This window comes from Amblyomma mixtum, chromosome 8 (assembly GCF_055824585.1).
Source record: "Amblyomma mixtum isolate Tamu chromosome 8, ASM5582458v1, whole genome shotgun sequence".
NCBI lineage: Eukaryota > Metazoa > Arthropoda > Arachnida > Ixodida > Ixodidae > Amblyomma > Amblyomma mixtum.
Genome location: NC_143019.1, coordinates 66,023,937 through 66,166,306, shown reverse-complemented (window position 1 = coordinate 66,166,306; position 142,370 = coordinate 66,023,937). Strand labels below are relative to the sequence as shown.

At 48.4% G+C, this 142,370-nt stretch overlaps 6 protein-coding genes across 7 annotated transcripts in view; 3 read left to right on the top strand and 3 right to left on the bottom strand.

Annotated features, from left to right (window-relative positions):
* Positions 1-7,593, bottom strand: part of LOC149332788 (xaa-Arg dipeptidase-like) — an 8,729-nt gene extending 1,136 nt beyond the window's left edge. The window contains exons 1-5 of the mRNA XM_089557557.1: positions 7,363-7,593; positions 5,739-5,924; positions 3,603-3,752; positions 2,632-2,839; positions 358-600 (exon numbers count right to left, since the gene is read on the bottom strand). Coding sequence (XP_089413683.1) covers positions 358-600; positions 2,632-2,839; positions 3,603-3,752; positions 5,739-5,924; positions 7,363-7,593 — 1,018 coding nt within the window. The remainder of the gene's footprint in view (positions 1-357; positions 601-2,631; positions 2,840-3,602; positions 3,753-5,738; positions 5,925-7,362) is intronic.
* A 7,834-nt stretch (positions 7,594-15,427) lies between these two features.
* On the top strand, positions 15,428-26,922 carry LOC149332787 (xaa-Arg dipeptidase-like). The gene is made up of 6 exons (XM_089558377.1): positions 15,428-15,659; positions 17,429-17,574; positions 20,581-20,730; positions 21,461-21,602; positions 22,832-23,074; positions 26,597-26,922. Exons 1-6 carry the CDS (start codon positions 15,428-15,430, stop codon positions 26,896-26,898), a joined length of 1,215 nt encoding a protein of 404 aa, XP_089414503.1. The 3' UTR covers positions 26,899-26,922.
* Positions 26,923-38,467: 11,545 nt separating this feature from the next.
* LOC149332786 (xaa-Arg dipeptidase-like) lies at positions 38,468-54,073 on the bottom strand. Its single transcript, XM_089558373.1, has 6 exons — positions 53,187-54,073; positions 47,491-47,636; positions 43,435-43,584; positions 42,029-42,170; positions 40,146-40,388; positions 38,468-38,892 (listed from the first exon to the last, which is right to left on the bottom strand). Exons 1-6 carry the CDS (start codon positions 53,425-53,427, stop codon positions 38,564-38,566), a joined length of 1,251 nt encoding a protein of 416 aa, XP_089414499.1. The 5' UTR covers positions 53,428-54,073; the 3' UTR covers positions 38,468-38,563.
* Positions 54,074-62,106: 8,033 nt separating this feature from the next.
* LOC149332785 (xaa-Arg dipeptidase-like) lies at positions 62,107-88,626 on the bottom strand. The gene is made up of 6 exons (XM_089558376.1): positions 88,273-88,626; positions 81,057-81,202; positions 75,362-75,511; positions 74,848-74,989; positions 71,805-72,047; positions 62,107-62,482 (listed from the first exon to the last, which is right to left on the bottom strand). Exons 1-6 carry the CDS (start codon positions 88,502-88,504, stop codon positions 62,193-62,195), a joined length of 1,203 nt encoding a protein of 400 aa, XP_089414502.1. The 5' UTR covers positions 88,505-88,626; the 3' UTR covers positions 62,107-62,192.
* A 12,666-nt stretch (positions 88,627-101,292) lies between these two features.
* LOC149332784 (PI-PLC X domain-containing protein 1-like) lies at positions 101,293-113,302 on the top strand. Its single transcript, XM_089558370.1, has 3 exons — positions 101,293-101,451; positions 107,272-107,352; positions 111,493-113,302. Exons 2-3 carry the CDS (start codon positions 107,283-107,285, stop codon positions 112,728-112,730), a joined length of 1,308 nt encoding a protein of 435 aa, XP_089414496.1. The 5' UTR covers positions 101,293-101,451; positions 107,272-107,282; the 3' UTR covers positions 112,731-113,302.
* A 577-nt stretch (positions 113,303-113,879) lies between these two features.
* Positions 113,880-123,953, top strand: LOC149332783 (PI-PLC X domain-containing protein 1-like). Of its 2 annotated transcripts, none has more exons than XM_089558371.1 (3): positions 113,880-114,028; positions 115,565-115,646; positions 117,198-123,953. In XM_089558371.1, exons 2-3 carry the CDS (start codon positions 115,577-115,579, stop codon positions 118,415-118,417), a joined length of 1,290 nt encoding a protein of 429 aa, XP_089414497.1. In that variant the 5' UTR covers positions 113,880-114,028; positions 115,565-115,576; the 3' UTR covers positions 118,418-123,953. The 2 variants fall into 2 exon arrangements, with proteins under 2 accessions (XP_089414497.1, XP_089414498.1); XM_089558372.1 differs by lacking the exon at positions 113,880-114,028 and adding an exon at positions 114,150-114,684.
* The last annotated feature ends 18,417 nt before the right edge of the window (positions 123,954-142,370 follow it).

Here is a 142,370-nt window from a genome sequence, read left to right as displayed (position 1 = left end):
TGCAAGCACGCAGGGCCCTTTTCTATAGCCATTCTGTTCCCACCTGCGCTTCTACTCTTGGTGGTTGCGACTTATGACGTCAACACTGACAGCTCAACAAGAAGTGTAAGCCGTCGGTTCTGGTACCGTATACTGAACCGACCAATTGCAAGAAAACAAAAGAATGGACCGCAAAAGTAATCGCCACACACTACGGACCCAAGTGTTCAGCATAGCCTTCAACTTGTTCAAGGCCACCGTGAGTTCGTGATTATCAAGTTGCACGAAACCTTCTTGCCCAAAGCATTGGGCGAACTCTCCGTTCAAAACCACGGGAAAGCTTTGTGAGACATTTAGAAACCCAAACAGCATGCTTACCCATGGCTTCGGCGTGTTTCCTATACGTCTGAAGAAGCGCGTCGTTGTGGATGAGCTCCTTGTATTCCATTCCGCGTTCTATGGTGACTCGACAGCCAGTGGCCAGGGCGGCCGCCTGGAAAGCGCTCTCCGCCCGTTTGACGAGCGAGGAACGTTCCTCCTGGCTGGGGGCTCGCAACTGGTAGGTGAGCTTGCTGGACTCGGGAACCACGCTGGAGTGGGAACCTAGCTGCTTCGCCACTCCTGCGCCAATTTGAGACCGACAGGGTCCAGAAGGGTTGTTTGTCCAATATTGGGGTGGAAGAAAATTTGCTTTATGAGAGAATTACTTATTAGCTGCCACCCAAGCGCAGTCATATGGCGACGAAGGAATGCTATAAAGCTTTCACAGAAACTTCGCAGTTTTCGTCCTGGACCGAGGCCACCGTCTGACCGCGGCAGTCGCTCTCAGAATTGAGCTAAGGTCATGGTGGTGTCCGCCATTATAATCCGCCGTTGTTGTCGTTAGTAGGCGCTGTAAAAGCTTATACTTGGATAAGAACATAAGGTCGCAATATTCTAAAAGCTCCACACGCTTGGGTCTTGGGCACACCTCTCCGTGAGTCTGTTAAACCTTTCTCAGTGGTGTTGTCATCTTTGCCGCGCTATCGATTTGGCTGTCTGGTCAGGTCGACACAACTGCTCAAAGCCACATAAAGCGATGTTCCCGGTACTCGCAAAAGAAATATTCGAATATTTTCCTGCGCAATTCCTCCTTTCTTGTTCTTGTTGTTAAATTCATGCATTGAAATCACCTTCAGATCCCTACACAGCGTTAATTTCGCCCAAATCCTGCGGGTGGAAACGCGGGCATAACGCGTTCCTCGTTTCAGGACGTCGGCATTCAGCCGGCGCGATTAGGAAAGGCTCCGTAGTGCTGTGCGATGTCAGTGCCCGTTGCAGCACTCAAAATGGTCGAAATTAATCCGGAATCTTTTACTATGGCGTCTCGCACAGCACAAGTGCAAGTTCGCGGCATTAAACGCAGCTCGTCATACAATACCGCTCCTCGCAACACTCAAAGCAGCAATCAGAAATATTTAGCACAAGTTATAAACGCACTCTCGGCGTCATACAGGGTGTGTTCTGAAAGTAGTAGGACTGGTTTTTTCCTGGGCGAACGGGCGGACGAGAGGTGGTCTGCGCGTGCAGGATCGTTGAAGGGGGATATTGGGAATGCTGGGGAAAATCGGCAGTCGGCTCTCGGCCGTTGAAGAGAGGAGGTAGCTTGTACTGTGAACCCCTGTCGGAACGTCTCGTCACGCAGAATCATCGAGCGTTTACTGGATCAGCGATACGCGATCAAATTTTGAGTAAATCTTGGTAAAACGCGCAAAGAGACTCACAAAATGATTAAGAAGGTCTACGGTGACGCTTCCATGGGTAGATCAGATGTATTTTGAGTGGCACAAGCTTTTCCGAGAAGGTAAGAAAAGAGTGGAGGAAGACGACCGCTCCAGAAGCCCTTCGACCAGCAAGACCAACGAAAATGTGTAGCGAGTGAAATATTTACTTAACAGTGATCGTAGAATGAGTACCAGAATGATTGCTGATGACTAGAGCATTCCTCAAACCCAAGTTTTTGAGATCGTGACAGAAAACTTATTCATGAGGAAAGCGTGCGCGAAGTTGGTGCCGGGAGTGTTGTCAGAGGAGGAAAAGGCCAACCGGTGGATCTTCTTCATCATGTGAATGAGGACCCCGATTTTTTGGCCAGCACAATGCGGCAACGCTGCCTCAGCCCCCCTACAGTCTCGACTTGGCCCCGGAAGACTTTTTTCTATTCCCGAGAATAAAATCGACGCTCAAGGGGAAACATTACGGATCGGTAGAGGTGGTTCAACAGGCCGTGACGAGGGAGCTAAACAGCACTCCGGTCCAGGCGTTCCTGGAGGCGTACGAAAACTGTGAAACTCATTGGCAGCAGCGTGTAGGTGCGGAAGGGTGCTACCTTGATAAATTGTAATCGTTTGTACTATTCTCTTGAATAAATTTTGTTTAAAAAAATGAGTCCTACTACTTTCAGAACAGACCATGTATGCAGGATAGCCGGATGCCTGCGTCACACTATCACAGCTGCACAGCTAGCTCTCACTGTACGACTATGCGAAGGCTGCACGACTATGTCCACAGCGTGTGCGCAGCGAGTACTCGCTATGCGAAAGCTCTTTAATATTTTGATTTATCGCCAGCGTTTATGTTAATTCACGTGATCAATTCACTTCTTATGCTCACCCAATATCCTGCTGGCAGGCGTTATGTGCTGGCGAAGCAAGGAGAGGTTGACGTAGGCGGCGACTGCAGCGTCTTGGGCGTTGGGGCCCACCCACGGTGACTCACAAGCATGCGGCTCTTTTGCGTCGTACTGGACGTCCAACTTTGGTGCACAGGTGGTAGAGCATGCGTGAGGAATGGAGCAGTTAGGTGCAATGAGCAAGGGAAGCTGCAGTCAGACCCGCGTTTCTGCCTCGTTACCAAAAATGATTGCTGCATTTCTTCACGATCCTCTATCAGTCACTTCCAACTTCTCCTTCCCTCTCGACTATCTTTCCCTGCTGGGCGCTACTAAGTTCCCACCTAAAATGACTGAGTCTGTAGGGCCGGCACCTCTTTTTCCTTCACATATTATACCAAATAACGCCCTTAATAATCGTCATCGACAAAAAAAGAAGGACATTCACCTGAAAGAGGTTGCTGTAGGACGTGCGACTCGTTCCCTCGAGACTAAAACTGGCTCTTATTTACTTACAGTTGCATCAGCAAAGACCTGATGAGGGCATTGGTTGTGTTTCATTGCGAAAGCAATACTACGCCAGATGTCGCCTCTTCGCGGTACCGCAGCCTAAACTTCACGGTTGGTGGTCGATCATGTGACTACTGACGTCATACCAGAGCGAGAGATGGGGCACCAAGTCGTCTACTCAGCGCGCCGCAGCTACAACTTCGCGGCCAGTCGACCAACTGCGACCGAACAAAGGCGCGTCTAGCTAATACGGCGTCTTCGTTCACTCAAATCTTTCTCCCTTCCCTTAGGCGAGGTTCGGGTGTCCACAGAGATATGCGAGTGAGATACATTTCCTTCCCTCAAAAACCAAAAGGCGTAGAGCCGAATGGCGATGGCGTTCTGTGGACTCCCTGCAGCGTTGCAAGACGCTGCGTTCGCAATTGCCAAGGCTCAACCAAAGCTAAGCCCCTGCAGTTTTTACCTGGCGCCTTGAGTTGCAGTAGGCCTTCAGGACATCTCTGGAACTGGGATGAGCCATGAGGGCGGCGTCGACGTCCTCGAAGGCTCCTTTCTCGAGTAGCAGCACTTTTCCGCCGGCACCTTCTTCTCCGGGTGTTCCCATCACGACCAACTGGAGAATGATGAGGCAGAGGCGTTGTAGGAACTCCGTTTTTTCTAAACTTTTACTGAGAGCCCGCAGGTGCAGCTACCGTTCCAGAGTCTCGAACAGGTCTTTGCAAATCACTTGGACGCAACACTACACCTGCTTCTCAAACTGCGGCGGCTATGCGGTCGATTGGCGCACCACTTCGTCGGGACAGCTCTACTACTACTGGAGTACTGCAGTATTGGTGCCTGCGGAACGGTAAACAGGTACAATAAATAAAAAAAGAAAAAAAAATGCTCCGATTATCAAACGAAGTGGCGTGACAGATCAGCGTTAGCATTATATGTTTTACATTTTCTTTTTATTTCAGAGCACTACGGCCCTCACTTCAGGGCCATTACAGATGAAGAAATATTAAAAAAGTTCGAACACTGATAACTAACCATCAAAAAGTATGGTCATAGCACGAATGCAAGATCAGCAACGAATACCAAAGAAAGGTATGCAGAAGAACGAACGAAGGTGCTAGAAGTAACAACAAAAACCATTATAAGTACTTAATTATTTCGTTTCCTGCATTAGAATTCTAAGAAAAAAAACTTTCACACTCTTTTATTTGGTGCTGCTGCAGCGTGTTCCTAAAAGCCATTCAAGAAATTAGAACACTAAAGAAAGGAAGAGTTTCCGAAATAATGTATAGGCAATTTTTATAACGCTGCATCGCGGCATTGTGTTCAGACGTATGGTGTGTTTTAGAGGATGATGAGTGTATGTAGGATTAGGGCTATGAGTATATAGGTTTGGTTTATGTTTGGTTTATGGGGTTTTTAACGCCCTAAAGCGACTAAGGCTATGAGAGACGCCGTAGTGGAGAGCACCGGAAATTTCGTCCACCTGGGGTTCTTTAATGTGCACTGGCATCGCACAATACATGGACCTCTAGAATGTCAACTCCATCGAAATTCAGCTCCCGCGGCCGGGATCGAACTCGCGCTTTCGGGTCAGCAGCCGAGCACCGTAACAACTGAGCCACCGCGGCGGCGAGTATATAGGAAGATGAATATATGGTTGTACATTTCGCTTTTTCAGTGATCGCCTTCTAATTGAGTTGTTTCTAAATATGATTTTAATGCCGCTTTTTCGTTCCGTTGCAACCTGGGCTTCTGCTTGGTGAAGGCTCCTGGAAGCTGGAGATGGGTGGCGGGCAAAACTTCTGTAGCGTTGGGTGCGCGGCCTTTAGGTAAAGGCTTTTGGGTGGGAGATGCACATCCGGGCACTTACCGGAGGAGGGCCTTTCAGGGTCTGGAGGGTGCCCAGAAGGTGTCTCGATTCGCTAGGGGCGCTGGAGCGGAGGCTTCACACACACGCGCTCATGAGCACACACGCACACATACATAGAAATGCGCGCACGCACACCACGTATTTTCCGCCGAAAGAGGACTACATATATATGCGCACCTCAGGCAGTAAAAAGAGCGGTCATACCTTCCAACGCTCCCACAAATTATTGACGCAACCGATGACCCATCCGCTGCGCCCCGCTGCGGTGGCTTAGTGGTTACGGCGTTCGGCTGCTGGCCCGAAAGACGCGGGATCGATCCCGGCCGCGGCGGCTGAACTTCGATGGAGGCGAAATTCTTGAGTCCCGTGTACTGTGTGATGTCAGTGCACGTTAAAGAACCCCAGGTGGTCGAAATTTCCGGAGCCCTCCACTACGGCGTCCCTCATAGCCTGAGTTGCTTTGGGACGTTAAACCCAATAAACCAAACCAAACCATCTGCGGCATCCTCGTTTACAATTCCTCTGCCTGTTGTCCTCCTTTGCAGCAATGCCGGAAAACCACGTAACTTCTTAGCGTTCACCTTTCGACAGTTGTCACTTGTTCGTGGTTTTGTTTTGCACTTGATACATTGTTCATGCGTTATATATAGCACCCGAATAATAGCCTAAAGAAAGAAATAAAAGTCCAGGTTTAAAGGCGGGCTTTCCTATCTCGCATGAAGGTTGTACCTTGCCGCGGACGTTGGTGAACTTCTTCATGGCGTCCATGACGGCAATGGCAGCGCCCATGGCCGCTTCAGCGATCAGGTTGTGGCCGCATCCGTGGCCAATATCCGGAAGTGCATCGTACTCGGCCATCAGGGCCACTGTGGGTCCTGGGTGGCGGCGGAACAAAGGAGCCAGGTGGCACGGCCTCTGTTAGTATTTTATTTCGCTGCCTCCAGTCTCAAAAAGAGGACTGGCGCATCTTGCACTAGCTCAAGGATAGTTTACGTATTAGGCCTGTTTCGCGCATCCCAATATCCTATTAAAAGATTTAAACAGAAAACTTCGTCTGGTTAGGTATCACAACATCACAACGCGAACAAAGAATTCCAGTCGTGCCAATTCAAACAAGACCGAAATGACGTTTCACGGGCCATAGGAGGGCTTTTTTCTCTGTGACAGGACACAGTCTAGAGAGGCTATCCACTCTTCGTTTTGTTGGGCCCGGGGAACCTGTATGAACTCCAAAACGCCACTTCGATTCGGACTGAGTTGCTCATTTACTCAATGCTTCGTTTCCAGCCGGAGGTACTGGTATCTATGTCCATCACTAGGTCACCAAAGCGGCCAAGGAAGGGAGTCAAACAATTCTTTATGGTACCCGGCGTAGAATTGCGTTTAGATTACATGGACAACACTACTCGTTAGTAAGGGAAGAGACGAAGCAAACTAGCACAGCACGCTTAGTTCTATATGTCGCAGCACTGTACGAGTCAAATGTTCCAGTACACTACTATTTTGCATTAAAGCTTTCCATTGGGTTAGTTCGTATATCTTGAATGGTGCATTGGAGCGAAAGGAATACGGACGCGCACATTGCGTCCGTGTCACTGCCCTCGCGTCGCGGTTTCTTTGCGCTGTAATCCATTAAGGTGGCGGTTTGACTTGCTGGTAACACACGTCAAACAAAAATAGCGCAGGGGCAGAACAGGAACAAGCAAGGACACATACGAATGCTACATGCTGTAATATACATTCAAGCACTGCTTTACTGGAAGTTTCCGTACATAGGTAAGCCACATCTTTGTGTATAGACGAATTCCCCCCCCCCCCCCCCCCCCTCCTTCCCCTTCCGAACTTTGCATTCAGATAGCTGGAGCAACTGCAGCGCTGAAACATCTGCAAGCGTTCACATTGCCGTTGGCAAATAATTGCGAGCGGACGCGACGAGTAAGCCGCTTGGCCAGGCCAACTATGCTAAAATAATTACAGCTATGGTTTCTTCTCCTTTACGATAAGCGGTCAGCTGTTAAAATGCGATGGCCTAAGGGGAGTGCAAAATGGGGGAAGTTTGGAATAATTCCGGAAGAGGGCGCTACTTTAACTGCGTGGCCACCTTGAGTAGTGAGCTCTGACACTTAAAACATTGCTAATATAAAAGTATACCCTAGAAGCAGTAGTTGAAGGATATTGGTACAGAGGCCAGTGAGGATATAATATGATCTATAATATTAATATAGCTCACACCAGATAAAACATGACAAAAAGAAAGCGCGAGTTGTTAACTGGAGAATACGGTAAATGTAATAGGGCAGCTCAGCTTTTTTTTTCTACCGGGCAGTATGCGCGTCATTAGAGCGGCACGCACCCTCGGCGCCCCGGGTGCGATAGCCTCCGCCCTGAACGCCGTCTCGAGGTGGTGGCGCCTCTGAACCTTGAAGCCCCACTTTTCCAGGAAGCCGGTGAGCAGGTGGTGCGCCTTCCTCTCCTTCAGCGCCAGTTCGGGGTGGCTCCAGAGGCACATGCTCAGCTGCCACAGCTCAGCGGCATTGGCCTCGACGGTGTCCTCGACGACCGAAGAATACTCCGAGGTGGCCATGAGTGAGATCTGGATGAAAACATGTGCCACCAGGTACAAAAAAAAAATAATAAAACCCTAATGACTATTTGTCCGGGTCTCAAAATAAAGGTAGCGTTACCTTTGATGCGTTCGGGGACGTATCAGTCTAACAGTCCTTCTGTTTGCACGTCCAAGATTACTGGGTTCTTCTTGAATACGGCAGCGTAGACTATTGTTAACCTTCAAGATAGCGGTTAAGATAGAGACTTTGAGCTTACCATGTTTTGGAAGTTAGGACGCCGTAAATACCCTCTTCCCCACAAGACTCTCACAAGACACTAGGCAACTACATGGAGAGGGCTAGAAACAAACTCATACCCAAGTCGCTACATATACTTGGCCCACGCAATATCCCAGGTAGCACACGGCAGCGGGCCAATATTGGAAATCCACTGGCAAAGCATGGCCCTAACTAGGCCCAGAGTTGCCAGTGAGCATCCGATATTGGTTGTGCCAATCCTTAGCACATCCAACAATGGCCCTGGTTGTCCATCACTTTACCAGTATTGGCTGAGCCGTAATTAGATCCTGGCTATCATGGGCCAGGTTAGCCAGGATTGCCCCACTGTTTGCCATTGCTGGCTGTGCCATCATCGAATCCTGGCTATCATGGGCCATGTTAGCCAGTGTTGTTCCACTCTTTGCCAGAATTGGCTATGCCATTTCCGGGAGCTGGCTATATTGGCCTAGGATTGCCACCGCTTATCCAGTGTTCAAAGTATACTGGCAAACGTTGGTAAACATTGTGTCATCCATTAAAATGGGTTCAAAATTATTTTTATTGTCGAGTACCATATCGGCAGTTCATAATTTTCGAACACGCTAAAACATGCGAGTTCAAAGATTTGGTTTTATTTATTATTATATTTTAACCGAACACTTTTGCAGTTTGTGAGCAAAGCTACCCATGATTCCGTTAGAAAAGCTGCACTCTGGTTGCGCAGTGAGCAGCAATAATACGTTTAGGAGAATTGCGATCGAAGTCCTGTTGATCAGAATTAACGTTCTGATTACACCCGACACGCCTTCAACAAAAATTGTCAACAGGTGCCTTCAACAAAAATGAAATAAGTTTCATTTGATTAAATTTTTGGAATAAAAAAAATCACTTTTTTTTATTCGCTCTAGGAATTCACTGCCGCAGTGCGCAGCTGGTGTCTGCTTCAGGGAGATCGCGATACAAACGTAATAGATTAGCGCAAGTGCATTCGCTAAACCGAAATTGTGCTCAGTTTTGGCAACGTCCAGAAACGAAGCAGTCGCCTCGTAATTTCGAATTATGCGTTGCGCTCGTGAAATATTAGGCGGGTGCTTCATAAACGCACGCGGACACGTGCTAAGCGATTCCTACGCTTCCCTACGTCTTGCCCTGTGACTGCGCCTTTCCCGTGTTTTCTGATTTGCTATTTCCTTTCTTTTCTGCAAATCGTTGTGTTGGAAATTGTTGTTTTTGACCATTTTATTCTACTGTTGCGTAATTTGCATTGGGGGCTATATAGCTCTTGCTCACGTCTTTGCATATTTACTCACAGGTTTTTTTTTTTCTTTCGAACATCACCTTTATTGATGAAAACCATCGAAAGTAGTTGCGAACCACAATTCAACATGCCTTTGCTTTTGCTTTTTTTGCGCGAAACTTCCACCCCAACAAACAATTTGAGGATTCTTCGACGACCACTGAATAAATGGAGTGACAACTGGCGTTAGACGCATGTTAACCTAGCTTGTTTGGCGCATGTACGGTACATGAAACTATGAAAGAGCGCGCATTCTGCTTGGATATTTTTTTTGCTTTATATTTTTGTTATGTGGTAACATTTTAAGCTATCTTGAACTAACAGAAGCCACATCATACGGCCCCACAAAATACGCGAGTGTCTCAAGTCGTTTTGGCGAAATGCATCTTGAAGCTCCAAGTTTTTCACTTCAAAATTTTCAAGCTTTTGCTGCAGCTTTGTAGCAATACTTTGACGCTTCCGTGTTTCCCATCCACTTCTCTCTTCTGTACTACCTGTGGCCATGTGACTCCTTCTCCAAAAATTCCAAACCCTTTTCACGTGTTTTGGCCTCTTTCCCTCTCTCTTTCAAGTCTTCAAGTCCAATATCTCCCCACCTGTTCTCCCGGCCGTGCCCTTTTCCAGGTAGCGGGCTAACCCCCCACCCCGCGAAGCGCTATTTTTTCTTTTTGGTTGTCACTTTCTCAAACCTGTTTTCCCTCGCACGTAGCTACGCGCTTCGCTGTTCCTCCACCTCCCTGTCTCCGCCTTTCAGCTCGAGGACTTTTCTCGGAACCACAAAACCTGTGTAAAGAAAATTACTCTCTCCCCTCCAGCCAACCCCCCCCCCCCCCCCACACACACACACACACCATCGTCTCCACTGCTCGTCTTGGAACCGCGCGCATTCTTGACTGCACGGCGGAGCTCAACCACGTGCACAACCAACGCGACGAAAATGCATGCACACTCGACCTAGCACCGTTCATAGTCTGTGCACGCGAAAAGCCACACTCATATATTAGGAGAGCTCCGACGCTGTTCGTACCGCCTGCAAGATCTTTTGTAAGTACTAAAACTCTTTTACCTTGATATACGTCTGGAAGTTAAAGTGGTTTTTGTAGTAAATGTTGCTTTGACTACATGCGCCTTTATTTTTTAGGCAGGAGAAAAGAGCGAGCCAAAAAGCACGAGGACGACTTCTGTGTACCCACTCTCATTGCGAAATGGCTTGCTTGACGTCGTGCGCAGTGGAATTGTGGCCGAATGGTGAGAATTTAATTTTTCGTCTTTGGTGAGATGAACTCACTAAAGATTCACTACTTTGGCTAACAGCGGGTTTGAATTCATATGACTTGAGATAGGATGCATTCGGGAATATGTCCTTTACCGCTTATGCACGACGGAAATCAGAACCGCTTAATTAATTTTCCACTGCAGAATAGTTGGTAAGGATATGTGTAATACTTCCGTAGTGTTTCTTTTTGCCTTCTACTCTTGCAGACTCAATAGAAAATCCGCAATTACTGGTTAAAGCTTTTGCCCAAGTTGTCTCGCAATGAAAAAGGGCATTACTCTTGACTATCAGACTAGTATTTTTGTGTGGTTTTGAAGTTGCAGTTTCGAATCCAACTATAGCATGCATGCGAAGCAACTAAGGTAAAACAAAGGTGCCCCGAGTTCCTTGCGTTCAGCGTATTTCGTCAAAAATCGCAAGCCGCATTTTTAACCCCATTAAATAAAACTAATCAAAAATGTTGTTTTGACGTCCATGTGGTGAGACGCTAAAACCTGTGCATATTTACTGGAATAAAAAATCACCTCGCAATTTAGAGATACGAGTTATATTAAAACAAAATAATACATTAATCTGTTTTCAATATCATATTAATTTGCTTATCTCGCATTGAATATATTTACTGGGAGTGCGACACGACGCATTAAACTAAATTAAACCGTTTGGTATAAGGGAAGTTTAGTAAATTAAATTCCACTTTGTGCAACTAATGTGGTGCTGGTTCTTAAGAAAAAATTAAAAATTATCCTGTAAAATATGTTGCTAGTGTCTTCACGATGACTGTGTTTCACAAAATTCGGTGTTATTTAATCATTTTTTGTTTTTGTTCTGTGATGGCCATAATTCAACTTACCATGACATCATGCATCTCTTTGCAGGCTTGGCGCTTCGTGAGGCCATCGTGCAAGAACTGGACGAGGAATTTGTTTGAATGCAGTCCAGCAGTCCCCTTGCAAGTGGAGTGCAACGATTACTTTGGATATGACTGATCAGTTCACTGGAGGACAGCTCCGTTGAGCGCTTTATGGATGCCTTAGCCGTGCCGCAGCAGCTTGCCGAGATGCTTTGTCCAACCTGATCGGCACTCACCAAACTTGAAAATAAATTGTTTTCCCACAGCCTCTGCCACCATGCTCTTGGGCCCCTTTTCTTTACTCCCCACGGTGGCTGGTGGTAGCGCGAACCATCCTGTGTGCGCTAGAAGCGTGATTCTTGTAACTCAAAGCAATAAACGGGTCTTTTTTCTGGAATTCTTTCGCAACCTCATTTATGAATATTTGCTAGGTAGAATGGTATGTATGTCCATCCATCCACAGTGCCGGTCATTGGCGAGTGGGTTCATTGCATGTGCCAGCGTTCGAAAGCTGGATGCCATTATTCGAAAGCTGGAAACCATTATTCGAAAGCTGGAAACCATTATTCGAAAGCTGGATTCCAATATTCGAAAGCTGGAAACCATTATTCGAAAGCTGGCTACCAATGTTTGAAAGTTGGCTACCAATGTTTGAAAGTTGGATGCCAGTATGAGACCTTTGCTGGTCCATGCTGCAGAACGAACATCGGGACTGCGTTGGCCGCTTGATCGGCCGAGCGTTGGCCCAAAACTGGCATGAAAGTAAGGCCAATGTGTGAAGTGGTAGCGCTCGGCTCAAATGCCAGTGTAGGACCGATGTTCGTGCCAAGTTTTGCCAACACTTGCGCGACGTTCGGCCAATGTTGTTGTGCTGCCTGGGATACTCCAGAATGCGTGTGGTGCGGAGAGATAGCCACCCTCTACCACTCCACATGGGGCTGTCGGGCGAGCCCGATAGAGCCCAAAATTACAAACCCGACAGCCGAGTAGTGGGAGGAGCTTCTGTCCAGCTTCGACACGCAAGATCAGCTTGCGCTGGTTGAGCGGGCCGAGGAGGCAGCAAGAACCAATGGGATCCTGTACCTACGAACACCACCTGCTACTCAAGACCCAACCCCGAAACTCCGTCCGATTTTGCGGAATAAACTTTTATACTACAACTACTACTGTCTTGCTTCGTATACGGCTGCAAGATATTAACAATGAATGTCGCAGTGTTATATTTTTTTAGTCCACATAAATCTTTGATTACGTTTCTGTCGGCATCCTCGTTTCGGGGCCAGAATCTGGCACGACACCACTGGGAATCTGAGACGCACCGGCATAATCTGCCAATTTTACCGCCTGATTCTCCAAATTGGGAATGATGAGGTTCAGTACCTTGCTGTGGTCCTTTCGCCGATCGCGGTCCTCTTGAGTCCGTCACGCATGAACTCAGAACACCGGTATGTAGAGAGCGCACTACGCGGCAGCTCAGGCAGCAGTCGGAGACGGTGACAAAGCCAGGGCCGCTACTGGTGATGATGGTGAGAAAGACTAAGTCTACGGACCACGGACCTGGACAATTTTTTTTTTATTGACATAAGCATCCCCCATTTATCCTACGAAGCATAAACAACGTTAGAAAAAGAATGGTAGGCTTTTAACGTAGTTAATGCAAAAGCGCTTGAAGCCTTTCAAAAGGTGGCACATACCCACACTGGAGGAAGGGGGAAAAGAATCGGGGGGCAGAGGTCTATGCGTTTCTTCTCCGCTTCTTTGTTTTTCTTTTCCTTGCTACTCGTGCATCTCGTTTGCGCGCGGTGCATGATGAGCCAGCTTGTGCTTGAAGAGCTGGCATATACAAGCACACAAATGACTTTGCAGTTGTGGCTGTGGACGAGGACGGGGACCACATCGTCTCTGCCACCATCAAACGGCAGAAGAGGGAGCTATAGCCCTCACCCTAGCGCATACCTAAGAGAGCACCATTCTTAGCGGCTTTAAAATGGCTATAGATAATTTCGCGAAAGGGTGAATTACAAGCATTTCGCTTGAAATTCTTAACACCACCAAGCTCCAAGCACATTATTCCGAACTAATATGGGCCGCAGCCCATTCGAGGAATTCGGGGTACGACGCAGCCCACAATAAAGCCCGAGGTTTCGTCGACCGGCCAGTGGATTAATCTGGCTTTCTGAATATCACGGACTCCATGATCACGTATCATGATCTAACTAGTCATTTTAAACTAGACCCTCGCCCCCTTCGCACAAAAGCCTGAATAAAGAACAAGAGGTTATGTGGTGCCGTCTATATACTGACGAGATCGATACGCACACAAGCACTAACCGCGCACTTTTATACTGATTACTACAATCCGAATTGTATAGCCCCGCCGCGGTGACTCAGTGGTTACGGCGCTCGGCTGCTGACCCGAAAGACGCGGGTTCGATCCCGGCTGTGGTGGACGAATTTCTGTGGAGGCGAAATTCTAGAGGCCCGTGTGCTGTGCGTTGTCAGAGCACATTAAAGAACCCCAGGTGGTCGAAATTTCCGGAGCCCTCGACTACGGCGTCTCTCATAGCCTGAGTCGCTTTGGGACGTTAAACCCCATAAACCAAACCAAAACCAAAGGCATTTGTGCGTTTATATATGCCAGCTCTTCAAGCACAAGCTGGCTCGTCATGCACCGCGCTCAAACGAGATGCACGTGTAGCAAGGAAAAGAAAAACAAGGAAGCCGAGAAGAAACGCGCAGACCTCTGCCTCCGGATTCTTAACTGATTCCCCCAGTGTGGGTGTGTGTCATCTTTTGAAAGGCTAACAACATCAGCTAATCTACCGCTTTTGCATTAACTACGTTAAAAGCCTAACACTCTTTTTCTAACGTTGTTTATGCTTCGTAGGATAAAAGGGGGTGCTTATGTTAATAAAAAAACAAAGTTGTCCAGGGTCATGGTCCGTAGACTTCGTTTTTCTCACCATCATCACCAGTAGCGGCCCTGGCTTTGTCACCGTCTCCGGCTGCTGCCTGAGCTGCCGCGTAGTGCGCTCTCTACATGCCAGTGTCCTGAGTTCATGCGTGCCGCACTCAAGAGGACCGCGATCGGCGCAAGAACCACAGCAAGGTACCGAACCTCATCATTCCAAATTTGGAGAATCAGGCGGAAAAATTCGCAGATTATGCCGGTGCATCTCAGATCCCCAGTGGTGCCGCGCCAGATTCTGGCCCCAAAACGAGAGTGCCGACAGAAGCGTAATCAAAGATTTATGTGGACTAAAAAAAACGTTAACACTGCGATAACCAGTGTTTCTATCTTGGCAGCCGTATACGAAGCAAGACAGTAGTAGTAGTAGTATAAAACTTTATTCCGCAAAATCGGACGGGGTTTCGGGGTTGGGGTCTTGAGCAGCAGGTGGTGTTCCCGGGTGCAGCATCCCATTGGCTCTTGCTGCCTCCTCGGCCCGCTCAACCAGCGCAAGCTGATCTTGCGGGTCGGAGCTGGACAGCAGCTCCTCCCACTGCTCGACCGACGGGTTTGTAATAATGGGCTCTATCGGGCTCGCCCGACAGCCCCATGTGGAATGGTAGAGGGTGGCTATCTCTCCGCACCACACGCATTCTGGAGTGTATTGCGTGGGCCAAGTATATGTAGCGACTTGGGTATGAGTTTGTTTGTAGCCGTCTCCATGTAGTTGCCTAGTGTCTTGTGAGAGTCTTGTGGGGAAGCGGGTATTTACGGCGTCCTAACTTCCAAAACATGGTGAGCTCAAAGTCTCTATCTTAACCGCTATCTTGACGGTAAACAATAGTCTACGCTGCCGTATTCAAGAAGAACCCAGTAATCTTGGACGTGCGAACAGAAGGACTGTTAGAGTGATACGACCCCAAAAGCATCAGAGGTGACCTTACCTATATCTTGAGATCTCGAGCAAACATTTGTGACGGAACAGCTCAAAACACCGGGACAAGAGACAAACGCTGCTCTTGTCCCTTGTCCCTCTTGTCCCTTGCTCTTGTCCGCAGCGCTTGTCTCTTGTCCCGGTGTTTTGCGCTGTTCCGTCACAAATGAGTAGTCAACATGCCCAAGCTGCGGTCCTGTTCGAGCAAACAGTCGTCATAGTTTAATTTTTTATTATTTATTGGTTTTGCATGGTGGCACATGTTTTTCTCCAGATCTTACTCATGGCCACCTCGGAGTATTCTTCCGTCGTCGAGGACACCGTCGAGGGCAATGCCGCTGAGCTGTGGCAGCTGAGCATGTGCCTCTGGAGCCACCCCGAACTGGCGCTGAAGGAGAGGAAGGCGCACCACCTGCTCACCGGCTTCCTGGAAAAGTGGGGCTTCAAGGTTCAGAGGCGCCACCACCTCGAGACGGCGTTCAGGGCGGAGGCTACCGCACCCGGGGGCGCAGACGGTGCGTGCCGCTGTATATAGTGACGCGCATACTGCCCGGTAGAAAAAAATAGCTGAGTCACCGTATTACATTTACCGTATTCTCCAGTTAAAAATTCACGCTTTCTTTTTGTCATATTTTATCTGGTGTGGGCTCTAATAATGATATATATCATACTATATCCTCACTGGCGTCTCTACAATTATCCTTCAACTACTGCTTCTAGTGTATACTTTTATATTAGCAATGTTTTAAGTGTCAGAGCGCACTACTCAAGGTGGCCACGCAGTTAAAGTAGCGCGCTTTTCTGGAATTATTCCAAACTTCCCCCATTCTGCACTCACCTTCGGCCGTCGCATTTTCACAGCTGGCCGCTCAACGTAGAGCAGAAGAAACCATGGCTGCTTTTACTTAAGCATAGTTGGCCTGGGCAAGTGGCTTACACGTCGCTTCCGCTTGCAATTATTTGGCAATGGCAAAAATATTTTCTGGCGGGCTGGTTAGTGTGAATCGTTCATATTTTAAAGCTGCGCGAACATAACAAGGACAGAGCAAGAACACAGTAACACACACAAGCGCAGCTCCTTCGAGCCAGGGCCAAAACGTTCTCAACTTGTAGCAACAGTGCGACAAATTGCTCACTACGCAAGCAGCCAGGACAAGGATCGTGTCATCGGGGATGGAATGGACTGCTTGCTTCGTACAGTAAGTGAACTGCGCTTGTGTGTGTTACTGTGTTCTTGCTCGGTCCTTGTTATGTTCGCGCAGTTTAAAACATGGCAATGGCAATGTGAACGCTTGCAGATTTTTCAGCGCTGTGCCACTGCTCCAGCTATCTGAATGCAAAGTTCGGAAGGGGAAGGAGGGGGGTGGGGGTGGGGGGAGAATTCGTGTGTACACAAAGGTGTGGCTTATGTACGGAAACTTCCAGGAAAGCAGTGCTTGAATGTTAGATTGCAGCATGTAGCGCTCGTATGTGTCCTTGCTTGTCCCTATTCTGCCCATGCGCTATTTTTGTTTGACATGTGTTACCAACAAGCCCAAACTGCCACCTTGATTGTTTGCAGCGCAAAGGAACCTCGACAGGAGGGCAGTGACACGGACGACCACTAAGCGTCCGTGTTCCTTTTGCTCTAATACATCATTCAAGATATACAAACTAACCCAACGGAAAGCTTTCATGCAAAATAGTAGTCAACTGGAACATGCGACTCGTACAGTGCTGGGACTTATAGAACTAAGTGCGCTGTGTTAGTTTGCTTCGTCTGTTCCCTTATTAACAAGTAGTGCTGTCCACGTAATCTAAATGCAATTCTACGTCGGGTTTCTTAAATTATTGTTTCACTACCTCTCTTGGCCGCTTTGGTTACCTAGTGATGAACATCGTATACCAGTATCTCTGACTAGAATCGAAGCATTGAGTACATGAGCAATTAAGTCCGAATCGAAGTGACGTTCCGGAGTCCATACAGGTTCCCTGGGCACAACAAAACGAAGAGTAGGTAGCCGCTAGTCTGTGTCCTGTCACAGTGAAAAAACAACCTTTATGGCCTGCGAAACGTCATTTCTGTCTTGTTTGAATTGGCACGACTGTAATTCTTTGTTCGTGTTGTGATACCTAACCGGACGAAGTTTTCTGTCGAAATCTTTTGATAGGATCTTGAGATGCGCAAAAGAGGCTTAATACGTAAACTATCTCTGAGCTAGTGGAAGATGCGCCAGTCCTCCTTTTGGAGACTGGGGGCAGCGAAATAAAACACTAACAGAGGCCTTGTTCCACCGCCACCCAGGACCCACAGTGGCCCTGATGGCCGAGTACGATGCACTTCCGGATATTGGCCACGGATGCGGCCACAACCTGATCGCTGAAGCGGCCATGGGCGCTGCCATAGCCGTCATGGACGCCATGAAGAAGTTCCCCAACGTCCGCGGCAAGGTACAACCTTCATGCGAGATTGGAAAGCCCGCCTTTAAACCTGGACTTTTCCTTCTTTCTTTAGGCTATCATTCGTGTGCTATATATAACGCATGAACAATGTATCAAATGCAAAACAAAACCACGAACAAGCGACGACTGTCGAAAGGTGATCACTAAAAAGTTACGTGGTTTTCCGGCATTGCTGCTGCAAAGGAGGACCACAGGCAGAGGAATTGTAAACGAGGATGCCGCAGATGGTTTGATTTGGTTTATTGGGTTTAACGTTCCAAAGCAACTCAGGCTATGAGGGACGCCGTAGTGGAGGGCTCCAGAAATTTCGACCACCTGGGGTTCTTTAACGTGCACCGACATCGCACAGTACACGGGACTCAAATATTTGGCCTCTATCGAAATTCAGCCGCCACGGCCGGGATCGAACCCGCGTCTTTCGGGCCAGCAGGCGAGCGCCGTAACCACTGAGCCACCGCGGCGGGGCGCAGCAGATGGGTCATCGGTTGCGTCAATATTTTGTGGGAGCGTAGGAAGGTATGGCCGCTCTTTTTACTGCCTGAGGTGTGCATACATATGTAGTCCTCTTTCGGCGGAAAAGTCGTGGTGTGCGTGCGCGCATTTGTGCGTATGTGTGCGTCTGTGCTCATGCGCGCGTGTGTGCGAATCCTCCTCTCCAGCGCCGCTAGCGAATCGAGGCACCTTCCGGGCACCTTCCGGACCCTGAAAGCATAGAGTTTCGTACTATTACCTAGAGGGAAAGCTGGCAACCTCTCTATGGGAGTTTGCATGGAGACCCCTCGTGACCACTTCAGCCACCATGGGCGCTCAAGGCATCAAGGGGTGGTGAGCTACCGACTGCAGCACTACAACTTTTGGCCAAAAAATAATAGAAAAACAAACGCTGTTCGATAGCTACGAATGTTCTAACATTATATATCCTGTCTGTAGATTGCAACAAACGAGCAGAAAAGCATTTAAGTGCAAAGTTTGCCCAAAATAACAGACTACTCGCTCTCCCATTGGCCAAGTATTGAACACTATAAAAACTAATATTTCGTGCTTAACAGGCGCATTTTTAAAAGTAAATATGTTTAAAAAAATGTTGTTGCTTAGATACTTTAAGAGGTCTTTTATTCGCATTTCGGAAAAGTGAAACCTTTTATTGGCGTCGTGTGTCGTTGCGGTTTCACTATTATGGCTTTTACACACAGCGTTCGCGCGAAAGTCGTCTGCGCACACACGAACAGCGTTTTCGTAATGAAACATTTTAGTAGTGCCACTCGGTGTTCCCGAAAAAATTCGACTGTCTCGCAACAAGTAGCTCACCGGCACCATGATGCTTTGAGCGTCCATGGTGGCTGAAGTGCAGCGCCGCCAGCTTTCCCTCTAGGTTATGGTAATAAACTCTATGCCTGAAAAGGCCTCCTCCGGATGCGCATCTCCCACCCAAGAGCCTTCACCTAAGGCCCCACCTCTGCAGAAGTTTTGCCCGCCACCCATCTCCACCTTCCAGGAGCCTTCACCCACCAGAAGCCCAGGTTGCAACGGAACGAAACAGCGACGGTGAAATCAAATTTAAAAGAAAAACGCAATGAGAAGGCGATTACTGCAAAAGCGAGATGTGCAACCATATATTCATCTTCCTATATACTCATCGCCTTCATCCTTCATACACTCATCATCCTCTAAAACACAGCATACGTTCTGAACACAATGGCGCAATACAGCGTTGTAAAAACTCCCTATAGATTATTTCCGAAACTTTTCCGTTCTTTAGTGTTTTAATTTCTGGAATAGCCTTCAGGAACACGCTGCAGCAGCACAAAATAAAAGTGTGAATTTTTTTTTTTTAGGATTTGTATCACAGGAAACGAAATAGTTGAGTACTTATAATGCATTTAGCTGTTACTTCTACCAGCTCCGTTCGAGCTTCCGCATACCTTTCTTTGGTATTCGTTGCTGATCTTGTGTTCGTGCTATGACCATACTTCTTGATGGTTAGTTATTAGTGTCCGAACTTTTTTACTAGTTCCCCTTCTGTAGGGCCGTAGTGCTCATAAATAAGAAGAAAATGTAAAACATATTGCCACCTAGTATTGCCAGGTGGCGCATACTAAGTAGGGCGACGACGACGAAGTACGGCTCGCGCCGTGGGGAATCTGTCGCTTTTGTTGCCCCAGCTGGCCTGGCCTTCCCTTTCGTGCCTGCTAATAAAGCCCCCTTCGTCAGCAAGTACGCTACAATATATAATGCTAACGCTGATTTGTCACGCCACTTCGTATGACCACCAGTGCATTTTTTTATTCTTTTTTATTTATTGCACGCGAAGTGTATCTCTGTATGGTTCCTCTACCACCAATACTGCAGTAAAGTCCAGTAGTATATCCCGCCCCAGGTGTCCAGTTTGCAAGAACCGAAATCTTGAGGCTGACATTCACCACCAGCCGTCGGTTTGCCCGGCGTTGAAGCCGACAAGACTTCTGCGCCTGACGGCAGCAGGTCTTCCGCCCGACAATAGTGCTTCATACACCTCTTAGGCACAAGGACCTCCTTATCGTTCACTGCTCGATTTCATTAGATCAGCGAACCTTTTCTCATTTATTTAGGTATCCTCATCTATCATTGCGTACCGTTTTATGCGCTGAGGCAGTCTAGAGGCCCGTGTACTGTGCGATGTCAGTGCACGCTAAAGAACCCCAGGTGGTCGAAATTTCCGGAGCCCTCCACTACGGCGTCTCTCATAGCCTTAGTCGCTTTGGGACGTTAAACCCCATAAAACCAAACCAAACATTGCTTTAAAAAAAAGTCCAGTAGTAGTAGAGCTGTCCCGACTGAATGATGCACCAAACGACCGCATAGCCGCCGCAGTTTGAGAAGCAGGGGTACAGTTGCGTCGAAGTGATTTGCAAAGACCTGCTGGAGTCTCTGGAAGGGTAGCTGCACCTGCGGGCTCTCAGTAAAAGTTTAGAAAAAATGAAGTTCCTACAACGCCTCTGCCTCATCATTCTCCAGTTGGTCGTGATGGGAACACCCGGAGAAGAAGGTGCCGGCGGAAAAGTGCTGCTACTCGAGAAAGGAGCCTTCGAGGACGTCGACGCCGCCCTCATGGCTCATCCCGGTTCCAGAGATGTCCTGAAGGCCTACTTCAACTCAAGGCGCCAGGTAGAACACAACCAATGCCCTCATTAGGCCGTTACTGATGCAAGTGTAAGTAAATGAGAACCAGTTTTAGTCTCGAGGGAACGAGTTGCACGTCCTACAGCAACCTCTTTCAGGTGAATGTCCTTCTTTTTGGTCGATGACGATTATTAAGGGCGTTTTTTGGTATAATATGTGAAGGAAAAAGAGGTGCCGGCCCTAGAGACTGAGGCATTTTAGTTCAGAACATAGTAGCGCCCAGCAGAGAGAGATAGTCAAGAGGGAAGGAGAAGTTCTGAGTGATAGAGGATAGTGAAGAAAAAGAAATGGTAAATTAGTTTTTGAGGAAAGAAAATGGCGCAGTATCTGTCTCACATATATCGGCGGACACCTGAACCACGCCGTGAGAGAAGGGAGGAAGGTAGGAGTGAAAAAAGAAAGAGTTGCCGCAGTGGAGGTCTCCGGAATAATTTCGACCACCCGGTGATCTTTAACGTGCACTGACATCGCACAGCACACGGGCGCCTCTTGCGTTTCGCCTCCATCGAAACGCGGCCGCAGCGGTCGGGTTCGAACCCGGGTACTCCGGCTCGGTAGACGAGCGCCTTACCACTGTGCCACCGCGGCGGGTTTAAGAAATGCAGCAATCATTTTTGGTAACGAGGCAGAAACGTGGGTCTGACTGCAGCTTTCCTTGCTCATTGCACCTGATTGCTCCATTCCTCACGCATGCTCTACCACCTGTGCACCAAAGTTGGACGTCCAGTACGACGCTCAAGCGCCGCATGCTTGCGAGTCACCGTGGGTGGGCCCCAACGCCCAAGACGCTGCAGTCGCCGCCTACGTCAACCTCTCCTTGCTTCGCCAGCACATAACGCCTGCCAGCAGGATATTGGGTGAGCATAGGAATTGAATTGATCACGTGAATTAACATAAACGCTGGCGATAAATCAAAATATAGAGTTTTAGCTTACCGAACACTCTCTGCGCATACGCTGTGGACATAATCGTGCAGTGAGAGCTAGCTGTGCAGCTGTGATAGCGTGACGCAGGCATCCGCCTATCCTGTATGTGTCGGCGAGAGTGCGTCTATAGGTTGTGCTAAAACTTTCTGATTGCTGCTTTGAGTGTTGCGAGGAGCGGTTTTGTATGACGAGTTGAGTTTAATGCCGCGAAGCTGCACTTATGCTGTGCGAGACGCCATAGTAAAAGATTCCGGATTAATTTCGACCATTTGGAGTGCTGCAACGGGCGCTGATATCGCACGGCACTAGGGAGCCTTTCCTAATCGCACCGGATGAATGCAGACGTCCTGAAACGAGGAACGCGTTATGCCCGCGTTTCTACCCACAGGATTTGGGCAAAGTTAACGCTGCGTGGGGATCTGCAGGTGATTTCACTACGTGAATTTAACAACAACAACAAAAGAGGGGGATTTGCGCAAGGAAAAAATTTGGATATTTCTTTTGCTAGTGCCGTAAACGTCGCTCTATGTGGCTTTCAGTAGTTGTGTCTACCTGACCAGGCAGTCAAATCGACAGCGCGGCAGAGATGATAAAGTACACCACTGGGAAAGGTTTTAACAGAAGCAAAACTCACGGAGACGTGTGCATGACAAAGAACACCACTGAGAAAGGTTTAACAGAAGCAAAACTCACAAACAGGTGTGCATGACTACAGATTCGTAACAAGTCACTGTACTGAGGGCTTCTCTATGGACATGTTCTCTAACACTGAGAGTATGAGAAGCCACCCCAATGGCAAAAGACCACGCCAAGACCCAAGCGTGTCGAGCGTTGAGAATATTGCGACCTCATGTTTTTATCCAAGTATAAGCTTTTACGGTGCCTACTAACGGCAACAATGGCCGATTACAATGGCGGACACCACCATGACCTTAGCTCAGTTCTGAGAGCGACTGCCGCGGACAGGCTGTGGTCTCGGACCAGGACGAATTTTTCTTCAACTGTGAAGTTTCTGTGAACGCTTTATAGCATTCCTTTGTCGCCATATTACTGCGGTTGGGGGGCAGCTAATAAGTAATTCTCTCATATAGCAAATTCTCTCCCACCCCAATATTGGACAAACAACCCTTTTGGACCCTGTCGGTCTCAAATTGGCGCAGGAGTGGCGAAGCAGCTAGGTACCCACTCCAGCGTGGTTCCCGAGTCCAGCAAGCTCACCTACCAGTTGCGAGCTCCAAGCCAGGAGGAACGTTCCTCGCTCGTCAAACGGGCGCAGAGCGCTTTCCAGGCGGCCGCCCTGGCCACTGGCTGTCGAGTCACCATAGAACGCGGAATGGAATACAAGGAGCTCGTCCACAACGACGCGCTTCTGCAGACGTATAAGAAACACGCCGAAGCCATGGGTAAGGATTCTATTTGGGTTTCTAAAAAAATTCAGGGGGCACTTTGGCTCTCTAAAGTGCTGCAAGGCGAAAGCGTTTCCTGGCACAGTGTTTTCTTTTATTTACTTTTTTATTTTTCATATTTTGTTCTCTTTTAGCCTTCGTGGCGGAGTGGTAGCGTCTCCGCTTACAATGCCAATTTGATTCCGACCCCTCGGCACAGTATCTTTTTAAGCAGTGACGCCGAAAGGCGGACAAATCTGCCGACGCGTCTGTCGACACGGGTGCTGACGCGTCTGTCAGCACGGCTGACGCGTCTGTCAACACGCCTGCCGGCGCGTCTGCTAACGACAGTATGAGGCATTAAAGGCTTTCGCCTTAATACATATTTCAGAAAGCTTTCCCGTGATTTGAACGGAGAGTTTGCCCACTGCTTTGGACAAGAAGGCTTCGTGCAACTTGATAATCACGAACGCAAGGTGGCCTTGAACAAGTTGAAGGCTATGCTGAGCACTTGGGTCCGTAGTGTGCGGCGATTCTTTTTGCAGGCCATTCTTTTGTTTTCTTGCAATTGGTCGGTTCAGCCTACGAAAACGAAACCGACGGCTTGCACTTCTTGTTGAGCTGTCAGTGTTGACCTCATAAGTCGCAACAACCAGCAGTAGAAGCACAAGTGAGAAGAGAATGACTGCAGAAAAGGACCCTGCGTGCTAGCAGAGGCGAAGGTATGTCATGCATGGATGAAAGCGGAGAAGATCGTCGCCTAACACAGAAACAAGTAAACAAGGAAGCTCCTCGCTAGCAGCCTTCCACTCTGTGCAAAGTAGTCTACAAAATGTGATAATTCGAGGAAGCTTTTTCTCTGTTTGTTTTGTCTGCTTGCTTAACAAGGCCCTCCAAGCAGTACATCAAATGGAATTTGTCTGAGCATATGATACGCCGTGGTACGTGCACTTTCAAAGGCCATTGAGTCTGGAGGATTCGAAATTTTGAATCGGTATTGAACTTCGAAGACTTCGATACCGATTCAGCCCCTGTGTGTCGCTTGGGCCGACAGCCTCTGGCCGACAGCCTCTCGCCTGCCGAGGAGCTCCCGTCAGTTTTTTTTTCCAGACGCGCCAAGCCATACCTCTGCGGGGGGTCATGCTAGTCGTGCCCGCGCAGGGCACTTGCCCTCACAAATGGTAGCGACCTGGGCTAGTGTTCAACTCAGGTCACTCTTCCTTCCCTTTAGCCTCGAGCACCTTGAGGCGCAAGAGTGACCATCGCGAACTTGAGCCGAAGGTTGGACGCGGGAACGGCAACCGGGCTTTATACAACGCACCCGGGAGCTCCAAAGAGTTCGATACACGGCAAAGTCGATCGCAGTCAGAAGGCTCCTTCATCTCACACCAAGGTGTTATGGCACCACCGTCAATAATTTTGCACGCATGGAAACAATCTGCTTCAAAGTTTCAACAGGAAAGGTTTAAAAATAAAATGTTAATTCGTAACAGTAATAGCAATCACTCTTGAAATTGATTTCGCTCTTTGGAAACTATAGCATGCATGCACTACCGGGGAGGCGGGTGTTGTTTGTCTTCGGTTCTCTTCGTGTCTGCAGTGTTTACCTACGCGGCCTGTGTTTGATTCTTTAAAATAAGTCGTAAATTTTAAAGTTTCATATTTTTCAGAAATGATGCGGCTTTGATTTTATTTCCCAGCGCGTTGCTGTCATAGCTCCGCGTCCGAGACTGCACACAGCCGCCGCTCGAAGGCCCTCGAGATCTCGGTCGAGTTCCGCGCAGCTCCGTTGATGCGATATACTGATTAATCGACGGCCATTAGAGCCGTCCGTGTTGCAGCGCTTAATTGGTGTTCGGTTCATTGAAGTGGACTCTCGGTTCGAGGGCCTTAGTAAGGTCGGTGTGAGAGGGGTACAAGAGGAACCGAAAAATAAAGTGAGTGCAGAAAGACACGGACCAGGTAAAAGGGCAACCAAAATGAATCAGACTCGATCTGGCGCTTAAAAAGCAATGTTTTCCGGTATATCGAAGGAGTGGCTCAGACTGTAGGTGATAGGCACGGCTTTTTCATTTACATTTTGTACTGATAAACCTCCTGAGCTCACTGAATGGCCCAGAGAGCAGCTCAAATTTTATGCTGTGCTTCCTCTTCATTTTACATTCTGACAGCGCCTACAAGACGGGGGAAATAATCGTAGCCGCAACAGTGACGACTCCAATAGTAACGAAGGCCAGTATTAATGTAACACGAGACGCCGAGTTAAAGCGGATAGATACAAAGCTATCGCCGTGTCCTTAGCAGGGTTGGTACAGGAGATATCTCTACAGCAGACCAGTGTAGAATGTGAATTTAGTATGAGACATCAAATGCTACTTATAGGACAGCATAGTGCGCTACTCTCCTTCTGCGACGGGAAGAATTCTGTACTGCTGGAAGTCGAGATATCCAAATAGAACGGACAACATGCGTGGCTATCTTTACGGGTCTGGTACGTCACTCGCCGTTTTTGCTGAGCAGTGTGGACGCAGCACGAAGCGTGAGAAAAGTACGAGCAGAACAGCGCATTGCACTAACAGCGCGCTCCACTGACGGGCAACTGTGTGGAGGTAGTGACATTGAGGTAAAGCGGACAGGTTAGAAATCTGCTTTAGAGGGCTTAGGCAAAGTTCCGTATCGCATTAAGGGACCTGTGTGCAGAATACACGAGGCATCAAAACGGAGCGGGCAAGGTTCGAGTGAGAGGAAGGGGGTGGTCAACTGCTCCATTCTTCGTACTGAGCAGACAAGGGAATGGAAAACAGGGGTTCGTTATTACCACGACCGGCTTTATTAATAAAGCCGGTCGTGGTTATTACATACGTGATGGAAGCCAGCAATCATCGAAACTCGAAACCAAGGAGCAGCGGGGATGTTTTTCTATTGCGAAAGCAATACTACGCTCAGGAACGGCCTTTCGCGTAGCGACGACCGGTTGCCACGTTTCACCTTTATAATGACCTCTGACGTCATACCAGGATGAGAGATGGGCTATCAAGTCGAGTCGTCGCGCAGCGGCGGCCGGTAGCCACGCGTGACATTTAGAATGACCTCTGACGTCATGCCATGCATAGTGACGTCCTTGCGTTACGTCATACCATGGTGAGAGCTGGGCTACCAAGTCGAGTCGTCGCGCAGCGGCGGCCGGTAGCCATGCGTGACGTGTAGACGCGGCTATAGTGAACTATTCACTATAGACGCGGCGCACTGCGTTCCTTCTTAAGACGGGGCGCGCAGCGTTCCTTCCGTTAGAGGCGCTGCGCTCGCTTTCGCAACCTACCAGGCTTAACCAAAGCTAAGCCCCCGCCAATTTTTTTTAATTGGCGGTGTTCATCAATGGGAGATTAATAAGGTAAATATTTTTAAAGACAGTTGATTATAAAGCAGAAGAAAAAAATGTCTAGTGGTAGGTTTATGCTGGCTGCTAAAACAATCCTTAATGAAATGGGTGTGAAGATTGAAGCCGTCGCACACTCTTACTGATCCCACTTCTGTACGCAGGGGTGTCGTTCTTCGACATCACCAAGAACACCGTCGCGAGAACGAGCGCGTCTACAGATGCTGGCAACGTGTCCTACGCCCTGCCCACCCTGCACCCGTTGTTTACCGCGGGCAATGTGCGCCCCCACTCGCGGTCTTTTGCTGAGGCCGCGGGCGCTGAAGACGCCCAGAAGGCCACTCTGTGCACGGCCAAAGCCCTCGCCCTCACTGCCCTGGACCTGATGTCAGATCCGGCGCTCATGGCGCAGGTGCGGAAGGACTTCCAGGTGTGGAAGAATGCGCAGGCTCCTTCCGTTAAGTAGTCAACGGCCAAGCATTATCCTCGTCTGAGCCGTCACTGGAAGCGAATAAACCTTGTGCCTGGAATAATGGTGCTACCCTGGCTAAATTCCGAATCCTTGCGTTAGTCCCTTCTTCTCACAGTTCTTGTGCTCTGTGCTACAATACGCCAAAAGCGACACGAAATAAACAGCCAAAGTTTATTTTTTTTTTGGTCACTGTTACGCTCGACTCCTTCCGCTAAAGCGCCGAAGCATCGGGACGGCTCCTTGGTGCCGTATGTGTTAAAGACGCGTAACGCCGGTCTACAAAGAATCTCCAGACATCTGGAAACTGTCAATAGACAGGACTTCGGAGAGGCGTCGGCGTGGCGGCCCCGGCACCCCGAAAGCAAGGAGCGGCGTCAACAAGGGGACCCCCTGGTGGTTTATGGGGGGACATCCGCTGCACGGGAACGGCTCAACTCCCATTAGCGGTGCCAAACCCAAACGAAACGCAACGGCATGGTGTGTCGGCGGCTGTTCTGTGTTGTCTGTGGCCAGCGCGGGTGCTGGCGTGCTCGCGCTTCGGTAACGGCTTCCGGTCTTCCTGGAACCTTTCGGCGCAAGTGCGACGCCGGCCCTCCGTCCCCGCGGCTCGCTGTGAAGTGCAGGCGTCAGACTCGTGTTTCGGCTGACGAATGGCTCGAACTCAACGGCTTGTCATCGTTGCCGCGAGGGATCGGCCGGACAGCATCTTCGAAGAAGTGGCGAGGGTGAACTGGGGGACGTCCTTGTGGGCGGACCACTACGAATGGACACGTGACCCAGTTCACAGTGATTGGACACATTTTTGATTAACCAATTTCCCCAACTAGGGACCTGGGGACAGGACACCCTATTTAAGCCGCTGTTCGGCATGGGAAAAGGGCTTTTTCTTCAATCTTGTAACCTTGTCTCCCTACTTTACCTTCTTGTCTTACTTTCTTCATGTAATTAAACCTTTGTACTTTACCTGTTACCTTGTCTGGGAAGTTCGTTCTATGTGCCGGCAGAGAGAGGGAAATTATGGTTATGGTAGGGAACACAACTGGCGCAGTCGACAGTACCTGCTTAGGCTGAGCGGAAGAACTTCACCGGGGACAAGCGACAACGACGACGAGAGTGGCGGAGGGAGCGACCGAGCTACCAAGGAGACCCACCAGACCTCCAGGCTCATCTGACCCAGCCGGGGCACCGACAGCGACGCTTCGGTAGCTAGGCGAGTACCCGTTTGGTTTCTTGTGTTTGCGTGTAATGTCAAAGCCTTGGGTTTTGAGGAGTGACATCGCTAAAGAAACAGTAATGGAGAACCCGGGTGTAGATGGGGAAGGGGGAGAGGTGCCGGCGCTAACAAGCGAAATGGTAGAAGGCCGTAGTAACGCCTCGCCACAGACGGCGTCGGAGCAGCAAGAAAGGCTGCTGGAGTTACAATTAAAAATTGCTGAAAGGGTCCTAGAAACAGTACGTTTGCAATCGCAAAGTGGAGTCGCGTCCGTCGAGGGGAGCAGCTGCTCAGGTGCGGATACGCGGTCGGAGGAGGACCGGAAACTAAAATTTGCTAGCCTGTTGAAGGGGGTACTCGCGACAATGCCTACTCAAGAAGCACTAGTGCCGGGTTGGTTTGAAGACATCGAGGCAACCTTGGAATCCTACGATGTACCAACGGAGTGGTGGGCCGGACTTGTGTTGCCGCGACTCAGTGAGAGGGCACGGGGACTCCTTACACGTCTGTCTTCAGATGAAAGGCGAGAGTACGCCATTCTAAAAAGCAAAATTTTGCAGGGACTCAGATTATCAGCTGCGGAGTACAAACGCCTGTTCCAATCATCCAGCAGGAGACCGGAAGAGTCGTGGGAGCAATTCGCGGTCAGATTAGAGAATTATTGGGAGTACTATGTCGAAAGCAGTGAAGCAAACTCATTGGAGAAAATTAAACAGCTGGCAGTCTCAGACCGTCTGAAGGATTGTCTCAGCGCAGACGCAAGAGCACACATTGTGCTAAATCAAAGCCAAAAGCGAGGATTCCTTAAGCCCGAAGATGTTGCTACGATAGCACAGGCATTCGAGGAGAGTGTCAGGCGCAGAGTAACAGCGGGAAGGACATCAAGTGCGAGCGAAAAGCAGAAAGCTGAAGGGACACCGACATCGCGGCCTTCAGAAAACACTAGCCCCCATTCGCGGCGCCGGAAACAATGTTTTAATTGCCACAGCTACGGGCACGTAGCAAAGGAATGCCCGCAGGGTGCATTATCAGCGAGGGAGCCGACAAAGAAAAATTGTAACGAGAACAGAGAGGTCGTTGCTCGGGTAGCCGCACCACTTGAGGTGGGGGACGCGCCAGTGCGAGTAACAGAAGTCGGCGTGGCCAGCACGGTTACGATAAAGAGTGCAGGTCAAACATTCGACGCGCGAATAGACTCTGGGGCGGACGTGACCGTCATTCGCAAATCACTATGCCCAAGGTACGACAGCGCAGGGTCGACTATCAAACTGACAGGCGCGTTTGGGGAGCAAGTAGTTGCCGAGCTGGCATACGTGCCGATGTCGACTACGGAGGGCGCTCCAGGTATCTCATTTTACCCCTCGGAGAAGGGCATACTGTGCGCAATCACCGACAAGTTGGCAAAGGGCATAGACGCGCTGATAACCCCTAATGATTACGAGCAGCTCTCGGAGGACAGAGTGGCAGCACCACCTATCGGCGAGCCTGAAGGCGAGGATGAGAGCTTAGACCCAGGGCAGAAATCGTGCGAGAGCGAGAGCGAGGAAGTAGTGCGCGCATGCGAAGTGACCGTCGAGAGCACCTCACAAGAGGCAGCGCAAACGACGCGGCAGACATTCCGCGAGGCGCAACGGATGGACGAAACGCTGAGAGAAGCATGGGCACAGGCGAAGGAAGGCACGCACGGCATGCTCGTGCGCGACGAGCTGCTTTATCACCGAGAGCATGTCGCCGGGCACGAGTGCTGCCAGCTCGTTCTGCCATCTATACGCCGCCGGGAAGTCCTAGAAATGGCCCATGATTCCGCATGGGCAGGACACCTTGGCGAGCGGAAAACTCTACAGCGCATTAAGGCGTCATTCTACTGGCCAGGGGTAGCCCGCGATGTGAAGCAGCACTGCCGCACGTGCCATGATTGTCAGATGAGGGCCCCTATGCGAACACAGGACCGCGTGCCGATCTCACCTTTAGCTAGACCGGGCGTCGCATTCCAGGTGGTAAACATGGACTGTGTAGGCCCGCTCGAGCCGCCTTCCGCTAGAGGACACCGTTATGCTTTATGTGTAGTGGACGTCCATTCAAGGTGGCCAGAAGTAATATGTTTGAAGGCCTTGACTGCGAGGGCTACTTGCGACGGGTTGCTTCAGATATTTGCGCGACTAGGTGTCCCAGAGACGATCTGCTGCGATCAGGGCACAAATTTCACGGCTAAGTTGACGCAGGAGCTCCTTGCAAAGCTAGGCGCATGTCCTCGTTTCTCTACGCCGGACCACCCGCAGAGCAACGGGTTAGTCGAGAGGTGGAATGGGACATTCAAGTCCATGCTGCACCACACCATAAACGAACACGGGAGAGAGTGGGACAAATTCGTTCCGTTCCTCCTGTGGGCCTACCGCGAGGTGCCCAACGTTAGCACGGGGAGGTCGCCGTTCGAGCTGATGTACGGAAGGCTGCCGGTGGGGCCACTCACCATCCTACAAAAATCTTGGACGGGGGAATGGGCAGTTCCAGACTCATTGGGAGTCCCCGCGGCGCAGTACATGCAAAGACTACGGGAAACGATGGCTGAGGCCAGTGCAGCAGCCGACGAGAACTTGGAAGCAGCTCAGCGCACTTATACCAGCCGCTACAATCTCAGAGCAACAGACAAGGGGTTCAGGGAGGACGAACAGGTATTGTGGCTCGAGAAGCAAGGCGGGAACAAGTTAACGGAGAAGTGGGTGGGGCCGGTCAGGATCGTTAGGCAGCTGCGGCCCTACACTTACGTCATTGAGCTAGAAGATGGGTCGCACCGTTCAGTGCACGCGAATAAGCTGCGGCCGTACCACGCGCGCGTAAGTGCGGTCGGGTTAATATTCGAGGGCGATGAGGAGTTCGGCCACGTGCCGACGTTTCCTACCCCTGCGGACCCAATCAATGAGCTGCCGCCCGACGCATTAAGTCATCTGAACGCGTCACAACGCTCGGAGGTCGACGCGTTGGTGGCCCGAAGCAGTCACGTTTTCGGAGACAGGCCAGGTACTTGCAACGTAGGAGTGCACCGCATCAAGCTCAAGGCAGGCGCGGAGAGGCAACCGGTCTATCCGTACAAGGTGACGATGGCCTTTAGAAAGGAGGTGGAGAGGCAAGTTTCCGAGCTTAGGGAATGGGGCCTGGTTTACCCCGTGGAAAGCCAATACGCCCATCCGGTGGTCTGCGTGGCAAAGCGGGACGGGGGAGTGAGACTATGCTGCGACTACCGCAAACTCAATAGCATCACCGAACCGGACGCTTACCCCATGAGTGTACCTGACGAGCTCCTACTGAGAGTGGCGAAGGCGGAGTACATCACCTTGATAGATATGCTGAAAGGATACTGGCAGATACGGCTGGACGAGGAGGCACAGGCTCTCACCGCATTCGTGACGCCTCACGGCCAGTACGCGTGGCGGGTTATGCCGTTCGGTCTCAGAAACGCCGGCTCAACTTTTCAGCGCATAATTAACGAAGTGCTAGCTCCCCACCGCGAGTATGCCTGTGCATACATTGACGACCTCGCAATATTTTCCGAAACGTGGGAAGATCATCTCGAGCACTTAGAAAAGGTATTGGCTGCGATCGGAGCAGCGGGGTTCACCGTCAATGCGAGTAAGTGCCGCTTCGCAAAGAAGGAGGTGCGGTTTTTGGGGCACATTGTGGGATCGAATAGCCACCGCGTCGACCCAGACAAGGTGAAGGCAATCGATGAAATTCCCGTGCCCCAGACGAAGAGGCAATTGAGAAGTTTCTTAGGGCTTGCCAACTACTACCGCCAGTATGTGCCTCACTACGCGCAGGTGGTGCTTGCACTGACAAACCTCACTACGAGGCGGACGCCGCAACAACTCCCCTGGGGAGACGAGGCCCAACGGGCATTCGACGACGTCAAGGCTCGGCTAAAGTCTGCGACAGCGCTACGCGCACCAGATCCCACGCGAGAATATGTCCTCGCCACAGACGCGTCCGACTTCGCCGTCGGCGCGTGTCTAGCGCAACTCGACGAGGAGGGTAGGGAGTGCCCCGTAGCCTTCCTGAGCAGGAAACTGAGTCCGGCCCAGGCCCGTTGGGCCACCATTGAAAAGGAGGCTTATGCCATCATTTGGGCACTAGAGAAACTCGAGGAGTGGGTGTTCGGCACTAAGGTGCGAGTGATCACCGACCATAACCCTCTTCGCTACCTCACCCTTTGCAGTCCACATAGTGCTAAGCTCACTCGATGGTCGCTGGCTCTGCAAAAGTACAACCTCACAATCGAACACAAAAAAGGGGTCCAAAATGCCAACGCCGACGCCATGTCAAGGCTTGTGGGTGCCGGCTAATCTCCAGCGGGATCTCTGTGTGTACGGGCGAGGGGTCAAGTTGTTTTTTTCTTTCTCTCTCTCTCTCTCTTTTTTGCGGTATTGGGAGATAAGTGGGAGAAGGCTTTGACTTTGCACGCGGCGCGGGAGGCCATCGGGAACTCCCGGCCGCCGGGGCTCGGGCTTGTCGAGCTATTCTGGTGTGTTGTGTTGCACGCTAGGAAAACCATGCAACACAGTTGGTGCGGAGGTGTTACGCTCGACTCCTTCCGCTAAAGCGCCGAAGCATCGGGACGGCTCCTTGGTGCCGTATGTGTTAAAGACGCGTAACGCCGGTCTACAAAGAATCTCCAGACATCTGGAAACTGTCAATAGACAGGACTTCGGAGAGGCGTCGGCGTGGCGGCCCCGGCACCCCGAAAGCAAGGAGCGGCGTCAACAAGGGGACCCCCTGGTGGTTTATGGGGGGACATCCGCTGCACGGGAACGGCTCAACTCCCATTAGCGGTGCCAAACCCAAACGAAACGCAACGGCATGGTGTGTCGGCGGCTGTTCTGTGTTGTTTGTGGCCAGCGCGGGTGCTGGCGTGCTCGCGCTTCGGTAACGGCTTCCGGTCTTCCTGGAACCTTTCGGCGCAAGTGCGACGCCGGCCCTCCGTCCCCGCGGCTCGCTGTGAAGTGCAGGCGTCAGACTCGTGTTTCGGCTGACGAATGGCTCGAACTCAACGGCTTGTCATCGTTGCCGCGAGGGATCGGCCGGACAGCATCTTCGAAGAAGTGGCGAGGGTGAACTGGGGGACGTCCTTGTGGGCGGACCACTACGAATGGACACGTGACCCAGTTCACAGTGATTGGACACATTTTTGATTAACCAATTTCCCCAACTAGGGACCTGGGGACAGGACACCCTATTTAAGCCGCTGTTCGGCATGGGAAAAGGGCTTTTTCTTCAATCTTGTAACCTTGTCTCCCTACTTTACCTTCTTGTCTTACTTTCTTCATGTAATTAAACCTTTGTACTTTACCTGTTACCTTGTCTGGGAAGTTCGTTCTATGTGCCGGCAGAGAGAGGGAAATTATGGTTATGGTAGGGAACACAACTGTCACTATCCGGCGCGAAGAGGCGCTAGCATTCATGGCTGTTACACATGATACGCCTGTTCTTTTTTTCTTTTTCAGACCTGATTTTCCCTACAGTTTACGTTTCCTAGCCTAAATTTCATATTTCGATTGATAAGGGATAGCTCCGTTTCGCTTTCCTGGGCACTGGTGGACCGAAACGCATCCCTCTCCTCCATCGATACAGTTAAGGGCTGAAGAAGAAGAAAAAGTGTTTTGCGATCAACAACCATGGCTAACACGAGAATACCAGCTCCGAAATGGAGAACACGCTTCTCGGGAAGTGGCGGCGGCTTTGTTAAAATCTCTCTCTGATTTTACTTTCTATTATTTATTATATTCCTGAATATTTAAGTTATTTTTTTTTATGTTCTGCCCTCTTTGAATTGCCCTGCCGCTTTTTCAGTTATTCAGCTATAACACAAAATTGAAGATACAAAACTTTTTCGATCATATTTTTCATCATTATGCCTGCACCGCCCGATTCTTAGCTGACCTCCATTTGTTAGTATGAGACGCTTCATATCCGTGGCCGAAAACCGCAGCAACGATCTTCCGAGTTATAAGGGTAACGACTCGCCAATGGCTAGCGCAGGTGGCGCATCTAAAATAAAATCTGCGATCATCATCATCACCCTATCCATGGAAGACGAAGCCGCATTCTGATCTTTGGCCGCGTGCCCTCTTCACTGTGGAACGCACCCAATGTCCTGCTGTTCGCAATAAAGTTGTCCGGTTGAAAGAGTCTGAAGAGCCACCTTCAAGGCTGTTTGTGCGGTAAGGTGCCAGGCTTGTTATTGCTCGACATGACTGAACTAGACGACTCAGCAGTTTCCTAGCTTTCATCCGCGGGGGAGCATGGTGTGTCGGGCCGCCTGGGCTCCGCAAACTTACATTTAGAAGGAGATTCTCCAGTCAGCAACGTTATCTATTTCTTCTTTACTCGCCCACATTGTTTAAACGATCCACCCGGAAGCATTGTGTGCTTCTTCTGGGGTACCGCGCAATATTCATGCATGTTATAGAACCCCAGGTCATGAACGTTAATCTGAAGGTCTCCACTACGGAGTCCCCCATATATCTCACGTGCAGCTCTGGTACCTGAACTTCACATAGCAGCGGGGTGACCTAAGGCGGTTCAAGTAAAATGCCCGAGGATCATTGGTGCAGACGCAGATGGAATACCTTCATTCAGTGACTGGGCTTCTATCATAGGGAGGGATCACGTGTAATACGCAAAGTAATGAGACTATGCGGTACTAAGTGTATGTAGACATAACAAAGAGGATACCATTCAAAGCACTCTGAGAAACCATAGCCACACTTACCAATCGCTAATATGGAACTCTTGCTCTGTAGCCGAATTCCGTCCGTCCGTCCCGTCCGTCCATTCCATCCATTCCATTCCATTCCATCCGTCCATTCCATCCAATCCATCCGTCACGGACGGACGGACGGACGGAAGAGCCTGTTCACGCTTTTCCGTGTATATCTGCCCTTCGTTTAGCCATATCCCGAGGTATTTGTATTCGGCCACTTTGGGTATTTTGTGGCCTTGTATTGTAAGCACCTGATCAGTTGTATCGTTAAAAATCATCACACCTGATTTAGTTGCGCTGAAACTGAATCCTAGAGCGTCTCCTTCGTCTCCACAGCAATCTACCAAAGTTTGTAAATCTTCCTGGCTATCTACTAACAGTACAATATCGGCGATCGTTCCAGATCGCCAGCAGCGCCACTTGTTGGAGCCGATGTAAACTAAATTTGAATTTTGAAGGGATAAAATTCCCTGATTTCCTAAGCGTAAGCCCGCAAACAATACAATTCTCATTCCGTCCTTTTTTTAATTGTTTTAGAGCGCAGCTCTTTGGCGTCCGTTCCTGGGTTTCGCGTCGTCGTCTGCCTCGTAACCAGCTCCGCCCCCCTTTCATCCCCCCAGCGCTATCGGCGTCAGCGGCATCAGTCAGTCGCTGCTATCTCTTCCCTCCTCCCTTTATCGTGTTGTCCGCTTGCTGCGCGCGCTTCTGCCCCCATCGTTTGCCGCTGGGTGTACACGCCGGCCCCCTCCCCCCTCTTCCTGCGAGTCTCCGGTTGTCAAAGCGCCGGCTCGAACTTAATTCCTTTCTTCGCTCCTCCTCCAATGCAACCCCTGTGCGGTGGCAATCAAAGAGCCAGATCGGTGGCGGCGGATCTGTATATGTGCACCGCCCGAGCCGAAATTGCGAATACGTGTGAAAAATAAAAAAAAAATTCTGTGATAGCGCATACATGTGTTGCTCGATTTCTTTGCCTCAATCTATCGAAAAGGTGAAACAGCTTATTTGCTGCGCTCAAATTTCGCATTAGGAAGTAACGTAATCGTCGGTAATTTTTTCAAAATCCATCAGTCGTTTTTGGGACACCCGTTATGTAGACAGCAGCATCCAGGGCTGTGAAACAACTGCAGTTTACTGTCCCTGCAAGCCTGCACTTAATAAGACGGCCAAGATTGAATTAGCGGAGCCTCCCGCTTCCTTCTGGGATGAGCTGGTTTCTACCGAGTACCGAAGACGCGCTTCGCTTTATTGCCGCCCTTACCTTGCTTCCTGCAGCGCCCATTGCAATCCGTACCGACGCCCTTCAAGCAACGCGTCCGCTCCGACGCTTCGGTCGCAGCCTAGAAATCTGCCAGAACACACACCGTCTGGCGGCTCGCACCACGCAACCCATTCGAATTGAGTGGGTCTCACGTGACCTGCTGAGTTCAGAAACCTCTGCAGGTGCTGCAACCAGCCTGGCGACCCTACCCGCATCAGTGCATCGTTCCTCACCACGGATGACGCTGCCCTCCTCACAACAGAGGAACACCTCGGGCGCCGCACACGTGCTCTCATCCCTCCTTGTGCGGTAACCCTTTCCCACGGTTTTACCCGTGCAGAGGAGCTTGCGCTTCGGAAGATGCGGGTAAGGGTTGCACTCACACCTGCCGTCACTTGGACAAGGCCACAATTTCGACACACATATATCCCCACCCAGGGTGTCCTGTACGCAACTCCCATAATACTAAGGCAGATATGTTTGGTTTATGGGGGTTTAACGTAACAAAGCGACACAGGCTATGAGGGACGCTGTAGTGAAAAGCCCCGGAAGTTTTGACGGGCACTGACATCGCACAGTACACGGGCCTCTAGAATTTCGCCTCCAACGAAATTCAACTGCCGCGGCTGGGATCGACTGTGCCTTTGCCAAAGTTCAGATGCCCAGTGCCATAACCACTGAGCCACCGTGGCGGCCACTAAGACAGATATATATTTACCACTTGTGCTACCACCCGGCGCTGAAGCCAACGAGAAATCGGCATCTGACAGTAGCGGGTCTCCCGCTGAACCTGTGCTTATGTATTGCTTGGACGAAGGAGCCGCACCTACCCGCCACGGTGGCTCAGTGGTTACGGCGCTCGGCTGCTGACCCGAAAGACGCGGGTTCGATCCCGGCCGCGGCGGCTGAATTTCTTGAAGGCGGAATTCTAGAAACCCGTGTGCTGTGCGATGTCGGTGCACGTTAAAGAACGCCAGGTGGTCGAAATTTCCGGAGCCCTCCACTACGGCGTCACTCATAGCCTCAGTCGCTTTGGGACGTTGAACCCCAATAAACCAGTAAACCAAACCAAGGAGCCGCACCATCATTCCCTCCTCGTCTTCATGAGATCGGGAAACCTTTTTTTTCATTCATTTAACAGCCCCCCCCCCCCCCCCCCTTTTTTTTACCTTCACAACTCCTTTTATGCTCTTGTACAATAAGAAACGTTATAAAAAAATTGGCAGTGGCTTAGCTCAGCTATGCCAAGATATACGTAGCCAGAGGTACAGGTTTCACTTGGTTACACCTTGTCGTTTAGCTTTGGTTTCTCCCCCCGGTTACGTGTAATTGTTTAGCTTTGGTTTAGCGGCGGCAAGGCCGCTGCAAGGCGCGCTGTGACGTCACTCGGCTCCTCGCGGATGCGCCGAACTGCACTTGTTGGGGGTTCGAGGAGCAGCGAAACTGTCCAATGTAGCTTGCGCTAAAAAAAAAAAAGAAAGATGGATATTCACCTGAGCCGCATTGCCAACGCTCAGCGCGAGCCTCTGCTTGGCACAGCCCAGCAGGAAGAAAAGAAACATAGAATAAATTAGCCTCTGAGTGTTCCATCTACATCGCTGTCAAAGAACGATTGCTTTTCTTGAAAACAGAAACATAATTGAAGGCAAACAGCGCAACGACGCAGACAGAGGAGAAGAAAACACAGGACAAGCGCACAGAAACATAAGATAAGCTGTGTGATATGTAGTGACTTGCGATGCGATAACCTATACTGGAATCCTGTTATGTTCCTGTTCCCACATAACAAAACACATTCTGGGGCTAGTTGGTGACGCACTGTTTCTATAACAGTTATTTAGCGCTACTCTTCAAGACGAGCACACATCGAATATGTTTCTGTTCGTCTAAAATTAGGAGTGCTGATTTATTCTAGAAATAGTCACGTTCCCATGGCGCATAAAAACATGTGCTTGCAAAGAATAAAATCAGTTGAAAGCGCACGCGTAAAGTTTCGTCGACGAACCAACTTTCTCGATCAGCCACACAAACAGTAAAAGAAAAACTTCTGGATTTGTGCCCATCTGCTCTCCTTACAATAACTGCACATTCTCTTTTTCTTTCAACGTTTTATAAATTCAACGTTCAATGTATCAAAAATTCACACAGGTATCGCAACATATTACGCGCTCTTAACAAATGCAGTCGGAAACCGCCGACATGGACCGTCGCACCTACATCTTTTACTCTTCTTTGCTCCATGTTCTCTCTCGACTGGAGAGCGCTACTTCATTCGTTCGGCTTATTAAATGCAGCCATGTATACGTTGCTGCGCTTTGCGTCTGATATGAACGGTGTCTGTACTTGACAGTTTGCTTCGCTTGATTAACTATAAATGTTCACTTAGTCCACGGCCGTCTTCGAAGCTCGTAGCAGCGGAGTCCTTGGTGCGAATTCATTTGGGCAGCGGAGCCGGTCCCGGACTGCCGGCTGGCTGTGTGTTTCTACGCCACTCGGCGAACTCCGCCTTGATCTGCTGCACCAGTGCCGGGTCGGAGAGCAGGTCGATGGCGGTCAGGGCGAGCGCCTTGGCCGTCCTGCGCGTCGGTCCCTGGGCGTCGATGGAGCCCGCCAGGTCGGCGAATCCGCGCGTGTGGTTGCGCACCCCGGTGCCCACGGCGTACACGGTGTGCAGAGTGGGAAGGCAGTGGGACACGTTGCCGGCGTCCGTGGCCGCTCCCGTGGGCACCACGCTGCTCATGTCAGCGTCCAGGAACGTAGCTCCTGCGCATGCGCCAAGAGCAGGTGACGTATCCGTGACGTCACGGGAGCCACAGTGCAGGGCTATAATAGCGCACACATACCCAGCAAATTCTGGACAAAAGCATTTTTCAACAGGAATGAGTTTACGAACGCAAGGTTTTGAAATATTAAGGCGGGCTCATCGTTGTAAGCAAGAGTTGTCGACAGAAATGTCACGCTTTTCAAATCTCCTGGAAGCTTATGCTCGCAGTTGTATCTGTGAGGAAGTCTCTTATGTAGCGATAGGTTTTGTGGCCTACTCCGGCTTGGCTGAGTCCTTTCAATATTGCCTCATGTCTGACGTTATCAAATGCCTTTTTGAGATCGAGACATAGGATAACCTTTGCATCCTTGGTTCTGGAGTCAATGATATCCTGTTTTAGTCGCAGAATGACGTCTTGTGTGCTGAGATGGGGTCGGAACCCATACATCTCATCTGGCCACTTCCTATTCTTTTCCATGTAATTCGATATTATGGTCTGGACGACATGCTCCATTAGTTTTCCTACGCACGATGTGAGGGATATAGGTCGGAGGTTCCCTATCTGCGGCTGCTTCCCGGGCTTAGGTATTAGGACCACGGTGGCCGTTTTTCATTGCGGGGGAATCTCGTCCTTCTCCCAGCACTCCTGCCCACCAGCACCATTTCCCACGCATTGCGAAGCCGCCGTTTTGTTGTTAGGTCCTAAAATGCAGGTAGTTAGAATTATTATGACCTCGAACTTTAAAAGAGGAAGAAGGCTTGCTTCCATTAATCGGAAGCCATAAATTGGCTTAGCAGCCCCTTACTGTGCCATCGTACCCGGCCAAGTAGTTAACACAGGCCTGAAAACTGTCGAAATCACTTGACAACACTGTTGACAGGTCACAAACACAAAACTGTTGACAGATCACTTGATCGCATGAACTTCACGAGTAGGATGGAAAAGGACACAAGAATGTCTGTCTAGAAGCATGCCACAAAGAAACGTGAAGTGTCAGGCTATCGCCTGCTGAGCTCCTTCACAGTGCACAGAAGTTGGGGAACTTCTGAAGAAGTTTTTGCGCTCGCCATCTGGGACCGTCCCCTGTAGGACTCCGGGGTTATGAAACGTGCGGGATTGCTTAGGAAAGTTCGTCTGCGGACTTGTTTGCGCAGCAATATGAGAATACCGCGCGCCGGTGGATTACCAGAAAGGCAGGCACTTCGTGCCTCCCGTTCGAGTATAGCGGTCTTTAACAGTTTGGGTTCTCACCGAGCGCGAGACCGTGCTTCCGGTACACCCTAGTAAGCGCCACGTTGTGCACCAGGTTCTTGTAGCGGATGCCCCATTCCAGGCTCATGGAGCAGCCGGTGGCCTGGGCTGCGGCCCGAAAGCAGCCCTCGACCCGCGTCACCAGGTCGTCCAACTCGGCCAGGTCGGCGCCGCGGATGTGGTAGCTCAGCTCGCTCGACTCCGGGATCAGGTTGGGGTACATCCCTCCCCGCAGGATCACGCCTGCGAAGTCATAGCACCTCTCTGATCGTGTCAAAACGGGAACATTTCAAGACGGCTGTCACCTGCCGCCTCTGGCCACTGACCTCAGACGCCGTTAAAAGACCTCGAATTCCCCGTTTCGAGACCTGTGGCGGCTACCCCGGAGTAAAAAACGTGCTGGACTTGCCGTCGTGCCATCGTCTACCGAGCCGGAGTACCCGGGTTCGAACCCGACCGTGGCGGCCGCGTTACGATGGAGGCGAAACGCAAGAGGCGCCCGTGTGCTGTGTGATGTCAGTGCACGTTAAAGATCCCCAGGTGGTCGAAATTATTCCGGAGACCTCCACTACGGCACCTCTTTCTCTCTTTCACTCCTAGCTTCCTCCCTTCCCTTACGGTGCGCTTCAGGTGTCCGCATTTTTACGGCATCCACGTTTCACAGATTACTGAAAGCCCCGCATCAATTTTCTAGCAGCTTTAGCTTGGGTTTACTAATTGACTAACACCTACACGAGCGCTGGCCAATAACGATAGCCAGCTATCCGAGGTCCCAATCGTTTTGCAACAACGGAAGATACATGAGCGGACAAAGGTAAACGGAGCACGGTATCGGCTTCTAATAGTTTCTCATGTTGCCTAATTCAGAGTACAAGCTATGGTATGCGCATGCTGGTAGTGGGCGCTTGTGCGTTTCAACATGGATAAACAATGTTTCTTTACCTGCGGCAGGAAAGCCGTGATTGCGCTTAGAACGAATAGCGTGCCCCTTTTAGATACGGCCGCGCCTGCACGCAGTACTGAGGCGCATAAATTTAGTTGGCGAATACGATCACACGGATCTAATGTGCAAAGGACGTCAGGTGATCTGCCCAGTGTTATACTACGGCGTCTGTCGTAGCATGCAGCGCCGCCTCGGGAGAGAGGAAAGCACGCAATTTAAAAACTTGCGGGGGCTTAGCTTTGGTTAAGCCTGGTAGGTTGCGAAAGCAAAATCGTAGCGCCTCCAACAGAATGAACGCAGTGCGCCGCGTCTACAGGTCACGCGTGGCTACCGGCCGCCGCTGCGCGACCACTCGACTTGGTAGCCCATCTCTCACCCTGGTATGACATCAGAGGTCATTCTGAAGGTCAAACGTGGCTACCAGCCGCCGCTATGCGAAAGGCCGTTCATGAGCGTTGCTTTCGCAATAAAAAATTCAGGGGGCACTTTGGCTCTCTAAAGTGCTGCAAGGCGAACGCGTTTCCTGGCGCACTCTTTTTTTTTACTTTTTATTTTTCATATGTTTATTTTTGTTCCTGTTGTTATTTTCAGCTTTTCATTTTTATTTCATACCTTCTTTTTATTTTCTTTTTTACCGTCTTTTTTATACCTTCTTTTTTATTTTTCCTTTCCCTCACTTTATTCCTTTTATTTTTATTTATGAAACCCATGCATTCACTAGATGCGCCTATATTCATGCTCGAACCTTGAGCCTTCGTGGCGGAGTGGTAGCGTCTCCGCTTCAAATGCCAAAGGCCCTGGTTCGGTTCCCACCCTCGGCGCAGTTTCTTAAGCAGTGAAGCCGAAAGGCGGACAAATCTGCCGACACGGCTGCTAACGACAGTATGAGGCATTAAAGGCTTTCGCCTTAAAACTCGAAATGGAGAGAGCAGACTCGCACCGTGCACTCTGCAGGTGGGCTTAATCTGCTGGCGCAGCAGGGAGACGTTCATGTAGGAGGCCACGGCCGCGTCCAGGGCGTTGACGCCCTTGTAGGCGGACTCGGCGGCGTGGGCCGATCGGCCGCGGAAGCGCACGGTCACCTGCGCATCGAGGCAGCCACGGAACAAACGGCTGTCGCCAATGCTTCTCTCCGAGAACATACAGGTTGTGTGTGACCTGAACTGCGTCTCTAAGCTACGCTTGCTGAAAGAGCTACCCAGCAAACCAAAAACCTCTCAGAGACGTCTAGCTAGACGTGTCAGAGGTTTTTGGTTTGCTGGGTATTCTCGTTGCATGGAGGCAAGGTCAGTAAATAGCTTGCCGCAAGAACGAATCAAAACAAAAATTCTGGAACAGATTTCCAAAAACAGCAGACATGCAAAAGGTATAATTCTTAACTGCCTCAGAGATGTGTATTCTTTCTTTCTTTTTTCTTTTTTATTTGAGACAATTTACTACAAATTGGCTCAGGAGGCAATAGCAAAAGGTCCGGATGGGGCCCTGACTAGGCTATGCCCCCTGACAGCAGAGGCAGCACCAGTGTGTATATGATTATACATCATACGCAGACCGAAGTATAACACATCAATACAGAATACAGGAAGATACACACCGTACTAGGTTATACTCTAATCTCTCTGTAGAAAGAAAAGGAAAATAACTTATTTGAACTGTAATAATACAAAAACAATCTCTTACCGACTGCATTAAGTTTGTCAGTAAACAAAATGTTTCACCAAACAAAAATTGATACAGTGAAATACAATTCAGTGTACATAAGTAATGGAATATGACCTATAGTACACGATGGTAGTACAACATGATACAGATTAATAGCACCAAGAGATGGCTCAGTGTTTTAACCCATGCACCTCCTGCTCCGATAAAAGTATTGTTTTAACCTGCTTTTTAAATTGAACTGGAGAGACAACAGAACTTTTAAGAGAACAGAACAGAACAGTTTAATATGTCAGGGTACTTGTTGAAGAGTTGTGGTATTTGTTGTGGAGTAGTGGTATGCTTTTCAATCTTCGTTATTCACTCCCTCTCCCCCACATTTCCAGCCATCACTGCCCCAATACCGTGCCCAGAGGCGTAAGGTGCCCTACCACAATGTTCTGCGACCGTTCTGCTGCAGTAAAGGGTGTTTTGGGCAGAGGCTCGAGCAGCCCGAGTTCACACTCCATGGTGGAGCACCAAGTGGGGTCGTGCCGCTTGAGAAAAAGTACTTAAAAATGACAAAGCAAAAAGCAACGCTTCTCTTTTACAGGCGGTGAGCAATCATTCATTGTGTGTTAATCAATTGTGCCCTTTAGTACTCATCGGAATGGTACGTTGACGCAGCAAAACTCTGCGAGGCTATACCTGCTGCCTGGCCGTGAACCCTGTCCGGAGAGCCTCGTACGGGAACGGGTGAGACATGAGAGCGATGTCGATGTCCTTGAAGGCCCCTTTGTCGATGAGCATCTGCTTGCCGCCGCAGTTCTCCTCGCCTGGAGTTCCCAGCACTACGACCTGCGTCGGCGACAGAAATGAAGACGCCACGTGTCCCCGGACAATTAAAAAATTGGCAGTGGCTTAGCTCTGGTTAAGCCTGGATATACAAGCGAAAAGCTGCAGTTACGCTTTGTTTGACGTCATGGCTGTCGCAGTTCGCGCACAGTGCACTGGGAGCACCACGATAACAGTGTAGGCAAGCGCGTTGTATAGCCCTCCTTCCGCATGCGTAGTAACTGTGGTAAACACGCGGCTGCAAGTAGCGTCATACGAGGAAGCCGAGCGCGCGCCGATGCACACTCGGTAAACACGCGCAGAGCGCGCGAACGACGGCGAAGGCCGACCGGCGGAGCCGCGCTCGGCGGCGGCTCCGCCGACCACCCGTGCCTCTCCAGTGACGTCACGCGGCGAACTCGCGCATGCGCAGCTGTGGCTGAAATTGATCACGGCGCACGCCAGACCCGGTGTTGACTAGCCTAGTGAAGCTTTTCGCTTCAAAACCAAAGTTCTGTGATTCTTTCCGTTGGGACTCCGAATAGAAAACCGCGGGCATGACAGGCGGCCGGTTTCAGAAGGTTATCAGATGGTGTTGCCGCCTACCATACCGACAGTGAGGTAGTAGTAGTGGCGCCCAGCAGCTTTGCTTTCTCCTCGACATCCATGCAGTGGGTAGCACTTCTCACTGCATCGGCAGGTGCCGTGACAGTCAGCCAGGCACGTTGTCCGGAGGGGGCCCAAGGGAAGGGAATATCTTCTAAAGGGAAGGGGGGGGGGGGGGGGCATGCTATAAACTGGTTGAGCACTGCCAAGAGAGCAGGGGGCAGGGGGGAGTTGAATTTAATTTCTGGGTTTCTGGGGGAAGGGGAGCGGCTCCTCGTACACTTCGTGCGCTCAAGGGTGGTGGTGAAAACTTTAATCGAAGAGAGCTTGAGGGATAAAAAAAAAAACCCTGCTGCATGGTCGGTATCCTTAGTCCGGGACACCGCATGACGAGGCCCCGTCTCGCGCCCGCTTGACCAGAGCCCTTTGGGACTCCAGTGTGGAGCAGTTGAGGAGGGCAGTCTCCCATGCCTCTCGGGTGGGGGTGGGGGAGGGGGGAAGGTGAGGACTCTGAGTACATGCCCACACCATGTGAAAGATATCGCAGATCTCTCCACAGTGCGGGCAGCGCCCATCTGTGTTCGGATCGAAGTGTTTTGCTATTGCAGGACAGAGAAGGGTTCCTGTCTGCAGGCGCCGCAGAGTTCGCTCCTCCGCCTTACTCAGCCCCTTGGCAGGTGCCGGGTAGAGACGGTGGCTGTCGCAATAATAAATTAGGATTTCGCGGAACCGCAGAAGCGGTTTATGAGCTTCTGAGCCATGAGAGCTAGGATGTTGAAAAGGAGCGGTGATAACACCGCCCCCTGTGGTGTACCTCGTGTACCCATAGAGTACGGGCCGTATTCCTCGTCCTCGATCCGGAGGAGTGCCTGACGCGCAGAGAGGAAGTCTCTGACATAGGCGAAGACCTTCGCCCCGCAGTTAGTGGTGTTCAAGTTAGAGAGTATGGTGCCATGTTTAACATTGTCAAACGCCCCCTTAAGATCGAGGGCGAGAATGGCCTTATCGTTTTGTTGCATGGCTGTGGGTCGTATTATGTCCCTGTGTAGTTGGAGTAGGACATCCTGTGCAGACATGTGCGGGCGGAACCCGAACATAGTGTCTGCAAAGAGGCCCTTACCCTCCATGTATGGAGAGAGGCGATCCCGAACCATCGTCTCCATGAGCTTTCCCACACACGAGGTTAATGAGATGGGTCTCAAGTTGTTCGTAGTCACGGCTTTACCTGCTTGATCTACTACGGGAATGCCGGGAAAGCGAGGTTTAGTGTTTCGCTTGGCTAGTGTTCGGGCAAAAGCGTGGATTATACCTCGGAATTGGTAGTTGCGTCGTGATGCTGTCCTCTGTGAGCAGAGTAAGTTGTTTCAATACCGCCTTTTTCATCGGTGTTAGGCTGCTGTGGAAATTTTTACAGCATTTCTTCGAGATTCGCTGCGAAGAGAGTCGTTTATTTAAGCCTGAATGTACTGCTTATGCCCAACAATAGGTTTATGGGGAATTTAATGTCCCAAACCGACTAAGGCTATGGGGGGACGCCGTAGTGATGGGCTACGGAAATTTCGACCACCTGGGGTTCTTTAAAGTGCACTGACATCGCACAGGAGAAGGGCCTCTAGCATTTCGCCTCCACCGAAAGGCGGCCGGCGAGGCCGCGATCGAACACGCGCCTTTCGGGTACGCAGCCGAGCTCCATAGACGCTGAGCCACCGCGGCGACTTTATATCCAACAGTAGCCAAGCCAAGTAATAAACCTCGTCGTCGTGGCATTGCTGCGCATCTCTAAGGTGGATAAAATCTAGCGCCGCCCTGTCCCTCCATGGTTATGTTAGCAAAGTCTATGGCTGCATGCTTACACGTCAGCAAAGTCTGGTGGGATGTCATGTGACGTTGAATTACGACCTCACAGTTTTCCGGCGCTGACACAGGCATGAAAAGACAAGCTCGGCGAACCTCGGGGATCTTTCCAAAGGATAATAAAAGCAAGATATAAAAAAAAATCCGCTGCGTGTCTTTGCTTAAGGCCGCGCTAGCAGAGATAAGTCACTCGCTTTAGGCGAACTGTTGCAGGTGGGATAGCACTTGCGTACCGCAGTTAAACAGCTAACAGCAGCCAGGCGATAAGAGCGAGGCAGTCTTTATTCCGTGGCCTCGACCATCCCCCGGTACGAGCGGTCGCTTGGACGGCGCCGTTTTATTTGGCTGCAGGCACGCAAATTCTGCTGGTGACGGCGAGTCACCGCACGATGTCTGTGCTTTCAGCGCATGCTCTCTTTCAATGAACTGTTGCAGAGTGGTGGAATCTTGAGTTAACGACTCGCGACAGAGTACCTAGCACCGATGGCTGGTGTCCCATTACGGTGGTTCTCAGCTGCGTCGTCTGCTGACCTGGAACTGCCGAGTCCGAAAGAAAAAGCGTTCGAAATAAGCGAGTAATTACTCACTAGCACTGCAACAGCAGATATAGCGCTAAAGGAAAAGCTGCGCAGTTCCATGGCAACGCGGGCGCTCATTTCGTTTCTTGCGCAACGCACGTCTCGACTCGCGGTTGACAGGCTCGGTCAAGATCTGCGGCTATTAAAATATATCTTCTCTCCACATTGCCACCTATGACCAACCCTTTCCATCTCCTCCTTCCCCTGCACACTGTAGCAGGCCAGATAATGATTCCTCAGGCCGACGTCTCTGTCTCGATAAATCTCTCCCTATTTCTCTTCCTCTGTGCGGCTTGTGTGCATTCACGTGGTCTGACGTCACAGCCGCACCTCCGGCGCTCCTCCTGCAAAAGGTCGAACTGCAACACCCGATAACCTTGCGGAAACATGGCCTAGTGGAGCTAAGCGCATCGAAGCTTTGACACTCCAGCATAATTCCAGCAACTGAGAGTCACGTTTCACTCAGGCGGGCATGCTATTTCAGGGCAAACGAACAGATCGATTGAGCTTTAACTATCCGTGAGTTGGCAACAGGAGAAGGGTGTTTCTAACTACCACGCGCACTGAACGAGCTGTCAGTTGGTTGTATACCACGCCTTAGGCGTGAAATTTCGCAGCTCAGCGATCGAAGCATTACCTGGGTTAAGGCGAAGTTGCCGCCAACTTTACCATCGTTGCCTGCCTGCCTCCCTCTGTGCTGCAGGCTGCTGTGTTGTCGAGAATACGACGAACAGCTGCATATCGTGTTAACCCACACACACCGTGGAGCATTTTTAGTCGTCTTGTAAGCACCGGGAAAACAGCGCAAGCGATAATTGCTGCCCATCGGTAGCGGATACGCACGACACCACCTTTTTGTGAAAGCTGCAAAGATGAGGAAGGGAACACCCACCTTCCCTCGCAGATCGTTCGACTGCTTCATGGCGTCCCTGACGGCCACTGCAGACGCCACGGCTAACTCGGCGATGAGGTTGTGACCGCAGGCATGCCCGATCTCCGGCAGGGCGTCGTACTCGCACAGGAAGGCTATCGTTGGACCTGCGTGCGTGAACACCGCGTTGATGTTTGTTGGCGCAAATGCATCTGAGGTGAAAGAGCGCCAGAAACTGGCACTGGATGATTACGATGACAAATTACGGCAACATGCATGTTGTACTACCTATAACCACGAGTGGCATTCAACAAATCGCAGAAGTAGCCCCCTTATAAAAAATGGTCTAAAGACAGTCTGTGGACTTTTTATTGACACTATTGACTTCCTATAGATATTGCTTTTTGTTATTCATAGTATATAGACTGCCTATAGACAAAAGTCTACTAAAAGTGTATGGCCATAAATCTATAGATTGTCTATAGACTGTCTATGTCATTTGTATTGCCTATAGACTGTACTCTAAGATTTGTCTATAGACTTTATAGACAGAAGTCTATAGACACTCTGTAGACTGTCTAAAACTTTTTTTGTAAGGGAGGAGTAAATTGCCTGGAAAACTGAACAACTTCTAATCTGCGCACTGTGCAGATGGCATGGAAATCCGAGACCGCGTCAACTGTTCACTCAGAAGAGACGAATTTTAGAAAACCAATCATGCGTTTCTGTAATAGAAATAATGAATCAGGTGCAAGGAAGAATTTAGGGTGCAGTGGGATATACTGCTTCTGAAAACTTGCAGAAAACATGCTCTCCGGTCGCTGTCACGTCAGCTGCATTGAATGAGAGCATGCGGGACAAATTCGCTATGCTCACCTTCATCGCATACAGAACGACGGTGTGGCGTGAGCAGATATGAGTGTGGACCGGTGGGTATGGCGTACACTTCAAACCTAGTAACTCGTAAACCCACCTCTTTCAAATCTGACAACAAATGCCCGCTATGCGGTGAACACCCAACGCTTTACCACGTTACATGGGCCTGTCAGAAAATGCAGGCAGCGCCGATAAGCAACACACCAACACCGGAGCAGTGGGAGGCTGCGCTGTCCAGCTTGAAGCCTGAAGAGCAGCTGAAGCTGATCGACAGGGCTCGCAAGACTGCAAAGGCCGCTGGGGCCCTGGAATGAGGGCTCCACCTACGCTGCGAAAGAACCCTTGTACAATAAAGTTTTTCATTCATTCATTCATTCATTCATTCATTCATTCATATTCATTCATTCATATTCATTCATTCATATTCATTCATTCATTCATATTCATTCATTCATATTCATTCATTCATTCATTCATTCATTCATTCATTCATTCGCGTAGAAAAATACCTCCGGAAATTTCAACCCCAGGTGATCGAAATTTCCGGAGCCCTCCACTACGGCGTCCCTCATAGTCTGAGCTGCTTTGCGACGTTAAACCCCATAAACCCCATAAACCTCATGGCCTGAGTCGCTTTGGGGCCTTAAAGCCCTATAAACCATTACTATGGCATGATTGCGGGAAAGCCGGCCTCAAGAGCAGCTTTTCTTTATAAAATTGGTTCCAACGTACAAAAATGCGCCGTATTTATTTCATCCAACACGCTGTAGCACTCTGCAAAGTACATAGACGCGTTGCTTCGTCCTAACAGGCTTCATGATTAGTATATAACTACAAAGAGCGTCACCGTCGTCATCACCATGTTCTCGTCATCTGAAGACCTCTCCAGCTCGCAAACTAAGTCAGAGTACCTCTGTGGGCAGAAAATTCTAGAATGTAAGCAACGCTGCTGTCAGACATGCTCCAATCGGTTCTTTCTCTCAGGACACTCTCCATGCTTCCACCGGCATTCCTCGTGTGTGACGCCATTAAGAAATTATTTTTTTCAGGCTTTTAAAACTCGCTGAAGGCGCGGAACGCGTATTCGTTGCAACGAAAGTTATTGTAGCATTGTTATAAGCCTTTTAGGGGGCACAACGGCAGCCGTAACGCGTAATGTTACACGGGCTGCTTTTGCATTTTATCACGGCGCATTTCGTGTCCACCTACAGATTGAGCCGTAAGGAATGCGCCTTTCCTTTCCTCAGAACCAAGATAGTACCCGTCGTGTTGGCACAGCGATTAGGGCGGTCGACTACTGAGCCGGAGTACCCGGGTTCGAACCCGGACGCGGCGACCGTGTTTCGATGGAGGCGAAACTCGAAGGGCCGCCCATGTGCTGTGCGATGTCAGTGCACGTTAAAGACCCCGTGGTGGCCGAAATTAATGATGATGATGTCCTATGGCTTAATGGCACATGCCCACGGCGGGGGATCGGCCAGAGTGCATAGCGGATACAAACTATTCCGGAGCACTCCTCTGCGCCGCCTCTTTTTCCTATTTCACTACCGCGTCCCTCCCTTCCCTGACGGCGCGGTTGAGGTGCCCACCGAGAAGTCCGAGCAGTGAGACAGTTGCCGCGCCTTTAATTTCCTAGTAACAACGGAGTTTCTCACTATTACCTAGAGGGAAAGCTGGCGGCGCTGCATTTCAGCCACCATGGACGCTCAAAGCATCATGGGTAGGTGAGCTACTTGGTGCCGAACAGTCTTATTTTTTGGGAACACGGAGTGTCACTACTGAGAGGTATCACTCCGAAAACGCTGTTCGTGTGTGCGCAAACGACTTTCGCGCGAACGCAGTGTGCAAAAGCCATAGTAGTAGCGAAAACGGCACAACACACGACGCCAATAAAATATTTCTTTTCCGAAATGATATTAAAAAACATTTTAAAGTGCTTAAGCAACAACATTTTTTTCTGAAAACATATTTCCTTTTTAAAAGTGCGCCTGTTAAAACGAAATATTAGTTTTTGTAGTGTTCAACACTTGGCCAATAGGAGAGCTAGCCATCTCTTATTTTGGACGAACTCTGCATTTACACGCTTTTCTGCTCATTTGTTGCAATCATTACACAGGATATTGAATGTTAGGACATTTTTGATTATCGAACAGCGTTTACATTGGCATTATTTTCGGCCCATGATGCTTTGTGCGCCCATGATGGCTGAAGTGGTCTTGAAGGGGGCTCCACGCTAACTCCCATAGAAGGGGCGCCAGCTTTCCCTACATGCTACATGCTAAAAAACTCGATGCTAGTAACCAATCATTAGTCATGAAAGCGCCATGATGTGAAAACTGAAAATTGGTTTTTGAGGAAACCGTCTCGCGTATCTCGGTGGCCACCCGAACCGCCGTAAGAGAAGGATAAAGGAGGAAGAGAAAAAAAAAAAAAGAGGGGCCGCAGTGGAGGGCTCCAGAATAATTTCGACTACCTGGGTATCTTTAACATGCACACGGGTGCCTTTTTTTGCGTTTCGCCTCCATCGCAACGCGGATGCCGCGGTCGGGTTCGAACCCGGTACCACGCTCGAAGAAGCCGACGCCCATAACGAACTTTCCTAATAAGTAAATCAGTTTCGTTGGACTTCGTATTTGCGGTTGAAAATTGGGAAGTGCACTTTATATGAACCTCTCAATAAAACGAAGGCAATCTGCGCGACCGTCAGGTCCGTTATATGTGGGCTCGAGTGCATCATGATTACACCATCATCATCCATAACCACATCATTAATAACATGATAATCATACCTGATCTAAATTACCACTGGCGTTTCATCACACCGAAAAAATTCAGGGGGGGGGGGGGGGGGGCACTTTGTTGACCTGAAGTGCGGTGAGGCGAAAGCCTTTAGTGCTGTGTCCTAAAGTGCGGTGAGGCTAAAGCCTTAAGTGCGGTGTAGCTGCTTGTGTCACTGATGTGTTAAAATGTTGATTCGCCTCCGAGTGGAACGCGACAGCGTCTTGCAACGCTGCCAGGGAGTCCACAGAACGCTATCGGCCGTTTGGCTGTACGCCTTGCTCGTCGGTAAATTGGGTTTTGTGGAAAGGAGATGTATCTGTCTGGCATACCTCGCTGGACACCTGGAACTCGCCGTAAGGGAAGGGAGGAAGATGGGAGTGAACGAAGACGCCGTATTAACTAGACGCGCCTTTGTTCATTCCAAACCATCGATCTGGCATGGCGGAGTGGTTAGCGTGCTCATTTCGCACTCCGGAGACCCTGGTTCGATTCCCCAACTCGACCAAATTCCGACTCTGTTTTATTTATTTATCTGGTCTGACTTGAAAAGTTCATTAGACTAATTGGTTAATTAAGCAATTAAGTAAACTCAGTCCCACTTGGCGCATCACTACACGATCCCTTTAATTGGTTGCGTGGTTACTAGCCGAAGTACCATTGGCCCCTTTTGAAATTCGCGCACTGTGACGTCACGACCATTTCGACCAATTGAAAAGCGTGACATTTCTGTCGACAACAACTGCTTACAACGATGAGGCATTAAAGGCTTCCGCCTAATACATTCCGCAGCAGCAAGATTGCGTGGAAAGGAATCAAATTATTTTTGAAGCGAAAGCTTCAATACGGAACCTCGGGGGTTTATTTGTTTATTTTTTTTATTTGAAAAATTGATTTTTCTTCACGGCACTTGCAATTTTCACCTTCATTTCACCTTCAGATAAAGCAAAGGAAAGGAAAGTGCATAGCTGGCCCCCTGGGACAGTGGACACCTTAGCCGACTTTCATTCGCACTTTCCCTTTCCTCCCCTTTCCCTAGAGCTGACTAGCAGGCCAGGGCCATGTTACCTCCAGCCGACCTCTCCTCCTTTCCTCTCTCTTTTAGTCGCCCTTTAAGCTACGAAACCGATGAAGAGCAGGAGCTTCCAAAGGAGAGGAACTGCCCTCTTGGAACTGTGCACACCTGCCGTGCTTTAAGCTACGTTGCGGTAGTGACAGATGTGCGCTGCATGCGTTGGCGCTGACAACGTTGAGGCAGACACGCGGCACTGCTGCAGTAGGCCGCAGCGTTCATTGGGTGAGCAAACACTTGCGATCAACCCCTAACTGCCACCTGCCAGGGCGGGCGCGCTGCCTATCTAGTGTCCGGAACGCACTCAGCGTTACAGACGCCAATCCGCTTATTGTTGCCCGATACGCCATAGCTTTCTCTCTAACCAGGCTGAGCAGTAGTTAAACCGCAGCTAATTTTTTTATTGCGAAAGCAATACTACGCTAGGTTTTGAGCCTTCAGCGTGGTCCCGGCGGTAGTCCCGGCTTCCAGTTTGATGACGCGTGGAGGTGCTCGCGTCTGTGACGTCATACCGAGGTGAAATCTGAACTACCAAGTCGGTTCGTCGGCGTGGTCCCAGCGGCAGCCACGGAACGCCGCAGATCCCAAACAGTAAGAGAGGGGACTGTGTTCTTTTCGAGGAAAGGAAAGGCGTCTTACCAACTCTGTGGTTTAGTGGACACCTCAATAACACTAAGCTAATTCCGGCGTTCATTGATGCGCTCTGACATAGCGTTGTAGACTGCGTTATGTGGAGCAAAGGAAAGGCGCCTTACCAACTCTGTAGTTTAGCGGACACCTCAATAGCACTTTAAGCTAATTCCGGCGCTCCGTGCAGCACTCAGGCTTTCGCCTTTCACTACTATAGTCGCTAAAGTTGCTCGCAATTAATTGCTTTTGCAACCTTTCGTGCTTAACCAAGCTAAGCCTCTGCCAATTTTTCTGAGCAGTAATCTACAAGACCAGTGAGAGGAGCTGCGTGTTATTTCACGGCAAATAAGATTCGACTTACCGTCGGTTCCGCCAGGTGCCTCAAACTCCGCCCTGAACGCCGTGCTCAGCAGGTACTTCCTCTCCACTCTGAACTCGCGCTGCTCCAGAAACTCCGTCAACTTGGCGTGCGCCTCCACTTCCTTGAGGGCGAGTTCCGGGTGCTCCCAGATGAACCGCGACAGCGTCCAGAAGTCCACCGACTTTCCCTCGATCACGCCGTTCACCAGTTTCCCCCAGGGCCCATCCATCGTGCCCGTCATTCCCTCTACACGACACGGAAAGTTTCCTCGACCACACACAGTCGGCTAGTGAGGATACTCAGAAAGGGAGATAAAAAAAATCGTCTGGAGGTGAGCCTCTGTCTTCAAGCTTCGTTGTCCATTGCGTTACTTTGGTAAAATGACGTTAAAAAGCGTCCGTATAGTCCACTGCGGCAGCGAATACAAAACGAGTAGCGCATGCGACGCGTCGGCGAGGAGCTTTGTCAACAACAACGCGTCGCTCGCGTCCCTACCCGTCCAAGCTACAGCAGCGCGGGAAGCACACTTGATTGCCCCCAATTGAAGGCTATCTCGCAACACCATGTGGCAAGCAAGCACTCTAGGCTGGCGGCGGCCTTGGGTCTTACGCAAGGTCGAGTGAGAAGTGGGTCACACTGCTGGTGGCACTGGCGGTCGGGTTGCGGCGGGACGCGCGTACGACACGCCGAACCAGCAGGAACGACGCGTGCGGGATGCGCGACTGACGACGAGCAGAACCGACGGGGCCGCTCTGCGCGGGGCTTCACCGTGGGAGCGCAGCCGGGGACGCCACGGGAACATGCGCTCGAAGAGCGCGGCGGCGACGCTCCGTGGGAGCAGCGTCCGTCTTGGCTATTCTGAGCCGCGTGCCTCGAATGGAAAGCGGCGCCTCCTTCGGGGGCTCTCTGTTCTTTTATCGCTGAAAGCGGCAGGGGCGTATTAACGACCCGCATGTGATCCTTATCTTGCTTCGCTCTGATCACACCAGACAAAGAAGGCCTCAGCGCCCGTTTCCTGGTCAAGTTCCGGTCCTGCGATTGTATGGGAAGGGCCACAATCTCGCTTTGTCTACTGCAGTGAGATTCCATACAAAATTAGCTGTACTTGTCACGCATGCAAGGAATTTAATCAAGCCTATCGCCACATTCAAGCCGCACGGGCCATGCATACGGATCCATGTTTCCCCGATTCATTGGCCTGAGCGATTTTCGTAGGAATCAGATTGCATTGTTATCAGGCAAAACGTGGCCAAACAACACCGAACAATGAAAATTTGACAGCGATGTAGAATAGATGATGGACTGAATGAAAACGCGCTTTTCAGGAGCAGTGCAAGTGCGAAGGTTTGACGAGGAAAGGAAGTCATTTTTGCACTATCGGTGGTTTTTAAAAGATCAGTCGTTGTTGAGGAATGGAAATGGCGCAGTAGCTGTCTGATTACTTGGTGGACACTTCAACTGCGCTGTGAGGGAAGGGACGAAGGTGGGACTGACAAGAAATAAAGAAAAAGAAAGGGAGAAAGAAAGAAGGAAAGAAAGGAAGAAGGAAAGAAAGAAAGAAGGAAGGAAATAAAGAAAGAAAGAGAGAAGGAAAGAAAGGAAGGAAGGAAGGAAGGAAGGAAGGAAGGAAGGAAGGAAGGAAGGAAGGAAGGAAGGAAGGAAGGAAGGAAGGAAGGAAGGAAGGAAGGAAGGAAGGAAGGAAGGAAACAGTCCGGAACAGTTTTGTCGCTAATCCTTCGACGCGATGTGTTCTAAACTGCTGTATTCGTCTTCAATTTGCCCAGCCTTACCCTCGCATAAAGTTTCAACCGACAAATAGCTTTTGATTTCCAGCTAGAAGGGCGATCTTCCAGCTGTTAAGCCTCACGAAGTACTGCTTGTCGTCGTCATAGCAATGTTCCGACCAGCTCCGACGCAGTTCGTCTAGCTTTGGTTTGACTCGTCTTGCATCAGAATGGTTATGGCAGTGTCTATATCTGTTAGTAGATGGCGCTAGGAGCAAAGCGTGGCGTGTGTCGCTTATGATAACTATAAGGGTTACAAACGACATGCACGCAGGTTATGTAGGCTTCTCAAGTTTGCGTATACGTGAACTCAGTATGTATACGTGAAACTACAACTGCCTACTATTAACAGTTACCCAGGCAGCACAACAACATTGGCCGAACGTCGCGCAAGTGTTGGCAAAACTTGGCACGAACATCGGTCCTACACTGGCATTTGGGCCGAGCGCTACCACTTCACACATTGGCCTTACTTTCATGCCAGTTTTGGGCCAACGCTCGGCCGATCAAGCGGCCAACGCAGTCCCGATGTTCGTTCTGCAGCTTGGACCAGCAAAGGTCTCATACTGGCATCCAACTTTCAAACATTGGTAGCCAGCTTCCGAATAATGGTTTCCAGCTTTCGAATATTGGCATCCAGCTTTCGAATAATGGTTTCCAGCTTTCGAATAATGGTTTCCAGCTTTCGAATAATGGCATCCAGCTTTCGAACGCTGGCACATGCAATTAACCCACTCGCCAATGACCGGCACTGGGGATGGATGTACATACATACCATTCTACCTAGCAAATATTCTTAAATGAGGTTGCGAAAGAATTCCAGAAAAAAGACCCGTTTATTGCTTTGAGTTACAAGAGTGACGCTTCTAGCGAACACAGGATGGTTTGCGCTACCACCAGCCACCGTGGGGAGTAAAGAAAAGGGGCCCAAGAGCATGGTGGCAGAGGCTGTGGGAAAACAATTTATTTTCAAGTTTGGTGCGTGCCGATCAGGTTGGACAAAGCATCTCGGCAAGCTGCTGCGGCACGGCTAAGGCATCCATAAAGCGCTGAACGGAGCTGTCCTCCAGTGAACTGATCAGTCATATCCAAAGTAATCGTTGCACTCCACTTGCAAGGGGACTGCTGGACTGCATTCAAAGAAATTCCTCGTCCAGTTCTTGCACGATGGCCTCACGAAGTGCCAAGCCTGCAAAGAGATGCATGATGTCATGGTAAGTTGAATTATGGCCATCACAGAACAAAAACAAAAATGATTAAATAACACCGAATTCTGTGAAACACAGTCATCGTGAAGACACTAGCAACATATTTTACAGGATAATTTTTAATTTATTCTTAAGAACCAGCACCACATTAGTTGCACAAAGTGGAATTTAATTTACTAAACTTCCCTTATACCAAATGGTTTAATTTAGTTTAATGCGTCGTGTCGCACTCCCAGTAAATATATTCAATGCGAGATAAGCAAATTAATGTGATATTGAAAACAGATTAATGTATTATTTTGTTTTAATATAACTCGTATCTAAATTGCGAGGTAATTTTTTATTCCAGTAAACATGCACAGGTTGTAGCGTCTCTTCCACATGGACGTCAAAACAACATTTTTGATTAGTTTTATTTAATGGGGTTAAAAATGCGGCTTGCGATTTTTGACGAAGTACGCTGAACGCAAGGAACTCAGGGCACCTTTGTTTTACCTTAGTTGCTTCGCATGCATGCTATAGTTGGATTCGAAACTGCAACTTGAAAACCACACAAAAATACTAGTCTTATAGTCCAGAGTAATGCCCTTTTTCATTGCGAGAGAACTTGGGCAAAAGCTTTAACCAGTAATTGCGGATTTTCTATTGAGTCTGCAAGAGTAGAAGGCAAAAAGAAACACTACGGAAGTATTACACATATCCTTACCAACTAGTCTGCAGTGGAAAATTAATTAAGCGGTTCTGATTTCCGTCGTGCATAAGCGGTAAAGGACATATTCCCGAATGCATCCTATCTCAAGTCATACGAGTTCAAATCCGCTGTTAGCCAAAGTAGTGAATCTTTAGTGAGTTCATCTCACCAAAGACGAAAAATTAAATTCTCACCATTCGGCCACAATTCCACTGCGCACGACGTCAAGCAAGCCATTTCGCAATGAGAGTGGGTACACAGAAGTCTTCCTCGTGCTTTTTGGCTCGCTCTCTTCTCCTGCCTAAAAAATAAAGGCGCATGTAGTCAAAGCAACATTTACTACAAAAACCACTTTAACTTCCAGACGTATATCAAGGTAAAAGAGTTTTAGTACTTACAAAAGATCTTGCAGGCGGTACGAACAGCGTCGGAGCTCTCCTAATATATGAGTGTGGCTTTTCGCGTGCACAGACTATGAACGGTGCTAGCTCGAGTGTGCATGCATTTTCGTCGCGTTGGTTGTGCACGTGGTTGAGCTCCGCCGTGCAGTCAAGAATGTCTTATTGTGATGAGTCGCGCGGTTCCAAGACGAGCAGTGGAGACGATGGTATGTGTGTGTGTGTGGGGGGGGGGGGGGGGTTGCTGGAGGGGAGAGAGTAATTTTCCTTTACACAGGTTTTGTGGTTCCGAGAAAAGTCCTCGAGCTGAAAGGTGGAGACAGGGAGGTGGAGGAACAGCGAAGCGCGTAGCTGCTTGCGAGGGAAAACAGGTTTGAGAAAGTGAGAACCAAAAAGAAAAAATAGCGCTTCGCGGGGTGGGGGGTTAGCCCGCTCCCTGGAAAAGGGCACGGCCGGGAGAACAGGTGGGGAGATATTGGACTTGAAGACTTGAAAGAGAGAGGGAAAGAGGCCAAAACACGTGAAAAGGGTTTGGAATTTTTGGAGAATGAGTCACATGGCCACGGGCAGTACAGAAAGCAATATCTACAAGAGAGAAGTGGATGGGAAACACGGAAGCGTCAAAGTATTGCTACAAAGCTGCAGCAAAAGCCTGAAAATTTTGAAGTGAAAAACTTGGAGCTTCAAGATGCATTTCGCCAAAACGACTTGAGACACTCGCGTATTTTGTGGGGCCGTATGATGTGGCTTCTGTTAGTTCAAGATCTTAAAATGTTACCACATAACAAAAATATAAAGCAAAAAAAAATATCCAAGCAGAATGCGCGCTCTTTCATAGTTTCATGTACCGTACATGCGCCAAACAAGCTAGGTTAACATGCGTCTAACGCCAGTTGTCAGTCCATTTATTCAGTGGTCGTCGAAGAATCCTCAAATTGTTTGTTGGGGTGGAAGTTTCGCGCAAAAAAACAAAAACAAACAATGGCATGTTGAATTGTGGTTCGCAACTACTTTCGATGGTTTTCATCAATAAAGGTGATGTTCCAAAGAAAAAAAAAACCTGCGAGTAAATATGCAAAGACATGAGCAAGAGCTATTAGCCCCCAATGCAAATTACGCAACAGAAGAATAAAATGGTCAAAAACAACAATTTCCAACACAACGATTTGCAGAAAAGGAAGGAAATAGCAAATCAGAAAACACGGGAAAGGCGCGATCACAGGGCAAGACGTAGAGAAGCGTAGGAATCGCTTAGCACGTGTCCGCGTGCGTTTATGAAGCACCCGCCTAATATTTCACGAGCGCAACGCATAATTCGAAATTACGAGCCGACTGCTTCGTTTCTAGACGTTGCCAAAACTGAGCACAATTTCGGTTTAGCGAATGCACTTGCGCTAATCTATTACGTTTGTATCGCGATCTCCCTGAAGCAGACACCAGCTGCGTACGGCGGCAGTGAATTCCTAGAGCGAATAAAAAAAAGTGATTTTTTTATTCCAAAAATTTAATCAAATGAAACTTATTTGATTTTTGTTGAAGGCACCTGTTGACAATTTTTGTTGAAGGCGTGTCGGGTGTAATCAGAACGTTAATTCTGATCAACAGGACTTCGATCGCAATTCTTCTAAACGTATTATTGCTGCTCACTGCGCAACCAGAGTGCAGCTTTTCCAACGGAATCATGGGTAGCTTTGCTCACAAACTGCAAAAGTGTTCGGTTAAAATATAATAATAAATAAAACCAAAACTTTGAACTCGCATGTTTTAGCGCGTTCGAAAATTATGAACTGCCGATATGGTACTCGACAATAAAAATAATTTTGAACCCATTTTAATGGATGACACAATGTTTACCAACGTTTACCAGTATACTTTGAACACTGGATAAGCGGTGGCAATCCTAGGCCAATATAGCCAGCTCCCGGAAATGGCATAGCCAATTCTGGCAAAGAGTGGAACAACACTGGCTAACATGGCCCATGATAGCCAGGATTCGATGATGGCACAGCCAGCAATGGCAAACAGTGGGGCAATCCTGGCTAACCTGGCCCATGATAGCCAGGATCTAATTATGGCTCAGCCAATACTGGTAAAGCGTTGGACAACCAGGGCCATTGTTGGATGTGTTAAGGAGTGGCACAACCAATATCGGATGCTCACTGGCAACTCTGGGCCTAGTTAGGGCCACGCTTTGCCAGTGGATTTCCAATATTGGCCCGCTGCCGTGTGCTACCTGGGTAACTACCTTGGTCGGCCGCTAAACTTTGTCCCACTTGTTTCCGATCTGTCGGTCCGCGCAGAAAAGGCTGGAGCTTCTTCTCGAGCGGATGCCGTTGTTCTGTAGGCTGCCAGTTGAGGCCGTCGTTTGGGCTCGTGCCACCCCTTATAAACATGGTCTATAGACAGTGTATAGATTTCTTATAGATTCTATTGACTTCCTATAGATATTGCTTTTTGTCTATGTATAATCTATAAATTGTCTACAGACAAAAGTCTACTAAAAGTATATGGCCATAAATCTATAGATTGTCTATAGACTGTCTATGGCATTCGTATTGCCTACAGACTTTTGTCTGTAGACAGTCTACAGACTTTATAGACAGAAGTCTATAGACACTCTATACACTGTTTAAAACTTTTTTGTAAGGGACCAGCCAGAGTTGACATGTGGCCGTGGTGTCGGCCGGTCTCTGAGTCCGTAAGCTGTATATGGGATCAGAGGGAGAGCCCTGTCATGGCGCTTGGAAGAGTGCGGGACATTCCCCGCAGAGAGCTAGCCGTGACGGATCTAGGGTTGGCTGAAACCATGGATAAAACGAAAAGGAGCTATGGCGATGGTAAGGCTTTGAGTTCCCTACAAACAGTTGGTTTGTAAAGAGGTAGAATAAAGGGTGTGTAGCGTTGCCGAGTCCAGCGTTTCTCTGCCAGGTGGGTGAGCTAAGAGAGAGGTAGATGTTGCAGCTATGCCTGCCGGACTGTCGTCGCACACGCGATCTATGTATTATCGCTGCATATTGCATTAGCGTACTGACTGCCGAGGATGCCTGAATATCCCGCCACTAAGGCCAGCCTGTATGCGTGAGGGATGGAGAGTAAGGTGGTGCCGCATTTAGGAGCCGGTTGTACACGTCAAACAACATAGAGAGAGGGAAGCTTTGCACTTGCAACAAAGTGCACAAACGGTTTGTCACACTCACTCAGAACGGTCCATCAAGTGCTGCCATTTCGTGGTAAACAGCATTTAGCACGAGTTGCGCAGTGTATGAAGCACAGTTAATGGGCACCCTTTCAGTTAACAGAAATGTGCACCAAGGCTGTCTGTCTGTTTAATCCGGAGTCTGAAGCTGCAAAGTGATCTTTGTAATCGCAGTAATGCCTGCATGACTGCTGCGGTTTCTGCTGAGTCAAATGCTTTATCGTGACCCATGAAGGCTATATACAGGGGTTGGTTATATTCTGCGCATTTCTCCACTACACGATTGATAGTGTGAAAGTGGTTTATTGTCGAGTATCCTTTAGGAAACCCTGCCTGATCATTTGGCTTATTGAAGTCCAATAGAGATTACCTTAGTAAATTAGATACCTTATAGGCAACGGACAGTAAGCTGATCGGTTGGTAATTTTTCTTTCTTACAGATTAAGATGATGTTAGCGTACTTCCAAGCTTCCGGTACGCTCTCGGTCATAATGCTATACGTATGCAGGGTGACTAGATTTTGTACCACATTCTCCCCTCCGCCCTTCAAAAGATGTCATAGCTCTGGAGAAATGCGAAGCACCTTCTCGAACTGAGGCAAAAGGAGGCGGAGTTTGACGCCCGCGTTAGCCGGTTTATATTCAGCGTTGTGGATGAGAGAAAATTCACGATTTCCGGTAACAACTAAAACAAAAATATATTTTCAGGAAAGCACACACTGGCAAATGAAATGCATCGCTGTAATAATCAATGTATTGTCAAGGAACATAGGATCGAGACCCCGTTCACCGGCACCGTCTCCAGAAATGCTCCCAGGGTGCGTGTGCAAACCTTAACTTCCTTGTCTTTTGGTGCTACCTGGGGCCATCTGGTGGCAGTATGCGAAGTGATAGGTACTAACAGAGCACTCATTCATACAATTTTAGGTTGGCTCTTCACATTTTTTATAAAGTCAAGCATGACTTTAGCTCTTTTTCTAATGCTTATAATTCAAGAAACATTGCGTATGGCCTACGTTCCGTTGCCCTATCTACTGCAAGGCCCAGAACAAATTATGGTAAACAAACAACCGATTATCAAATTATAACATTGTGTAATGCCTACCAGTCTCTTATTCAGATTGCTTTAGAAAGTTATAGTGTGTCTGTATTTAAGAAAAAACTGACGATTCTTTTCCGTCCCGGTTAAATTTCAGCTAACTCTGTATAGTTTTTTGCAGTTGTGTCTATCTTCTGCTTTTTTTTTAATGTGCATATTATGAAATGTTTTGTTTATTGTTAAATGATATTTATTATTGTCTATCATTATCTATTTTATATTGTGATCATGTTTGCTCATTGTTTTTCATCTTTTGTCCATTCGGCCCCCGTTTCCATGATGTGTTGATCGGGGTGTAGGCCTTGTCAGGAAGCATGCCTGGCCTTCCTCCTTTAGCCTCACCTCGAGGACATATTGTATATAATATCGCCAAATAAACATACTACTACTACTGCTATATGCACGTAAGGCCGAATAGTCACGAAATACTAGTCTTTATAGCTCAATATGGGTGAGTTCAGCGATCAAAATGATGATTGTCTACACAATGAAACGATTCTTCTGAAGGAGTTCCGAGTTCTATAGCCAGCACCTCAGGACGTAAACAGGAATGAATGAGGTTTTTATTCCAGGACATTCAATATTCTTCCGGGACAAACACAAACACTGAAAAGGCATTGCGTGCAACATCTCAAGAACGCAGCTTGAGAGCAGCAAACTCCTTCCGGGCCTCTTCCATCAACGCGCCGTCTGTGAGGAGGTCGAGCGCGGTGAGGGCCAGTGCCTTGGCCACATTCAGCGTGGGTTGCTGGGCGTCTTCGGAGTTCGCATCGACCGCGAACTCTCTCGTGTGGTTCCTGCCTCCGACGCCGAGCGAGTAGACGGGATGCGAGGCAGGGATGCGGTGGGACACGTTGCCACAGTCCGTGGATGCACCCGTGGGCGGCAGCTCACTCATGTCGGCGTCCTGGAACTCGAACCCTGCGTTTTGTTATGGAACCCGATGGAAATAACTATTAGATCTAACATTGTAGTCATGGAGTAATTACTCATTGACATCCACCCGAGCGCGGCCATACGGCTACGAAGGAAAGCTATACAGCTTTCTCAGAAAGTTCGCAGTTAAAGAAAAACTCGTCCTGGCCCGGGGTTCGAACCCGGGACCACCGCTTCACCGGAGCAGTCGCTCTACCAATTGAGCTAACCGGGACGACAAGCTTATGGTAGAGCGAGAGCGAATTGATCAATAACTGGAAGTGGGAACAGAGTTGGTCAAATATTTAGGGGAATCCCCTAATCTACTGCACCTTGGGGGATTCCCCTAAACATTTGACCAGATCTAACATTATTTATTTATTATTACATACTGCGGACCCTTGGGTCCAAGCAAAGAGGAATTACAATACATAAAAATGAACAAATCGGGGTCAAGCAAGCACCAAATTACACAATTTTTAATCACAGTAAGCAGCTGTCTGCAAAGCATCATTCAAGTCCGATATGGATCGAGGAAAAAAGGAAGGTTTAAACGTATCTGCTCGGGCATAGTAGGGTGTCAGTGAATCAGGATGACGGTGTCTTGTGTGGCGTGTTATTGATGCTGCTGTATAAGGTGCCTTGTTCATTTCAAGCTTTTTGTTAAAAAGCAGGGAAATGAATTGAAAGCATCAGCTGTTTTCTATTTGATTCAAGGGTAGGAAACTTTCTGTCAGTTTCAGAGGGGGACTCTAGTCTGGCGAATTTATTAAATATCAACACAACTGCCTTTCTATATATTCTTTCGAGGCGCTTGTTATATATGACGGAGTGTAAGGATCCCATGCAATGCATGCCCACTTTAGCTTTGGTCTAACAAATAAAAAGCAACAGAGTAATTTCGCATCAGGAGGGGCATTTTTAGTTTCTGTGCGAGGAGACAGAGTTTACGGAAAGCAGAACAAATTGTATCAATATGCAGGCTCCACGACAATGTAGAAATCAAGGTAACACCCAAGTATTTGTAGTTGCTAATTTCGGGCAGTGGTGGAGAACCTATTAAGTATGCTTTTTTTACGAGCGACAAGAAAAAAATACTGATTTCTGAGAGTTAATATGCATACCCCATTCATTGCACCACATCAAAATGCTGTTAAGAACTCTTTCAAGGAGAACCTGATCAGACCCCGCCGCGGTGGCTCAGTGGCTACGGCACTCGGCTGCTGACCCGAAAGACGCGGGTTCGATCCCGGCCGCGGCGGATGAATTTCGATGAAGGCGAAATTCTGGAGGCCCGTGTGCTGTGCGATGTCAGTGCACGTTAAAGAACCCCAGGTGGTCGAAATTTCCGGAGCCCTTCACTGCGGCGTCCCTCATAGCCTAAGTTGCTTTGGGACGTTAAACCCCAATAAACCAATAAACCAAACAACCTGATCATTCGCATACGTTACAGCTCTATGTAAAACACATTGGTCAACAAACAATCTGATTTGCACACCGGGACCTATAACGGGAGTTACACCGGCTTCAGGCATTCACGCAATAATCAACGAAAGCTGATTATTAGCGACCGAGAGGTCTGGGGCGGCAGGCTGTTATGTTTCTACCCCCCCCCCCCCTTAACTCTCTTTGTGTGTTCCCGTCACACCTGTGTCCACTCGGACCACGTGGGCCCGATCATGCAGCTACCGTGAACATTCATCGAGGTCGACAACCTCGCGACGACCATGGGAAGTTGGATGCTTGGAATGCCCCTCCGAGCCTCAGCGGATTAGTGTAGCAGGAATGTCAAAGGCCATTGTCAGCAGTAATCCCAGCGAAATTCCTTGAGCAGAGTGCAGCGGCGACGAAGGCAGGCGAGGCCCAGGAGCTATTGTCCGAGCAACCACCGTGAATGCGGAGGCGACCTGGCGGCGCCGGTCACGCTGGCGGATAATTGAAGAATTCTGTGTCCCCGACTCGCGTTCTGGGCAATCGGCGGGGAGGCAAGTTCATTCCCCTGCTGGAGGACTTCGGGAGATTCCTTTCCCGCAGTGCTGGATGAGTCAGCATTCTCCCCCTCTCATCGGCCCAGCTGTGGGAGAGTGGAAAAGCTCGCACCTGCCCAGCCGTGGGTGGTGACAAGAACGTCCCCTTCGGTCCATCGGATTGGACAGTGCTCGTCGACCATTATTCCCCAGCCAGGGATCTGGGGAAAACCGGACGATATTTAACTCGGCCGTGAGTGTGGCCGAGAAGCCTGCTAGCTCCAGTCGACTACGGTTGACGAAGACGTTCCCCTTCCACTGAGAGCCATTCTCAGTCCCGCTCTATGTAAATAATGTAAATATGTGAATACAGTTTTTCCTTCATTTCCCCTACTCCCCGTCTCCGGCCCACGTTTCCTTCCTCCTTCGGCACTACGGCGGTGATCCTGGATCCGATGCCTGGTGGGACACGCTTCTAGCATCGACAAATATATCAACTGGTTGGCAGCGGCGGGATCTTCCACGCTTGGTCCTGGCTTCAGCAGTGGTGAGCGCTTGACTTTCTTTAAGAATCTGCCAGGCTTGATAACTCTGGAAATTTATCACTACCTGTAGATTGTTTTTCTGCACGTGCTCGCTTAAGCATTTCACGTAGCAGCTTGTATTGAAAGTCCTCGTTCGGAAGTTGCCATGGATTTGAGCAAGCTAAAGAAGCCAGAGTTGATGTTGCTGTGTGAAAAGCTGGGTATTGAGGCCAGGAAGAGTCACAGAAAGCCGCAGCTGATTGAGGCTATTAAGGAATGTGGTGCTAAGGAGGGAGACAAAATTTTGGAGACCTGGGAAGTCATTCAGGAGGGAATCAGGAACGCTAAGGAGGAGGCCGACAGGGTTGAAAAAGAGCGCAAGGAGGAGTCCGACAGGGTTGAAAAAGAACGCCTTTACCGCAAGGAAGCCGCTAAGAAGGAGGCTGACAGGATTGAAAAAGAGCGCAAGGAGAAGGCCGACAGGGTTGAAATAGAATGGCAGGAGCAATGCCGTAAGAGACGCGCTGAGCTCGAGGAACTACGTAAACGAGAGCAGCAGGAGCTCATACGTACGACTCAATTTCTCAGACGGAAAAGGGCCCGAGATCGCTTGCGGACTTTTCAGAGAGGCGAGAGCTTCAGAACGTTCCTCGCGAGTTTTGAACAGATATGTGCGGAAGAGGAACTAGATCAGGGCGAATGGTCAATGATGTTGCTGGCCATCCTTCCTTGCGATGTCAGCGCCGTATTAGCGCGACTGTCCGATGAGGATGCCAGAAACTACGACAAAGCGAAAAGTGCCCTCTTCCGACACTTCAGAATTCGTGTACAGACCGAGTCTAAAATCCGAAGTGATAGCAGCGAGCAGCGCCCCCATCAGTGCGTCAGCGACCAGCCAAAGAGCCCCGCTTGGTCAGCTACGCACATTGTAGTTGCTCAGAAGAACAGTGACAGTCGGGAAATTGATGTGATAATCTGCGGCACAGAGCGTCGTTGTCTGCCACCTGACAGCGACTGTGGAGCTCCAAGCCAGAGCGCGGCGTTAGCTGAAAAGCGCGATGCCGCACAGATTGTCCTTGCAACCCAGATAGGCGTAGGCGCAGCGCAAAAAGGTAGTCCTTCAGAAAGCAGTCGCGCGCTGAAAGCGGCAACTGCAAGTTCTATTGTAAGCGAGGAATGCGTCTCAGCGCTGCCTCGAAACCATGATCAGTTCAACGATGAGGGAACGACAGCCGCTCGCGACCGAACACCAGAAATTGAGTTATGCTCTACTGAAACCAGCGTGTCTTTGCCCATTGCCCGCGTCGCGATCGAGAGCCCGCTCGAGGTGCGTCTGACCGAGGCAGCCGTCTCCCAAAACCTGCCTAAGCAGCATCCCTCGATTTTCTCGAATCGCTTGGATAAGCTGCCCCAAGAAAAAGGCCTTTGTTTTGGAGATAACGCTGCGCAGGTCCTCACCATTTCGAAGGCTCGTGAGGTCGCGGCGCCAGCAGAGCACGTGGTTGAAGAGGGCAAACCTCAACCTGTAAGCCCGAAGCCTGTAAATTCTCACAGTGATGAGCTAGAGCAGGCTTTATTGCAAACTGTCGACGAGACGAACGCAGGCGACTTAACCCGTGACGGCTCCGCGCTACCTAATGACGAGCCAGCCCAGGACTTACTCACTTTTAGCACAGGGGTTAAGAGCACCGATAGTAGTGCAAGCTACAGTGAGTCTTCCGAATCAGGCGCAAGTGATGAGCTGGAGCTAGGTGAGGAATTGAATACCAATCTGGTGTTACCCCACTCGGATGGCTTTCTCGAACTCCTTCGTGTAGACAGGGAAACGTTCACCGCTGAGCAAGAGAAAGACCAATCTCTACGCAACTTGAGTCACCAAAGTGACATAGGTGTGTCACGGAAGAACATACCTTTCCAGCTCCGTTCTGGCCTGCTGTACCGCCAGTATAAGGATAGGAAAGGTATCCAATACGACCAACTTACTGCCCGCGTCGCGAACGAGAGCCCGCTCGAGCTGCGTCTGACCAAGGCAGCCGTCTCCCAAAACCTGCCTATGCAGTATCCCTCGATTTTATCAAATCGCTTGGATATGCTGCCCAAAGAAAAAGGCCTTTGTTTTGGAGATAATGCTGCGCAGGTCCTTACCAGTTCGAAGGCTCCAGAATTCGCAGAGCCAGCAGAGCACGCGGGTGAAGAGGGCAAACGTGGCCCTGTAAGCCTTATAAACTCTGACGGTAGTGAGCCAGAGCAGGCTGGATTACAAACTGATGATGAGGCGAACGCCAGCGACTTTGCCTGTGACGGTTTCGCGATTCCTAGTGACGCGCCACGCAAACCAACAGCCAGGTTTTCCACAGAGCGGCAGCGTATAGAGGTGGCCAAACGGGGAATGTTAATGAAGGGGAAAGTGCGGCTCATGTTGACTACTGCACGAAAAACCGAACAGCCGTGTAACCGCCCCAATTTGGCACCTCAGCGCTCAAGAGATCGCACGCACCGCATGAAGGGAACACAGGCTAAGAGAACGCAACGCGCGAACCCGATCCGAGAGAGACGGATACGCTGGCACGGCATTCGCACTCGTCCGTTCCCTTCTCGCATTCTGCTTTCTGAGCGTCAGCTAAACTTCAGAACCGCGAGACTTGGACGAAGAACAGTGCAGGGTCCCAAGCTGAAGTTCCTAGCCTTGTGTAATTTTGCACCTGCTAGAGTAGCTATCGGACCGCGGCCGCGCAGGGTGCGGCTGAAAAATAGGAACCAGTAAATTCCCTGAGTCGCACCGCTGTTTGCGGGCGGGTTCGAGGAATAACCCGTTCTTGAGTTGAATGCTTGTCTCTTTTGTTCATTTAACTCTCCTGTACAGAAATGCAAGCTGAAATTCCTAGCATTATGCAATGTCTCATCTGCTAAAGCAGCTGTCGGACCGCGGCTGCGCAAGGGGCGGATATGACGCATAATCTCATATTGAGTTTAATGCTTGTTTTTTGTTTTTTTTTTGTTCATTTAACTCTGATACAAAAATGAGAGCGAAATTTTGGAGCTTGGCATTGCGGGACTCAGTTTACATGCGTTTCAGAAAATTGCGAGGTAATGACAACGCTGATGGCCTCAGCCGAAGCTCTCCCGTGTAATGCCCTTTCCTGACTCCCCAGACGTTAATCCGCTATGCAAATTTGTATTTTGTTTTTTTTTTTTGCTTTAGCGGGAATCATTTTTGTCTGTTTTGTATGTGTGTTCAGCAGCTCCACCTTCCCTTCGTGCTCTCACGGGCGGTGGCTTTCTGTGACATAAACCGTGCTACGGCACCCCCCCAAAATTTTAGAAAATTTTCCTCCCTTTTGGCTAAACAAGCTCTGTGTATTCTGGTTTGGTCAAACATGTCAACTTTCGGAGGAGGACGTAAATTTCACGCTACAGCTCATTTTCTCTAAAGAGATTTTGTTGACCGAAAACAGCTTGGCGGTTCTTGAAGTCAGTTTGGCGCTTTCTGCTTGTTGGGCTTTGGACTTTGCTGGTTGAGCTCGTTACAGCTGTCAACGAAGCAAGAAGAACCTTTGGGCCCAGCTGTGACCAAAGGCCGAACGGACACAACTCCAGGTCTCTGCGCGCAGCAGCGTTGGCTGCAACCACTACGAGACCTCTTCGGGCGGCGGACGTGCTGTTATGTTTCTACCCCCCCCCCCTTAACTCTCTTTGTGTGTTCCCGTCACACCTGTGTCCACTCGGACCACGTGGGCCCGATCATGCAGCTACCGTGAACATTCATCGAGGTCGACAACCTCGCGACGACCATGGGAAGTTGGATGCTTGGAATGCCCCTCCGAGCCTCAGCGGATTAGTGTAGCAGGAATGTCAAAGGCCATTGTCAGCAGTAATCCCAGCGAAATTCCTTGAGCAGAGTGCAGCGGCGACGAAGGCAGGCGAGGCCCAGGAGCTATTGTCCGAGCAACCACCGTGAATGCGGAGGCGACCTGGCGGCGCCGGTCACGCTGGCGGATAATTGAAGAATTCTGTGTCCCCGACTCGCGTTCTGGGCAATCGGCGGGGAGGCAAGTTCATTCCCCTGCTGGAGGACTTCGGGAGATTCCTTTCCCGCAGTGCTGGATGAGTCAGCATTCTCCCCCTCTCATCGGCCCAGCTGTGGGAGAGTGGAAAAGCTCGCACCTGCCCAGCCGTGGGTGGTGACAAGAACGTCCCCTTCGGTCCATCGGATTGGACAGTGCTCGTCGACCATTATTCCCCAGCCAGGGATCTGGGGAAAACCGGACGATATTTAACTCGGCCGTGAGTGTGGCCGAGAAGCCTGCTAGCTCCAGTCGACTACGGTTGACGAAGACGTTCCCCTTCCACTGAGAGCCATTCTCAGTCCCGCTCTATGTAAATAATGTAAATATGTGAATACAGTTTTTCCTTCATTTCCCCTACTCCCCGTCTCCGGCCCACGTTTCCTTCCTCCTTCGGCAATGCGGCGGTGATCCTGGATCCGATGCTTGGTGGGACACGCTACGAGCATCGACAAATATATCAAGGCCTATACTGGCTCTTCACAGTCGGCTGCCCGGTTGGGCGACTCACAGACCCATTTTGGCATCTATATACGCTCACGTGCATACTCGGCGTTCTTCCTATTGGTGCATTTTGAGCGAAAAGCTCCATTTCTCGCATGCAAAGCTGAAGGTCAAATCAGGCCTGGATTTGACCTCTGACTGGAGGCTCGCCGGAAGTGTGGCTGTTACGTCATACCACGTCACTTGTCGCAGCTGTTACTGCTCATTCCGCCGCTGCGCTGTCCGACACTCCGACCACTCGCTCTCGCCAGTTGTGTCACGTCACTAACCACGTGATTCGCTCTCGGTGAATAAAGGCCAGCGCCCGCCAAGACACCGCCAAGCCAAGACACCGTAGAGACATAGAACCAGAACCGGTCACCGGGGCGAGTTCTTCGACAAGTCAAGAAAGCCAGCTCATCCAGTTGATGAACCCAATGAAGAACGGGAGGTTCGTCTGGAGAAGCAGTGGCACAGGCAACAAGATTATCTCAAGCAGAAAAGGGCAGCGGATGCTGCCAATGCCTCCGCGCCTCTGGTGGGCCTTGTGCGGCCCACATCGTTCTTCCCGAGTGACCAGACATTAATTTAACTGCTACCTACCACGGTGGACAGTTTCCTCACTATCCCGTTGGGCAGGTTGTGATGACGCCGCAAGATAGCGTCACCCTGGTGGCTCGTCTGCCTCCTAAGTTGCTCTCTCGGGACCACCTGCCAGAAGCCATGCCCGTGATTTTTTACCCGCAACGCCGACAGTGCGGACACGGGATTTTCTGGTGAACTAGGCCTTTAAAGCTACAGCGTTAAAAGTCTGTGCTGCGTGAGAATCAGATGGCCCCGCTGATGCAGACCCAGTAGGGTTGCTTGCCATCCTGGAAACTTAGTGCTGTTTACTGGCATTCCTTGCGTGGGTTAGCTCTCAGTGCGTACCTGGACTGCCTGTGAACTCGTTTTTACGACAGTGAAATTTCTGGTTATGCCGGACAGAATGGCTTCAACTTTCCCACAGGGCCTGGGCACACAAGTCAGCGCCAACGGTGTGCACAAAGAGTCCACACCCTACCCATGTTTTTGTCAAACTTCAGGGAAATCTTCCAAGGTGAAGTAGAATTCAGTTAGGCGAGTAATGACTCAAACTAACCCCTAAACGAATCCAAACAGTTTGCAAAGAAAAGCTATACAGCTCTCTCAGAAACTTCCGCATTTTAAAAAAGATCCTGCCTGTACTGGGGTTCGAACCAGTGACCACCGAGAACCACTTCACCTGAAAAGCGGCAGCCGTAACCGTTGTAGCCTATTCAGCGGCAGCGGTAACCTAAATACTAATGTATAAAATTCATCACAGGCAGGCCCAATGTCGTAAATGTTCTTTGAAGCATGAAATTATTTTATCTCTCGTTGTCGGCGTTCCGCGGGTGACCTTGGCGGCAAAAAGGAGAAGAACACGGAGGCGAACATAAACGAACTTTGGCAAGGCTTCTAGTGAGCCTGGTGCTACGAGCATGCTTCGCTGCATCTGGAGTGTCGCATGCGTCAAACACAAGCATCTTCGTGGTCCCGTCGTTGGTGAACCTATAGCGCGGCGCGAAGAAGTTTTGCCTAGTAGCCCGAGAGGCGCAAACGCTGCCCTCGTGGCAAATCATAAGCCAGTCGGTAGCGCCGCTAAGTTGCCGTCATTACGTAATGCTCGCGAACTCCAGGGCACATGAGGGGTTTTAAGGACACGGGTCCTGTGGCGCCATCTATCAGCACGGCCAATAACTAGCTCTAATTTATTGTTGGGAAGACGCACTCCGAACACTTAAAACCACACCAGCACCAGAAATGGGCAGGATTAGTAACCGAACCCCCCACAACCTCGATGACAATGGCATCCAAGCCCTCACTCAGTTTCTAAACCGGTGTTGGGAGGACGGGAGTTCCCAGAGCAATGGAAACAAGCTACGGTGGTATTAATCTCAAACCGGGTAAACCGCTTCATATATAACACCTACGCCCTATTTAAGCAACATCCTGCTTGGAAACACTAGCGGCGGAGCACGTCAACCTTCACAGCCTGCACGACTATGTAGAACACTGATCTACCGCGGCAGGTCCCTAAGACTCGTGTACGGCTATAAGTATCTTCGAGCCGTCCTAAATTGCGGTACGCCTTTCCTGCAGTGCATTTCATGCTTGCACCTACCCTCGACGGTGATATCGCCAGCGATTTTTTTTTTACTGCATGACATTGCCTCATCGTACGCTCATTCAAAACTGAAGCAGGAAGATGGCAAGAAACCACACTCACCCAGTGCTTCGGCGTGCCTCTTGTATGACCTGGTAATGGCGGCGTTGTGGATGACGTGCTTGTACAGACTACCTTTGTCGATCTCCACCGAGCAGCCGGTGGCCTGCGCGGCGCCGTGGAAGCAGTTTTCCACCCTCTCCACCAGCTCTGTCAGCTCGTCGGTGGTCGGGGCTCGCACGTGGTACTTGAGTTCGCTCTCCTCGGGTATTATGTTTGGGTACGTTCCGGCGTGTACGATGATACCTGTGCCGCGAAGAACACCACAAGTAGGCGAAGGGAGCCTGCTTAGGGTGTTACCTCACCCACTTAAAGGTGCACTGAAGAGGAATCTGAACTGGTCTTTTTGCCGCGGGAACTCGACCTACACCTTCTGAGCATTCTTAGAAACTTCGACTTATTGCCCTGTGTGGCCGATTTCCCTAATTTAAATCCAATTAACGTCCGGCTCCCGCCTTTATTTTTTGAATTCTCCCTCGTACGGTGGGCGGAGTCGACCAACGCGTGGAGTGCCTTTCAGCCAGCTCCGTGGAGGCTTTGCTTTCGCTTTATTTTGTTTTTTAGGTTTCAGTGAAAAAATAGTTTCATTCGCAGATAATATAGCCGCAAAATATGCCCGCAGAAATAAAAATACGCGCGGTCTATTTGCTTCTACGGATTACTACGTATTACTCCGCCGATGGCAGAGCGGCAAGCCGCCACGGGACTGGGTGAAAGGCACTCCACGCGTTGGTCGACTCCGCCCACCTGTATGGTGTGAATTAAAAAATAAAGGCGGGAGCCGGACGTTAATTCTATTTAATTAGGGAAATCGGCCACACAGGGCAATAAATCGAAGTTTCTAAGAATGCTTTGAACGTGTAGATTGAGTTCCCGCGGCAAAAAGACGAGTTCAGATTCTTCTTCACTGCACCTTTAATTGCAATGGCTAAATATATGACCGCCCAAGACAAACAGAATAAAAGGCCAAGTTAGAAGGAAGCCTCTACGTATACGTCACTACCGCATGGGAGGCTGCGTGGTAATACACTTTCTGTCAAAAATATACAGTCCACCGGGTTCGTTTCTCAGCCATCCAGTGTTGCTGAATTCGTACCGCCAGCGTTACAATCCCTTCGCGGTGAGAGGACCTCAAGGCCTCACCCCAACTCAGTGTTACGACATCAACAGCTTCTACGAAGGCCGCATTATATAACTTAGAAGCAAATTCACTGGACTGTGCATTTTTGACACTCTACTTGCAATTCTTTTTATCTCCTCCTTTCCACTCCATTCAATCTATTCTCACATGGCATGGTTCTATTGTTCGCCATACACAGTGGGACAGTTAGCGCGCATTTTCCCTCTTCAAAACCTATTTCTCGCCATGTTGAGATCTGCGATATATAAAATGTGTCATACTTGGAGAGAACACGAAAAATGATCAAACCGGCTCTAAGCTCAAGAAAAGTAGGTTTCACCGCGGAGCGAAAAAAGGGCGCAAAGAGCTCGCGCGGATGAGCCTGAAGCCGTACTGCTGCTACGCGGCGAAACCTGCTTTTCTATGCGCTGAGAGCCTGATTGATTATATCTTGTGCAACCTCTAACAGTGACACATACTTTACACCGGTTGCAGCTGGACGCCAGTTATAACTGGTAAGATTATAAGAACCACACCAATGACTAGCCTCAAATTACCGGTGCTGCTTGAAATAATTCACGGACAGAGGCATCAGCACGGTGACGCAGTCTAGTGTTACAACCAGCAGCCGAGAGATTGCCAGGGGTGCTGAAGATTACGAATAAATTGCATTAATGAAACTGTGTAAAGATTATCATTGGTCATATGTATCAGTAGATTCCAAGGTTACGAACACTAACGCGAGTGTACGTATGGTGCCTGAGATTAGCGACGGTAAAATATAGCATTGAAGCCCAAGGTTACGAATCGTTAAACAACATGATCAAGGGGCTTCTCATCCACCTTTGGTAATATTTTCCACGTGTTTCCTTTGCGGAGGAGTGACGCACGGTCCCGTTAAAGCGATGTCGCCATCGTTTCCTCTTCGTGTTCCGCAGACGAATTCGGGACCTCTTAAGCTCCGCCTAAAGCAATACAGCACAACACGCCCCACTCGTGACAAACACGAAAGGACTATCTTGATGCCACGATGCCGAACAAAAGCATATTCTTGTTCCTTCTTTCCAGGCACCATTTCCGAATGGAACCGACTGCCAAGCGATATCACCAACCTCTTGTCTGCTGTTTCGTCTTATGTATCGCAGTAGCGCGTCTAGTACACAGCGTATTTCGGTTTCTTTGTCTTTATTCTGTTCACTCAGTCTGGTTGACGTCGGATGATTTACCTGTACTTTCTTTGCTTCCCGTTGGTCTTATTAAATTTATGTCCTGGTACTGTAATCGCCCTTTGTTGCTGTTATTTTGTGGTTACTACTTTGTAATTTTCTTTTTTAACTTTGTGCACTCCTGCAATAACCGCCAAAGGGCAGTCGGCAGTATTTATGAAATAATAAATAATAATAATAAAGGATACGAGGTGATAGCATTAATGGATCCCTTCCGCGGCCTGGGGTCCTCTTTTTATATAAGTTTTTGTTTTGTCTCTTTACTTATCTCTTATCTTATTTATCTATTTGCTTGGCTTCGTGAATGTTTTATGCCATTTGTGAGAAGCACACATTTCAGTGTGCAGTCTTCCCTGCTTAGGATTGCTTTGCTTATCATTTATGTTTTCATGAACTAGAAAGCATAAAGAGTGAAACAAATTTAAGTGTGAGAATTCCAAAATAACTAGTTCTTTCGCCGTAAAGGTGCTTGTACGGCGTACCAGAGTTTATATATCGCATCGAGCCTACTTGCCTCTGTGCTCCGTCTATACGCGGACTATGTTCTGAATTCGCAAATATTTCTACTTTTTTTGGAGCTTATATCAACAAGAATCTTATCGCGTGCAACAAGCAGCTTCTTTTGCAGGAAATTTATGTCGGGGAGCAGCATGGGCTACAAGTGAACTAGAAAACTTCCCCAGAGATCTGGAACACCAACCTTGTATTTTTGAGGTGGGCCGGATCTGTTGGCGAAGCAAACCTATGTTGAGGTAGGATGCAACAGCAGCATCGAGAGCGTTCAGTCCCTCCCACGGTGACGCCGCCGCGTGCGCTGCTTTGCCCTTGAAGCGGATCACCAACTGTCGCAAGAGGCAGTAACAACATCCACACGCTATCAGACAAAATTTGCGAAGAAACTAGCTACTGTATTAAAGAATACATTCGAGGAGGGAGCAATCATTCATTCGCATCCACATGAGCCCAGTCATGGATGTGATGCGATAGTTACCACATAATGTTGGAAAAACGACGAAGCAGCCTTTTAAAGATCCTTTACACGGAATTGAAACTATCGGAGAGGGAGTCAGCTGAACACAACTCAGTCATATTGCGTGAACGCACTTGCACGCTTTAGCTGCCCATGTACTATTTTCCGAGAATAGGACAAACAACTGTGACATAGGATACTAATGCCTGAAATCACATTGAAGTAAACGGTGCAACGATATTACCTGCTGTGTTGCGGTGAAGGCTAGCCTCAGGACATTCCTCCGTCCCGGATGGCACATGATGGCGGCATCGATGCCCTCCAGCGCACCTTTCTGCACCATGAGCTCCTTTCCCCCGCAGTTTTCTTCAGCCGGTGTGCCGAGGACAACGATCTGTCGGATTAAGTAAGCAATTATGCCCATGGTCACTCTCTTCTGTCGTACGAGTGCCGATGCCAGCCACATCTCTCGCTTCATTACGGTGGCTTACGCCGCAGCTCGAATTGATGGTACTGCTGGGAAAAAGCTCCTGAATAAAGCGACGCAAAAAAATTGGCGGGGCCTTAGCTTTGGTTAAGCCTGGTAGGCTGCGAAAGCAGGTGTTTTATACTGCATAAGCAGCGCCTCTAGTGGGAAGAGCTCTGCGCGCCGTGCCAAGCGGCCGCCTTTACCCGACGAGCCGAGTTAGTAGCCCGTCTCTCGCTCCTGGTATGACGTCACGTCATAACGTCACTAGTGCCTCAAGCGGGAGGAGCGCGGCGCGCCGTGCCAAGCGGCAGCCGTTACTCGACGAGCCGAGTTGGTAGCCAGTCTCTCGCTCCTGGTATGACGTCACGTCATAACGTCACTAGTGCCTCAAGCGGGAGGAGCGTGGCGCGCCGTGCCAAGCGGCAGCCGTTACTCGACGAGCCGAGTTGGTAGCCAGTCTCTCGCTCCTGGTATGACGTCACGTCATAACGTCACTAGTGCCTCAAGCGGGAGGAGCGTGGCGCGCCGTGCCAAGCGGCAGCCGTTACTCGACGAGCCGAGTTGGTAGCCAGTCTCTCGCTCCTGGTATGACGTCAAGTCATAACGTCACTAGTGCCTCAAGCGGGAGGAGCGTGGCGCGCCGTGCCAAGCGGCAGCCGTTACTCGACGAGCCGAGTTGGTAGCCAGTCTCTCGCTCCTGGTATGACGTCACGTCATAACGTCACTAGTGCCTCAAGCGGGAGGAGCGTGGCGCGCCGTGCCAAGCGGCAGCCGTTACTCGACGAGCCGAGTTGGTAGCCAGTCTCTCGCTCCTGGTATGACGTCACGTCATAACGTCACTAGTGCCTCAAGCGGGAGGAGCGTGGCGCGCCGTGCCAAGCGGCAGCCGTTACTCGACGAGCCGAGTTGGTAGCCAGTCTCTCGCTCCTGGTATGACGTCACGTCATAACGTCACTAGTGCCTCTAGCGGGAGGAGCGTGGCGCGCCGTGCCAAGCGGCAGCCGTTACTCGACGAGCCGAGTTGGTAGCCAGTCTCTCGCTCCTGGTATGACGTCACGCAGTGACGTCACTAGGCATGGTATGCGTCAGGGGTCATTTTAAAGGTCAAACGTGCCAAGTGGCCGCCGCTACACGAAAGGCCGTTCTTGGGAGTGTGTATTGCTTTCGCAATAAAATTTATCAGCCCATATTGAAACCGTGGTCTGTCACTAGCTGTTAGGTGCTATCTCCCTCCCCACCACGTGTGTGGAACAGGCATGAAGGCTATTGAATGGGAGAATGAAAGGGCAGTGGGCGAGTGTTAGTACGGTTAGTATTGAAATTGAGAAGGCGTTCACTAATAAAGATTTTAGTTCTTTCATTGTATTACGAACTTCGTGATATTGTAACAAAAAAAAGATTTTCTTTTGCATTTTTTAAGTAAATTTGGTGACAGATTCGATGAAAACACATACAATCAGTATGACGTCGCAAAATTTTGTAATATTGTTCGTGTTTTGCTTTCGCCCTAATCCTACAGTGATGTTTTATTACTCACAGCCGATTTCTTACCTGGCCCATGTAAGTTAAGCTGACCTATTGTTAGAAGAGACCGGAAGCGAGCAGAGTGGGTGAGGGAACAAACGCGGATTAATGACATCCTGCTCGAAATCAATAGGAAGAAATGGGCTTGGATAGGGCTTGAAATGCGAATGCAAGATAAGCGCTGGTCCTTAAGGGTAAACGAGAGGATTCGAAGAGAAGGCAAGCGCAGCAGGGGGTGGCAGAAAGTTAGGTGGGAGGATTAGATTAAGAAGTATGCGGGGATACGGTGGCCGCAGCTGGTAAAGGACAGGGCTAATTGGAGAGGCCTTTGCCCTGCAGTGCACGTAGTCAGGCTGATGATGATTGCTGTTAGAAATCAGGAACATACCAGGATTTGAATAATTGTCACAAAGCATTAGCTACAAGAATAAGTTTCATCATTTGAGGTTGCTTAAAAAGCAATTGTTTTGTTCATACAGGAGGATGTGGCAGGATTTGGCCACCAGAGTGGCCAAATCCTGATCTCGTGAGCGAGTGCGTTGTCGGTTCTGGTCACCGAGATCAGGCCGCACCCCAGGCCTGGTTATGCAGTTCAATCGACCCGTGGAGATATCTTTGTGAATATCACGGAGAATTGCGTGGCACGAGAATTCGAACCCCTGTCCTATTGCACGCAAGGCGGAAGCTGTACCTCTACGCCATCGTTGTCATTCAATCAGTACATAGCTGGCAACATAAAGTATTTCTGCAGTATTAACGAGAAGGTAGCAGCTGTCGTCATTTGGCTTAATAAGAGGTACAAACTGAAGGTGGTCCAGGCCCACGCGCCAACGTCTAGTTATGATAACAAGATCGCAGAAAGTTCCTATGAGAACGTGGCATCGGAAATGAGCAAAGAAAAAACATAGCACACTGTACCGACGGGCGACTTCAATGCCAAAGTAGGAAGAAGCAGGCTGGAGACCAGGCCGTAGGTGATTATGGCATAGGCTTTAGCAGTAGCATGGGGGAGTTATTAGTAGAGTTCGCAGAGAGAAATACTTTACTGGTCATGAATATCTCTTTCCGCAAGCGGCAAAAGAGGAAATGGATGTGGAAAAGCCCCAATGGTGTGACCAAAAATGAAATAGACTTCATACTATGCTCTCACCCTGGCATCGTGCAAGATGTGCAAGTCCTCGGAAAGGAGTGTTGTAGCGACCACACAACGGTAAGGTCTCGTATTAACCTAGACCTGAAGAGGGTACGGAAGAAACTAGTGAAGCAGCCCATCAACGAGTTAGCGGTTAGAGGGAAAGTAGAGGAATTCAGGATATCGTTGCAGAACACATATTCGGCGTTAGCTGAGGAAGACGAAATTAATATCCAAGCAAAGGACGATAATCTGGCAGCTATTATTAGGAAATGCGCAGTAGAAGTAGGCAGTAGGTTGGTTCGACAGGATACCGGCAAGCTATCTCAGGAGACGAAAGGCCAAGTTAAGAAATGCCATAGCATGAAAGCGTCTAACCCCACAGACAGAACAGAACTGGAAGTGCTAACAGAGGTAATCTATAAGCACATGGTAGCCGACATAAGGAAGTTTAATATAGAGAAAATCTAGCATGCTCGAAAGAACGGAGGCAGTCTTAAAGCGGGAAAGAGGAAACGATGCATAGGAAAAACCAGATGTTTGCTTTAAGAGACAAGGAGGGCAATGTCATTAGCAATATGGATAAGATAGTTAAAGTCGCCGAAGAGTTCTACACAAATCTATACAGGTATACAGTAGCCAATGCAACAAGGACGTTAATGAGAGAGGCACTAGTGCACAACACTGGGGCATGCCGCCAGTAACGAAAGATCAAGTAAAGAAAACCTTAGGAGCAATGAAAAGGGGGAAAGCAACTGGTGAGGATCAGGTGACAGCAGATCTGTTGAATGACGGAGGGGAGCATGTGCTAGAAAAACTAGCCACCCTGCATACACGATGCCTTGCGACCTCGAGAGTACCAGAGGCTTGGAAGAAAGCTAACTTCATCTTAATCCATAAGAAAGGAGACGTCAATGACTTAGAAAATTACAGACCAATCAGCTTACTGCCTATTGCCTATAAGGTATTCACTAAAGTGATCGCTAATAATGTCAGGACAACCTTACACTTAAATGAACCAAATGATCAGGCAGGCTTTCGTAAAGGGTACTCGACAATAGATCATATTCACACTGTCAGTAAGGCGATAGAGAACTGCGCAGAGTATAACTATCACAAGAAAGCATATGACTCAGCCGAAACTTTAGCAGTCATCCAGGCATTGCGGAATCAGACTGTAGAAAGCGTTATGTAAAAATACTGGAAGATATTTATAGAGGCTGTACAGCTACCATAGTCTTCCATAAAGTAAGCAATAAAATTCCAATACAGGGAAAAACGACATCGCCAATGCTATTCACCGCCTGTTTACACGAGGTTTTCAGAGGCCTGGATTGGGAACAGTTGGGAATAAGTTAATAGAGAATACTTTAGTAACCTGCGATTCACTGATGACATTGAGTAGCTAAGTCACTCAGATGATGAACCGCAAAACATGGTCAATGAGTCAGACAGACAGCGGGTCTAAAAATTGATATCCATAAAACCAATGTAATGCTCAAACAGCCTCGGAAGGGAACAGCAGTATACAATTGGTAGTGAGGTAGTGGAAGTGGTAAGGTTATTAATGCGTCTACTTAGGTCTAGTAATGACAGCAGATCCGAATCAGGAGAGAGAAATAATTAGAATAATAAAAGTTGGGTGGAGCTCATTTGGCAGGTTATCTCAGATCGTGAATGGCAGTTTACCAATATGCCTGAAACGTATACAACAGCTGTGTCTTACCTGTACTCACCAACGGGGCAGAAACGTGGAAGCTAACGAAAAGAGTTCAACTTAAGTACCGATCAACGAGCTACAGAAAGAAAAGTGATGGCGTAACGCTAAAAGGCAGGAAGAAGGAAGAGTGGGTCAGGGATCAAACGCTTGTTAATGACATTCGAGTCGAACTCAAGAGGAAGAAGTGGGCTTGGGTAGGGCATGCAATGCGAAGGCAAGATAACCGCTGGTCCTGAGGGTAAGGGAGTGAATTCCAATGAAAGGAAAGCATATCAGGGGGCCGCAGAATGATAGGTGAGCGGATGAGATTAAGAAGTATTCAGGATAAGGTAACCGAAGCTGGAAGAGCACAAGGTTGGTTGGAGAGAAATGGGAAAGGCCTTTGACCGGCAGTGGGCTTAGTCGGGCTGATGATGATGGTTACGATGAAAAAGCAATAGTTCTACATCTTTCGCAGTTGCTGAGGTGCTTTATGTACGCTCAATATTGTCGGTACATTCGTATCTCACTACTTTTGTCCATTTACCGAGAGGGACCTGCTCACAAGTGGCAGAAATCAGAGACTGGGCGCTTCAAGTTGTTCGAGGATGAAGGTATCATACAAAACTATATACGCAAAAGGGGTCGTAGTTAGTGCGCACTAAAGTCATCCTCTTCGGCTTTCGAAATATACCCATGTAATCATTCACCCCTTCTCTTCCCATTTCGCTTCCACAGTACTACGGCAGTTACCGGTCGAACTCGGTTTTCGTCCCAAACTAACTTTGAGTTTTGAAGAAGTGGGCTACAGCCATTACAGAATACCTCACCACCGAGATGGTGATTTCATCAACTTTCACGAAAGTTTTGTTCTGCTGTATCTAGCGGTGCAGTTGAACGCAATCGGAGCTTTTCATCACTTTTGTCGTTTGCTTGGGGACACCTTTGTCCTGTCGCGCTTATTCCTGAACGAAGCTAGCGTTCTGCGGAAACACGTGTTACGGCATTATCCGCTATCTGTTACAAGGTTGGTGCTCTTTGACAGCAGCTGCGTAGGAGTTGCCTTCTCCCAGAAGTCTGCTGTAGCAGTCTCAGGAAGAGGCAATAAAGATTACCTTGCCGCGTACGCTGCTGACCGTCCTCATGACCTCCTGGACTGCGATGGCGGCACCAATGGCGTTCTCAGCGATAAGATTGTGGCCGCAGCCATGTCCAATCTCTGGGAGTGCATCGTACTCCGCGAGAAAGGCCATCGTCGGACCTGCATTCCGCAAAACAATGCCGCACTTTATTATTAAGTCGTTCCCAGTCTAGGCATATTTATCCATCATCATCATCATCATCAGCAGCAGCAGCAGCAGCAGCACGAGCCATATCACGTACAGTGTAGGACGAAGGCCGGTCATTGTTACCTGCAGTAACCGTTGTCTCACGCTAACTGTTACAGTGAAAACTCTCTTTCTTCTTCTTAGATGCCGATGATGTGGCTGAACGTGGCTGGTTCGTTCTTCTTACGGAGACTGGTGCAATTGCCCACAAGGTGGGCCCCGGGTCAGAGACGGTGTTGAGAGAATTTAGACAGCGACACTTGATCAAAAGACAAGAGGTTAAGTGGAGTTTATATACATACAATATTTACAGCAAGGTGGCATGAAATCAAACATGGAACTGGCTAGCTCGGCATACTTAGCCGAGACTTGGTATTAGCTTAAACCCCAGCCAAGAACGACCTTTCGGGCTACAGTGCCCGGGTTTTAAACACTGCGAGGCGTGGCCCGCAATCAACACTGACCAATCCCGGCAAAACCAGCACTAACCAATCACGGCTAACTCTTTACACCATTGGCTACCGTACTTGTACTCGCTCTCTCTAGCTTTGAGAATGTCTGTAACCCTCTCCCTAAAACATATACTGAAAAAGGAGCATCAAGAGTTACTAAAATCAAACCACATTCCCGGAAGCGAGCACAACCCGATTGGTACACGGGATTACATGCCCCGCCCTCAACTTCTGCAGTGTTGTCCAAACTCTCTCCCCTCCTGAAATCAAGCGAAAACAAATACAAGTGCGCCGAGTCGTTCCCACGGCATCGCCTGTTTCTGCAAGCACGTGCGGTCATCGTTTCCAAGTATTGGCAACCCCGGGTTCTCAGCTGCCGCTAAGCTGCTGGCATTCCGTCCCGCGGTTGTCCGTGACATCCTTAAATTTACGACTTGTTTACGTCTTCGAGACCCCTCGGCTCCCCGAAGTGTCGCGGTGTCCCTTTTCCCGCTGCGGGAGCATCCACCAGGACCCCATTAAGTGTGCGCCCTTTTGTTCCCGGCCCCCGCGACCATGCCGCACGCGACCATCACAGACATCACTCCGACAGGCGGGCGCCTCGTCCGGCCGCTCATCAGTTGTTCTTACCAGGCGGCACGGCGGCTCCTACGGGCGGCTCCATATGGCGCTCCATACGGCGGCTCCATATGGCGCGTCCCTGCCGCCGAATCGCGGGACCGCCCCCTTCCCGTCTCCCTTCGTGGAAGCCCCCCGTTGCGTTAGCCGCGCCCTTGACCGCCAGATGTCTCAGTCGTCCCGTGCCGCATTCCTTCCTTTGTTCCCTTTCCGCTGAACTCTGCTGGTAATCGCGGCGAGGTGTTGACACACTAATGGGCTGTTTTCTACACCCCTCCTGTGCGTAGCCTCGAGCTTTACAGTTACCATCATCATTGTTACCTGCAGTAACCGTTGTCTCACGCTAACTGTTACCATCATTATCCCAGGCAGTTTCCCGATTTCAAATCTTCACCTGGCTTTCCATTGATAATGGGTCTACTGAGGGCTAAATAGCGAATCAAAAGATATTTTTTATGTGCAGTATACCGTGCGAGTTGTGGGAGTTTAGACTTTGGACGCCGTGGCGAGATACTACACTGTGCAGTGTGGGATTCGGCTAAAGTGATCCATAAAGTTTCGGAGGTAGGTACTAGCTTTCAAGTTCTAGAGACACCGACAGTGGAGCGACGATAGCAGTGTAGATTCATATGACGTATCTCGTAGGGGTTTTTTCCCGGGCACATTGCATGGAGGTCTTCTCTATTGTCAGATGTTATCAACAAATCGCTGTGACTGAACTTTTGTGTGTGCAAACTGCGTAGTCGCACAACCGTTACATTTATTGCGAAAGCAATACTAGTTGCACTTTCAGCCCGTCGCGTAGCGAGGCCGGTAGCTACCATATTAGCATATTGGTTTGGATTGGATTTGATTGCATTGAATTGGATTGCATTGGATTGCATTGGATTGCATTGGATTTGATTTGATTGTATAACCGATGCATCACCACAAGTCTAACCACAAGCACCACCACCAGCTACACTACCAGCTGAACCATGGCGTAGCTACGGATCTTGCTTTCGCTATTACCGGGCTTAACCAAGCTAAGCCACAGCCATTTTTTTCAGAGGGGTTCACTAAGTGTTCATTGCTGGGATGTATTACGCGACAGTGTATACAGCTCCTTCGGTCGAAAAGCCGTCGGCGTCGTAGTTGTAGGCATCACGCGTCGGAAAAAATCGTAGCATGCCAACTGTTAAAACCATAGTTTGTTCTGCACCGCGGTAAGGAGTAGGTAATGCGCTGTCGTGTCGTGTGTGGTGGGTTGTCGTGTAAGTGCCACAATGCTAGAAAAATATGTGTTTTCGGCTGTTATTTTTTTATAGAAGGACGCAAACGTGTAGGCAAACATTCTGTTTATGGTACTACTTTGTATTCCAGGTACAGTGGATATGTAGGTGAGCATTAGCAGTTATTCGAAGTACTCTCTTTTTTTGTAGACTTAGGAGCTTCTGTATGCTGGATGCTGTAGTTCTTGCCCAGACAAGAAACCAATATAAGACATAAGAGTAAAAAAATGCGTAATAAAGATGCAGCTTTGTTTCTGTGGGTAGAATGCTCTAATTCCGCGAAATTATCCCAACATATTTACGTAGACACTGCTACGCAGACTTCGCTGACGTGGACGTCCCAGGACATAGTGGCGGTAAACATCACGCCAAGTGAGGTAAACTTTTCTACATACTCAATGGTAGCGTTGTCCAAATAGAGGAGTGGCACGAGCCGGATTACTCGGGTTCGAACCCGACCGCGGCGGCCGCGTTTCGATGGAGGCGAAACGCAATAGGCGCCCGTGTGTTGTGCGATGTCAGTGCACGTTAAAGAACCCCAGGTGGTCGAAATTACTACGGAGACCTCCACTACGACACCTCTTTCTCCCTTTCTTCTTTCACTCCCACCTTCCTCCCTTCCTTTACGGCGCGGTTCAGGTGTCCGCCGAGTTATGTGAGACAGATACTGCGCCATTTCCTTTCCTCAAAAAACCAATTTACCAATTTACCACGCACGATGTGTTGCCCTTTCGGATAGAATAACAAAACCTCGGATTTTCTTTGTTTGCTTTTAACAAGGTTAATGATGAGCAGTTGAATTGGCACTTCATTATCGGCACTCATAGCCTTTCCCTCACTGCTCGCTCAAGTACACTGTGCTCAAGTATCTCCTATCGGCCCTGAGCGGGCAAACAATGATGACCTCAGCACTGCCCTCGGCAAGTGTTGCTGCTGCACTAACTTGGCTTGTTTGCTCCAATGCTTCAGCCCAGACGCCGAGGTTGGTCGCATACGGGCTTCGTTTGCCACGTCAGCTGATAGCCTAGATGCGCTGGCACGTGTTCTGTCAGTGAGTGATGACGTAAAAAACTGCGAGGAGAATGCATTTGCATAACGATTTCAGCGAACAAGCAAAACGCGACAAGGAGCGCTGCAGGAAAAAAAAAAAGTTCAGAGGCCACTTAAAGCTGCTTACGTGCTGTGAAAACGAAAGCTTGCCGCCGCGGTGGCTCAGTGGCTATGGTGCTCGGCTGCTGACCCAAAAGACGCGGGTTCGATCCCGGCCGCGGTGGCTAGAATTTCTTTGGAGGAGAAATTCTAGAGGCCCGTGTACTGTGCGATGTCAGTGCACGTTAAAGAACCCCAGGTGGTCGAAATTTCCGGAGCCCTTCACTACGGCGTCTCTCATAGCCTTAGTCGCTTTGGGACGTTAAACCCCCCAAAACCAAATTAGTGTGTCAACGTGAGCGTTCGACCTCGACGCAGGTTGTGTACTGAGAAATGAAGCGGAGACGCGCCTCCGAACATCATTTCACAAACGCTGAATTCACAGAGGGCCGAGTGAAACCCTCGTACTCTCGGTTCGAAAACCTATCGCGAGCTAGCCTCCAACTTGACTAGCACATATAAACTATATATGCAAATATGATTCGTATGACATCACCCGGAATGCTGTACGACCAGCGGTTGCTTTACAAGAATCTTGAAAATTGGCGTCACATTGAGGTCAGCCGGTGGTGCTATATATATAAAAAAAACATATATAGTGTCAAGGACTAGAAGACAACAAATGAGCAGTGGTGCGGCAAGAAGCGCTCGCACTATGCCCGCCGCCATTAAATCATTCCATCGCTGTCGGTCATATAGTCATGTCTTCATCGGCTTGCCGTCACGTAGCATTTGGTGGAGCTGCTGAGTAATCATCGCCATGCTGGTCCTGGAGCATCGGCGTGCTGCGTCTGCCAGGGTCGCCGGCCTTGTGTTCCTGGCCCGCACCGCCCGGCTGTGCCCCAGCCCGCCTGATCAGAACCGACCTCGCTGTTCGCCCCAGCCCCGACCACAAGACACGACGAACTGCTCTTACTGACCAGACACTAAGTGACCCGCCCGATCCGAGACATTTGTGCACACAGCCCTCCTGCCCATGCCGTTTGGTGTGCCCATGGACCTCGGCCGTCGGCTAAAGCTGACCTGTGTCCCGGAAGCTTTGTGGACGCTGCGCTGATCCGATCATCTCCTCATCCCTTTCATCGTGACGGCAGGCCCTACATTTTCTCTTCTTTGTTCATCCCTCCTGTCGCACCAATCGTCGCGTTTTACATTTCATCGTCACTGTGTTCTTCTAGTTCGCACGATCGGGATAATCGCTCGATGGGCCCGGGTAGTGTCACGGACTGGAAGGCAAAGTGGGCAGTGGCGCGGCACAGAGCGTTCGCGCTAGGCCCGCCGCCATTAAATCATTCCATCGCTATCGGTCATGCAGTCCGGTCTTCATAGGCTTGCCGTCACAGCACGAGAGAGAGAGAGTGAACGAAAAAAAAAACTAAAGTGGGGGCCTTTGCGGTTATTGCTTTCTCGCGAAGCAGCCATTTCCACATTGGCAAAGAAGGTTGGCTTCTCATAGGCACTTCAGATTTTGATCATCAACCAGTACAGCCAGTGTAGTACATCCAAAAAATTAATAGGTGCGTAATCAAACAATATACTATCGCTGTCAAAGGTAACCCGAACGCTATAGGTATGAACGGAAACACGAGTAGTTGTAGTAGTGAAAACAGCCGGCGTGGCAGGGGGTGCCCCTTTAGAAGCTGGCCGGGAGGTCTTGGGTCCGGGCGGCCTCTTCAGCCTGTTTGACGAGCAGGAGCTGGAGCTCACGGTCCGAGCTGCACAGTAAGGCCTCCCACGTTTCTCTACTACCTACAAGCTGACGCGAGCGCAATTTCCTCGGCAACTTCTATGCTCCGCCCGCGCAGAGTGCCGGCTGTCACGTGAGTGCCACGACCGCTTTCGATCGTTGCCACCGTAAAACCGCCGCCACCCCCCGCCGCGCCTACATAGGCCCGCTCAAACATTATTTTGGTTTCCCTCAAGAGTGGAGATGACAATGACTCATTTTTGTCGGTATTGCACAAATTTTGTCATTATGCACCAATATCACACTTCGGATTGACTCGATGATGCGTTTTCTTTTTTTCACGTTTCACGCCAGACGTGCACCTTTCATTTTACAAATACAAATACAGACACCTTTATTTCAACATCAGGGATATTAGGGGTACACCCATAAAGCCTATGACAGGCTTGACAGAGGGGCGCACCCCCGTACATAAAACCGGCTGCAACAGAACACGGACAGAACAATAAAAAAAGACTACAGTGCATAGGTAAATATCATATTCACTAAACATTAGTGAACATCCTCTTGCAATGATAGATAAGTGAAGTCGGCAAAATTAACACGAAACGCTTAAAAAATATTAAAAATGCAAAACGAAGAATAACAATAAGAAAAGAAAAAGGGAGAAAGGAGGAGAAAACTTGCAGTAAGAAAAAAAAACGTATCGTTAGGTCCTCAGGGCTCAAGAAGAGTTGGAAATATATGTAACAGCGCTAAATGTATAATGTATGCAGATGACGCCAGCATTGTTTTTAGGGATAAAACACTAAGCGACTTGACATTAAACGTTAATGATACTCTGCGCAAATTGGTCGAATGGAGTACTGAATCTTTATTGAAAATTAACGCTACCAAAACTAAAGCTGCACTTTTTAGACCTAAGAACAAACCACTAGAACATTTACCTACACTAGCGCTTGGTTCTCAAAGCACTTAAATAGCGGCGTCAGTAAAGTTCCTAAGTGTGACACTGCAGTGCAATCGTTCATGGGACATACAGATCGACAATCTGGTTAAAAAACTTGCAAAATGCACAGGCATGTTATAAAAAGTCCGCTCTTTACTACCTCTGAGAGTCAGACATTTAGTTTATAATGCACTATTTCTTCTAACCTTTCATATTGTCATCTGGTGCGGGGCACAACAACATGTTCAAATACATATAGGTTACAGGAATTACAGAAAAATGTCATTCGTATCATTGCAAATGCCCCGTTTACTGCTCACACTCAACCTCTTTTCGCATCATTAAAAGTTACTCCAATTAATGACCTATATAATTTTTTGCTAAGTAAACGATATGAAAGAAAACAGAAAAATCATGACGCATTCTTTGACGGCACAGCTAACTTACGGCCCAAAGCTAATTACTACCCAACACGTAACGACGACGTCTGGTATGTGTCATCCTTTCGTACTAATTACGGTCGTCAAATGCTGCGACCTTTCATGCAGCAGAGCATGCATATTTCTTGTCAAACGCCTCGTTACTGTATTAGCCGCCGCGGTGGCTCAGTGGTTATGGTGCTTGACTGCTGACCCGAAGGACGCGGGTTCGATCCCGGCCGCGGCGGCTGAATTTCGATGAAGCCGAAATTCTAGAGGCCCGTGTGCTGTGCGATGTCAGTGCACGTTAAAGAACCCCAGGTGGTCGAAATTTCCGGAGCCCTTCATTACGGTGTTCCTCATAGCTTCAGTTGCTTCGGGACGTTAAACCCCATAAAGCAAACCAAACCAAACGTTACTGTATTACGGTGACGAAAAGAGTGTTATTGTTTGCTTACCATCGGATCCACCAGGGGCAACAAACTCCGCCTTGAAGGCGGTGTCGAGACAGAAGTGGCGCGTCACATCGAAGCCTCGTTCTTCGAGAAAATCCGTCAACCACTGATGAGCCTTCACTTCGTTGAGGGCCAACTCCGGATGGTCCCACAGAAACCGACTAACGCTCGCCAAGTCGGCCGCACTGCTGTCAACCGCGCGGTAAACCAGCTCCCGAAAGTCGGCACTCGACATCGCTTCGCTTTTTCGTGGCTACGCGAGCACAACACACGCGCTTGAGTGCCACAGAGCGGAATGAAGGCTGTTTTTCTGCGGAACGAAACTGGTTTCTGTTTTTCCAGCAGGGGAATGTAGAGAAGAAAAAAATGCTCTTTTTTTTACTTTGTTTCCTTCTCGCCGCGACGGCAGCGCCCCGAGGGGGACAGATATTTTTCTTTTATTTATTTGGCTTCACGTAATCGGTCTGTAGATACCATGTCTGAAGCGCAGCCGACGCGAGGATTGTGTGGGGCTGCCGTTACTGCTTCGGTGCTCAGACGGCGACGACAAGAGGTGTTATCACAGTGGCGAGCGGCGTCGTTATCTAGCAAGAGCGATAGACAGGAACGGAAAGAAGTGCGTCCCCGATAAGAAAATGAATACGAAGCAGGGAGGAGAGCCTTAGGGACACAACGTCTGTCCTTTAAGCTAAATGCAGGCAGCTAAAACTAGAACCGTGCGCTAGGCACTTTCTGGATGGGAGCACTGTCGTTCCTGCGTTACTAGATGATCAAATGTTGACGTCTGTTTGCGGGATAAAACGTGTCCAGTTGTACCCCCCAAAATGTGCTTTAAGTAAAAGTAAAATCTTTTCGTACTTTTAGTCCATCGGCACGAGTGCAACCGCTGCAAAGATCACAGTCCCATGTAGAAGGAAAACTCTTGACGAACACTATGCCCAACATGTCTCATCCTTATAAAAATGGTCTATAGACAGTCTATAGACTTCTTATTGACTCTATTGACTTCCTATAGATATTGTTTTTTGTCTATTCATAGTCTATAGACTGTCCATGGACAAAAGTCTGCTAAAAGTGTATGGCCATAAATGTATAGATTGTCTATAGACTGTCTATGTCATTTGTATTGCCTGTAGACTGTTCTCTAGGATTTGTCTATAAACAGTCTATAGACTTTACAGATATAAGTCTATAGACACTCTATAGACAGTCTAAAACTTTTTTGTAAGGCCAGGCCGATCTTAGCTCTGGTGTTTTGGGGGCAGAAGGCACGGAGTTTTGGTAATGGCATATTTCTATGCGACACCTTCAATGATCGGGAAATTTGGCAGTATAATTATGGCTGCTACAAAATAAAAAATACCAGCAGTCCAATTGCCAATGTCACGCTCATAGTGCCCTCATGGTCAGTAGAATGGTAACTAGGCAGGATCAATCTATATTCTAACAATTGAAAACTTGAAGCCCTTAAAGGGCCACTGACCAGGGTCCGGACATTTTTGAAAAACAAGCCCATTGCATAGATGAGGCATCGAAGATAACCTCTGCAAAATACTAGAGCCATGCGCGCCCCGAAAAGCTGCGAAAATTCAAATCAAAGCCCGTTCGTTCTTTCCTTCCTTCAAAAACGGGCCCGGCCCACTACTCTGCACCCCGCTGACGTCAAGGGGGGCTACTTTCGCTAAAGGCACTCCATTGGTGCATCGTTCTGACTGACGGGAGAAGGTTGGGCGTAGCCTTGGCGTCGCGTCGTCTGCACAAGGCTTTCCGCAGCGCCTTCTGTTCTGGCTCATGCCTACGAACCCGCATGAAGGAACAAAAAAAAAAACTGCGGAGGGAGCGTGCGGCGACAGCCTTGAACCCTAGCCATAAAAAGTAAAAAAATAGTAAAACTGAGGGAGTTGGTTCGCCCCCCCCCCCCCCCCCCCCCCGCCGTGATCACGTCACGAGACGCTCTGCGTGCGCGCTCCCTTCTCAGTTTCTTTTCTTCTATGCGAGCCCCCCAAAACAAGGTTTTAATTAGTAGTGCAGCAGAGCCTTTACCTCGCTCGCCCACTTGAGCGCTCCGCACACACACCGCTTATCTTTCGTGCATCTTGCGTATGCCTTGACTCCAATGAATGACATATGCTTTGGAGCGGAGAAAAGACACAAACACACAGAACACAAACACGCATGGAGAAAAGCAAACGGGCGGTTGCCGGGTCCGCGCTTCGCCGTGTGTTTCGAACACAACCGACTTCCGCCCCTCCGCTCGTGAAACGGTGGGGAGGCCTAAAAGAAAATGAAAAGGTGGCTCGTTAACTGGGAATGACAAACAGATGTATGAAAGGATGCGCTCGCTAACAAGTCTAGGTGGTCGAGCCGATCGCGCCTCTCGATCGTTCAGTGTGCGGAGAAAATGCAAAAACCAAGAAAAGAATTCTATTGAAGGCGGGGCCATGACGTCGCCCTGTGACGCACTCCACAGACACCACGCCTCCGGCTTACACCGGAGAACGAAGGGGTGATTTTGCCTTGCCGAGCCTACTCGGCGAGGAGCGGGAGAGAGGAATTTCGAGGAGGGAATGGAAGGAGAGGAGGCTCGCTCAAAGAGAGGTAGAGAGTGTCTGCTGCGCTGGGGTGGGCACAGGCCCTTTAATGGCCAGTGCAGAAACTGGCCAGTACTCGTTCAAGGCTGCGTCATTGCTCAAACAAAGCACAGGGGAGTAAGATCCCCTCTGATCGCTTCGTTCGGGCAATGCGAGAATCGTTGAGATTAAAGGGCAGCATTGGGGCTATTTTGTTCGCTTCAGTTGAAAAAGCCGACCGAGAGAAAGAGAAACGAATCCCTACAGTACGAAGACAGTTTCTGTGGCTTTCTTTAACGTACTGTAATATCTTCCCTCAATCCGAATCTCGATCGATCACAGTTACGTTTCCTCCACCTTGGCGCCCATTACGACGCTCTAGCAGTCAGAGCGCGAGTTCTTAGTGTTGCGCAACACCGGTCCTACCCATGCGCAATCCTTTAACTTAAGCCAGAATGTCCATATTCGCGTTTTCTTTCTCATCCATGCTGTCATTCAGAACTGCCGCATTTGAGCCGCCTCAGCCATGTCTACGCGCTGTACATTCGTAGCATGTATATCCATGCCGCGTGTGTGTATGTCATACTTTGCCACGTGTGTCCGTGCAGCTCCTCATGGCCTCTTGCTCCGCCAGAGCGGCTTCCACGGAGGCCTCGGCGATCAAGTTGTGTCCGCGAGCGGGGCTGATATCGGGAAGGGCGTCGAACTCGCACGGGAAGGCATTCGCCACGTGGGTGAGAGGAGGAAGATAAAAGGGCCATCAGCGAAGAGGCCGAGACGGCAGGCGTCCTAGATATGCGCCATGGAAACTGCACAATTAGGGGCTTCCTGCCTCGACGGCAGACTTTTGCACGTCTGTCTGACGTCTGTATTCTTTGTTAGACTCGGCCCGTGGAAAGCGAACACGATCCCGATCTTAATCCACGTGAATTGTTCTTGAGTGCCGCGTCTTCTGACTGACTGACTGACTGACTGACTGACTGACTGACTGACTGACTGACTGACTGACTGACTGACTGACTGACTGACTGACTGACTGACTGACTGACTGACTGACTGACTGACTGACTGACTGACTGACTGGACTGGACTCATTGGACTGGACTGGACTGGACTCACTGGACTGGACTCACTGCATTGACTGACTGACTGACTGACTGACTGACTGACTGACTGACTGACTGACTGACTGACTGACTGACTGACTGACTGACTGACTGACTGGACTGGACTGGACTGGACTGGACTGGACTGGACTCACTGGACTGGCCTCACTGGATTGACTGACTGGACTGAACTGATTGACTGGACTGACTGTAACTGACTGTAACTGACTGACTGACTGACTGACTGACTGACTGACTGACTGACTGACTGACTGACTGACTGACTGACTGACTGACTGACTGACTGACTGACTGACTGACTGACTGACTGACTGACTGACTGACTGACTGACTGACTTATATTACCTGACAAATCAACGTCGTGGGCAATGAGGCACACCGCAAAGGAGGGTTCTGATTTCACTTATACTAGGGTTTTTTGAACTGCAGCTAAATCTTACTAAACGCGCCTCTTCGTGAATCGCCTCTATAAACGCATCTAACGTGAGCGGGAATCAATAGGCTACTTTGGGGTCAGCAGCAGCCATTCTCCACAGCCACTAAACTACCGCTGCGGGAGCGTTCGTGGGACGAGCTGTATCTAGCCCAGCACTCATCCTAGGAAAGAGGACTTTCGGCGCAAGAACTAAACAAAAACAACCTAACTGAATGGCATCCGCACTTTTCTTAGCGCCGTTCGCTGTATCGTGGGAAGAATAAGCAGCTGCCAGTGCTTATCTCTTAACAAACGACATTGTGTCCACGTTCTTTAGTCGTTTGCGTTAGAACGGCTTTGTAATGTTTTGCTCATAGTGCCTGCGAGGACTCTTACGTGCACGGCCTGCAGCGTAATTAAGCCTGCCATTAAGCGATGCAACCGTTTTTCATCCTGCCGGCGCACACTAAACGCTGCATCCTGTCGGAAATTACCCCAACTCACGCCTCTATTTCTCACATGTCTTGAACCTTGGTGTACTCGCCTTTGCGATGCGCCCGAAATAATTTATTTCTGTTTTTTTAAGGTATTTATTATCCTGCGAATTTCTTCGTTTATTCATTGGCATTTGTGTGTTCCCAGTCAGTGCCTTCATTGCGTGCATATTAAATTAATCAACGAATGTTTTATCACTTCATAAACGCAACAAAAAAATGCTTGGACCCGTAACCAGGGGCTTGTTGTGGGTCCAGAACGCAAAAGTGCACAGATGCAGGCAACCTTCAAAGAAAAGAACAAAAAAAGCGGGCCTGCAAATTAGAAAATGATTGGGATAGAGAGAAATAAACAGGAATTCGGTTTGGTTTGGTTTATGGGGTTTAACGTCCCAAAGCGACTCAGGCAATGAGGGACGCCGTAGTGGAGGGCTCCGGAAATTTCGACCACCTGGGGTTCTTTCACGTGCACTGACATCGCACAGCACACGGGCCTCTAGAATTTCTCCTCCAAAGAAACTCATCCGCCGCGGCCGGGATCGAACCCGCGTCTTTCGGGACAGCAGCCGAGCACCATAGCCACTGAGCCACCGCGGCGGCTAAACAGGAATTCCATTCACAGATGCAGGTACAAGAACACAGTTCACAAAGGGCGGAATGCTATACAGAGTGGTTTGGTTTATGGGGTTTATCGTCCCAAAGCGACTAAGGCGATGAGAGACGCCGTAGTGGAGGGCTCCGGAAATTTCGACCACCTGGGGTTCTTTAACGTGCACTGACATCGCACAGTACACGGGCCTCTAGAATTTCTCCTCCAAAGAAATTCCACCGCCGCGGCCGGGATCGAACCCGCGTCTTTCGGGACAGCAGCCGAGCACCATAGCCACTGAGCCACCGCGGCGGCAAAGCTATACAGAGTGCCTTAAGCAAAAACCCTGGACAGTTTGTTGTAATAAATGCAGTCATAGTAAAGGAAAAAGTATAAAGTGCGTCTAGTAATAAGGAAAAGTGTCGATATTTGTATAAGATAACAATTTTTCAACTTCACGGAAAAATTCAGTTGAAACCTTATAACAACTGGTATTTTATTCCAAACTTCGGCACCATTCTACAGCAGGAACCGCTTACCATAGAGGTTTTTTAGTGGCGATTAGATTAAAATTGTGAAGCGTGAAGTTTCCTCCGTGTCTTAAAAAGGTGTAGTATAAGCAAAGGAAAAATGGTTGGTTATTTCTAGTTATGCTGTGTGACAATCGAATGGTAACAATTTCAACTAGCTTAACAAAGGCTTTCTAGGTTCATTATGCTTCTAAAAGTTCATTTATCGTACTGCTCGCTTCTGTAAGCTTCTAATAAGGTAAATATATTGTTACGGGGACCAGTTCACCGGTAACAATATGAAGTGTGAGTGCGGGGCCTGGATTAAACTACAAATGAAATAACTGCAAGGTATAAATTCGTTACCTGTAGTAATCACGACCTTGTACAAGGACATAACAACCGGCAGCTAGCTTTCAGCAGACAGCATTAGTTTGATATCAAATACAACACCCAGATATGTAAAAGAGCTAGTTTGCCCCGAGCTCATTATTTTTATTAGCTAGTTTAATTACCGCGATGTTTATGGACTTTTTTGGCAAGTGAAACGGTGTGTACTTAGTTTTCTTAGCCTTAATTTTTAAATTTGTTTGCCAAAAAAAAACTGCTGGCTTTATTAACTAATTCGATGTTTAACCTATCTCGAAATTATACTTCGCTTTCAACGATGTATGCAGTGTATGTATGCACCGCTGTCAACCGGAGCAGCCTTCCAGGAACATAGCCAGACAAACGTCTGGCGCAAATTAGAAACTTGTTGCCTTACAGTCACATGCTTACTTTAACGCTGAAGATTATGAGGTGCCGAGGTAAGCGGTAAGTGAAGGCTCTCCCATCTTGGGCTTGAGTCTGGTTTATCATCCACTTCTAACACACTCTGCACTTCTTGCATACCCAATGCTCATTCAAAAGACGTGCGTTCCCACGACACATGCGGCACAGGCGACGAGGCGCGAATGTTAATGGTCACCTCTTTTTCCTGTATTACTTCACACGTCTGAATGCCGTCGCCTCTGACTCATCTTAGGTAGAGGTATAATTATAGTCGCGAGCTTGTATATGAGTTGCCGCAGTCTTCGGACTGTTGTAATAATAAGAACGCGAAAAAGGAAAAACAAAAACCACCGGTGGTACCTTCTGACCCTCCGGGCGCGTCGAATTCTGCCCTGAAGGCGGTGTCAGAAGGTAATGACGCGTCACGTCGGAGTCGCTCCGTTCGAGGAAGGCGGTCAGCCAGACGTGGCATTGCACCTCTCCAAGGGCGAGCTCTGGATGCTCCCAGACGAAGCGACTCAGCTGCCGCAGGCCCCACGAGTTTCGCTCCACTACGCACGAGGTGCCCAAGGTCCGCGGTGGCCATCGTTTCCACGGTAAGACGTGTGTCGATGCATGTCGCGAGTGGCGCAGATTAGAAGTCCCGGTGTCTGTGCCTTGCTTGCTCCAAAATACAGCTTTTCTTGTACTCCGCTGCACCTTCTGCAGAACGTGCGCTGGCTTGTTTAGGCTGCCATCGTAGCATGTCTAGAGATGCCGCTATCTGCAAGGCAGGCCACCTTCGCAGTTTTTAGGGCACGACGCCCCTAATCGTGCGATGTTCTCATGGTATCTTGTAAACAGGAGAAAGTGAACACTGAAGGGTTTGCTGCAGCGTGCTGAATCTTTTTTCTTTTTCGTGTCAGATAATGCTTCTCTTTCTTTTATTGCGTTAGATATTTTCCCATTCTTAAAAGAAGTTTTTGGCACCTTAGCGTTTCTGCTGCTAAGTTAAAGGTGCACTGAAGAGGAATCTGAACTCGTCTTTTTGCCGCGGGAACTCAATCTGCACGTTCCGAGCATTCTTAGAAACTTGGATCTATTGCTCTGTGTGGCTGATTTTCCTAATTAAATCGAATTAACGGCCGGCTCCCGCCTGTTTTTTTTTTATTCTCCCTCGTACGGTGGGCGGAGTCGACCAACGCGTGGAGGGCCTTTCAGCCAGTCCCGCGGCGGCTTGCCGCTCTGCCATCGGCGGAGTAATACGTAGTAGTCCGTAGAAGCAAATAGTCCGCGCGTATTTTTATTTCTGCGGGATTATTTTGCGGCTATATTATCTGCGAGTGAAACTGTTTATTCACGGAAACCTAAAAAACAAAATAAAGCGAAAGAAAAGCCTCCACGGAGCTGGCTGCAAGGTACTCCACGCGTTGGTCGACTCCGCCCACCGTACGAGGGAGAATTAAAAAAAAAAGACGGGAGCCGGACGTTAATTCGATTTAATTTGGAAAATCAGCCACACATGGCAATAAATCGAAGCTTCTAAGAATGCTCAGAACGTGTAGATCGAGTTCCCGCGGCAAAAAGACGAGTTCAGATTCCTCTTCAGTGCACCTTTAAGCAAAATGACGATGGTTGCGCAAAATTTAGCCGAATCATTTTTTCCTGCGGGCCTCCATATCGCGACGGCCGCACATCGACCAAGGTCTCACGTGTAGCCCTTTTAATGGGACACCCGCCTAGGCGGCTCAGTGTTAATGACACTCGGCTGCTGACCCAAAAGACGCGGGTACGATCCCAGCCGAGGCGTACGAATTTCGATGGAGGTGAAATGTTAGAGACCCGTTTATTGTGCGCTGACAGTGCGCGTTAAAGACCTCCAGGTGATGTAAATTATCCGGAACCCTCCACTACGGCGTTGCGCATAGACTGAATCGCTTTGGGACGTTAAACCCCATAAAAACAAACCTTTTAATGCGAAATCATCAAAAGGCCCATGACGGTGAAAACAGTCCAGCGTCGTCGACGTCTGCATGGTGAAGATAAATACTTTCCTGAACATGCGTCCTACGTCTACTGACGCTTCCTATATGAGATGACATTCCAACGCCAAGATCAGCGACGCTTTGCAAGTGCTCAAGTTTGCGTGCACGCGAAACAACAACCGCGATTGCAAAAGAAGACAGGATATACAGCTGAGGAAAAAAAAATGAGGGGCGATCAATTTGATTGATGCGGCGGAAATGCGAGAGCCCTGCTGGTTTGGTTTATGGGGCTTAACGTCCCAAAGCAACTAAGGCTATGAGAGACGCCGTAGTGGAGGGCTCCGGAAATTTCGACCACCTGGGGAGTTTACTTCTTTTGTAAGTGATTGTGCGCAGTGGCCGCTCGCGCGCACTTATTTTCGGACAATGCTTGGACATTAGCGCGCGAGCGGCGCGAACTTTTGTATTTTGTAAATAGTGTACAAAGCTCTCCCCTGTCCTTTCTTGCTGTCGCTCCCCTCTATACTTCTCCTCACTATCCTCTTCCTTTCCCTTTCGTTTCTGCCGGCTGCAGCTCGGGTGCTTAAGATATTAGATAGCAATTGCCGCGGCCGGCAACACTCTTTTGCTTCACTTTTTTTATTTTTAAATAAACCACTACCACCACCTTTAACGTGCACTGACATCGCACAGTATACACGGGCCTCTAGAATTGCTCCTCCAAAGAAATTCAACCGCCGCAGCCGGGATCGAACCCGCGTCTTTCCTCTCCACCTTCTCTTCCGTTATGCTGTGTCACTACCACCACTACCGCTACTAGTAACTTCACTAGCTCACTATCATCGCTTGAACCCAGTCACTTTCATTTGTCGCTGGAGCGCCCTTGCCAAGTTGTGGAGCTCCCACTTGCCAAAGGTGGCAGGTGCCGTTTAGGGGGAGTTCTTGCTCCTTGCTTACCATCTGTATAACGCTGGCTGTAATGAAACACTAAAACTAGCAACACTGCCGCGACCGGGTTTCTAACCCACGACGGCGCGAACAGTTCAGCTTCGCTGGCCGGTGCACGAGCACTATGCTCTCGCTGCAGCCGACTGCTCCTCATGTTAATCTGCTACACACTCTCGCGCTCGGCATTGCACATCATCGCCTTCATCAACTACCATCTGCGAAGCGAACAAATCAAATCAGCTTAACCTCGACTGGAACTTAATATGTCCTGGGATATGTCCTGGGATATGGAATACGTCCTGGAATATATCCTGGGAATATGTCCTGGAATAGGCACATAAATGAAATAATTTCACGCCTGGCAAAAACAGTAGGTATTTTAGTAAAACTCCATTTCTTCCTACCGCCGAAAATTAATCTAGATATCTATAACTCATTATTCTTGTCTCAACTAAATTATTATTGTGAGTTACCTGCGGTAACTCAGGACGTTCTACGTCCGCCGCTTGTGAACGTGGGTGGCGCTGATGAACACTCTCAAGGTTAGGTTACTTGTAAACATAAATACCCCCGAAAGCAGAAGAATTGACAGCCGTCGCCGTAGCTCAGAGGTAGAGCACCGGACGCGTAATTCGGAGGTCGTGGGTTCGGATCCCACCGGCGGCAGGTGGTTGTTTTTTCTTCTGCTTTTCTAATCAGTTATCTTTAAACGTTAACATATTCAGTAATATTCTAAATTGATCAACACCACAAAATGAATAACTTAAAAAAAAAATCCCCTGTGCCCCTTGGTTTCTGTGGCTGTTGGCTTCTGTCATGTTTCCTTGTATGGGGTACAACTACACAAATAAATTTAAATCGAATATATACACTACAAAAAAAGGCTATTCGTCATATAGCTGGGAAAGACTACTACACTACCGCGCCGCTTTTTACTACCGCGCCGCTTTTTAAGAATTTTAAAGTAATGTCAGTGCACTATCTCTACTCGTATAACTTAGCAGTTCGCTACAAACAGCACATAACTACCTCTGAGAGTGCAATGCTGTCTATCGCCAGTTTAACAACACTTACACGAACATATCCTTCGTGCTCTGCTCATAACTGGACGGTACCTTTCGTACGAACGACATTTGGCCAGCAAATACTCGCACATACTCTTCCCACTCTGTTAAACTATTTTCGGCAAAGTAATGTTAATATTGAAAACGTTAATGAGAAAACAATACATTCATTCTTTTTCTCGCAAATGTAATTTTTTCTGGTTTCCTGCAGTGTGTTCCTCCTATGTACTTTTTGTATTTTGTAGGTTTGTTGCTATGCACAATTGCTGTTATTCGCTCATCATGTTTATCATTCACATTGGGCCTTTACCCTTAACACAAACACAAAACGTGAACTATGTGTAGTAAGAGCTACAATGTCTGGTAAATGTACTCGTATAACTGTTACTACCGACACCTCGCTGTCTTGCCATGTAATGGGGCCCGAGCGCCGTCAAGTGAATTAACGTTCACTTTTTGTCTCGGGTCCCCCATTTCTTACTGAAATGGAAATAAACTTCAAACTTCAAACTTCAAACCTTAGTCTAATATCGTCTCCGGACGGGCCGAAGACCAAGCAAAGCATTGCTTTCGCACGTCTATTGGTTTTAAATACGTTAAAACCTTGCCATTTTTATTCCTGCGCGCATCTAACGCGGCTATGACTGTGTTCTGCAAGTAAGTAATATCTGTCAAAACGTTACGCGTGCTCTTATTTCTAGTATGAAGACGCTGTGGCAAAGAACTTTGCGTTTGGACAGTGTGAAGCATTATATGAGGCAAACAGCAGCAACAGTGTCGCTTATCGCCTCGTTATACAAACCAGTCTGCAGCTGTAGATTTTACGGGGTTAAAATAACTATAGTGATCCACTTGTAGTCTAAAAACACCCCGCTGAAGACGGCGAAGAGACCACCTCCGCTTTCTCTCATCGCCACGGCTGCGACCCTTACATGGGAGGACTAGTGGACTTCTGGTTCAGTTGCACGTTCCGAAGAATTGAGAGCGCATAGAACTCGTCAGAAATATTCCGCAGCGTCGGACAGTACAGTGGACCTTATCGTGCTTGTCAATGACTGAAAATGCCGCTGTCAACAACCGAGCTTTTGAGCCAACTGCATTGTCGACAAGATAATCCTAGCGGTTCGGCACGTGTGCGTCTTGTCCCAGCGTCAAGAAGCGGCCCGTAACTATGGGGTAATTGTGGCCTCTGACTGGGCGATCCTTTTGCGGAAGCAAATGCTTCTCTCAGAGGCAGTGCACTTGAAGTAGGTTTCTGGTTCACAAAAACCCGATAAGACACGTTCTACTCAGAGAAAGGCTTTTACGCCCTATAGCCTGAGCAAAGCGTTCCGTGCTACAGCGAGGCCAGCTATCCACGAACAGTCCGCCAATCACAGAATAACAGCCTCGCGGAACGCTTAAACAAGACCATTGGTGAAATGCTGAGTACAGAGATGTCGAACAAAAAAATCTGCCAGCGTTTTGGTCCACGCCGTGCATAAGTGACCTTTGCCAGAAAAACAGGGGCGCCGAGGGAGCCATCGAAGAAAGCTAAAACCAACCAAGCGAACAGAACGAGCAAAAGTAGCGCATGCGCTGACCTAAGAGAAAAAATCGAAAAAAGGGTGCGATAAAAAATGCAATAAAAATGGGAGATCATGGATGTTTTGAACCCAAGAAGGCCAGCTCTAGTTTAGACAAGGAAATGGATGGTTTACTAACACAGTTATCTTGTAAGGCAGTAATCTGTGTAGCTTCCACAATTTCACGAGTTAGCTTATCTCTACTCTTAGCAACCACTGAGAATTTATCCAAAAAAGGCACGCACTTGCAATCTTTGCAGTGTACTGCAAAGATTGCAAGTGCGTGCCTTTTTTGGATAAATTCTCAGTCGTTGCTAAGAGTAGAGATAAGCTAACTCGTGAAATTGTGGAAGCTACACAGATTACTGCCTTACAAGATAACTGTGTTAGTAAACCATCCATTTCCTTGTCTAAACGAGAGCTGGCCTTCATGAGTTCAAAACATCCGTGATCTTCCATTTTTTATCGCACCCTTTTTCAATTTTTTCTCTTAGGTCAGCGCATGCACTACTTTTGCTCAGGTTCCGTTCGCTTGGTTGGTTTTAGCTTTCTTCGTCAGTCGGAAGTTAGCGCCTGTGTTGTTGGTGTGTGTTCTCTCCCCTTTTGTCCGTCGTCCTGGTTTTGCGCTACTCTTATGTTGTGGATCAATACCGACTTGCCCAAATTTCCACCCTGGTGGACCATTCAAGCTTGCGTTAGGCTGCCACACTCGACGCTGTGCTGCCCGGCGTCAATGGTAAGGCGAACCTCGACGTCATCGTCCGCTTCCAGCGCTCAAAAGACGCTTGAGCTGTCCAAGAAGTAATCCTATCTGCCGACTCTGAAGGCGTTGGCGGCTTATGATAAGAACTGCGTGAAAGTGAGCCCCACGTTTCCGTCTAGGTCATCCTGCTGCGATAAACTTAAGTCTTCAATATCACCCGATTTTTTATCACCCTGCGGTGGTTCCACGTGGCATTTTGCCCACATAAGCACGAGCTGGTCTAATCAGTTTCTTCACGTCCCTTCCTGAGATAATAATCGTAGCGTTGCATTTGCGTCACTGATTGGGATAATAGGGCGATGCGACAACGCTTCTTCCTATGTTTACGAAGAGCGAGCTTTGACTATAGGTGACCGCCGCCGTGCGAGAGAGCATGTCAAGTCCTCGACGTCGTCCGAAGGTACGTCTTCGACAGTTCCTCGCGCGCTTGTGAATTCAGGTTATTCGCCTTTTATACAAGCCGCCTCCCCCCCCTGCTCCCAACCCAGTCACTCGGACGCGCTTGTATTCTCGCCGCCAGCACAATGCGATGCCAAAACGTAGCGGGAAGATTTTGAAACAGGAACGGTATCTTCCGGGTCAGTCTCTGGACTAACTTTAACAGAATATTAATCATTGTAAAACCTACAAGCTGTAGGGAGCAGGACATGATATTAGAAGCGGTCTGTTTACAGCAGGAAAGGGAGGAAATTTGTGTTTCATCCGCGCATAGCGCGACTAGAAACAGTAATGACCTTTCCTTCGGGTGGCATTGAGCTTTCCAACCTTGGCCTTCACTGTCGGCAGGTTTGGCTTCATGGAGGAAGGAATGGCAATGCAGAGTGCATCAACGAAGACAGCTTGCCTTGATAGCCGAATCGGCCGTTTTCGCTCGGAACATGCCGATTAAGACGCTCATGTTGGGAGTCATACTTCTTGATTCTAGGGTCCTTCCTGCATGCCACGAACGAACAGATTATGTGCGCCGACCGCTTTGGGCACGATGCTAAAGTTATTTGTGAGTTTAAAGCCCAGTTTTACTAAGCTCCCTAATAATGTAGTTGTGAAGCTGATCGTTTACTCACATTGTAATAAGTTTACATTGTGCATTGAAAGAGTTAAACAAAAGGAACGTGTGGAAGCTACAGCGGTGGCTGCAAAACAGTCGTCATATGAGAAAATCAAATCAACGGTTGACCGGCTGTATGCATTGTATGCGGTAGTGTGCAGAGTATCGACGACTTGCTAAGTTTGCTAAACGTGTTTTGCGATGTTAAAATCTTTTGAAGTAAGGGCAACCTGGGAAGCAGATACCTTGGCCAAAGTTTACGTAATTGGACTCAGCCTTTTTGATTACAGAATTGTTTGCTAGATTCAAGCGCTTCGCGAGAAATATAGAACTTGATGGAGGCGGAAGATGTGATCAGAAGCCATTTCTGAGCAACATTTGCTGCGACATGCTAGAAATTGTTGGTTTTATTCCTCCTTGAGCTACAGGGGCAGTGTGATAAAAAAAAAAAAATTTAAGGACCAATCACGCAATTGGATACGAGTCCCACCCTCAGCTCTGTACGTAAGAAGAATGTGGAAGAAATAAGTTGATAACAGAATATGCGTGGGAGCTCATTTGCGAGCTTATTTGGCTGCACAGTGGCATTTATTGCTGGTACAGTGATGTAACAAGTATTAATCAGGCAGCCAAATGGTTTATATGTGCCGATCATAGTAGCCTCCTCTTTACCGGTAAAGTTCCAAATGACTTGGTTCGAGCCGCTGACGTGGCACAGTGGTTACGGCGCTCGGCTGCTGACCCGAAATACGCGGGTTCGATCCCGGCCGCGGCGGTCACATTTCAATGGAGGCGAAATTCTAGAGGCCCGTGTACTGTGCGAAGTCATTGCACGTTAAAGAGCCGTAGGTGGTCGAAATTTCCGGAGCCCTTCACTACAATGTCCTTCATAGCCTGAGTCGCTTTTTGAAGTTAAACCAAATAAAACCAAATGAATTGGTCCTTCAGTGCAACAGAATGCTCAAAAAGCTTATATGGTGGCCCCCGTCAAATCACATTGTAATTAATTCCACAATGACCAAGGCATTAGTGTTTAGACCAAGAAAAAATAGTCAGACTACAAAATTCTTTCCGTTATATGAATGACCATATCCCAAAAATAGATGCACCCAAAGTGCTTGGTGTTACTCTGAACTAGAGCACTGCACGGTCCTCAATCTGAGGCCCAAGCCCGGTCCGGGCCCGAGACCTGGAGCCCGAGCCCGGCCCAGGCCCGCGGCTTCAAGCCCGGGCCCGGCCCAGGCCCGCTAAATTGTCGTTCTAGCTAGCCCGGCCCGTGAATCCCGGAGTGAAGCCCAGCCCGGGCCCGGCCCGGCCCGTTTCACAGTAACGCTTGAGGTATACTGCTCACTCTGAGCCCGTAGACCGCTACTAGACCGATAAGAAACTGGCCGACAAAGATTCTGAAACCACAGTGTGGCTTGCAGAAAGTTCGTTCTTTTTAACCCAGAAGGAAGTGATTAAGAGTAGTCCTCGCCAGGCCCGTCTTTTGGACTGTGATCTCGTGTAGGTGCGCAAAGATGAACTCTGAAGTTCCGAGAGCCAAATAAAAAGGGCTGCATACGCGCGTAATAGACTACTTTGCATTCCCCCATGATTTTAATCAGTTATATTTTGCCGCCGGGAAGTATAAACATTAAAGCTGCCTAGCAAAAAAGTGGGATGCCATTTCTTTAGTGAACATGATCATACAGGTTGTACTCATAGCCGAACTGGTCGCCTTTCAGCAGAAACGAAAAGCTAAAAGGCTTGAATATTTCACGGTGTGTGTTTTGTAGACTACAAGCGTCCCAAACTAATATGTTATTCCCGAATGCATTTCTAATAGTGTATGGGTATATTTTGGGATGACGAACGATCAATGGCCAATTAAGACCAGTTGAATCTTACTCTTGCTGGCGGAGCAGAAGATAACGTGCTAGCCAGTGATAACTTACAGGGCAAAACATTTGTCATGACAACCAGGCTGAAGAAGCGAGGAGGGATAGATGTGATTATGAGATGAGATTTACAAACTCTTGCGAGCTTTTGTGGCTATTTCATTTACGTGACGTTCCGGTCAGCTAATCAAAAAGAAAACCAAACGCGCTTAGTTTCTGAATTTTCTCGCATGAGAAAAATATAGCTATAAAATAAAAGCTATGTTTTTGGCCCAAGGGGAGTCAGGCCGTTAGAGACACCGAAGCAGAGGGCTCCGGATCATTTGGACCACATGGGTTTCTTCAACAAGCAATGATACTGCAAAGTACATGACTGTCATGCTTTCCGCCTAAAGAGCAATGCGGCCGCCGAGGCTAGGAGCAAACCCGGGTTCCCCGGCTCAGTAATCAAGCGCCTTGACCGCGGCGTGGAAATAAGGAAATAAATATGTCAATGAATATAGCATAGCTTTTTTCTCAGCGCGTACTATAACCCAAGGCTCATTCGTGTCGCTGCTGCAATGCCGCAGTTGTGTACTTCACTTTGCAATAGTGAATGAATAGTCGGACACCAGCCGTTTCTGTACGTACCCAAGCCCGACTCGGCTCCGCAGCTTTAAGCCCGAGCCCGGCCCGGGCCCGCAACTTCAGGCCCGGGCCCGGCCCAGGCCCGGCAAAACAGATCACGTCACGGCCCGGCCCGGCCCGCGGGCCGGGCCGGGCCCGGGCTTTTGGGCCGGCCCGAGCCCGTGCAGTGCACTACTCTGAACTCTCACCGAAGCAGGGATCACCCCATTAACTATGTGTACAAGAAGCTCTCTGCGGTAGCAGGCACTGTCTCTTGCTTTAGAAATCTTACCAGAACAAACTGCAGTTATATCATCAGCTATTCGAACCTCACGCAAATTACTGTAGTCTTGCTTGGAGCTCTACAACAAAATTATATTTTGATAAATTCATTGTGCTTTAGAAAAAAGTCCTGCACTATGTTGCGAATTTTAGCATATAGGCAACCGCAAAAGAAACATATTTCCTAAATATGGGATTAATCAATAAAAGCAGAGTTATGAACATCAGTAGTTAAACCGGCTCTCGTTCTCCTCCGCAGAATCTGTAAATATTTTTAAACTTGTGGCAATATTACAACAGCGAAGAACAATTGTATGCATCAAAAACGTGCCACATTGGTTATTTCCCTATTTCCGCACCCAATACAAGTTTGTCATTAAAAGAAAACCTGCTAAACAAATGCCATAAAAAGACTATTTCATCTGAGAACTAATTAGCAAACTTCTTTTGTAGCCTCAGCTGAAATGATACGCGTCCCCTTGATGTACTGACAACTCTTATTGGTGTGTCCTGCCTAGGTAGGATAATGAGTTTTTAAGTGAGTTCGATTTTCCTATCATTGCGTGCTTCCGTATTATAACCTGTTTTCTTTTTCTGGTTGTTTCATATTTCATTAATTGTCTTACTTCTGTTTGTTTATGTTTATGACTTTCACAAATGAAGAGCTCGGTTTGCATTTCGTTTAGTCCTTATTGCTTTGCTCATATCCCATTTCCCAAAGAACAAGTTTTTTGAAATTATTTGCTATCTTCATTCTGTACACTGATGTTATTTGTATGACCCTCCTGCTTGCGCCGTAAAGGCCTGCAGTATTGAATAAATAAATAAATAAATGTGCGCTTTTTATGCTATTTTTGTACATATTCTTTCAACTTTGATAAGTGCGCAGTTTCCATTATTCGCCTATGTTGATGACATGCGTTGACTGCTGTCTTGCACTATGGGCCCCGGGCCTTCGTCAAGTCGTTGAGTGCAACTTTTAGTCCAGGAGACCATTCAGTGTTGCCTTTGCAGCCGCTCTGAAAAATAGACGAATTGAATTGAACTTAATAGGACACTTGCCTTTTTTTGGTGACCTATCTTATAAAGAGCTCAATTCCATTAAGTTTTATTTTCTGTAATACGATACTGTCGCCAGGGCTAAAAACAAGCAACGTCCAGGAGACTTATACAAGACAGCAGCAGATGTTTGTTAGAATCTAAATTAAAAAAAAAGAGGTTAAAGCATCACGACAAAGTAAATTTCACCAGGAATAGGCCCACGCTAAAGGACTGATGTCAAGAATTAACGATAGATGGTTACCAGTTTTCAGATATGAAAATTCTTTCGCAAATGTTTCAGGGAACAAAATGCTACAGGTTTGAGGTTGCATATTGAGACCGGTAGATTATATTTAAGTGGTTGTATTTGCTATTGAGTACAAAATGGATTCAGAAAACAAGGGCTTAGAAGTTCGTGGTAAAGTAGGAGTCATTTTCGGCTGCAATAGCATACAGCAAGCGATATTTGTCGTAATGTTAAAATAGAATTTTATTATACAGATGGCTTGTTTTGGACTGGCGATCGGTATTAGCTATATAACAGATATATTTTTGAAGGCCAATATTTTATCAATATTACTTCTCGTAGTAGTTCCAAAGACAAAACTGCAATAACTTTCGTGTGATACAGTAATGGTTGGTATATTTGAAGATACCCTTCAAGGGCATGACTGTATGACACCAAGATACAGCGGCAGTCACTGAAGAAAGTTTGTCTAAAACTTAGTTAACATTGCTGTTGCAACACACACAAATCATTTTCTGGCTTTCCATAAGTAAAATCGTTTTATCATATAAAATTCAGCAGCTTTGCAGATTGAATATCTTACTTCTGGCTTGGAATAATAAAGCTTTTGTTTTCACGGTGTTCATTTTCATGTCATTTGACTGAGATCATGCAGAAAAAACCTTTAATAAACAGTGTTACAGCGAAAAACAACTTACAGCGAACTTTACAGCGAATACAGCGAACTTTAGACAGAAGAATGGAGTCGGGACTGTCCCTACGTAGGTTTCTGGCCTGTTGCCTGGTAAGGTCCGGGTGAAGTGCAGGGTAAAGTTTCCACGCCTCACGGAGGTTATATAAATCGCAGTAGCAGTGCAAAATTCATGAGGTAGATGACGCTGCTTGAGTCCTAGAAGGAATGTTCGTGAAAAGGAAATGTCCGCGGTTGTTTGGATTTGGTCTTCTCCATGTTTGCTGAGCACACCGATGTAAACACTTGAAGCTCCCGTAGCTAACGCTCTTAAGTTGAACACTGAGGCAGTGTTGGCGGAGAAATTTTTTTTTTTTATGCAAACGCACTGTACGAGTGTAGCGTACTTACAAAATGAGCTGACTGAAATTTTTCTTGTTTTTCAGGGCTTTCAAATATGAAACCTAACTTCACCGTACTCACCACAAGCTTATTCCTCTCAATCGCAAATCACGTTTCCAGCGGAGGTAAGTACTGCCCTAAGTCAGAGATGAATTCGTTCACAGCGAAAGTATAGAATTTCCTGAAGGCGTCATATTAAATAACTAGGGATATGCAAATAGTGTCTCGTTTACTCGCATCATGAACTCACTTGTTTTCTCCCCAAAAGATTACTGAAGTGTTGGAGGGTGCATTCATAGAGGGGGATGAAATATTCAGTAAAAATTTGAAGCGGTAAAAATAGGGCAAGAAAGGGGATTGTGGAATAAATACCTCATCCGGTGCAGTGAGCCTTAAAAAGAAAACACAACCCATTCTTTTTCACGGCTGTGGCACTCAAGAAAATGTTCAACAACGTCTATCTGAAACCCGCACGTGTAACTCCCGCTCCCGCCCAAAGCGCTCTCCAAAAAGATCGCAAGTAAAGCGCATTATAGCCCATCTGACTGCCGAACTCGCGAAGCTCAACCGCAACCAGCTGCAATCTGTTATACGGCAGATAGCAGATAGCGAATAGCTTTATGTTCATGCCAGGAATCCTCGCGGAGCATATTTAAAGGTGCAGTGAAGAAGAATCTGAACTCGTCTTTTTGCCGCGGGAACTCGATCTACACGTTCCGAGCATTCTCAGAAACTTCGATTTATTGCCCTGTGTGGCCGATTTCCCAAATTAAGTCGAATTAACGTCCGGGTCCCACCTTTATTTTTTGAATTCTCCCCGTACGGTGGGCGGAGTCGACCAACGCGTGGAGTGCCTTTCAGCCAGCTCCGTGGAGGCTTTGCTTTCGCTTCATTTTGTTTTTTAGGTTTCCGTGAATAAATAGTTTCATTCGCAGATAATATAGCCGCGAAATAAGCCCGAAGAAATAAAAATACGCGCGGACTATTTGCTACTACGGATACTACGTATTACTCCGCCGATGGCAGAGCGGCAAGCCGCCACGGGACTGGGTGAAAGGCACTCCACGCGTTGGTCGACTCCGCCCACCGTACGGGGAGAATTAAAAAAAAAAAAGGCGGAAGCCGGACGTTAATTCGATTTAATTAGGAAAATCGGCCACACAGGGCAATAAATCGAAGCTTCTAAGAATGCTCGGAACGTGTACATCGAGTTCCCGCGGCAAAAAGACGAGTTAGATTCCTCTTCACTGCACCTTTAATTGCTGTTCGTCTCATAAGTTGAAGTATTGCAGTGTGAACATTTGACAGATGGCGCTTTGCAGCAATACGCAGTAGAGGCATTCGATAAGTTTTCTCAGCACCGCATTCCTTTTCCCCTCGCAGCTGGGCTTGTAAGAAATGTATACCACGACCCATTGTTGCCACAGCAGCAAAGACCATTACTTGTAGGGACTTTGCATTGAGCGGTGAGCTTCTAAAGCCTTTGGGCTATCCACTATGGCCCGCATACGTGCGCAAGGTTCCTCCTCAGTGATCTATCTAGTGAAGCAGCGCAACGGCACAAGGCCAAGGGAAGAGAGGGACAAACATAGCTCTAAACTGACAACAAATGTTTATTCCGGATGCCATCAGATATATATACTTAAGCACCTTAGAAAAAAACTAAAGAAACAGAGAGGAGCGGAAAGTTTCAAACCGAGTCCCTATGCGCATGCAGCTGTATCGCGTGTTCATCGATCATATGATATCAGATAGTTGCGCTCTTTCAACGAAATGGCTACGGAACGGGTGCTGAAACAATTCGCACCCAGCTTCATAGTTTCAGACGCCTCGATAATCTCTGTTGTCAGTTCTGTTGTCAGTTCAGCGCTGTGTTTGTCCCTTTCTTCCCTTGGCCTTGTGTCGTTGCGCTGCTTCACTATATATGTCAGACCAACTCGCCCTCCAGTCAATGTTGTACTCCTCAGTGAGTTACGAAAATTATTTTTTGCGTCAATCTGAGTGCCCGTTCAGTTACCTTCGAAGATAGGGGTGCCAATTTTGCAGCTGGAAGGGTATTCTCTCACTTATAATGACAACATTGTGAAGGCGGGCCCACAGTTCGCCATGGATGCGATTGGAATGCTGGGAACGTCAGTCAGGAAAACCATGAAATTTCCAAATCCTGTGGCGGGGAAAGCAAGATCGCGGTACTGTGAAAATATTTTCATTGACTCTATTGCATAGTTTTTTTGTTTTTTTTTTGGGGGGGGGGGAGATTCAATAAATGCCCGTAATAACATTCTCTATCATCAGCAGCAGAGTGATGGTCAAAAAGAAGTAAGTGGCGCACATCCGAGAAAACAATTTTTTTGACAGCCAAAATTTGTGCTGCGTTCATCGTACGAGCTCGTCTATTACTCGAGCAAATACAGCACTTTTCAAAACCGATTCATTTATGATTACTGTAGCTGTGCTACCGAATCGAATGCGAATCGCAAAGCCGCAGAACGGAATTGAACACAAATCGAATATGTTTACGAATATTCGCTACTTGTGCGAATATTCGTACTGTACAAATAATCGGACAGAACTCCGAAGCACAAGTGGCCGCTCTGGGGTACGGGGCTAAAGCGTTTGTGTGTATAGCTGTAGATATAACATTGATCTTCACTATTGGATACGCAACACAGAGCCAATATACCAGGTGTCCCAGCTAAATGCAACCAAGCTTTTAAAAAACACGGCATGTCCTAGCCATCTGAAATCAAATGAGGGTTGTTTAGAGTCGCGTGACCTAGTCTGCAGTATTTTTTCGTTGTTCAAGGTTGACTAATTTGTTAAGCTTAATTAACTTTTTAATTATTGACTTGAGGAACAAAGTGTCAACGGAAAAGTTGTATATCGCTTTGAGAAACAGCTTACTGAGACATTTGCAGCAAAGTAATATTTACGTAAAGTAGTTTTTTCACCGGCCTTTAACCATAACCCTGACAATAAGATAAACCTTCCACATGACAACTGTGTCACTTCAACGTCCCAAGACACGCCGTAAAGAATAAAATCCGTTTTTTCTGAAGTCCTCTCCCCGATGAGACTTTGGGTGCGCATTGGGGCGGAGAAGTGAGCGAGCAGCTGGTCACGTGACAACTTTCTTTTAAGGCCAATAAATGAAGCTACGTAAATCGTAACCTGACGGAAACAGCACTACTAGCGGTTTTTCGAGATGATCTAAAACTTTTGCATTGACCTTTCTTCCTGAAGTCAATAATTAAAAAGTTAGCTAAATAAACTTAACTAATCAATTTATTTTGAAGAGCGAAAAAATACTCAAGACTAGGCCACACGACTATGAACAAACCTCAGTTGGTTTCACTGGACTAGGACACGTCGCCTTTTTTAAAAGTTTGGTTACATTTAGCTGGGACACGCGGTATATGACCATCATGTCTTACGTAGAGAAAAACTGCCTTTTGCTACTCATGACAACAGGGAATAATTTAGTGCCGCACATCAGAAGATGAGCGGGGCGAGAACTGCATATGAGGGCATTTGGCATTGCCTCCAATACGGGTGTCAGATAGACTTCGCTTAATTTTGCAAAACCTTGCAGGGCTGCCAAATCCTGCAAGCCATGCATGATAATTATGAATGCTGTCACACGAACATTCCGAGCCGCGGCGCTGAACCTTCCATTCGGCGCAGACCAATCACGGCAACGTGTTGTGCGGCGTTGGAATGGGCCATTGTTTCTTAAACCTTCCGCGAATAAAACTTGGATGTACCTTCTTCAAACTTCGGGCCAATTGTTCGGAAACTATTCAAAAACTTGGCAGCATATTCGATTCCTTTCGAATATTTTGGAACTTGCACCATTTCATTCGTCTAGCAAATCGAACAACAGTTGATTCGATTCGCTGTTTGAAAATCTGTTTGAACATCTCAAATATTTGCACACTCCTATAAACAGCGATATTGTGCAACAAATCTTGTTTCGTAACGTGCTTACTATTTGCTCTGGTGCTCGGGGCAAGAGTACAAGAGTACCACATACAAAATTAAATGTTGGATGGCGTTCGACAAATTTCTTGCATACGTTGCAATCATTTCTCGGTAGAAAATTTCTGCGAGCAGTTGGTAGAAAACAATTATTAAGTTTTCTATAAATGCATGTGTCGTAACATGCCCTTACATAGGCTGCATTGCGTGACAGGTGCACTGTTTAAATAGCAACATTCTATAAGCTCACTGCCACAATTTTTGCCCGCAAACATCGTCTCTTGCAGGTTTAAAACCGCGAGGCGTGTACCTCACTGTGTCGTCGTATGAAGGTGCCCTCCAGAAAGCCGGCCACTTTGAAATCAACTGGTACGGTGTGGACGCCAGCCTGAAGAATGACACATTCGCCGCTATTCTCAAGTACGCACCAAGCTCAGGCAATTGGAAAAGTGCGTCTTTGTACCCGGTGACGCAAAGTGTGGGACGAGTAAGGACTTCGGTCAAGTTTCCGAGCTACTCTACGGAACGCCTCATGACTGGAGACTGTCTCGATTATTGGGCCATCTTACTGCGGTTCAATGTCGACGGAGGGGACGCTACAGTAATTGAGTCCTCCTGTCTGCGCGGGCGTCCTAGGTGGATGCACGAGAACTGCTGCCACTTGTCCAGTCTCGGACTGGACGAACTCTTTCTGCCAGGAACTCATGATTCGGGCATGTACCTCATCAGACGGCAGTGGCCGATTGGGGACTTCATCTTCACGCAGGATCAGACGATCATGCAGCAGCTTGCCTTTGGAATCAGATCGTTGGATCTGAGAGTTGGATTCACAAATGGCGCATTCTGGATCTTTCACAACAAGTTCAAGGCGCAGGTTACTGTGGAATCAGTCCTGAAACACGTCAAACGCTTCGCCGAAAAGACAGGAGAGATTGTCTTATTGGATTTCCACAAGTTTACCCTTGGCTTCAATCGTTACATTGACCCGGTCGACGAACGTCACCGCAGGCTTGTCCAGCTGATAGTCAAGACACTAGGAGGAGTCGCGGCTCCGCGGCTGATGTTCAACAACACGGTCGGAGACATACTTGGTGTTTGCGGCGGTGTCTCAGCGCGAAATAACCAGACAGTGTTTGTAATGTACAACTACGACTACAAGGGTCCGCATTCCGAATTCCTGAGCCCGGGTGTTCGACAGAACTGGGCGGATGCTCAAGATCTCGACCATCTGGTAGACTACATGGAAGAACACGCGTGCAAAAAAGTTTCGGGCGCGTTGTCATCGGCGCAGGCGGAACTCACGGCCAAGTTTCCCATCCAAGTGGACGTGTTACGCGAACTGGCGCAAATTGTGAACTTTAATATAACGAACCTTTTCAGGGAGAGATATTGGAAGTGTACGAACATCGTGACATCAGATTACTTCTTGGGCAGTGGCATCATCGAGTTAGCCGTTGAAGCGAATAAGGTTAAGGGAAAAATGAAGGAAGGGCTTGGAAAGTGTGCAGGCGACGTTACTGTCTAAGTTCGATAGCTGACTGTGGAAAAACGCCTAAGAGCAATTCGTGAGCGTTTGTGTATCAAGTTACAGTCTTTCAAGGTTTCCAGTCATCAAAAACATACCTAGAACGCCTCGTAATTAGCTTCGAAAAACTGACAGCTGTGATGACGATGTGGTGAAGAACAAGATGTCTCGGGGTTTCTGGAGCTTACATGTATCTTAGCTCCGTCCCTCGGTGGCTGCATGAGATCACCGGCTGCCAGCGTTATGGGCGAAGACAAGTTTCAACTGCGACTAATGAGGCGGACTGCCATTGACTTCCCCTGTTAACGTTATCACGACCCTTGGAGAAGGGGATTCTTGCGCTGAGCGGAAAGCGTGCTGGAAGTTCGCACCTCAGCTTTTTCAGTTCTACAAGCAAGTGCTGGAACGTTCCTCCCTGAATCGTGTCGAATATGGCGGTGGCCTTAGTCCTGTTTATGAAAAGGTCTGTAGCGCAATCGGCTCTTCTGCAAGCGCAATTGACATTGACTCGAATGACTCGTTGCATATATGAGTCAGCTGTTGACTGAATAAATTAGTAATTGAAAACGTGACGACGTTCTATACAGCGTGAATAACTAATGCCTAGATTGCATATTCCCTAACTCAATCGAGATAGGATATATATTCATTTTCTCCCAACTATCAGAAAGCATGTGTACGTAGGAGTGCTCATGTTGGGGATAGGATATATATTCGTTTTCTCCCAACTATGTGTACGTAGGACTGCTCCTGTTGACTTCACTGCGCTAAACCGACAAGGACGAAAGACACGAGACGACAGGGCGTAGGACTGAGTAAAATGTTTTCAGTAGGCGGAATTAATAAATATCCTCCGAACGAAGTATTTCAAATGATCTGAAGGTACTTGCTGTAGTGGCCATTGGTTCAATGTTTGCAATAAGACGAATTATTCGCTTGTGTATTGTAAGAAACCTGTTTAAATTTTTCTTACTTGTAGTACCCCATACCAACGTACAATAATTTAGATGAGGTGAACGGTCGATTAGAGAAGTATCTAGGTAGAAGCGGCTGCACAGGCGCTGTCATTAAAAACATGGAGAAGCTACTCCGAAGTATCGCTCCTTGGGCAACCCCACACTTACTGCCGCCGGGAGAGTTCCACTCCAGATAAGAATTGGAGAGTGACGTCGCCGCCACGTAACGCGATATAAGGGAAGGCGATAACGTCAACGCCCACGTCCACGGAGAAAGAGCTTCGGCCTGATAACCACTGGAGTGCAAACGAGAGACCATCGGCTTCCCGACATCGTCAAAAGGTGAGTGGCTATTTTTCGGCAGCGTCTGAGTAGGTCGGAGATCCGCTGTTTTTTTCTTCAAGGCGCAAAGTTCCGCTAACACTTTGTTACCGCTTTTTACTTGACTTACTCATATTCCGCTCGCCAAAATAATGAAGAATGAAACAGTTCTTTGGCTGATGCCGTATATCTTTGAAACGACTCACTCCGCTGAGATGTTAAGCTACAACTCGCTTTCTCTGAAAAAGGTGGAAGCATCAGAAATTGTGCATGGTGTTTTTGCATTGGAATAGTTTGAAAGAAATTAGTAAATATGAATCCCCACGTGGAATTCGCCAGGGCTGAGTAAATAATTTATAACTGAATTTCTCCTTCCGCTCAGTTTCGGTTTCGGTTTTAAGGTACGGGTGGCGTTTATGTCATTCCGAGTGAGTATAAACCCATGTGCGGTGTTCATTTTCTGACAGTCCGGCGGATATAGTCACATAATATTACTCCTGTTTCACGAGCAAATACGCGTTATAGTCATGGAAAAATGCTGCAAAAATTTCGTGCATACTCTAACACAGTTAAACACTCATTTTTTGTCAAATCGATTGCAGAGTGGAATGAATGGCCGAAGTGTGTAGTGAACGGCCCGAATGTAGAAACGTTTGTTGATAATTTGAGAGCCTTCTGTAAGTGAAACCCTTGTCTTTTTGCCTTTTTTCGCATCATCGTTTGCTCTTGCATGACGTTCGTGCATATCTTGTTTTTTATTTGTATCTGTGCTCATGCCTGCTTGGAGACAAACGACTCCGCAGTGTTAAATAAATAAATAATAAATAAAAGAAGAAGCGATGATATTTCTGTTTCTCTACGCCACAAGGAATTTCATACCAATTTGTGACGTCGCAACCATCGTTCATCTGCTGAAACTCAACAAGAAACAAAATGGCAAAATAAATTTAGCAATCAACTATTTACTGAGCTCTAAAGAATTCCATCTGGTGATCCCCGTTTATCAATGTTTTACGCGTCATTCGAAAGTAAAGACAAATGGCAAAAAATTTCGTGCCTCCAGACCTGTTGTATATCACTCTTCCCTGTTTCGCTATTGCCAGGAATTGTACACAATCACATTATTCTGTATAATCGCACTAATTTTTGGCTGGCACTCTTCGGCCAAACCAAGCCATTAGGGCACGATAACATAACTGTCATCATCGTATTTTAAACTGTTATAATAAAGCACTTTCGTTTCAGCGTTATTCGCCCTTACCTTCGCATAAAAATTCTTTAAAGCGCCGTCCGTCTGCGCATTAGAACATTCCAAAGCAGCGCGAATCTTTTCATGTCATGACGTTGCATTTGCGCCAAAACGGACGCTTTCAGAATGTTCGAACGTGAGCATTAAGAGCAATCTTCGGCAGATGCTTCATTGGCTATTGTTTTTTCGTTCATTGTCGAAAAAAAACCGTCTGGCATTAACAGCTGTCGTCGTTTTTCAATCTAAACAAAGAGAATAAATGTATTGAAGTTTCGAGACGAACCAATAAAAGTTGCTATTGTTTTCAGGGGTTTTAAAGCATGAAGACTAGCTTGATCGTCTTCACGGCAGCTTTGCTGATCTCAATTTCAAATGGCTTTGCCAGTAGAGGTAAGTATTCTTTCTAACAAATGTAAGTGTATCCGTGGTTCGAATCATTGCCAGCTCGTTAGCACCGCATGTAAATCTTCGCTAGCTTCGTTATCAACCTGCGATCAAGCTGCAGTGTGAAAAACCCACAATTGGTCTTCTCCTGTTAAGTACACACCGGGGCATGTCGTTTATGCTCCGTGCTGTGGAAGTTTCGAGGGCGCTCCAGAGCATGCAACATTTCACTTGGGACAAAGAAATGAATGCAGATACTGAACATGATAGAGGGGCTATGTTTTATGAAAATGTGGACGTGATAGAGGATAAGACAAAAACTGGCGGACGATTACGCTTCTGCGAAGTTTGAGCACAGCTGTGCACAGCGATCACAGGCAGTGTGCACAGCGATCCGCCACCGCTGAGGCTCTTCTGGCGGTGCGTTTCGCGTCAGCCTTGGCCTTGGACGGACTTGACGGTGAGGAGAGCTCTATTAATATTTTTTTTTGAAAGCAAAATCCGATAGTTCGGTATTTCATGGCTTTTTTGCCACTTGGCCGGCAGCGAAAGGTGCATTTATTTCTTGGAAATTTGGATTCGAAGTTGAAAAGGTTTTTCTCGCCGCTTTGATTCAAACTTGGGATTCTGTTATGACGACACAGGAGTAACTGACGTGAAACATGACGTGCACATGACGTAACGCAGACTCCGTGATTTCTGGCCGCCAGCAGTGCGTCCTAGCAGCAGCCGAAAAGAAAGCTACCGCCGGCAGCACGTTGAAGGCATCTATCGGCTATTGCGGCCGTCGCTACCGTCGCTTCGTTTACGTTTGTACCGGCGTTTTGCCAGCGTTACGATGGATCCCGTTCTCGAAGTCGTCAACGAAGCTCTCGCAAATAGACACCTTTAGTATACCGTGTACCTTGTTACCGTTAGCGGAATACCAAGAGCCTGCATGCCTACCGCCGATGAGCAGGCGCTGATTGGTCCCGATGCTGCAGGCGCGCGCGTAGCTGCCGGTTACGTGGCGTCATCTGGCGACGCGATGGAGATTTGCGGAGGCATTGGCAGCGCCTCAGTGATTCGTGGCTTCTCGTGTCCCAGTGTTACTAGAATCATTGGTTCGAGCGACACTGTTTTGTCCTATGACGTCACCACGCTTGTACTTGCGAGTTTGGCCTGTGGCGGCGATACCTGTATTTTGGTTCTTGCTCTTTTCTACGCTACAACAGCTTTGTTGTCAGTATGAGTGGCGTTTTTGTAATCAGGAGCTGGTATTCTGTCGATACAAGCCAACTTCAATTTCTCCTCAGTGTCCCTTTAACGCACCATCTTTCCCCTCTTTCCTCCTTGCGCTCTCTTCGCTATAACCGTGTACTTTCATCCTACGCTGTACGCCGACGCCGACACTCAATCCAGGAACGAGCACTTAAGATACGCTCTAAAAAAATGTAGGCGCGTACATAAACTCATCTTGCTGAATCCACCGAATAGAATGGCTGCTGACTTGTGTCGCTTCAGAGTGGTTTGAAAAGCTACATGCCATGCATTATTGTCCACCATTGTCTATTGCAGGTTTAAAACATCGCGGTGTGTACCTGACTGTGTCGTCATACGAAGGACTGGGCAAGAAAGGTGGGCATTTTGAAATCAACTGGTACGGAGTAGACGAAGTGCAAGAGAATGAAACATTCGCCGCCTTGGTACAATGTCCATCAGCCGTACGTGACTGGAACAACGAGCACCTGTACCCAGTTAAACAAAGCGTAGGGCGAGTCCTGACCTCTGTGACGTTTCCGAACAGCTCTGTGGAGCGCCTTATGAAGGGGGACTGTCTTGGCTACTGGGCCGTCTTGTTGCGGTTCGAAGCTCCCGGAAGGAACGCGTCAGTGATTGAGTTCGCATGCCTGCGCGGGCAACCCAGGTGGATGCGTGATCACTGCTGCCACTTCCCCAGTCTCAGACTCTGCGACCTCTTTGTCCCAGCGACTCACAATTCGGCCATGTACGCCCTGCGACCAGAGTGGCCCGTAGGGGATTTCATATTCACCCAGGATCAGACGATCGCCGAACAGCTCGCCTTTGGGATCAGATCTCTGGACCTCAGAGTGGGATTCGTGGATGGGACCTTCTGGATTTTTCACGACTACTTCAAAGCAGAGGTCACAGTGGAATCAGTCCTGAAGCAGGTCAGGAGCTTCGTGCAGACGACGGGAGAGATTGTTTTGTTAGATTTCCACAGGTTTACCCGTGGGTTTGATCATCGCTTCGATCCTATCGACGAACGTCATCGAATGCTTGTGGAGCTTATCGTCAAATCTCTCGGAAACGTGATGGCACCCCGGGCATTGTTCAACAACACGGTCAGCGAAATACTTGGGAGCTGCGGCAGTTCCTCGCCTGCAAGGAACCAGACAGTGTTTGTAATGTACAACTACGACTACAAGGGTCTGCATTCTGAGTCCCTGAGCCCGGGCGTGGCGCAGTTCTGGGCCGATGCACAAGACCTAAACCATCTGGTGCAGTACCTGGACGAAAACGCGTGTAAAAAGGTTCCGGGAGCGTTATCATCAGCGCAAGCGGAACTTACCTTCAAATTTCCTGTTGAAGTTGGAGTGCTACGCGAACTGGCGCAACTTGTGAATTTTAACGTGACGAACATTTTCAGGGAACGATACTGGAAGTGCACAAACATCGTGGCGACGGATTACTTTCTGGGTAACGGCATCATCGAACTGGCCATTCAAGCGAACAAGGCTAAAGCAATGAGAAAAGCAAGGGCTTACTTAATATAAAGCCGCAGACTGATGTCTGAAAGGTTCTCCTTAGAAATTCCCGCAGGTAATCTGGTGCATGCTCTGCAAAACGTACTGTTTTGCAGCTCTCTGAATTTTTCTAGATTCCAGCTTACGTTCCAATCTATGAGGTTTATAGGGTACTCGTAATTCGCACAAACGCGTTGTGTGGCGTTGCGAAAATCGCTAGTGTGATAATAATGTTAGAAAATACGCGGCCTTTTTAATTTTCTAAAGTAAATTTGCATTAATTAAGCACCTTTGCATCAACCGCATAAAATTATCGTCAGTGAGAGTATCGGTACAAAAGGCCTTTTTTTGGATTGGAAAACTTTTATTATCTGCTTGAGCAACAAGTGGGTTAGTTGATCTTGCTAGGTGGCCGTCAGTGGAGACAGGCGGTGACCTCTTGGGCTCTTGTCACGACCTGTGGTTGTGTTTGCAGGTCGGAGCAGCAATGTCTCGCATTGACCCGGGTGCGCGAGCCTCTGGAGCTATATTGGTGGGCGATCTTACGGACAGTCTACGGTGGCTTTGTCGCCGTATCTGCTGCACTCCGGTTTAAATCTATCCTGGTACACATGGCTTAAAATGGCAGGGTTAAGGAGAGTTTTAGTTTCGAGTTGTCTCCACACTTCCTCCTGTTCTTTGGTTAGGTTTTTATGCCGAGGTGGGAAGATCAGCCTTTCTAAGAAGATTACAATGCTGCGTGATCTCGCGATAGGTATTAAGGCCGTCTCTTGTCATTCCGACGTCCGAGTTAGCATCCACAGCTCGGCCGATAGATCCTCGAGCTTTATCGTGGGCCGTTTCATTCCCCGGGTTTGACGAGTGAGGCAGTACCCAGACCAATCCCACGCCTTTGCTGTCTTTCGGGTAATTCTTGAGAATTCCCAAGGAGATATTCTGCCCTTGGCAAAATTTCCAGTGGCTGCTTTTAAATCCCTGACAAATATTTCACTTTTTTTTTTCAAAACAATTTATTTATTCAGCGCCACTTCAGGGGGCTGGGAGCGCGGCAGAAAAGCCAACAAAATCGTCGGCTTGGCGGGAACCGCGCCCCCGTTACAAACATCAGTGGCGGCGGCAGAAACGTCGCAGTTTGTGACACTGAACAAAAGTTCAACAATTCAAGAAAATGATCAAAATAAATTAATTAATTAAAGACATGCAAAGCGAACAAGGCATCTGACAAGTGAACAAGGAATCTGACAGACTATATACAGATCTACAATTGAAACACTCGTTTTCTAACGCACTTTTTTTTTCATATGAAGTGACTTTCAGAAGTACGAGATATACGAAAAACTACGATCACACAAAAGAAAGTCAAGAGTAGGAAATACGTAAGAAATTCAGGAAAGGTATTTGTCATTAAAAGTAAAATGTGCAGACATTTATACCAGTCATTGCAGTTTCCATTTTTTGGCTGTAAGGGAACGGGGATGGATGTCTGAGGAATGCGATTCGTTCAGAATGTACGGTATCTGATGTTCAGTCCTTTGCTCTCCGTGATTGGCCGACTGGCCAGCCAGACCATGAGAAATGACACTTCTGGACTACTTTTCATAGGAGTCGCATAGAGGGCGAGGTACGTAGAACATCCCACTTTCACACCCGAGGACCTCAGAGCTAAAACAATTGGCGGGGGCTCAGCTTTGGTTAAGCCTGGTATAGGTTGCGAAACCGAGCGCAGCGCCTCTAACGGAAGGAACGCGGCGCGCCGCGTCTAAAGAAGGAACGCAGTGCACCTCGTCTACAGGTCACGCGTGGCTACCGGCCGCCGCCCATCTCTCACCCTGGTATGACGTCACGTTATGACGTCACTAGGCATGGAATGACGTCAGAGGTCATTCTAAATGTCACGCGTGGCTACCGGCCGCCGCTGCGCGACGACTCGACTTGGTAGCCCATCTCTCACCCTGGTATGACGTCAGAGGTCATTCTAAAGGTCAAACGTGGCTACCGGCCGCCGCTACGCGAAAGGTCGTTCATGAGCGCTGTATTGCTTTCGCAATAATAAGAGAAATCTGCGTCACCCTACCTGAGGAGACATACGAGGTGCCAGAGCTGCATCACTGCGGAAGGTGACCAATTTGAGCACGGGTTATAATCGGTATAGCCACCCGAACTGGAGGCAATCAGCACATCGACGCCTTCTCTCTTTGTTTCCCAAGGAACATCGTGCGGCCTCCTTTTCCAGTTTTGCCTTTGAGTGTGGAGTAAAACTCGCCGCTTATACCTTTACGCCTCCAGTGAATTTAACGCGTTCAGAAAGCGCGGCGCACTAGGTGCATCTTGCACAGCCACGCCCGCAGAATGGCTGGCGCGTGGGATACGACCACTGTCACACATATCGGCTTGGCGCAGTAACGGGGCCGTCGAGCCGCGCAAGCCGCTGATTTTGTACTCTCAAACCACGACTGAGAGCAGCGCGATCGCGTCGCGCGATTGCGCCAGTCACGTGAGTTTATGTGCTTTCCGCAGACTTCCTCCACACCTAGCAAAAAAAAGATACAATCATCAGCCGCATCGCTTACGTATGCCCTTACCTACATCTCAAGTCAGCTGAAAAAGAGAAAGTGGAGGCCATAATCAGAAAATGCGTCAAACAGGCAGTTGGGCTACCCATGCACACAGCGACTGAGAAAGTGTTAGGTCTCGGTCTTCATAACACCCTAAGTGAGATTATTGAAGCGGTAACCGTCTCGCAGTACGAACGACTGTCGGCCACACCAACTGGCAGACACATTCTGTCCACACTAGACATAACACGAACGACAAGGCGGACCAGCAACTGACCTTCCCAAACATATACGCCAACTTCTGGTCATTCCTCCACTACCTCGGAACATGCATCCAGATTTCCACGCTGAACGTCGTGCAGAGAGAGCCAAATCATTAGGCAAACGCTTCCTTAATGATACCTCTGTGGTATATGTTGATGCAGCAGATTCTTCGGCTGACAAGATGGTAGCTGTGGTCACCACGGAATGTGGTACACTCATAACTCAAAATTGGCATTACGTAACTACACGTTTGGAAGAATCTCTCCCCAAGCAGCACGGATTCTGCTAAATTATCAGCCCACGCGGCGCATTCGCCTAATCTGGACGCTTGCTCATGCCTCCCTTGCTGGTAATGAGGCGGCTCATAACCTAGCTCGAGAACTGTCCCGCCGAGCTGGGTCGTGCAGTCCACCCGCCCTATACTCCGGCAAGGACAGGTTGTTTTCTTACAGAGAAATCCTGAATCACTACAGGCTTGCAAGACTCTGATTCCCCCCAGCAGATAAAACGCTCTCCAAGCAACAGGCCAAAGCCTGGCGTAAACTTCAAACCAACACCTATTCAAACTCTACTCAGACAAATGCAAAAATTGTGATGCAAAAGCCGATCTAAATCATATGATCTGGAACTTCCCGCAGTCCCTAACCGCGAGTCGATTCATTACCGACTCCGATCATTGGGAGGCTCTATTGCTCAGCCCCGACCCGGGGACGCAGATCAAGCTCCTTCAGCTGGTTGAAGACGCCGCCGCTGCCCAAGGGATAGCGGCCACCGTTTAAGCGGGGGGCGACTTCGGGTCACTCCTCTACATCCGCTGGAAATACGAGGTCTGTTAGAAAAGTATCCGACTTTATTTTTTTTTGCGAACACCTGTTGGATATGAAACAAGCGCGCTTACAGCAGCCGACCTTGAACCCTCGTGCGCATGCACGAATTTTTTCCCGCCTGCCGATAGCGTCAGTCGCTGGGAAGCAGCTTTTGAGTGAGGCAGTGCGCAGTGCTCTCGTCGGTTTTTTGTTGCAAGGAAAATGGCGGAGCGAGAGGAGCAGCGCTACTACCTCAAATTTTGCCAGAAACTTGGCGATAACCAAGTGGAAACCATTCGAAATGTTCACACGGCTTTCGGTGATGATGCTATGAGCAGCACACAGATTAAGCAGTGGTGCAACTGGTTTAAAGACGGCCGCACATCTGTGGAGAGAGAGCCACGCTCCGGTCGGCCATCAACATGCCGAAATGGCCAGGTAATTGCCGAAGTGAACGCTGTGGTGATGCGGGACTGTTGTGTGACTATCCGAGAAATTGCGGAAGAGGTGGACATCAGCAATTTTTCTGCACATTCCATTACCACCGAAGATTTGGCCATGGAGAGAATTGCGGCGAAATTCGTGCCGAAGCTGCTAACGGTGGAGAAAAAGCAGTTTCATGTTGAAGTCTCACAGGAGATGCTGGATTCCACAAACAGTTACCCTGACTTCACCGACGCCGTAATCACTAGTGACGAGTCTTGGGTGTACGGGTACGACCTGGAAACCAAATCCCAGTCGTCACAGAGGACGCATTCCACGTCACCAAGACCAAAGAAGGCCCGCCAAGTGCGCAGCAATGTCAAAGTGATGCTGACTGCTTTTTGACTCCCTCTGTGTGGCACACCACGAGTACGCATCCCACAGGATCAAAGAATGACTAAAGAGTACTACAGGGATGTCCTCCATCGCCTACGCGGTGCTGTGCGGCGCAAGAGACCGGAATTGAGGTAAACAAGAAATTGGCGCATCCCTCGCGGCATTGCTCCTGCACATTCCTCGCATTTGATTCAGACTTTTCTGGCGAAAAACCAGACTCCTGTAGTTCAACAGGCTCCTTACTCTCCTGATATGTCCTCCTAAGACTTCTGGCTTTTTCCCAAAATCAAGAGGCCATTGAAAGCAGCGCGATTTCAGAAAAGAAAGGACATTATGGCTGCAACGACAGCAGAGCTAAATCCCATTCCGAAAAGGGCCTTTTCGGAATACTTCCAACAATGGAAGCACCGCTGGGAGATGTATGTGGAGTCCCAAGGAGACTACTTTGAAGGTGATTAGGTTTCTAACGCTCCAGTTATGCCAGTGTTTTTTCTTCAGCCAAACGTCGGATACTTTTCTAACAGACCTCGTAAAGTTCCCCCACCGCCACCACCACACGTGAAGCTTGCCGTCTCGCAAAGAAAAAAAAAACGGGGTAGGGGATTTCTGAAGGTACTCGTAGCGGCGGCTCAGGGCTTAAATAGATACTGCATATGTTATAGAAATCAACGAGCTTAAGAGGGTCGAATGTGTGAAACTTGCAGGTAAAGCATGCGAAGTATTTTTTGGCTACCACTTGAAATAGTGAAGTAATCGCTGATTAAAATCCGGGCACCCTTCAAGCTTCTCCGCAGCGAACAACGCCAAGTGGGGGCGCATGATGACGTCATCGAAGGTATCGATGCATTTCCAACGCACAAACGTCTGCTTTGAAGGAAAAAATCAACGCCATGGTGCACTGAAGGTGAACCCCGAGAATTGTTTGGCAGCGTCTAACGAATCAGGGTAGGGTGTGGCTCAGGACAGCGGTAATTTGAAATCATACCTTCCGTGACGTCACGCTGAGTTTCCCTGCACTCCTTCGGTGCAATGAGGAGAAGCGCGAAACTCAATCGTCGATTGCGTCATTATTTTGAATAGTAGTGCCAAAACAGTTGGTATGCTTTATCTACAGCCAAGGGCGTCCGCAGAATTTTTTTCAGGGGGGGGGGGCCATTGGTTGTTGGCGCCGGAGGGGGGGGGGGTATATTCGTAGCGAAAAGGCACTATTTGCAGAGTAAATTTATTATTTATATATAAATAAAAATAAGTAAAATACACACATGAAAGAAAATTACAAGCAGCAAATTAAAGCGCGGATTGTAGAGATACATTGGAGTTTATCAACAAAGAAACAATTAAAATTAATAAAAATGCAAAAAGATACTATCAATACTCGAAGTGCTCAGTCTTACTGCATACGGGTTCTCGACTCACCCGAATTGATGACCAGCACACAGCGCAATATGTTCACAACAGCCTATACAGATTTCAATCCTTGACTATCGCGAAATTCTGAAAAAAATGCTGCAGTTGCCCTTTAAGGCGCTCGTCTACCGAGCCGAGTACCCGGGTTCGATCCCAACCGCAACGACCGCGTTTTCGATGGAGGTGGAACGCAAAAGGAGCCTGCGTTCTGTGCGATGTCAGTGCGCGTTAAAGATCCCCAAATGTTCGAAATTATTCCGGAGACCTCCACTACGGCACTTCTTCCTCTCTTTCTTTTTTCACTTCCACCTTGCTCTAAGTCCGAGGAATTCAAGACGGTGGTCCCCATCGATATAGCAACACAATGGCTGATTGATTGGTAACGTCATTAGTATATCGAAATGGTGATTGGTGACGTCTCTGATTTTGTGACCTCATAATTAACTAGTCACATGACTATGTTTAATCGCTTTTATGTCGGTAATTAATGACACATCATAAAAAGAATTAGATACTATTTGGAATCCTCTATATGAGTAGAACAGTCTGACATTATCTAATGAAGTTATTATTTAGTTATGGTTATGCTTATATTTAATTGCTTATAATTAACTAACCTCTAACGTCATGACCTAACTAATGATTATTCGTAACGGGCTGGATGAGTAGGACATGTTAGACACCAATGTTGTCTAATTAGGTTAATATTTACTTATGGTTAGGCTTAACATGGCGGCCATGTCGTCAGCCCGCGGAAGCTCACAATTTATACCTCATGGCGACCGGGCACGTACCGCCTTGAGGTAAGGAAAAATGGCCCTACAAAGATTCGAAAAACTTTTTCGGCCCAAATTGGTCAAAAATATCCGACCTCAAGGCGGTAGGCGCCCGCTCGCTGTAAGGTGTGCAAAAATAGCCTAATCGCGTGGCAATACATAACATGGACTGTAGATGGCGCTACCGAACAGCTAACGCTTGTTACTTCAACGTCTTCCAGACGGTGGCGGCACTTTTTTATTGTCTCTTATTTTAGGTTGCTTTTAGGTTGTCAATTCTTCCCCCACTACAACCATCCTTTCACTCCATTCCCTTTATGTACGTCTTCACACCGCCTTCCGAGATTTTAATGTCTTTCGCGTCGTTGCCTTCTGCAGATTATCGTTTTTATCTTTTTATCTCCGTCATCACCAAGCTGCACAGGGTTGCCGGCGTGTGTAGAATTCTCTTTTTTTTACCAAGTGTTGTGAATATGTCTTTCCCCCTGCCCCTTCACTGCCGCTCTTTGGTTTTTGTTTGTTTGGTTAGTTTATTGGGGTTTAACGTCCCAAAGCGACTCAGGCTATGAGGGACGCCGTAGTGGAGGGCTCCGGAAATTTCGACCACCTGGGGTTCTTTAACGTGCACTGACGTCGCACAGTACACGGGCCTCTCGAATTTCGCCTCCATTCAGCCGCCGCGGCCGGGATCGAACCCGCGTCTTTCGGGTCAGCAGCCGAGCGCCGTAACTACTGATCCACCGCGGCGGGGCTCTTTGGTTTTTGTGTCCTCAAGGGCATGCCTGGTACCTGGCCGACCAGAATGAGTGAATCCTTCTTGGGTTTTTTGCTTCTGTGTAATGTGGGTCAATATGCGCCAGTGCGCTTACCCTGTATCCTTTGATTTTATTGCTCTTTGCCTTGATTTGCGCATGTTCCCTACAATCACTGGCTTTTTGGGTGCTGTATAAAACGTGCGGATCGCCCTCCTTCGAAATTAAAGTCGTTAGTTCAGCGCCCTATGCGTCTCGTCCTTCCTTCGTCCCTCGTCTGTCAGCGCTGCCTGTTCAGGATCTTTTATTGCGAAAGCAATACTACGCTAGGTTTCGAGCCGTCATCGTGGTCCCGGCGGTGACCATGTTTGACCTTTAGACGACCCCCGTAGTGACGTCACATCGAGCGGAGAGAAAACTGGAGACCAGCTCGCTCGTCGCCGCAGTCCCAGGGTAACCACGCCGCTGCTGCTCTCTCTCTCTCCTTCCCTTCCTCTCTCTGAGAGAAGATTACGTGTGGATGTGTATATATAAGGTGTTTCGACCAAGGCCTCGTTTCTTTTCGCAACCTACCGGGCTTAACCAAACTAAGCCTGTGCCAATTTTTTATTATCCCCTGGAATTTTCTCTTTGCGCCCTTTTACCCATAATTTCCCCACCTTATACGCACAGAAGCCTTTCGACGAGTTAACCGCGTGGACAAAAATCTGAGCTTTTTGCATCTGTCAACGTTCTGTCGTTGCGCAGGGAAACTATAACTTGAATCAGCAGAGACGGCAGAGTAGAGGCAGCGATTTGGGCAACGAAAAAGTACCGGTATTCGCGGGATATTGATCGGTGAAGTGCGGCGGTCGTCGGAGTGCCCCTCGTGTGCAGCACCTTCGTGTTCGAAGTCGCAGCTTCCGCCTTCCGCAGCATTACAACTGCACTCCTGTTAGGGCCCGCTATTATAACGGGCCCGAACGCCAATTGCTCCCGATGCATAAAACTCACTACACGGACCGATTCCTGACTAACCTGGGCCTCGATATTTACCTCGGCACAGAGGATTAACCGTCTGCGCCCTCAGGCGTGGTTGCGAATTGTGTTTACTGATGATCTGTTACTTAGATACGACTGGCGGGACAGTTTTCTGGAGGTAAAGTTGGCTATTCTTTCAGGGAAAAAGCACGTACGACCAGGTTGAAAAGATGCTCGACAGCGTTTCTACAGTTCTGATGTACCCTATCTTTACTTGTAGAGAACGATTATGTATACGTTTCCGTAATATTTTGTTTGAAAAGGATTAATTTTCACCCGCCTTCCTGCGTATATAAGCGTAACAACATTCTGAAATAAAATCACTTGATAGTTGACGTCTCTGAGTCTACACTGGCGTTCTGTTCCATGCGCTGCTTTTCGGAATATTCGTTCTGAATTTTTTAGTGCGTATGTATACGCGACGCGTCTATGTCCTCAGACTTAAGCAGCTATTTATTCTCGTTATGAAAAAACACCTCTTATATTGCAATTAACAGAAACACACAAGCTATATGGTATGGTATGGTATGGTATGGTATGGTATGGTATGGTATGGTATGGTATGGTATGGTATGGTATGGTATGGTATGGTATGGTATGGTATGGTGTGGTGTGGTGTGGTGTGGTGTGGTGTGGTGTGGTGTGGTGTGGTGTGGTGTGGTGTGGTGTGGTGTGGTGTGGTGTGGTGTGGTGTGGTGTGGTGTGGTGTGGTGTGGTGTGGTGTGGTGTGGTGTGGTGTGGTGTGGCGTGTGGTGTGTGGTGTTACACGTCGCCAAGCTGTGCGGGTTCCATGAGAAACGCTGGCGTGAAAGGCGCCAAATTAATTTCGATCACGTGGGTGTCTTGAACATGCTCTAACACCCCACTGCACATGGGCGTTCTTGCATTGTGCCTTGATGAAAATATGCCTGCAACAAAACTTCTTGATCTCTTCCTCCACTTGTCTTTCGATTGCCCGCGACAATGTGTCCCTTTATTACGGATCCACGCCTTTACACTAATGAATTATCCGTCTCCCATTCACCGAGTTACATATGACAAGTTCTTTCCATGCGCATTTCGTCCCCCTGATCTCCTCTAGGACATCATCAACTTTGGCCTTCTCTTTAAAAAACGAGTTCTTTTCCACTCTAAAGAAGTTCTTATCATTCTTGATTGCATAGTATACAATTCCTTCACCAACTATATTTCAAGCTATTAGTTAGCACCGATATTTCCTCGGTGTGTTTCGAAGTTCTCTCCATATTTCCAATGCCAAGACAACAACAACGATATCTGTAAACTTTAATGGCTATTTATTTAAAGTGGACCGCCAATGAGGTGTTGGTTACAGGTATTGTCAAATCTATGAAATGATAGGTATTGGCAGGCATGGGAAGAGAAATAACTAGAATTTACGCCAGTGCAAACTTTCTTGCAGTCCAAGCGCGAGAAGCCGGTGCTTTGTAACGACTCTTTAATTTCGCGTGTCATTCTGCCCCGATTTTTTTTTTATCTATTAAATGGGGGACCGTTCATTACTCGCACTGATTCTCATCTCGCCTTCCGCGTTCCATTCCATCCTCGAGTGTATATCCTTACTTTCCTTCGCACGGCCGCACATTTAGGCTGCCAGTAAGGACCGAGGCAATCAAGGTTCCAGCAGTACCTTTTTTTTCTTCTTCTTCTTCTCTCTGGCAAGATACAGAGTTTCTTCCCTCCTCACTTTTGTTCTACCCCAAGCATTTCACGAAAACACGGTCACAGGTTGACGCATTTAAAGCTAGATGCCATGTACAGAGTAAACTGAAAAACTGCTGCCACAGTGTGCCACAGTAGTCCGATTTCGTGGTCATTAACCCTTTTTTTTCAGTACGCAGGCACTAAAAGTTCCAATCTCTGAAAACCCGTTGCCTGTTTGAGTGTCTGAAGCCAGCTAGACCTGGAGAAATGTGGACGCAGCCACATACACCAGAACAGCGGGGCAGCACAACAGCAATGCGGTAACAACGGTGATTGACTCAACCCTACGCGAGATCACCAGCGCATCACTACAAGACTGTACGATAGTCGAGGCTGAGGAAGCGGCCGTCGCTCTAGCGGCAGCGGAGGGCTATCGGTCTAAACGGTCTCTAAAAATCCTTACAGACTCACAAACAGCATGCCGCAACTACCTACGCGGCAGAATAGGGCACAGAGCGCTCCGCATACTCCGCTCTGGGGGCCACATAACACAACGACAAACAAACGGAGAACCAATCAGGCATACGATAGTATGGACGCCGGGACATACGGGAGTAACAGGGAACCAAGAGGCGGACAGGATAGCTCGAGGGTACACTTATTACCGAGCATCCAACGTAGGCGACCTCGAGGGGAACGAACCTGTACCCCAAGATTATTCGGCGATTCTAAATTATTACAAGGGCTGCAGAAAGCGGTATCCACCACCGGACAACTCCCTTAGCAGAGAGGACTCTGTCGCGTGGAGACAGCTACAGACGGGCTCCTACCCGAACCTACACGTACTCAACAAAATATATCCAACACAATACAATGACAAATGCCCTTGGTGCCAAGAACCCCCCACGCTGTACCACATAACGTGGGCATGCCAGAGGATAAGCGTGGTACCAGTGATAACAAACCCGAGTGCGGAGCAATGGGAGGGAGTGCTCTCCAGCGATCGTCGGGTCGACCAAGAAGGTCTGATTCGGCGAGCAAAACTGGCAGCAGCATCCAGCGGAGCCCTGGACTAAGGGCAACCGACCTTTGAGCAAGATGGACGAAGCCATCTCAAAACCGCCGAACACAATCCGAATCTAGAGCTAATAAAGTTGTCACTCACTCACTCACTGGAGAAATAAAATAAGTATTGGCGCGACTACGCCACGCCTGTGTTTCGAACCCGCGGTAGAGTGAACAAATCAGCTTCGCCTGCCAGTGCACAAGAGCACTATGCCATCCCCGCTTTTACTTTTCAGCGTGGTATTTATTACAGTGATGCAATGCTTTATGTACAAGAACTATGTACAAATAGGTAAACAGTGACAAATCAACACAATGCAAAACACGACACACCTAAGCAACCAAGGATGAGAAAAAAGGCAATGCGGAGCACACAGCTAATAATTCATAATACAGCGCACCTAGCAACAAAGCACTAGAAAAGTGGCAATGAAGAGCCCACCACTAGGAGTGAGGGCCACTGCGGTTCGAACTCGGTCTGGGTATACACTTCTTATTAGACAGTTTTAGCTGAGCGTTTCTGCGGCCAGCAGAGAGGAGCGAACGAGCGCAGACGCCACTGCGCATACGCACGTCCCTGGGCCGGTACGGAGCGAAGATTACGCCCGCTTAGAAGCCCTCTCCAGCGGAGCGATAGGCAGAGCGCGAGCGTGCGTGTATGGGCATTCAAGATGTCAGCCTCTTTTGTACATCTAAAACACAGCACTTACCAAATAATTAACTAAAAACACAGAATCTACCTTTACTAAGCAGTTTCAGCGCATAATTAGCCAGCTTAATTGATATTATTTTCACTCTAACTCGAATTGTGACCTATAGGTGGAGCATAAGAGCAATTCGACTCTACCCCGCTCGAGAAGACGGGCGATCCGCCCGGCTAAACCTCTTTTCTCGCGCACCTTTCCGCTGGCGTATCCGTTCGTCCGCTCCGTCCCGCTGGCCGTAAAAACGCTCAGCTAAAACAATCTATTACCTTTACAGTGATTCTGTTAACTGTCACTCTCTTGCTGTTTGCATTGCATGTTGCCTTCATCGCTTACCATTCGTGCGCAATGGATCCAGATTACACTGCTATCGCAGCGCCCTCTTAAGGTGCGTTAAGTGATCCCAAAATTCTATAGTGCACTACCACTGAGGTTCCCAATCACCGATTTCGGCGATGTTTGACTGAAGCCTGACCTTAAAACTGTAGCCTCGAACCGAAAGCCACAGTACACGGGCCTCTAGAATTTCGATGGAGGCGAAATCCTAGAGGCCCGTGTACTGTGCGATGTCAGTGCACCTTAAAGAATCCCTCTTGAAGCCTGGGAAACCGTTTATGAATCTATTTCTGAAGGGCATAAGAAATACAGAGATAGGTTTAAGCGGGAACATTAAAACGGGATCAGCACTCGAATGCATGAGACACAATACCGGCGCAGCCTAGCAGTTGAATTCAATAAAATTAACTGAAGGGACGCTTTCATAATCTGATATGAATTTCAGCGTCTGGATCATTGTTACCGAGCACTGAAATTCAACATTGAATTAATTAAAACTTGCGACAATCTTAATCAACCAAAGTGTTAATTCTGCCCCCTTCCCGAGTTAACCCACGTCTGTAAGATAAATAATTTTTTTTTAGAAAAAATGCGTCAGTATTCCAGTATACAGGATACCGTTATTGGAGAGTTTTATCGCAGCAACAAAGCCGTAAGACTAATACATCTATGCGTTGCCGTTGCTGTCATACCCGCGCTTGCCAAGCCGCGACTTGTCATATGGTGGTATTGACCGTTTTTTGCGTGTTTACGCTTCTATATTTCTCTATTAACTATAAAGTGCAGAAAGGCCGCTGTCAAGACTACACTAGCTTTTTTTGTTCGCATGATAAAACTTACTCCTTTTATGAACGTTTTCTAAGAAAATTCTGAGATAGATCTAGTCACTGTATCACCCTCAGGCCCCGGTCTTTCCGAGATGCAAGGGCTTACCACATACATTGCTACCCACACACGATTTGTCTTGACGGGACGTGCGAATAATACATCGTGTTTTTACATTTTTTTTTGTATATATCCTCGTGCGTCTCCGCCAAAAACAGAAAGTGCTGTAGTTTCTGTAAGGCGCACAGCCTTTTAATTTTTTTTGTCTTTTTTTTTAGAAATCCAAGCTTGTCCTTCGCCGGAATCCCAGGAGGAAGCAAAAAGGCTGGCTAGCATTGTTCTATCTGCACTGGTCGGGGACGTGGAAAGGTTGCCGCGAACCTGCAACGTGCTGTCGCGTAACGCATCGCCCCTTAAACCAAATCCGTCTCTATTATGAATCCACCTTGAACGACGATAGCGAAATTTCCGCATGCCCCTCTCGACAGCCGTCCCGAAAAATTTTTCGTTTTTTCTTCTTTTTATTTCGACGGGATAGCGTTAAAGGTCCAGTTCGGCGGAAAACCCGGTGTCATTGTGACTGGAAAATCCTCATTGGCAGAGAGGATAGTGATATGGAAAAGCAGTTTTGCTGAAAAGAAACAAGATGGTCAAGCGGAGTCGGACCACTGTCCTTTCGGTCGGGAGCCGGGCACACCACCTCTACATTAGTGAGGAAGCTTCTTTGAGTGGTATGAAAAGAAATTCAAGGGGGCACTTTGTTGACCTAAAGTGCGGTGAGGCGGAAGCCTAAAGCGCGGTGTTGCTGCTTGTGTCCCTGATGTGTGGGTAAGTGTTAAGCTTCGCCTCTAAGAGTGGAACGCGACAGCTTCATGCAACGCTGCCAGGGAGTCCACAGAACACCATCGCCCGTTCGGCTGTGCGCCTTGCTCGTGGGTAAATTGGTTTTTGAGGAAAGGAAATGTATCTGTCTCGCATTTCTCGGTGGACACCTGAACCTCGCCGTAACGGGAAGGGAGGAAGATGGGAGTAAAACGAAGACGCCGTAGGATGGAAACAACTTTATTACACAAAAAAAAATAAAAAATCTTCCAGGGTGGTCCCCTACTGGTCCAGGAGTCCACGGGCTAGTGCTTCGCGTAAAGCCCGATCCACTAGCCATTTCTGGCCGGCGGGCTGAGCGGTCCGTAAAGCAGCCTCCCAGGAAGAATGAGTGGGATTGGGGATGGGGAGTACTGCCTTTGGGGAATGACATTCCCAAAGGTAATGGAAAAGTGTGGATTTGGGCACGCCACAAGTGTTACAATCAGGAGGAAAGGTGGGATGAAAGCATGAGAGGCGGTGGGGTGAAATAAAGCAGCCTGTCTGTAATTGCCGCCATGTGGCGCTGGATAAGGGCGACAAGGTACTGTGGGGTGGTGGGAGTGTCATGCGGCTGAATTTGTAAAATGCGGTAATTTGGTGATATGTAGAGAGGATCGAAGGGGCTTCTTGCGCAGGGTTGGGTGCCTGATCCTCCGGGGTCCGGGAGGAGAGTTCTCGGGCCAGCGCATGAACGCGCTCATTACCGGGGATCGAGGCATGCCCAGGGACCCACGACAGAGTAACCGTTCGGTCGAGAGAGGTGGCCGTGGTAAGAACACGGTGTGTTGCCGGAGTCGCCACGCCCTTTAGGTAGTGGCGGTACGCGGCCTGTGAATCTGTGCAAATTTCTGTTATGTTTTTGTCAATGATGGAGTGGGCCAGAGCAAGTGCGATGGCGGCTCCTTCCGCCTCTGCAGGCGAATTAGTTCGAATAGTGGCGGCGGCCCCCACTGTGCCGTCTTCATAGGCTGCGACTGCCGTGAAATATCCTGGTTTAGAATTTTGTGCCGCGTCGACATAAAGGATATCGGAGCGGTTGCTGTATGTTTTCGTGTAATAGCTCGCTCGTGCCTGCCGCCTACCGTGATGGAGACTAGCACTCATATTGCGCGGTAGGGGCTTCTGATATATGTGATCCTGCGTGCGCAGAGAAATCATGTAAGGTGTAGGACTTGTTGGGGTGGGAATTGGTGGATTGAGACGTAGCTGTCGCAGTAGGCATTGTCCTGTTTCCGTGCGACTCAGGCGGACTAATTGGTTGGTGCGTTGAGCCTCTATTAATTCGATCACTGTATTGTGGGTACCAGTGGCCAGGAGACGTTTCGTGCTAACCGTCCGTGGAAGACGTAAGGCAGAGGTGACAGCCGTGCGTATTAGGATGTCTGCCTGTTGTGTTTGCCGCTGAGTGAGTATGTGGTATGGAAGGTGGTATGTAATGCGGCTAATGATTAGTGCATTTGTCATATTGAGGGTCTCGCGTTCAGACAGCCCATGATTGCGTGCTGCCACCCGCCTGATAAGTGCAGCGAAATGTTTGGTCTGTCTCTGCAAGAGCTGAAGGGTGGCGGTTGCATCGAGTGTGTTGTTAAATACAAGGCCGAGAATCTTCACCTGAGGCACAATGGGCACTGGATTCCCGTACATGTGCAGTTCAATCAGGGGGTCACTGGGGAGGGGTTTCAGCTGCAGGAGTTCCGATTTATTTGGAGAGCAACGGAGGCCTGTGTTTGCCAAATGAGTGGTGGTGATGTCTATGGCAGATTGCAGGATATCCTGGGCTGTTCCAAGGGATCCTCCCGTTGTCCAGAGGGTTATATCATCTGCGTATATGGCTGTGTGGAGCCCTGGGACAGCAGCAAGGGCCTTTGCCAGTGGCGCTAGGGCAATGTTAAAGAGTAAAGGTGATAGAACCGCCCCTTGTGGGGTTCCCCGGTTAGGCAGGGGGAAAGGCTGGGAGGCAATATCCCCAAGGTGGAGGTCTGCCGTGCGCCCCTGAAGGAAGGCCCGAATATATTGCCACATGCGGGTGCCACACCCCGTGGTGGCTAATGTCGTGAGGATATGGTCATGGCTTATTGTGTCGAAAGCCTTATGGATATCCAGGGCCAGTATGGCTCGCGTAGAGGCTGTACGACGCTTAGTGCAAAAGAGGGACTCTTTAAGCGCGAGAAGTACGTCTTGCGCCGAGATGTTCGGGCGGAAGCCGAATTGAACGTTTGAGAGAAAGCCTGTTGTTTCTAGGAATGGTTGCAGCCGATTGAGAATGACATGCTCGAAGAGCTTGCCGACACAGCTCGTTAAGGAGATGGGGCGCAAATTTTGAAGAGTGAGGGCTTTGCCCGGTTTGGGTATAAATCGCATGCTGGCATGGGTCCAGGCTGATGGGAGCGTCCCATTCACTACATGCGCCTTTGTTCATTCCACACCATCGAGCTGGCATGGCGGAGTGGTAGCGCGCTCGTCTTGCACTCCGGAGACCTTGATTCGATTCCCCAACTCGACCAATTACCTACTCGGTTTTATTTATTTATCTGGTCTCACTAGAAAGGTTAATTAGGCTATTTGGTTAATTAACTAATTAACTAAACTCAGTCACACTTACTTGGAACATCAGAATACCATCCCTTTAATTAGTTGCATGGTTACTAGCCAAAGTACAATTGGCCACATTTAAAATTCGCGCACTGTGACGTTACGACTATTTCGACCAATTGAAAAGCGTGAGAATTCTGTCGACAACTCCTGCTTACAACGATGAGGCATTAAAGGCTTCCGCCTTAATAGAGGCCTTGTACGAGCACCTCACCGAGCACAGTGGGCGAATCGCGTTACAAGGAGCACTTAGTTCATTGGGGTCACTAATTACTATCACCAATTAATATGGACAAAAATTACGAGGAACTTTAGCAGCTAAAGTGGTGAAAGGCGAAATCCTGAGTGCTGCATTCTGCTACGCGATTGTTCACTTCACATTCTGTTGGTGCATTAATTAACTGCAAATTAATGACGCTTTAGCTTCACCTTTAGAAGTGGAACGCGACAGCCTGTTGTAGCGCTGCCAGGCGGTCCACGGAACGCCACCACCCGTTAGGCGCAATGCGTTGTCCTTTGAATGCAACGCTTTTTGAGGAAAGGTTCTACGCCTTGCTCGTCGGTAAATTGATTTTTGAGGAAAGCAAATGTATCAGTGTGTCATATCTCGGAGGACACCTAAACCTCGCCGTAACGGGAAGGGATGGGAGTGAACGAAGACACCGTATTCACTAGACGCGCCTTTGTTCATCCCAAGCCATCGAGCTACATCGAAACGCTGTGCATGAAAATCATAGAAAACAATAGTATTAATGGCTTTAGGTTACAAGCAGCTGAAGTTAAGCTGCTGGCCTATGCAGATGACGTTGCAGTATTTACGGTTGATCAGGGGAGCATAAGTGAAGCTGTCGGGTGTGTACGCGCGTTCAGCGAAGTCAGAGGTAGTGGGGTTAACTGGTCCAAGTGCCTTGGCCTCTGGCATGGATGGTGGCCATCCCACCCGGACCATTTCGCCAACGTACCGTGGGCGACGACCCCGGGCAAGTATTTGGGCGTTCCGCTCGATGCTTATCGCGATAGCGAGGACTATTGGAAAGAGCAAACTAAAGACGCACGTGACCGAGCTGGGAAATGGAAAGGCACCAGCCTTTCAATTTTCGCCAGAGCTACAGTCTGCAATCTTTTTTTTATTAGCAAACTCTGGTATGTGATGCAGGTTTTGCATTGCTCGCGTGTGAACGTTCAGAAGCTACACAGGATTTTTGCAGTTTTCATATGGGCGTCCGAATGGGAACGTTGTAGCAGAACGAACCTGTTCCGGAGGGTAAAAGATGGGGGGCTAGGGCTAGGGCACCTCTTTTTAAGGCAGCTGGTGAACCGTTTTTTGTTTTTTCGCGACGTCACAGACCCGTTCTTGCGCACCGTGTGCCAAGTGAAGCTGCGGCGATTGCTGCCGGAGTTTGTGGTATCCACAGAAGAGTTCTCTGGTGGAACTTGTGGTTGCTACAAAGAGATTGTAGCAAGCGTTCGGTTTCTTTCGGCACGTTTTTCCACCGATTATTTGTGGAAAAGCAAAAGGAAAAAGTTGTACAATGATCTTTGTGATATTGTTTTTTCAGAGCCCATGTACAGGGCCTTGTACAGTGGAGGTCCGGGAGGGGATGTTTTAAAATGGGTGAAGAAAATGCAGGTGCCACCAGGAGTAAAGACTTTCTTTTTTAAGTTACATACCGGGACGTTACCAGTTAAAAAGTTTCTAGAGGGAAAGGATTTCTTTTTACCGTGGGGATCGAACTGCTTAATTTGTAAACAGCCTGAAACAATAGACCATGTTTTTTTGCACTGCTGGGAAGGGGTTTATTTTTGGGACGTGTTACAAAGGACCATAAAGAAAGAGCTACCACTTGACGCGCACGGAATTCGCTATTTAAGCACTGATAATGAGGATGAGGCACCTTTTGATCTCATAATGCTCTTGGGCCTCCACTGTATATGGCGCTCCAGAATGGCAGGCTACCATTGTGACAAAGACGCACGACCGGCCCGAATTTATTTTCGGGAAAGCATGGACTGGTTTCTTGCAATCCAAAAAGCAGCTGCGGAGCCTCCCGAGTGGCTCTGAAGACTAGAGCCGTTGTGTATGTTGCGGGAATTTTAAGCTGACGAAGCCAGTCTCGTGCTGGCTGACCACGACAGTGTCGTATGTATATAGCGTTATGTGTATTTTTGTTGTGCAATGTCATGAGCCAAAGACAGGCAATAAAGAAAAAAAAAAGCTAGCATGGCGGAGTGGTATCGTGCTCGTCTCGCACTCCGGAGACCGGGGTTCGATTCCCGAGCTCGGCCAATTTCCTACTGGGTTTTATTTATGTATCTAGTCTCCCTAGGAAGGTTAATTAGGCTAATTTTTTAAGTAAGCCCCACAAACTTGGAGAATCACTATACAATCCCTTTAATTGGTTGCATGGTTAGTAGCCAAAGTAGAATTCGCCTCGTTTGAAATTCGCGCACTGTGACGTCACGACCAATTCGACCAATTGAAAAGCGTGACATTTTTTGTCGACAACTTCTGCTTACAACGATGAGGCATTAAAGGCTTCCGCCTTAATAATGTGCATTAAAGCAGCATGTGATAGCGACAAGCACGTCGATCTCAGCGAAAAAGATACGCCAGGGGACCCCCGAGCGACAGCAGGGGTCCTTTAACGTTATCACGTGATATTCTTAAGGAGGACTTAAAGGTGCACTGAAGAGTAATCTCAACTCGTCTTTTTTAATAATAATAATAATAATAATAATGGTTTATTTTGTCCAACTGCTTACAAAGCGTACATTCTCGCACCGCTTAAGCACTGTTGTGCTTGTCTGCGGTGCCGGCAGCCTGCGAAATACACGTTTTCTTGGTACCTTTCGTAGAACTAAATCACTGGCTTGACAATCTTATCAAAGCACAACGTAAAAACAAGCGCACATGTCACCTTCGTCGCTATCTGGACAGCGGAAATTTCTTAAGTAAAGCACAAGATCGTTCACAGTTTTTGTACACAGGCGCGACATGTCACCATCGTTAGTCTGTGGACAGATTGAATTTTGTTGCCGCGGGTACTCGATCTACACGTTCCGAGCATTCTTAGAAACCTCGACTTATTGCCCTGTGTGGCCGATTTCCCTAATTCAATCGAGTTAACGCCCGGCTCCCGCCTTTATTTTTTTTAATTCTCCCCGTACGGTGGGCGGAGTCGACCAACGCGTGGAGTGCCTTTCAGCCAGCTCCGTGGAGACTTTGCTTTCGCTTTATTTTGTTTTCTATGTTTCCGTGAATGTAAGTTTTATGTAAGTTTCATTCGCAGATAACATAGCCGCAAAATAAGCTCGCATAAATAAATATACGCGCGGACTATTTCCTTCTACGGATTACTATGTATTACTCCACCGATAGCAGAGCGGCAAGCCGCCACGGGACTGGGTGAAAGGCACTCCACGCGTTCGTCGACTCCGCCCACCGTACGGGGAGAATTAAAAAAAAAAAAAAGGCGGCAGCCGGACGTTAATTCGATTTAATTAGGGAAATCGGCCACACAGGGCAATAAATCGAAGTTTCTAGGGATGCTCGGAACGTGTAGATTGAGTTCCCGCGGCAAAAATACGAGTTCAGATTCCTCTTCACTGCATCTTTAAGGGCACCGCAAGCTTTTTTCCTCTCTGCGCTGATCATTCTGAGACGGTTCCCTTGCATCCCCTATGATAAGAAGGGGCTCTTAGAACTAGTGGACGGAGTAAACCCGAATAACCCGGAAGCTATTCTGCGGTGACGACAACGATGATTTATGGCGATACGCTTTTCAAAGGCCCCGAAAGAGGGCCCCTCGTGACCTCAGACGCATCATTATTCACTGCGGCGTAGACGAACCTTCCGCTCAAGCGTTCTCGCAGTGTATCGGTAAAGCGTTCGCAGCGTTTTAAACCCGGGTTACGCGCGCTTGCATAATCTCCTGCGAGAAGATGAGAAACTCTCTAGAAGCAGGGAAAGTATAATGGGAGTGAAGAAAGGTATCTTTGAATGTAACTTTTCTGCCTGTCAGTGTCAGCCGCTCTCTGTCTCGTTGGAACACATGGGCTATCCGAGGTTATCATCAGCATGAGCCAAATCAGGCTTACTAACAGGAAAAGGCCTCTCGCAATGACCCTCTTCGAGGGGCTACATACACAGTTGTGTACATTTTTAACCCGCAGCTTTTTCTGCGAGTGTGTCTTGCACCTTGCGGTGATTTCTTTCTGGTAGGTCCCGGCCGCGGCGGCCGAATTTCGATGGAGGCAAACTTCTAGAGGCCCGTGTGCTGTGCGATGTCAGTGCACGTTAAAGACCCCCAGGTGGTCAAAATCTCCGGAACCCGTCACTACGGCGTCCCTCATAGCCTGAGTCACTTCGGGACGTTAAAGAAGAGTTTTCTGGCGGGCTAGTTGGTGCTTTTCGATCATGACCAAACTGCGCGAAGAAAACACGGACAGAGACGGAAAACACGTACACACATCTGCGCTCAGTGTGTGTACGTGTTTTCTGTCTCTGTCCGTGTTTTCTTCGCGCAGTTTAATCGGGGACGTTAAACCCCCATTAACTAAACTGAAGTAAATTAAGTTAAACTAAACTAAACTAAACTAAACTTTGTGGTAGGCAACTTCAGAGCACTTTAACTCGAAAATGGCGCGATTTGTTTTATACTAGCAAGCAGACGCAGTAAATAAATATGATAAAACAGCGAGTTTGGATAGCACATGGTGCGCCATTTTCATACAGACAAATATTGCCACCGCAGCAATAATACCTCTTTTTTTTTTCATGTTTAACGTCACGGGCACCTTCGAAAGAGAAAGTGATTTCGCGAGCCCTCGGGTGTTCATTCTTGATATCCTGGTAGTTCGATATTGCAATTTCTAACCACTGCGAAAGTTAGTGCTCAATTTTGTACACGCATCTAGAAAATTAACAGAAGCCTATATAAGTAAGCTAACGAAAGAGGATTTGTTTTCATCTCTAGGATCTTTAATAAACACAGTCGAGGGTCTCAGCTATTCCCTGCATTATATTCTGTGCAGATCAGACAGTTCAAAGGGGGTCGCATTGAACTCTCGTCTCCGATTGAGGCCTCATTTTTTTCTCCGCTCCATCTGCGTAGAAAAGCAAGTCGCCAATTGTCGTCACTGAGCCACTGAACCGCGAGAGGCTTTTCCTTTGGTTCGTCTGCATTAAACAAAAAGTGGAGTAAATAATCAATCAATCAATCAATCAATCAATCAATCAATCAATCAATCAATCAATCACCTTTATTTCCTTTGAGAAGGAGGAGTACGGGACTAAAAGCTCGGAGAGCTTGACGAGGTCCCGACCTCTTACTAGTTGGCAAACAGCAAGATGACGGCCAGTCATACATCAAAGTTACAAAAACATACAAGTATCAAAGACACACTGAAAGTGGCAAACACAAAAGAAACACAAAAAAATGCCAGTACAAATAAATAATAGTATAAACATAAAATAAACCATCACTGCTCGCCGTCTGACAGACGCAAGTGCCACCGAAATCCACACAGCTGTGATGAAACTCTGCGGTGGGGATTTAAAGGGATTTCAAATACGTGAGGGCCGTTCACTGATATTTTGTATCATGTCCGCTGCCTCGTTTTCAGCGGCTTTTCTGATCGAGGCGTTCACAGGGATTCCTACCATATCCTGCTCGGTCGGAGTGACATCAGGCATAAAAGCTGTTCTTGCAGGCAAGCAAAAAAAGAAGCATGACGCGCCCTTCCCGAGCATTACGCATATGATTTTTATGCTCGAAAATCTGAATAATGCTGGCCGGCTTACTCAAGCCCACTGCCTGATCGCTTCGTTGGTTTGGTTTCTGGGGTTTAACGTCCCAAAGCGATTAAGGCTATGAGAGACGCCGTAGTGAAGGGCTCCGGAAATTTCGACCACCTGGGGTTCTTTAACGTGCACTGACATCGCACAGTACACGGGCCTCTGGAATTTCTCCTCCAAAGAAATTCCAGCCGCCGCGGCCGGGATCGAACCCACGTCTTTTGGGTCGGCAGCCGAGTACCATAGCCACTGAGCCACCGCGGCGGCTCCTGATCGCTTCGTCGAATGTTTAGCTAGCGTACCAAGCTTCTTACGTACGCATTGCATCAATTCCACTATGCCACGCCGTGTAGGTGCGTTTCCTGCTGAAAGTTTTGGCAGAAAAGGAACAGTACTGCAAAGCTTCTGCGTATATGCGCAGTTCAAAGAGTGAAAATATACCTACGAAATCTTGCTACACCAATCCGTCTAGTTGTCTGATAAAAATAAATAATAAGACGATACAATCATACAGGTCTTTTTAGAGCGGAAGCTGTACTGCTCCCGTACAAAGCTGAAGGACATGTGGCTATGAAATTTGACCTTGAAACCAGGAGGAGCGGAGTCTTGGCTCTGACGTCATGCCACGTGACTGGCCAGGCCTCGCCACTGCTCCGCGCTTTCAGCCGAAGGCGCTAGCTTTCCTTCAACTGTCCAATCACGTGACTCGCTGTGCCTCGCCACAGCTGCGTATGCGGAGGGGACGGCACTCTCGCAACTCCCTGAAATCGCGTGACGCGCCATTCGCTGCGTAAAAGCGTGTGGCGTACGCTTATCCTAGTGTGCTTACCTTAACAGAGCTTCAGCACGCTTGGAACACTCCTATTTGCTTTTTCCTTGTCGAGGCGTGCTTGAAGGTGGTGCAGTGCCGAAAGGAAAATTATTTTCAGAGAGTGCTTGTGCTAGTTTATTTATTTATTTATTTATTTATTTATTTATTTATTTATTTATTTATTTATTTATTTATTTATTTATTTATTTATTTATTTATTTATTTATTTATTTATTTATTTATTTATTTATTTATTTATACATACTGCAGCCCTATAGGCCTATTGCAGGGGCGGGTGTGAACAACAATGTAGGAAAACATGGAGCACAACAACGGCAAACATCCGAAACAGTATGAGTGAAAACAAGAAAAACGGGAAAACTGTTCAATAGCCGCAAAAACAGCTCTAAAGGAAGAGAGCGAGTAGTTGCTTCAATATCCAGAAAAGAAAAATTCGGCACACTTTAGACAGCTCCATGGGGGAATGCAAAATCATCATTGCCTCTCAGTGCATGGTTCACGCGTAATGTGTGCACAAGCATTAAAGTACTTTTCTGCGAGTTTGCGCTTCTGCATTGGTTGTGCACCAGACTGCAAGCGCTGCATCGCAGATTCAATACTAAATACTGGGAAGGCATACAATTGAAGGTCCATATGTCGTCGGTTCGATTCCCTGTCGCTAGCTAACCTCCAACTTCCCATGTAAGCTACATGCAACGAGAAATCTTATGGCATCACCCGCAATGCTGTACGACAAACAGCTGCGTCACAATTTTTGGCACGAGTACCGGTAAAACTGGCTCCACATCGAGGTTGGCCAGTGGCCAGTATGTATAGACGAAAGACTTGTACAGGATTGTCTGCAGTGGCGGTTCTCGGCTTGCTGAGTTCGTGACAGCGACATATCATGCCTGACCATAAAAATCTA

Bases quoted from the DNA above. Each gene is read 5' to 3' on its own strand.
- LOC149332787 (XM_089558377.1), top strand. From the start codon at position 15,428: ATGGCCACCTCGGAGTATTCTTCCGTCGTCGAGGACACCGTCGAGGGC. The intron at 17,575-20,580 runs GTACAACCTTCA...ATCATTCTCCAG, and splicing joins TCCCCAACGTCCGCGGCAAG to TTGGTCGTGATGGGAACACC. The intron at 23,075-26,596 runs GTAAGGATTCTA...TTCTGTACGCAG, and splicing joins GAAACACGCCGAAGCCATGG to GGGTGTCGTTCTTCGACATC.
- LOC149332783 (XM_089558371.1), top strand. From the start codon at position 115,577: ATGAAGACTAGCTTGATCGTCTTCACGGCAGCTTTGCTGATCTCAATT. The intron at 115,647-117,197 runs GTAAGTATTCTT...TGTCTATTGCAG, and splicing joins AAATGGCTTTGCCAGTAGAG to GTTTAAAACATCGCGGTGTG.
- LOC149332786 (XM_089558373.1), bottom strand. From the start codon at position 53,427: ATGACGGGCACGATGGATGGGCCCTGGGGGAAACTGGTGAACGGCGTG. The intron at 47,637-53,186 runs GTAAGTCGAATC...TCACGCACGCAG, and splicing joins GGCACCTGGCGGAACCGACG to GTCCAACGATAGCCTTCCTG. The intron at 38,893-40,145 runs GTGAGAACCCAA...GCGCATGCGCAG, and splicing joins GAAGCACGGTCTCGCGCTCG to GAGCTACGTTCCTGGACGCT.
- LOC149332784 (XM_089558370.1), top strand. From the start codon at position 107,283: ATGAAACCTAACTTCACCGTACTCACCACAAGCTTATTCCTCTCAATC. The intron at 107,353-111,492 runs GTAAGTACTGCC...CGTCTCTTGCAG, and splicing joins AAATCACGTTTCCAGCGGAG to GTTTAAAACCGCGAGGCGTG.
- LOC149332785 (XM_089558376.1), bottom strand. From the start codon at position 88,504: ATGTCGAGTGCCGACTTTCGGGAGCTGGTTTACCGCGCGGTTGACAGC. The intron at 75,512-81,056 runs GTAATCTTTATT...TTAATCCGACAG, and splicing joins TCAGCAGCGTACGCGGCAAG to ATCGTTGTCCTCGGCACACC. The intron at 72,048-74,847 runs GTTGGTGTTCCA...TTCGCGGCACAG, and splicing joins GCCCACCTCAAAAATACAAG to GTATCATCGTACACGCCGGA.